General features: G+C 36.5%; 1 protein-coding gene across 3 annotated transcripts; it reads right to left on the bottom strand.

Annotated features, from left to right (window-relative positions):
* Positions 1-32082: 32082 nt before the first annotated feature.
* On the bottom strand, positions 32083-138239 carry LOC109053267 (neuronal growth regulator 1-like). 3 transcript variants are annotated; one of them, XM_042758486.1, is made up of 8 exons: positions 137801-138239; positions 121442-121680; positions 104227-104352; positions 98173-98304; positions 80208-80328; positions 71641-71789; positions 61534-61575; positions 32083-36820 (listed from the first exon to the last, which is right to left on the bottom strand). In XM_042758486.1, exons 1-8 carry the CDS (start codon positions 137968-137970, stop codon positions 36720-36722), a joined length of 1080 nt encoding a protein of 359 aa, XP_042614420.1. In that variant the 5' UTR covers positions 137971-138239; the 3' UTR covers positions 32083-36719. The 3 variants fall into 3 exon arrangements, with proteins under 3 accessions (XP_042614420.1, XP_042614421.1, XP_042614423.1); XM_042758489.1 differs by lacking the exon at positions 32083-36820 and adding an exon at positions 58709-58782; XM_042758487.1 differs by lacking the exon at positions 61534-61575 and having other exon boundaries at positions 137801-138222.
* Between the last annotated feature and the right edge of the window lie 5940 nt (positions 138240-144179).

The following is a 144179-nucleotide window of genomic DNA, read 5'->3' as shown; positions in this document are numbered from 1 at the left end:
TTCACTATCCTTCAATCACACCTCTCCAAGTACCAATTGAGTGTTGATATCAATCCTTGATGAAGTGCTAGAGGACTGGCAATGGCCTTAGGGGGAAGAGGATGCAGGGATCACAAAAAAACAAACATTAGTGAGAGGTTTTAAGGGTGAGACCGTGAGACTGTGGGTGGGAGTTGACTCAGATGGTGGAGAATTTCACAACAACATGTGATGCGCTGAGGTGCTAAACCACAAATCAAATAATTGGTAGATAGATAGACCGACAGAAAGGAAATTACAAGGAACTGGTGTGTGGAAACAAGCTTTTCTTTTTCAATTTACATCCAATTGATTTCAAGTAATTGCCTAATGCATGGTTGCCATCATTCCTTTTTGAACACACTGCAGTTTTTTTTAACAATGTCTATAAGATTCATCATAAAAATAAATTAAATGTCATTTTGCATGGAGCTTTAATAATATCAAACATTGCAAGACAATTATATACTATAGGCTACACATTTGATGAGATTAGAAATACATGAAAACCTTTCATTTAAGTCTCTGAATACTGTGACAGCACTTTTCTGGAATAGAAACATTTGCCTAAGGTAGACAGTGCGACTACACTTGCACATCTATATTAAAACACAGCCAAAGGACTGTTAAAATTCCAACTCTTCATGCTCTCTCACACTTCTGACAGATAAATCTGAAATTGTATTCGTATGTCTTTTTTTTTTAGGCAACAAGGCTTACCGTGTGGAAGACCAGAGGCATCATATATTGTTTGTTCTGATCAAGATTTTTCTGATTAAAAAAATAATGTTGTAATATTGTAATATATATAATTTATATTTCACATACATAAAATACACATAAACACACACACACACACACACACACACACACACACACACACACACACACACACACACACACACACACACACACACACACACACACACACATATATATATTATATATATATATATATATTAACATATTAATGTGATATATTTGTGGAAACATACATATATTCATGGAAACATTTATTATAAGGATACTTTGATCAATAGTTCAAAAGAACAGCATTTACTTAAAAGAGAATTATAAGAAGTATTTTGTATAATTATTAATGCCTTTAGTGTCACTTCTGATCAATTTAATGCATCTTTGCTGAATTATAATAATTATAATATTATAATATATAATATTATTAATTATAGTATATATATATATTTTTTTTTTTAAATAAAGCATCTTACTTCCCCCAAACTATGCATATTACAACAATAACATATCATAATATAATATATAATATTATTGTTATATTATAACAATAATAAACTAATATATATTTACAAAAAATAATAAATATTATTAATAATAATAATATGTGTTATCTTTTACATACATAACATTTTAGTTTATTTGACAGTCAGTGTATTTTTTATTTTTTTATCGTTGGCAGTTGCATTCAAATTTACTTGGCTTAAAAATCTGTTTGAATATTCATGTTTCTTTGGAAGAATTTTAAATACTTCATTTCACCACATGGACCTATGAAATATGTGTCTGTCTTTGATCTGGAACTCCTTACAGGCCAATAAAATGGCATGGGGGCAGTGTAAGATTTTGGTATCTGGTGGCCTGCAGTGTCCAGAATAAATAAGCACTAGATTGTTTGTTTACTCTGTGAATGACAAGTGGGAGTAGAGAGGCCGGGGGGAACAGATGGACAAGGTCTTCAGGGGGCTTTAGAAACACTTCAACTGCAAAGCCGTTTCACCTCACTAAGGGGGTTTGGCAAAGTCAAAGACACCCTCTTGTCTGCTCATTCTCCTGATGTTTGAAAATGAGCTCAGGCAGTTCCCTCACCACGCTCAGATCTGTCAGCCTGATTGGTGCCTCCATAACACCTCACACTTGTGTCGACAGCAGGTTTCGACAATCGCGGCTGGCAAATCAGGCTGTTCTCTGACTAAAATGACCGGCGGACACCATCCTGCTTTTGACAAGGAGGGCAAGGCTCTGGTCGCTTATGAGTGTGCCTCATTGCTAACAGACCAAGACCGAATCTCGCAGCGCTCCCTGGAAACACACACCTGTTTCTGCACTAAAAATATCAAGGAACAATAACTAAGTCCATCTGTCACTTATGAGACTCAGCTGACATTTTTAATCAGACGGACAATGTGATTGTGCAGTGGAAATATTGAACCACAAGTAAACAGGCAACTTTGGCCATAGTGGTTGGCTTTAATTGAATTCAATATGATCTTTTATGTCAAGGAAGGAAACAAAGAGAGTTTGCTGATATGAGTAGGCAGCCATAAAAGGCTGGCTTCAGTGCTTTTCTATGCAGTCTGCAAAATCCTTTGAGGTTCGGCCTTGCCTTTAGATTATTAAGTCGGAAATACATCAAAGAATCAAGCAATGAATTTCCCATTATTGCCAAATTATTACTGTTTGGAGGTTCAGCCAGGATTGTGTGAAGCAATTTTTCTCTCTCCACCCTTTAATACTTTCCTTAGATTTCCATCATGGGGATAATGCCCGCTGCAAAATAAGCAGCAAATGTGCAATTTAATAAAACAGAGACGGTACATTGCAAGGATCACACCCTTGGATTCAAATGTACAAATTCCTTAAAATCATAATCTGATAAACTGGCTGAGCTCTGATTTTCTGACAAGAGATTCACCTATGTATTTCCTGCTTAAAAATCACAAAGAACCACAGTACTCTGTCACTAATATTAGGGAATTACTATGCCCTTTTATTCCACATAAGAGTCTGTGAAAGAAACCTGTAAGAGTAAATAAGGTTGCAACTGGTGTTTGAGCAATGGTGAAATAAAAAAAAAGTGGCGGTAATGATCTTAACATCTCCCCTATAAATTAAATTCAAATAGCCATTTCAACCACTAATGGACGCATAATTCCAGAGTTATAACTATAAACCGTCAAGCCATTTACTAGCCTCTGTCCCTGAAAAAGTAACTGGAGGAATGGAAAGCCAGGAAGAGGCACTGTTGTCTTCAGAGCTGAAGTACCATCATGTACATCAGATAAATTTTGGCCGTTGTCAAATGCTTTTGTTCACCCACAGAATGAGCACCATATAATCTCGAGCACCCAATTCACATTCATTCTCTACTATTCCTCCTTCTTTCAAAGCTTTGGCAAGCTTTAAGCCATGCCTGACAGGTCTATTTCGCTGTCCTTCACAGTCAGTATGTGTGGGTCCCGGGAGCTCCAGTTGGCTGCTGACCCTCTGGGGGATTATGTCTCAACACTAAACTGTGTGAGAGAGGGTTGAGGGGGTAATTAAAACTAAATAATAAAAGTTGCTCTTCAATCCAGGGGTGAAATTTCAGATCAATGAAGCCAGAGGGTGGGCAGCTGTTTCCTGCCCTATGCGCAGACCTCTTCACACAGCGTAATTCAAACACTAGGATACCAACTCAGTCATCACAAATCTATTTTCTTCCTGAAACCATTGACATATTGAGCTAATAACCAAGGTTCTTTTGTCACCGTCACCAGAAAAAAGAGAATTAAGGAATATTGTCTATGTAAACAACACTCACAACAATATAGCAACAGTTAGGTCTTGCAGAATACACCACCCACTACATTCAAAACAGCCTGAAGGTAGTTTAAGGTGATTGCATTTGTTTCTTTGCTACAATACTATTGTCTTCACAATGCACCTGAAAGCTTTAATACTAAAAACAAGTCTTGGTAATGCTAATTCTGCTCTAAATATAACTGCTATGAAGTCAGTCCTGAAGTTACGACTAGCCATGTTAGTCATGATTCTGTGGCAAGTAAAAAATAAAACCAGAAAAGCAAATAATTCTCTGTGCTCAAGAAAAAACACAGCGCCTCATGTCTTTGCAAACACAATGATGAAAGAGAAAAATATGCAGGATTAAACAAAGGCTTTTGCATAAACAAAGAATAAATCCATTAAATTAGTCCATTGCGGCTTTGGTATTTGCCACTGCAACATGTTACAAATAGTTGTTTTGGCCCTTGGTAAATGCCTGTTTTATATTAAAAAAAGGGGGGAATAAAGGAAAAAAGACAATGTCAAACAAGGGCTGTTTTAAAAATAAAAATAACCTTTTATCTTTGTGTTACCATACAATGACGTATCTATGATAATACCTTGATGTATACTATGGCGCTGAAGGATTACCATATTCATACTGATGATTACAATATTCATAATAACATTGAGATTAAAATGCAGTTTAAATTCCAAAATCTCAATTGAATTTGAATAGCAAACAGTATATGCAAAATTGTAAAACTTTTTCAGTATGAAAAATGTTATCATACATAAAACTAAAATAAATGAACTTTTGCTTGGACTATGGTGGACAAACATAATTCCTAGATTCTTTAATTTACCCCAACTTCTTCAAAATGCGGAGCCAAACAAAATGAAGCAGGCTTACAAGATTTGTTTGAATTGCAATTCATAAAATTCTGACTTCAGAATATAGAGCAAGAGACTTATGGACTACTTTTATAGTGTTTTTGAGTCCTTTTTTTTGAGGCTTGAAAGCTTCAGTCCCATGGGCAATAATTGCAAGAAAAGAGCAACCAGTATGATTCTCCTTTTGTGCTCCACAGAAGAAGTGAAGTCATTCGGGTATGAAACGACATGAGGGTGACAGATTGTTCATTTTTAGTTAAATTATGCCTTTAATTCAACATCATATGGGGTGTGGCCAATTCAAATAGAATTCTAACTTCTAAACTGAAAATGATTCAATTTATACATTCTACATATTACCCAAGCATGATATCTTTAGCTACGTTTTTTCTTAGTAAAGCAGTACCTCTTTAAAACATGAATGAGACTGACCATGATTTTCCACTCCATATGCTAATCTAGGCTACTCCTGTCTCACTGGGAGATACTACTAATCCTCAAAATTTTAGTGTTGCAATCAACAGAGACTGAAGTATCATTTGCACTTTCAGACTGACCTGGTCTTTTTTCCCCAGTGAGTTCGACAGGAGTGTGAACACAAAAGCCAGCAGTGAAGGGTCAGTTCCTTGTCTGAAGAGGTTTGCCGTTACACCACATGGCCTGATGAGCTTTTCTTAGTGCTGTGTGGAAGGGCTGAAAACTCGTTTGTTAGTGAAACCACAATTATTCTATAATACAAGATATCTTATTGAAACGGCAACATAAGTCCTTCTATGCCACTCTTGATAACTGTTGAATGGATGAATTTCATATTTGTACAAATCATACCTCAGTCCCATAATTAATTTTGATTGTGGTTATAGGGGATTCTCTGTGAAACAATTTCAGGATTCATATTCTCTAGAGCAATACTTCTCATATTCATTACTTCTGGCAGTCATCCTATAATGATTGCGTATTATGTATTCTTTCAGTTCCCTTAACTCTCAAAAATGGCATTTTATTGCTATTACAAAATACTATTTTAAACTGAACAATGCCTTCTATGGCAACTGCAATGGGTTTGTAAGAGCACCTGAAGAAAAGGCACTTTTTCATAAATTACTAACAATCTTAAAGCTACTGAACAATTATACAGAGAGTGCAAGGATAAGTTTGTTGCAAGCTGTATTTTATAAGCGTGCAAGTGACATGTCAGTGAAATACGATGGTAACTATGCATTCACCCTTTGCCACAGACACTGCAGATCTATGAGAGGGAGCCTTGTTGCTAGGATACAGAGCACGGCTCCTTAAAGGGAGCGCTGAAGAATGGAGAGAATTGGGAAGAGAGAGATTTTTTGAAACTAATGGCTTTTCGATGAATTTTGAAATAGAGTTGATCAAGAGAAATAATTACACATAACTATGCTGGTTTATTTTTTGTTCAATTCGCTCTCTCTCTGACCTACAAAAAAAGCACAGGAGACGATAACAAACACTATACACAGAAACTACTGTTTCTGTCTGCTTTAAACACTAAAGTTATATTATATGAAAGGAACAATGCACAGTGCTGTGAAATAAACCATGACAGATTGATCAGGATACTGGCGGCTACTCAACAGAAAAAGAATTATTTCAACATGAATTATGTATTTGGACTGAAATTATCTGAATCCTAAAGCTTCTTCTAAGAGTAAAACATATATGCACCAAGACGAACACAACATAAATCAAGAATCAAGCAAGATTCAAAAAATTCTAAAGCTTCTGCCAAGAAAAAATAGTAAATTACAATGTACAAAACATTCAGTTTATTGACAAGACGAACACCGTAACAGTATTAAAGTAATATTAATAAATACGTCCTTCTCTCTTAATATAATCCACAACTGAGACATAACATAAATGATATTTGTAAGAAATGTGATACATGAGACATTAAAGCAGTGCCAGTTTCAGTTACCGAAATCAGCAGTCTGATATACAGTGTGTGCTTCCAGCAATGACAAACATATGTGAAAGGGATAGTTCACCCAAAAATGAAAATTGCCCCATGAATTACTCACTCTCAAGCCATCCTAGGTGTATATGACTTTCTTCTTTCAGACGAATCCAATCGGAGTTATATTAATGTCCTGGCTCTTCCAAGCTATATAATGGCAGTGAATGGGGGTTGAGATTTTGAAGCCCAAAAAAGTGTATCCATCCATCATATTCGGAGAGGTTCATGAATGCCTTATGATACAAAGTTATGCATTTGTGTAAGAAAAAGTGACAAATGCGACTTTAGCTATGTTGAAACATCCTGGATATACACACTAACACACCATTTTAAGACTAATAAAATATAGAGAATAGCAAGACTAGCATATTCTCACGGGAGCTTACGCTATGCCTACATACTATGTCCGTCATCCGCTGGAATGCCACTTTCTCATGAACACACATACGACAGTTTGCGGAAGATAGAGATTACTGTTTATAAAGTTTTAGTACTTTTATGATGGATGGATGCACTTTTTGGCCTTCAAATTCTCAACCCCCATTCACTGCCAATATCAAGCTTGGAAGATCCAGGACATTGTTTTTTAATATAATTCTGAAAGAAGAAAATCATATACACCTAGGATGGCTTGAATGTGAGTAAATCATGTGGTAATTTTAATTTTTGGGTGAACTCTCCCTTTAAGGTGCATTACATTAGCAAAATTTTTTTAAATTATTGATTTTTCTTTTATGCCAAAAATCATTAGTATATTAAGTAAAGATCATGTTTCATGAAGATATTTTTTAAATTTCCTACTTTAATTATATTAAAACCTAATTTTTGATTAGTAATATGCATTGGCAAGAACTTCATTTTGACAACTTTAAAAATATTTTTTTGCACCCTCAAATTCCAGATTTTCAAATAGTTGTATCCTATATGTCCTATCCTAACAAGCCATACATTAATGGAAAGATTATTTATTCAGCTTTCGGATGATGTATACATCTCAATTTCGAAAAATTGACCCTATGACTGGTTTTGTGGTACAGGGTCACATTTATGACATATTAGACAGCTGGACGGTGCTATTGATCAGTCAAGTTAAAAAAATTAAATGAAATATCTATGAAATATCCACAAAATCTGTAAATCTTGCTATTTTTTTATTACATGCTCACTATCATGACTGACAGATTCTTTGGATATTTTATAGCTTTTACATTTTCATAACCGAAACGATCAATGTAAATATATGCTAATTTAATATTAGGCTTATTATTTATTTTGTTAATTTGAAGGTATGCCACATAAGCTTTTCTTAGGCAGCTGTACTGAATTAGCTTTCTGTCTGCCTGTCAACAACAGCTCTGACCCCATAAACTCATTGTCTTAATTACATGTAGGATTAAAATGGATTGTCGTCCTTTAGAGATCCATGTGAATTTTATTAGACAGCCTGGATGCAAGGTCCTTGAGTGGATAATTAAAGCAGAAAGGGAGTTTAGGTGATGAATTTAAAAATTCTGCCATTGAAATCATTCAAATGGTTCAACAGTTCTAGGGCCTCACATGGGAGCTGTTAACTTCTTATTAATAAAAATAAAGGTGGAATAAAAAAAGAAAATGTGGTGAAACATGCCTTGGCGAATCAATCTTTGGTATCCCCGTGGACAGTTTGAAGGTTCTTTTGGAGTGTAGGTGCTCCTAACACTTCTGTATCATTTATTCTCCACCTTTTGGCCATGACATTTAGTTTCTCCCCAATAACAGCAACGGGGGCCAATCAGAGATGAGGAGAGCAGCTGTGTTGAGTTGCACTCCCTTGCTCGGAGTGGTTTATTTTAAATGTTTGTGTGACAGGAGCAGGGCATCATTAAGGAACTTGCACACACACGAGCGCTGGCAGAGAATGCAAAGACCTGCTTATGCTGAAAGAAAACAGGATGGCCTCCTCACACACCCTGATCTTGATGTCTTCGTCAAACAGACAATTGATATATCTGAAGAACCGACAGCAACACTTGCCACCACTAAGACCTGGCAAAGGGCATTTAAAACAGCTTGTTAGTTAAACACATTTTGCCCTCTGCTATATTAAAAAAGAGAGTTTTATCTGATTAGATGAGCTCACAAAATTACAGCCATGTCGAATAATCTTCAGTTCTACTAAATTAGCAGAGGCCATTTGCATTTTGGAATGCATAAATATACCCGTGAGATTTTCTCCGATGATGATTTGTAGGAGACTTTCAGATTTTCTATGCAGAATGCAATGACCCTTCTAACCCAAGACAAATGTAATCATCTATAGGCTTTAAATTCTAATAATTCTGAGATGATTGAAATTGGTAACACTTTCATTCATAATATTAACACATTTTAAATGATAAAGGGCTTTTCAGATCATCAGTTCATTCAAAAAGTCAGAGATGTTACAAGAATTATAATTAATAAAAGATTTATATAAAAGAGTTAAAAAACATTTTACAGTTTATTAATTTCAGTTTATGTTGGTCATAACAATGGTTTGATATTTCTGTACACTACCGCATGAATTATTGAGTGTTTCATAATCGTTTTACTGTTTAAATTTAGCCTAAACGCTTATAATTGACAGTTTAATAGCAGGTTCCACTGTTACAGCTTTCCCCATATAGTGTGACAGCATTCTCTTCTACTGAGGAATGTTTTCATAAAATGTTAACCTACGTTTATTGAACTCTATCTGTCTTCCTAAGCAATAACAGTGGAAATGTTCAATAGATTTTTTTTTTTTTTTTTGGTCAATGTATGTAGCAATAGTAAACTGACCTTCAAAAATACAGTTTCCCAGATATATTCACTGGAGTAAAATGGATGAAAACTTTGTTTTGGTGGAAATAAATGAGAAACTATTTGATAAAAGTTCACTAATTACAGGGCATTATTTGCACATTAGAAGGATTGATTGGATTACTTTGTAAACGCTCTCGGTGTAAACATTTGTAAAGCCTTTTTGTGAGTAATGATACATCAGGTTTTAATGTCGCAGAATCCTACAGGCAAATAAAACTGAATGGAACTGCTAAAATATAATGTGTCCAATATTTTAACCAGGCTAAATAAAGAGAATTACAATGTGGTTTTCAGATTTCTTTTCACTGTTAGTGTAATCAGTGTCAGAGTGGTCTGGATGACAAAATTACAGCACCTCAGCACTAAAACTAGCATTTTAAATGTCATCGATTTTTTCTGCACATACTACTGTGGCTTTCTGATTAGCACTTCTTAAGAGGAAGACAAAATTGGCAGCTTTCAAGAGAGCAAGTTTGATGACTCAAGCATCTATAAAAGTCAGGCATGCACAGTACTATTGAATGTTACATGACAAGCTAACATAATAAAAATTCTCCTCTAAAGATTCCGTTTTGCTGAGGACTTATATTCAGAAAATGACCTGATTAAGTGAACTAAATGAAAATGCTAAATCTTGTGGAGTTTTGACATGATGCTGGAGAGATTAATCTCAAAGAACACAACAGCACAGAATGTCTTTATCTAATGTATTTTTCCTCAAACAAATTATTTTTATATAAATAAATAAAATAAATAAATAAATAAATAAATAAATGCAGATCATGTAAAAGTGTTCAGGTTAAACTAATGATCATGAATATATAAGTGGAAAAACCCTCTGAGAGTGAAGTGCCCATATGAGTCATCATATTTCACTTAAAGATAAGGTAAACTAGGGCAAAAGGGCAAATAGTTTGTTCAACTACACTGAAGAAAATAGAAAAATCTTGGCTGACATGTTTTACAAATGCTTAAGGATTTAAAAAAAAAAAAAAAAAAAAAATACTTATTGGCACTTATCTCCAGAGGACAGGTGCTCAGGTTTGCAGTAAATAAATGCTACCCAAGGCAGTTTTCTGTGAAATTGGCACGTTTGGCATAGCACTGAAAATTTGCCATAAAGCAGTTTATTTTAACCAGGTTGAGGCCTCCAGAATGCAATCAGATTGTTGTTTAAGAGACATTTATATACAATTGCCTTAGATTATATGTGTAACTGAAAAAAAGATGACTGATATCTCCATGAATAGCCTGTGAACGTGACTTGAATGTCCTTCACCTAATAAGTGACTGGGTTCTTCCAGCAACACAGCACATAGTATTACTAGCTAAATAACCTTGTTGCATCACACTTTACAAATTACATGTCTGTTTTACATCGAATACCATCCATCAAGACAAAACTGATGCTTGTACAAAATCCAAGTGGATATTTTCTGGTTGAGAGATATGATAAGATGACAAAGATGTTTTAAAAAAAGAATAGGGAAAGCATTATTCTTTCTGTTCATTTTAATATACTCAACAGTCTTTTATGTCAAATATGAGAAATATGACCGGAAAGTGACAGGGGCCACTGTGATGAGTTCGGTACATTCCCAGCCCAAAAGGCCATGATTCACAGCAATTTAATTGGAATAATGTATGAAATGAGTCATGCTTGCAGCCAGGAACGTTAACTCCCAGCTTCGCCAGTCTTGACAGAGATCAATATACCTAACCTCAATTCAAGAAAACATCCTTTAATGGATACCCTGGGGAACCATGCCAAGCTTCTACCCTTCACTTATTTATTTATTTTTTAATTTGTGCGACTGTAGTGCACACTTTCTAATTACCCACTGGAGTACAAAGGGGTTTGTGTTAGAATGCAATTTTTAAATCCCACCACGCTAAACAGTGGCGTTTTATCATCTTCATTTAACTTGTGATGTTCAGGTTTATTGTCTCTTTCATGCCTTGGTAGTTATGGGGGAACATGTTCAGACAAGTACCTTGTGCTGTGGTAAAGATGTTCTCAGACTAACAGCACAACATCTTCCATTTATAGAGAGCCTAATGCTTGAGATTAATGAGGTGTTGCAATGATGGCATAACATAATAGAGTTTTAGTACAATAAGTGACATAGTTTGAATCTCTCTTAAAATTGCTAAAACCAATGTGACCTTTGGAGACAGTCTTTTACTTCTCACTTTCTTTCATTTCAGAAGGAAATTAAATACATGCTTTTAGGTCATTTAGGCATGACAGGAGACTGTCCTTCTCCATTTTAGATGGAGGTTTTCACACCATAGCTGATTTCTGCAGATTACATTAAAACCCCTGATGAATGGGAGGAAAAAGCAGTCAAAATAGGAGGCCAGCATTTTACATCTGAGCTTTTATGTGAGATGTAATTTTGTTTGGGTGCTTTCTTTAGAATAATAAGAGATAAATGGGCTAGTTTTGAGCAGTTGGGCGGGTGTTGAAAACCTGGCAACCCTGTTTTCTATAAACCTAAAAGATCTTCATAGAATATGTCTTCATAGGTTTGGGATCCAGTTTTTACACAGGAACTATAATTGTAAATAGTTAAACAAATATATCCTTAAAATCTGAAATTTTCCAATGTTATCAACTGCTTATTTGCAAAATTATTAATATTACAAAATGGACAATTAAAGCAGAGAAATGGACAATTCTGTTTTAAAATACATAAATAATTTCTCTCAGCAGTCAGACAAAAAACAAAAACTATGTTAATTCTCACTGCATTTAATGTGGGTTGTATTTTATTTGACCTTGCTTTAAAGAAAATGCTGGTTCGTGTTGGCATCTGCCTAATTTGACAAGCTAATATCAATTTCAGATGAAATTGCAGCCAAATGCTGTAGAATTTGATTGGTTAACAATGAAAAGAAATGAGAAATCTTTTCTTAGAATGACTGCATGGTTAGTTGAATTGAAATATTAGCATATAGCATTGTTTCTCTCATGCTGTGTACTATCAGAACTGACCTGTGACCCAATTTTGGGTCACAACCCAACACTTCAGAGTCACTGATCTAGATATTACAAAATGAGATGTTTAATAATTCATTACATGCACACTTCACAGAGTATACTATGCACAGACATTGTTTACATGCAGACACCAGTGTTATTAAGACAATTATTAGCCACATTTACACATCAGATATTTGTTTTATCATAGTCTCTTTGCTGTTTTACCCATAGTGCAGAGCTTGTGTTGAAATAAGCAAACACAAAACAGTATTTTCATACAGCCCACATCAGTTATTCATTCTGGAATACTATTATTTTTCTATGTCTACTTTTTATTACCGCATTGAATTTCCTTTCACATTGATATTATAACGAGTACCTGTATCCAGAAGCCACCCATGCTGGCTACATCCTCTCATTTGTATTTACTTTCTCAGCTTAGTGTCACATATTATGAAAGGATTAGGTATGATTTATGTTTTCCAATTCATGAAACCGAACACAACTACTAGGTATTCCAAACCCGTACCACAAACAATATATATCATTACGTATATATTACATTACATTGCTTTCAACCCGGATGTTAAAATGTGCTGAATATTATCTAAACGAATACAATCCAGCCAAACATAAACCAAAACTCAAAGAGTACCTTTTGTCTTTACTCTCAATTGCTGCAAGCATTGATTTGCCAAAGTCTTTCTTTCTCCTTGACTCGTGATGTGCCCCTTTATAAGATACCTGGCCAGACTCCCCACTAGTCAACACTCCACCGACAGGCAACATGCTCAAAAGCCAGAACTGTCACCACCTCACATTCGCTCTTTAATCACTCTGAGAGGGAAAGGAGGGTGGGGGATCTACTTTGGAACTGTCACTGTGCTCTTTTTCATACTTTTATGCAGCCATTAAAGCGGGCAGATGGAGCAGGCAAATCAACAGCACACAAGAGAGGCTTTGCAAATCCACCCTCGCCGTATGCTAATGACTAGTTAGTGCATTCCGATTTCACCTGTCATTTCAATGCTGTTTAGGGTTAACTAAAAGCAAGAAGGCGGCTATTGTGCCATGTGGATTATTTGGTTTGATTACCGAGGGAAGTATTTTTTACTTCAGATGGCCTAACACAAGTGTTTGTGATTGGAGTTAATCGCACGCCTGCTCCTAATTTGTATTTCAGACTCGCGACTGCATCGAAGAAATTACCGTTCCAAGGTATAAATTATATTGTCAGACTGCGGGAGCTGAGCGACTCGACATGTCATATTCATCCAAGAGAGAATGGAAGTGAGAAACACAGATTTGCTTTTTATTAAAGGAAATCACTCTAAGGTAGTCAGATCATGTGCCACAGGCCTTTATTATCCTCTTCTCATGTCCAAAGCATTATGGTAGGCTTTGAGCATTTGCTCCAGTTATTGTGAAAATGAATAAAGGGATATCACAAAGGAGTAGTTTACAAGCAATAATCTATACTTATGAAATGAATCAGTTACACTGGATCAATGATACTCCTCTTACCCCAGTGTTACTCTATTCCATTAAATGTCATTACAAGTTGTTTGTGTAAATAAACTCAGACTGACTAAAAGAACTAAGCATGACTGATGACCGCAGAGTGTCTCTACGCTCCGATCGTGAGCCGAATGAATCATTTGAAACAGTAAATTAGCAGTTATGTCAATGATTTTCACTCACCACTGTTTCCAAGTGCCGAGAGATTTCACAGTGACTGGCCCATATACGTTTCACAACCCTCGGACACTTCACTGGGACCTTCACAGTTCAAAAGTGGCTACGCTGTTGTCAGCGAGTATCCTTTGTCGTGAGAGTCACTTTAGCAATCATTATGGAGAAAAGGTTAATTAAATTCCACCTGATTACAAGCCACGCTTATGTACAGACGACTGGCATACAAATATGCTTTTGACTCTCTTGCCCAAGCTGACTGCCTGTCACAAGCCTGACGGATCAATGGTGTTATTCATTCATGCACAATGGAATCTATGCTGCTGTCCCCTCACGGTGCCACATTCAGTGGATCTCTTACTACAACACATTAAGCACCAATTACTCACTAATTAAAAGAGATCAGCACATTGGGCTCATATGAGGAGCAAATTAATACATTTGATAGGATTAGCTGCTTCAGAGATTATTGAAAATGTATTCAACTATCAATGAAGGTGCACTTGTGTCTTGCAGGTAGTCAAGATTTGATGACTAATTGACCCCAATAATGAAAATGTTTGCAAAGTCTTACTGAAGAAATGTCAGAAACGGAAACATTACATAAGAGCCTGACATTTAACTGACTGACGGATTTCAACAGAAGATGCTTTTTCTTAAACCATTTGGCAAATACGACCTTATTATACTACACAAGAATAAAGGAATTTGGCACAGATCTGACAAAAATGCAGTGCTGACGCACTTCTTTCAAAATTAAATTGGTTTTTAAAATATGAGGTGATATGATAGCTGATATGGCCATGATGTTCTTAAGAGCCTGCATGTCAGAGGAAGAATTTGATCTCTATCGGCCGCTCTACCTTAAAAAACGTCAGACGTAAAGTGCTGCTAGCTCATAAACAGAGATCAGGGTTCAGATTGCTTGATCGGTAATTCGGCAGAGCTAATCTCCCCCTGCAAGAACCTTCTAAATACTCATGCTGTAAATACTTTGAATTAGATTTGTGTCGGAAGAAATAAAATGCTATTTCCATACGGGCTCAAAATGCAAGCTGGCATTGAAAACGAGAGCTAATCAGGTATTAATGTATGTAAATGTCAAGTGAAAAATAGCCTAAGCCCAAAATGCATTAGTTTCCCAATAACAGGAACAGGTCTCATTATATTACCTGTGCAAATGTCAAGTCCTGTGATGTCGAGATGACACAGCTGGGGAAAATGGAAGAAAGGACAAGAGTCAGCCGAAAAGGGGAGTGAAGGTTTGGCTTGTTTAGTGATGGTGTGTTAGCCTTAGGGCTTGCCTCTCTGTCAGTAAATTTTAGACGGGCAATGTCTTGAAACATGCACTGCACTGTCTAGATAATTTCAGTCAAGAGAGGCCAAAACAATAAAACCAACTGCACTTGAAATGCAATCCTGTTTAGCATGTTTATTTCCTCAAGGGGCATTTTTATACCTCTAGGTAGAGCTCATTTGTAGGGGTAGTACGGCTCTGCTTATCCGCCCTGAATACATGACAAAATACCATCAGAAAAGATGCACAAACTGTATGCTATTTTATCTTTTCAAGATCCATGTCTCAGCCATTCTTAATACATTTCACTAGATCTGTCACAGCTGGAATCAATTTCCACAGATACTGTACACTTTGGTGCCACTTGACCTTTATTAACAAGCATTGGAGGCACAAATACCCTGTTTTTGTTTGTTTGTTTGTTTTTTTAATTGTTTTGTGAGAACTATAAAATGTGTATTAAACTATTATGTAACATAAAAGTAACCTAGCATGGAAAGTAGGTTTAACTAGGGCTGTAAAGACATTAAAACAAACTAATTATTTGCATTAATTTCTGTGAATAATCATGATCAATCGCACCTTACACTTAAATTTGCAGTCAAAAATATACAGTAATTACACACTCAATCTCTACATTAATGTAGGATCAACATAAAGCAATTCTATTTAATATACTACTTGTTTCATGACATTTCTTTTCTTTAAATACATTTGATAAATGTTTTTATCTTAAATTTTGAGGATAAAATCACTAATTATAGTCATCTGAGAATCATTTATAAAATGTAATTAACTGCAAATTATCAAACTGTTGTTTTTTATTTATCTCCAACAACAATAACAATCATCCCATAAACCCATAATAATAACAATTTACAATTCTTATTTAACTGGAGACGGATCTCCAGATGTTTTCACTCTATCCACTTCACTGTTTGAATGAGAGATGTCAAAGTTTATTTCACATGATTTTAATGCTAAATAAGTTGTAAAATTACTAATTAAAATATTTAGTCTTGATATTTTTAAACAAGGTTTGATTCTCTTTATATGATGTCAGAGTTGCAAGTATTGATACTTCTATTCACGTTAACACCTGTGTGGCCTCATAGATCAATTTGTATCAACCAGTTAGCCAAATGAAGACTGCAACATGCAAGACAAATTGAGATAGCACAAATGGAACGAACATTTAACGCTTGCCACTGGAAGTGAAAGAAAAACATGATCTTAGCTTTAGGAAGCGAAAACAACAACAACAACAACAACAACAACAACAACAAAAAACAACAGTATACTACATTAATTAATTACTTTAACACATTAAACAGCTAATATTAATCACAGACATTAAAATTGTATTTTTCCCAGCCCTATTTTCAACTCAAGTGTCTGTCCGTTTTCTCATTTATAAAATATTGTTTATATTTTGTCTATTTAATTTTGATAACTATTAACTGTTAATTGCTAGAAGATTGCAAAAATCCTACAAATTAAGTTTCTAATTTGCATTTAGACTGCATTTAGTCCCATTTTTTGATAACAATGCTGCCAAACAGCAAACATAATTTAAAAAGGAAAAAAATAAATAAAAAATCTTATATAATATTTAATCTGTCCTCCTGAGGTTGACAATCATTTTCTAAAGGTTAAATACCCTATTAACTGACCTTTTTTTTTTTTTTTAGTTTAAAAATCAAGCCATTTTTCTGCTGTCTTTGTGAAAAGTGCCTAGCAGTGACTGGGAAGAAAATACACATGCAACACACACAACAGCAAATCCTCTTTTCATGATAATGGAGGTTGAAGAATCATGACTCATCCGTGCTGAGTAAGCATATGGGCTTTTGTGGTTAGGGTCACAGGATAAAGTGAATTTTGAGACCATACCATCATTTACATAACAACATGCATTCGGGCCTATATCTGATCATTTAAATGCCAAGCTTTTCCTATGAGGGCAGCAGAAGCTGGCTTAAATAAACAGACTGTTTCTGGAAGTGTTGTATGTTTGATCACCACCTAGTGCACTGATTTATGTCCTCTGGACTACCTCTGCATTGCTAATATTAAAGTTAAGGCTAGACAGACATTATGTATCTGATGTAATGTCTACACAAACTGTGTAAATTGCGAAAACTATGTGCAATGGCAATAAATTACTTCTCGTTTGTGTTAGCAGAGCTGAAATCCAATTTATTCCCAAAAGTATAATTTATAGTCCAGATGATGCAGAGTGAATATAAGGATTGTTGTGGTCGCCTACGTCCGTGCTCGATCTTGCTCTAAGACTGGTGTATTTTTTTTTTTTGTTATTCTTTCACAATATGGTTTTCTGAAAAGGATAAAAAGGAAAAGTAGGGTCTCTCCAAGTAATATGAATTTACTTTTATTATAGTCTGGCTGCATTAATATTTTCAACAGCAAGTGTTTTCTGAAATGCTGTGTGGTGTCTGAGGAACAATGACCTTGGGAAATATCCATAGCACTGGGAGGATGCATTTAGATTTGTTTGAAAGTGTTTCAGATGGCTATCGGCCACTCCAGAACGAGATTAAACAGAGCAAAATGATAACAGTATGGAACTCACAACAAATCAATGTCTGCTATGTGACAGGCCTAAACTCTTTTCTCTATAGACTAGTCCCTACTCACATTTTTTTTGTTTTTATTGTGCAGCTGAAAAAAAAAAAAAAAAAAAAAAAAAAAAAAAAAAAAAAAAAAAAAAAAAAAAAAACCCACCACTGTGGGTTCATTCGTTGTGATGTAATCTCTTGGCAGAGAATGTTAATCTCTCTGTCTCTCATCTGTCACAATGATGGATCTTATTGTTTCACTACTTTAAGCCTTTATCTTTCATTAAAGTGTGACATTTATTTCACAGTGTTTTCCTGCATACGGATGGCCTGAGTTAACACTGGGAAAATAAAGCCATTGAAATGGATGTCTTTCCAATACACAGAGCCTTTGGTAACAAATAGGAAATGTAGTCATTTTCAGATCTCCCTGGAGACATTCCTGAAAAAAATTAGCAAGAATGTTATTTTTATTTTTATTTTTTTGCACTGTTGCTGAAACGGATGGTAGATGTCCCTGGAGGCATGATTGAAAAATTCTGTCAAAAAAATTTAAATATCATTATAATAATTGTGTCTTGAGACTGCGAATCTGAGCATATTTTATCAGGTATATTTATTATGCTGGCTAATTTTTATTCTCTACATCCTTACAATGATTTAATGCATTGAGAATTTATGCTTTTACACATCTTTACCTCCAACCTGAAAAAATCTAGAGTTCATTGAACACATTTTGACCCTTTGTTGACAAATTATGAGGTATGCTGTTACAACTGAGACTGCCATTAAACGGCTTTTCAGGTAATTAAACATTAAAATGATTAATTAAACCACAAAAATGTTGAAGTCAGCGAACAAAACTATAACAAAACTTTTTTTTTTTTTGACAACAAAATTGCATTTAATAAATATGTAATAAAATTATATAATTAAAAATTAAAGCTGCAAGCAGCACTGAAAGGGTCCTCGCACACGGATCCACCTCATGCATGTTTGTGTTATTGTAATACATGAAATATCCTGTTGCCAACAGGTGGCGCTATGATTACAATTGAATTATTGGCCATTACATGTCTTCAGGCAAGGACTCTTATCAAACAAGTGCAGCTCAGACATTGCATTTTAGTTAGTGTAAAACATGACATACGTTACGTCCATAGGGACGTATAAGTTTTTTTTTTATTTATGTTATATGATTTGACTAACAGTTGTGTTTCCTGTGTGAGTATACTGTGTTCCCCTCTCTTACACCTCCTGCTCTCTGCTTGACAGTAGGGCTGGGCGATAAATCGATTTTATCGATTAACTCGAATGTGTAGTTTACATCGATTTGTTTGAATGAAAATCGGTTTTCTTTTTAACATCCGCCGGCGCTCCACTCAGGGCTCCCGTAGTTCAGAATGGGCTTAAGCATTTGATACAAGCTGTGTGTTTAGGTTTTTTTGGGGGGGATGGGGGGGAGGGGGTTACATTTGTAACACTTGTCCACGGTTCCTCTGACGCTGCTTCTGAATCTCTCTCCGGCCGGTGAGGTTTACTGTTAGTGATCCTTTTAAAAAATGTTGTTATGTCCATAATGTTCATTTCAGCCGGTTAGCCAGTGAGCTCGCTACGACGCCGGTGAAATTAAAAAAGCCTGCCAGCCCCTGATGACAACGACGAAGAAGAAGATTTATATTCTTCTTCGTTAGTTTTTATTGGTAGTTGGCATACAAGCTGAGTGATGCGCGATGCATTACCGTTCGCCACCACGCACGGTACAGAGCTTTTTTGCCGCCCCAGTCTGAAAGATTGAGAGGAAATGAAACAAAGTTATTTTAAAAAAAGATTCGGGGCTTTTGACAAAACATTTGGGGCTTAAGCCCAATTAGCCACCCCCCGCTCCGCCCATGGTATGAAGCTCCGCTACATTTCCCGCTGTATGGACGTGCGCTCAACTCAGTCGCTCAGCCGCACCAAGCAAGCGCCCCGTTAATATTCCGCTCACCTTCGCCATAAACCAATTCCCGCTCAGATCCTGCTCCGACATAAAATGTCTCTAGCAGGCCTAATGTTTACTGTTTGTACCGAAATTCTAGGATAATTGTCTAAAATTATGCATGCAGATAAATGGCAATTTTTCAAAACGAAATTCTTACATTCTTCTTAATTTTATTAACTGTATTAGGCTAATTAAAATGTATTTAATATATTAATCTAACCTTAGTAAACATAGCCTACCTAAAATTCAAAAACTGAAGAAGTGTATATAAATAGCTGCCGTTGTTATTCTTGTTATCTAACGGTGTAGACACAGTTAGACACTGTCTGCTCTATTTACAACAAGATGGAGATATAGACTAGAAAATATATTTACACTTGCTCTGTCCTACGTCCATGACACTGACTCACTGCGGAGTTGGCAGTTTTAATCTTAAAAGCTCTTAACACCGAGTGTGCACATGGATGGTTAGATGCATGATGGGCTAGTATAATCTTTCCAGCATTAAGGTGTTTTTTTTTTTTTTTTTTTTTTTATAAATCATCTTGTCTCAGTTACAAATTTAACTGGTAAATGATAAAGAATGATAGCCGCCTTTTGTATCGCATTGCATTGCATATCAGGGATGACAGATTGATAAAAAGACATGCTTTTTGTGCCTAGATTTAGCTTTTGATACTTTGCGGTAAAAGTGGCTCTCTGATTGACTCTGCCCTCTCAGTGCAGCTCCCATGAAAAAAAAATAAATAAATAGTAAAGACCTTTGACAGTCTTACAGACTGTATCCAGTATGATAAGAATGTTATGTTACATTTTATTTTATGTAACGTTTTCACGGTTTACAATGGCGGGACCTGCCATCTTGTCTTTTTGGCTTGTTGTTTCTGATTGCAATTAACCTGAAGGGGGAATCCAGATCAAATCCCAGAAGGTAAAATCAAAACAAAATAAAGTTAAAACTTGTTTTGAACAATTTCTTTGTCATCTGAATATATTTTAAGAATAGGGAAAAAAAAATCGTAAATAAAACTTAAATCTAAAAAATTGTTAAAAAATCGGGGATTTTTTTTTTAGGCCATATCGCCCAGCCCTACTTGACAGGCTCATGAGTGCCACCTGATTCCTGTTCAAGCTCAATAGCTGGAGTACAAAGGAACCCATAGAACTGCAGTCCAGGGAGAGAGGCTGACGTGTTCCGTGCTCACAACTACCATCTTCTAGTCCCAGTGTTGTTGTTATCTTCCATGTTCATTGTTTGCTTTGCTTGTAGTGTTAAAATAAAGCTGTTATGTATGTTGAGCAGAGTGTTTCAGCTGTTTTGTAAGTTGTATACTGTAAGTGGGAGAATTTTGTAGGGAGGTGGATGCCATTTATTTTGAAAACATTTTTCTCCTGTGTTTGAATTAGAGAGGGAGTCAGGGAAGGGTCTGTGTATTTTTTTTTCTTTTGATAGGAAATTTATTTCTTAAAACCCTAGTAAGAGTAAAAAAAGAGAAATGGAGTTTGATCTGTTGGCGTTTACTCTTTCTCCCACCACAGAAGTCTTCCATTATATGTAGAAAAAAGGATCTGCTTTTGATTGCAGAGTTCTTTAATTTAGAAGTACCAAGAGAAGAGAAAAAGCAAGTATTTAAGGATTCTCTGTTTGAACAGCTTGTGTGCAATGTTATTTTGCCAGAAGTTGAAGAACAACCAGCAGTTATGACAAATGCTGTGGCCAAGGAGGTTGCTTCTGGTGTAAATGCCACTGAAAGTGTTAACTTTGATCCAGCATTATCCATTCATTTAAAAGAATTAGGCCTTCAAGATAAAAAGCAGGAGAATGAAAATTTACGTTTAAAACTCAGAGTGGTAGAGGCAGAAACTGATAGAGAGGTTAAACTCTGTACTTTAGGTCGGGGGAGATGAGCAGGAAACCCATTCCCCCTCCGCGCTCCAGACCTTCCTCTACTTCTGTTTCTTCTGCCACGTCTTCTCCAGGTACACCTGTAGTTTTGAATGTAAGGGATGCTCAGGAATTAGATGTCAGTAAATACATCAAGCTTGTACCTCCTTTCGTGAGTCTGAGGTTGATGCATACTTTGTTGCTTTCGAGCGCGTCACAGGTAAGCTTAAATGGCCGAATGATATGTGGGCATTATTACTGCAATGTAGTTTGACAGGTAAAGGCTGATTTATACTCAACGCATCTGCAAGTTCACTTGGGTGCGCACGGTAAATATGACGTCATCGCTGTGTTGGCGGAGGTTCACTTTGAGTGCATGCGAACCCATTTTGCGTTTGTGCACGGAATTTTTTTTTAACTTTCCGCACTGCTCCGCATCCGAAGGTGGGTCTCATATTGGGGAATGACATGGCAGGTGGTAAAGTTTTTCCCAGACCTATATTGGTGAACGATGGTAAAGCTGTTGTTACTTCTAGTCTTTCCCAATAATTCCCATCTACATTTCCTGCATGTGCAGTGAACTGAGCACAGTCGAAAAAGTTTAAAGATGTTGTAAATTGTACCGACTTATTTTTGCAAGTGCCCTCTAAACTTCTCAAATGTGAGTTAATGGTAAAGCCTGAGTTTGGGGAAGGGGTTGACATAACACATATCCTGTTGCCAATAGGTGGCACTATTAATTTTAAACTGAATATTGGCATGTAGATGTTTTCAGGCCTGGACTTCTACCAAACGTGCAAATGAGACATTGCATGTTTAAGTTAGTGTAAAACAAGTCATTTCCTGTTTCCAGCAGGTGGTGTTATGATTATAACTCAATATTGGCCTTAAGATGTGTTCGGCCAAGGAGTCTTATCAAACGTGTAAAGTTTGGGGAGATCAGATATTGTATGGCTGAGTAATAACAGCTTCCTTTTCCATGATGAAACATCAAACCTTGTCAGGGCACCATGGACACGCACTTTAACAAAAACTCAAGATCTTCACTATTTAACATCGCAAAAGCCTTTAGATTAGACTGAGTCAGTCTAAATACAATGTTGATGTCATTAAATCTCTAGGAGGAGTTTGTTACGGCGTAAAACAAGTCACTTCCTGTTGCCAGCAGGTGATGCTATGACTGTAGCTGAATATTGGCATGTAGATGTTTTCAGGCCAGGAGCCTTATCTGAAGTTTGGGGCATATCAGACATTGTATGCCTGAGTTATAACAACTTCCTCTTCATGGCGAAACATTGAAATTTGTCAGGTCGACATGCACATCAATGAAAACTCGATCTTCGCAATTTAACAAAGGCTTTAGGTCAGATTGACCAAATTTGGTGTTGATCTGATTAAATCTCTGTGTGTAGTTTGTTAAAATGCAATGCCTGAAAATGGCAAAAACGGCACAAAATTTGCTGAGAAAATTCAAAATAACTGACTTCCTGTTGAGTTTCGGATTTTGCTCCAGGTTTTTGTAGGTATTGGTGTGTACCCACTTCTGAAACCCATATCAAATGTAAATTTTTGCGCCTTCTGTCACGAATTCAAAGTTTCATGAGTTTTCAGGCATGTTTAGACCTTCAAAAATGTGATTCATTTTGAAGAAGAAAGGGAGCAATTCCAATATTCTCTGAACATTGGTGCTCGGGCCCTAATTTTATATATATATATATATATATATATATATATATATATTATATATAATATATATATATATATATATATATACTGTATATAATTCAACTATTTAAAATTGAACATTCCTGAAATTTCTATATATCATTCCTAAAACTATAGGATTATATATAATATTATACATATAAATTGTTGGCTTTGAAACATCTTTACATTTTTCATGTGTTTAGTGACGTGGTTATTTTACAGAAAACAGGAAAAAAAAATATGTTGGTACAGGAAAACATTAAAAACATTCATTTTAGCTCATTTCAGCAAAACTCCATATGGGAGTGATATTGTTTCTAGCTGAATAATGTTCAGATCACTTGGATGCTGGGATATTCATCTTATTTAAATATTTCCATGTCACAGTGGCCGTATTTCTGTCCTTATATTAATAAAGGGAGATAAACGAGTGTGTGTTTGCAAATCAGATGAGCAAAGTTATGAATCAAATCTGTCACAAGACCTCCTGGAACCAGGGAAACCTTGAGTTTTCCTCAGAAAGAGGGCAGGATTATGACTAGAGAATCCCCATCCATATTGTTGACATAAATCAATTTGGTCTGCACTGAGGTTGAAATTTGTTTAGTGCCAGAAGGTAGGAAAGAAAAAAGAAGAAAAGAAAAAAAAAGGAAAAGAATTCAACAAGAGCAAGCTGTTGTAGTTCTTGGGAAGAAGAAAACAAGTCTATAGATTGATGCCATTGTGACAACGCAGATGCAATTCTGTAAACATGTACATATCACTTGACGGGAAGTCGGTAAGTAATTGTATGTCAGCAACAAAACAGACAATAAGAGCCAGACAGGCCTTAGAGTTATGCATTGAACAGCCTGCTGACTACAGGGTCACTTTTGCAGTCAGTGTGACAGCTCCATTAGTGTTAATGACAGTGTGTGATACTCCCTGAAACAACTATACCTGGGAAATAACATCGACAGCTGCTTCTGAAGAGAGCATTTGATTCTGAATGGGTATACTTCATGTTAGAGACTTCTATCGCCTTATCTCACTTGTTTAGAACAGTTTTACACGATGCAACAGATAATTTCCTGCAATATGCTCTTTTGTGATGTGGAAACCAAGTGGTCATGGTTTGTCTGGCTTGCATGGCGCAGTTAGCAACACCATCAAGAGCAAAAAGTCTTTCTGTATTGACGTCCATTCGGAAGTATTTGTGAATTATAATAGATATATGATATATAACATGATATGAAAGTAATATTATTAGTGCTGTCAAACATCACAATGAATCACATCCAAAATAAAAGTTTTTGTTTGCATAATATATGTGTATACTGTGTATATTTATTATGTATATTTAAATACACACATAGTATTTATTTAGAAAATATTAACATGTATTTATATGTGTATATTTATATTCATATTCATAAATAAATATATTTAATAGATAAACAACTTATTTTTTTAGGAATAATATATACATGTATGTATGTATGTTTATTTATATATACATAATACATATTTATTATGCGATTAATTATTTGACAGCACTAAATATAATTTAATATTGAAATATATTGTATAATACTATAGGGTCCAATGAAATCTGAAATACAAATGTATTATCAATCAAATGAATGCAATTTAACGATTTAATTAAACTTTTAGGATCTAATCAAATTCAATTAAAACATGGATGGGATATTGTAAGATATTTCTTAAAAATGAAGTTTTAATCAGCTATATTATTAGTATTATTAATACTTTGAGAATACATTCTGCTGTACAACAGTAATATATTTCTATTATAATCTCTTTAAATTAAACCAAACATTTGTTTTGGTGAGTTGCAGTGAAGACCTGTTTCTGGTGGCAGTTTTATCATATGATATTGTGGAACTCATATTGCCCTGATATATATTATGTATTTTCCTGCTTCTCTTGATTGAGTGAGTGATTCACATGGCATTTATGGCTCACGTTATTGGCACAAAAATGCCAGTGATCAGAGACTCTCAGGAATCAGATTTATCCTACATTATGACCTTCTCCCCACAGACTGTGGTTAAACAAAAGGCCAGAAGATTATGTTAGAAAATACCATGTTACCTTTAATGAATAAACATAGATTAAGTCACAGTGAGAGAGATGGATAAATCCACACATTTGGACACATTTGGTTTGATCCAGACCCCATAATCCTGATTATAAAAAACCTTTAAATACATTATAATACTGGTTGTTTAATGCTGTCCTATTTCCACAAAAAAGACTAAACTTTGTTGATCTGTCGCTATCCAGCCGCTGATGGTTTACAGAGCTGTGTTTTACATATTCATTGAATATGTAAGCAGTGCACTTAGAAGTATTATGAATACCGCTTAACGTTACTGAGTCGACATTTTGCACAGTTGTCATGACTATGATTTTATTCACAGGCAATCCAGGGTTTTAGCTGCTGATGGTGCTTGACTGAAGTTGAAGTGTGAATTACTTCTAATGTGGAGGGCATCCCTGTTCAATGGCCATATGGTGACTGCATGGGAAGATTCTGCATATATCAAGAGAAGAGACATAATCAACCTGAAATAGAGGCTCATTTCAGTTAGAGTGCAGGGTGGAACTCCTTTGGTGTCTATTCAAACACACTGTCACGAAGTAGGTTTAAGTGGCTACCTGGGTAAGCTTGAGTTTAGCTTGAGCCTGCCCTGGATTTTCACTGTGATGAAAGTGGATGTATTTTAATGTTAAGCACAATGTCATATCTAATAATTATGTAAAAAAGTCTGGGGTTGGTAAGATTTTTTATTGTATTGCTTGATTAAAAATACATGGAAAAGTAATTTTGTTAAATATTATTACAATTTAAAATAACTGTTTTCTATTTTGATATATTTTAAAATGTAATTTATTCCTGTGATGGTAAAGTTGAATTTTCAGCAATGTTACTCCAGTCCTTAGTGTCACATGATGCTTCAGAAATCACTCTATATGCTGATTTAATGTTCAAGTAACATTTATTATTATCATTGTTATAACTGTTGACTGCTGTTTGATATGTTTTTGGAGAGTGTGATACATTTTTTAGGACTATTTGATGAATATAAAGTTTAATAGAACAGCATTTAATTGAAATAGAAATCTCATGTAACAATGTAAACATCAGACTGTTTACATTAGTCAGTTTAATGCATCCTTGTTGAATCAAAGTATCAATTTCTTTAAATCAATCAATCAATCAATCAATCAATCAATCAATCAATCAATCAATCAATCAATCAATCAATTGCTTTTGAGCCAATGATTTATTGATCCAAAAATAAGCTAAGTAAATGTGGGCTTCAATTAATTTGAAACTAAGTTAAGTAAGTAAAGGTACAGTAGGCTTCAATAAAATACTTGGAAATACCCGGTAAAGTGGATTAATTCACTGGCTATCATTGATGATTATATTAACAGAAACTTACAGCCACTTACAATCTCAATGTAGAGGTAGGCCTATGTACAGCTCATTTGTCTTTGACTAATCTGACATCCAGACATTGGCTGATCCCATTAGCCTGACAACCCAACTGGCGCAGCTGTTAGAGGTGCCATCATCATATAGCATTACACTTAATGTTCAATAAAACCATACTGATATACCAAGTAAGTCTTCACTGCTTTTCACATTGCTGGAGAAATATATAAGGTCAGCCTAATAACAAAATAAGGCCATGCAATTAAAATGCTGCCAATAGGAGGTTATGATTCACTCATCGTGTATTGTCTGCTGGCCAGCCACCTCAGTTTGTGGAGTCCATAATGTGTGTGTACTGCATGCCACCAACATCACATCATTTCCTGAACTGCAGATAACACTCACACAGTCAGCCATATGCTCAATTAATAAATATGAACTTACACATGCATACCCTGCATTAAAGAGGTTTGTTTGAAGAAGCCAACACCAGAATATAAACCTTCCTGGATCCCATTTGTAATGGGTCTCCTCCTCTGCTACAGTGCAGGAGGAGGAGAAGACCCTCCTCCTGTTTTCTCCATTTCACATTTTCCTATTTGCCACAGATGATTTGTGTGTGATAATTTACACAGCTCAGTTTGCCATCCGTATGGGTTGGGGCATCTAATTATAATAAAGATCAAGCTTATAGTCTGCAAACTCTTCTTTGTGCTTAAACTGTGATTCCCAATCAGAGGTCCATGTACATACCCCAGAGAGTGCTTAAGCAGGTTGTTAGGTCTTTCTAAAGAATGCAATTGCCCCCAGAACTGACAAAGCTTGTGATAGACACATAAGTTCAGGTGTCTCATTGAAAGGAGAGGAATCAATCCACATCCACAGTTTTGACTGATTTAAGTTTAAAGGTCTTTTTAATATTGATTTTATTTTCAAACAGTGAAGCAAGTCAACCTACATACTCAAATAAAGTAGAAATACCCAAAACTTGAAATTTCATTACTAAACATATCTGATATCCATATATTTGACCAAGCAGTGCTACATCCAACATATTTAGGATACAAGTAAATATCACCATGAATATGGTTAACAATACAAATATGAAATCTTAATTTACAATGTTCTAGCACTGTTCAAACAAAACCTATTACAAGGCCACAGCAACAGAGAGGGTTAAATACTGTACCATTCACGTTCACACAAGCTTGATTTGAAGCTCTTATTGAACGTTTGCATGATTCTAGCCTTAAGAAACCTGTTTCACGGGTAAGTTGAGACACGGAGGATGCGTGGTGTGCTGGTGGAGCATCCCAGTTTTGTTCCTTTGTAGATTGCGTTTTTGTGCGCTGTCTTGCTCATGGCAATTCTTTGGTGGAACAAGATAGCGCTCTGTTTACCAGTGGGGAAGCTGAAATGGGATGAGAGGGATTTGTTTAGGTTTTTGTCATGTGCAGTCAATTTAACCCCAAGTTAAATAACAATTGCAAGCAATTTATTGGTTTAATCTTACAAGGTTCTGCCTGGAGAAAGTATGAAAAATGAAAACCAACCCAACAAACAAGCAGGCAAGAAACAACTGCTTGAAATCTTGATGTCCTAATTAGATTGGCTCTTATTGCTTTAATGAAAAAAACATAAACAGAGGGCTATTTGCATCCTTGTGCCTTTTGGTTTTGCTGGAGTGCTCATATTTGTGACATTAAAATCAATGAAAAAAAAAAATAATCATAAACCACGCTCTAAATAAAACACTCACATGAAACAGCCTTCAGCGCTTGCCGCAGGAAGTATGAGGGCATTATCAGTCTGTCAGCGAAGCCTCCCTTAACCACTATTTGCATCTCTCTGTTATTCCTTATCAGGGTGCATTCAGTTTGACATGCATTATGACTGATTCTCCACTCTTGTCACTGATTAAATTTCCATTAGCCATGCTTACCAGTTGTTGTGGCACTGAGAGCTCCTGAAAGATGTTCTCCAAATATGATTGCTGGGAAAAGAGCAGAGGTGGGATAATGACACAGTAACATGATTTTAGGAAGCACTCTGTGTGACGGCTCCCTCTCTCACCGCTTCAGTCTCTCCCTCACAACGTCCTTTCTCATTCTTTCTCTTCTCCATGTGGAGTTGCTTCTCATTTGTCATGAGCATAGGAATAAGGCAAGCATATAGAGAAAGACAGAAAGTGTGTATGTGTCTGTTTGTAGTGGGATGTTAAGAGATCTAGTTAAATTCTATCGAATTTTCCTACGGAAATAGCCAAGTTTTTCACATCCTTATAACTCCCACAAATCGCTTTTTTTTTGTCTATAGAGATAGATCATTCCTCAAAATGAAAATACTATTACTGTTGTGTTGAAATAAACCCATATGAGTTTTTATTTTTGGAACAAAAATGTGGTCTTTTGAAGAACCTTAGCACATGTCTTTTCCATACAAACCAACTAAACCAAACTACTAAACCATTTCACAAGATGTTAATCGATGATCTTGAGTCGTGTGGATTACCTGTGGATTATTGTTTTTATCAGCTGTTTGGACTCTCAATCTGACGAAACCCATCAAAAAAATAGGACAAACAGCTCACCAAACCATGAAATGACACATTTCTAGAAATCTGTTCTGATGAAGAAAAAAACTCATCTACATCTTGAGTGGCCTGAGGGTGAGTCAATTTTCATTTTTGGGTGATCGATTCCTTTAGCTGAAATGGTCACTATGATTTTTGTTTTATTTTATTTTTACGGAAAAATAGGAGCATACATATTTAGAATAGCAAATGAAACAGATGACAGAATTTATATATAATCTCTACCCTCATCATCTCAGCCTGTATTTTAAGCAGGGCACAGTTACTGTGCAAGTTTCAGTATGGAGATAACATAAAATGGCCGGTATTTGAATGAAGCTAACCATTATTGCTAATGACCAGCAGGATTAATTAGCGGGAGTAGGATGGCCAGCTCGGAGAGCAGTCTCTCCCTCATTAATCCACTTGCAGGTGTTCTCCTGTCACTCTCTCCCCCTCCGTCTGCACATGGAGAAGATCAACGAGAAGCCAACTCACACCAATTCAATCTTATTAGTCCACTGCAGAAATCACATCCTTGAAAGAACCTTCAGTGGAGGACAACTGTAGATAAGAGGAGCATGAGACTCTTAAACACAAAGAAATTAGGAAATTGTGCAAACTGTGAGAACTTTTGTGTAAAGGTGCTGTGCTGAGAAATCAATGAATGATGTATCTAAGAGAGTTTTTAGGTTTGTTTTCAGCACATTTTCTCCAAGCTCCAAGTCACATCAACATAATTGTACTATTTTTGTCATTGCATGAATACAAGCAATGAGTTGAACACAGTTTCATTCGCAACATCAAAAAAATAATAATTCTATTATTGATTGTAAATACAACAGGGAGTATCACTGATCTATGACTAATGTTAATTTGGAGCTGTATTTAGTAGGGAGAGACTGGGGAGTGTTGCCACACATAGTGATTTGCAACACCATCGGTTTAACCAATTAGATTTGAGCTACAGGGGTGAAATCACTATCACACATGACCGCCCTCCTGAGGTGAGAGCAGCAGTTGCAAGACTGTCTGTGAAGTAAATACTTACATCTGGTTTTCTAATTTAATAAACAGCATCCAATCTTTTCATATGTAAGAAAAAAAATGCAATATCACAGAAGATGGGAAAACACTACTTTGTAACACTACTTTCCAGCGTGATGCTACAACACCCACAAAGATACTGTAAACAAAAATAGGATAATTTTATTTTAAGTTTTGAATTAAAGTTTTTTTTTCTATATGCTTTACCATATAGATTTTAAATAATTATAATTAGCGAATTCAAATTATGTTAAATAATTATTTAATTATTATTATTATTATTTTTACTTTTACTTGATTACCATACAATTCATGTAAATAAAAGATTAGTGGAGTATGCTTTAAAAGAAAATATTGTTTTAGTCTTTCTATCATAAAACTTCATGTTTGATTCAGTGTTATTTTTTATTTCTTTGTAATTAATTGTGAAATTGCGGAATGAAAATTGTTTCTACATAATTTTTTCAGTGTACACAATTTTAACTGATGTCCAGGTTTTCATTTAATGCTACAATGTAATCCTCTTGAACCCAACAAACATTGAGTTGTATTGTTTCTACTTTAATTTGTAGCAGATAAATATAAATATTAAATAAAAAATTTGGGATGCACAGTGCAAAAAAACAAACAAATAATAATAATAATAATAATAAAAACCCTGCAGCGTTACACCTCCTCTAACTGGTGTTCTTTATTCATTTTCTTGAAGTTGATGGAACACTGTGATGTGGGCCATTAACTGAGGCTTTAAGAGGGCCATTGAAAATGACCTGGCCTGATCTCCAAATGAAAGATAAATATGCTGCAGTGTGGACATCTGTCATAGGGATGTGGGAGGAGGCTGACAGACTCACAGTACTAAATCATTTCCACACTGAACTCTGGATATGATTCACTTTGTGACCACGCTTATACAACATGTTTTTCACCACGAAAGGTGAAAGGTTTTTAGTGTAGAATGCACTCTATAAACATGAATTGCACAAGATGTAACCAAATGTAGTCACAGGGGAATGGTCTTTTTTGGCAATTTGGGTTTTTCATCAAGTGCAGCAGGAGGTCAGCTTGTTTCCAGCACACATAAAACGCCGTCTCCCATGAGGCACTGCTTGGATCCTAGTGTAGCAGGCCATGCACCACTGACATGGAAATTCAAAGACTGGAATTAACTCTTTAGACTTCTACAGACCCGCCAGTACATTATGTTCCTGATGAGAAACCAAACGAGGAATGTTAACATGAAAGACAGAAAAAAATCCTGCTATAGCATGAGGAATGTTTCCATAATGAGAGAAAATGTCACTGTCAACAACATGATCAGCACTGTGGTGTAAATGCACTTTAAATGGGTCTATCTATGCCACTTGATTGAAAAGGACAGCAAAAAAGAGAAACAAATTAACTAACAAATGAGCTAACAAATAAATTGTTTTCATTATTACAGTGAGTGCGACATTATGTGGGATGTAACATTTTCGCATAGAAGTCTGTAGTCTTAATTACTGGAAATGAATTTAAATGTATTCATATTTATTCTAAATGCTATAAAACACACCATCTTGCATTCTGTCTTAATTATATCATATGCAGATGACTTTAAAATAATAATAACATTTCATTAAATATCATGTAATGCACATTTCACAGTTCCGTCACCAACTTCCAACTTTATTAGTATCAAACCACTGCTACAAAATTACATCAAACATGATGAAAATGAACTTGCATACGTGCTATACACAATGTAAGCTTTAAAGTAATTAAAGTATATGATTCTTTTTTTTTTTCTTGACAAATATCAATATATATCAATGCCACTTAAAGCCATATATGTCATTCCAGTGATCTAGAGCCTAAAATATACAACTATATCCCTGGTGGCTAAAGTATCTCCATACACATGTAAGTAAAGATGACCATTTCAAATTTCTCATCACAGAAATTTCAGCTTCAAAAGAGTTGAGGAAATAAAAGTACAGCAATTTCAATATGGTTACAATGTCCATTTTACTTCACCAAATTGAACAAAACAAAATAAAAGGTACCGAAATCAAATAAACATGTATATACTAAAAGTAACCAAAGCTCACCAAATGTTTCCAAAAAGAATTAGTGTAAATTTGGATCGTTCTGGTGGGTGTCCTCTGTGCTCAATTACTCAGTAGCAGACAGGTGGTTTCACTGGTGGATTTATTCCACTTCACAAAATAACTGCTTAAGATATGAACAGTGCCAACACAAATATCCCATGCCATTAAAAACAGCTAGCAACAATTACCAGGCCAACCAACATCTAATGAGACATAACGGTGAATAAAAGAGAATGGTGTGTTTTTATAAAATCCTGGACTTGCGTTCTAAATTGATCCCTTGCTTTTCACGTTAAACATTTCTCCTGATGAGACACAATCGGCGGTTTCAAACAGAGCTCAGCGAAAGACGGCTCTGTTAAAACCTTAGCATTATCATAACCACTGCATCAGTGCTTGGCTAACTTATTTTCCAGCTCAGTGAAAATAATGAGCGAGAGGGCTGACAAACACTTCATGGCGAGGAAGAAAAAAAAGCTTTAGAATTCACTCGTTCTCATTTTGGCAGTTACTTTATTATCCAGACAAATATTTTGCCAATGAACGTTCCTACCGGCTAAGTACAGTCATGGTGGTCGCTTCATTTGTCATCAGTTTCGTATCATTTGAAGGTTTATCACAATGGCAGCAAACCAAATGGGCTTCGCAAAGGATTATAGGTTTTTGTTCTTTACGGTGCTCCATAGAGTCAATTAGAATACCGCAAAACTGCAATTACTGGCAAGCATTCTGAAAAGGACAGAGGTTTATGTAGATTACCGTCAGCCCTGCCAGAGTGCTGCTGGGAGAGTGAGCGCTCACAGCTGGTTAATGCAGCACCCTCCAGCACTCCACAAAATCATCCTCCAGAAACTGACAAAGGCACAGGAAGAATTTTATTAACTGCCAGGTCAGAAGAATCACCTACCCTGACCGCACACACAGCACTCTCAAACCGACTTTCAAAAGAGTCTGGCCAAGACAGAGATGGAGCTGACAGGTTTTTAATCATTGAAATACCGACTACCACCTTCATTCTGTCTTGCCAGCAGCTTCGCTCGAGATAAGAGATAAAGTATCTCAAATGTTTGGTTTTTTTGGACCGTACACGGGTAGTTACACATCCACCACAGATTTTTTATACCGATATGTGCTTATAGGATTTAAAAAAGTACCGAAATTGCTGCCTCATACCACACGGCGAGTACTCTGGGAAGGTATTGGAACCCAAGGGGTCTCCTTGGGCCACAACATACCGTGTTGCTTGCAGTAACTTGAACCCATTTGAAAATAGCATCGGACTATCGGGTTTTCATGACCACCAGCACCACGCAAGATCCGTTTACCTGTCACAACTCTGCGAATGAGTGCTTGGCTGATGGGAGAAATTTCGAAACTCGTCATTGAATATTAATGCATGTCCAGGAATGTGATTATCAAGTCATTAGATGCTCAGAGTGAAAATTTGCCTGTTATTTACAGACTCTTTTGAAAGGCTGTAACTTTTAGGAGAATTATGCATGCATGAATGCTCTTGTCTGCTTTTTTTATCTTGATATCCACTTATGCAGTTTTAATGATGCTTTAATGAGCTCTTTGTTAATGTTTCATTCACAATATTTATTAAAAGAGCATGTGCTACTTTCATATCTTTACAGAACTCAAAATTGGTAGACATTAAAAAAATTGCCCCTTTCATTAGCTTTTAGTTTGGACTGAAAGAAGCCAGAAAAACTGCACGACACTGATATGCATGGCAAATGCTTATGAGGCTTAGATATGGCATTTGACATGGAATGGCAACAGATCATATCAATTAATACGTTTAAAGGCACATTTTATACAGTACTTGCTTCTAGAGTTGCCTCAAAATGTTATTTCACGTTGAAATGAAATGCAGAGTATTTAACTGTCAAAGTGATTGGTGTTAATCTGCGATTATGGAGGTTTGTGGTAATGATAAGCAAGTGCAATGTTACTTTTTACATCACAATGGCGAGAGCCAGGCCTTCACAGCGATGAATATTTAAACATCCCTCGGTTTGATCTTTGAGGCTTTCAGGTCTGTAATACTCTAAGGGACATATAGGTAAAATCTATATGATTCTGTGACTGTGTACAAGAGAATATATCTGTTGTAAGTGTGAAATATTCAGACTCTTCCTGTCACTGAAAATATAGTTTGTGTAAGAAATAATACACAAAAAGAATGTAAACTTGTCACACGTTAACCAAATAGCCTGAATATATAGGAAAGGACCCAGTATTGCACACTGAGCAGAAATGAGTCTGTGATGATTTTCAAATAGAAAGAACATTTCATAATAGCTCAACAGACAGGCCAAGTGATGTTCAGTAGTGTGGAACACATCTCATTAAGTCAAAGCAGCCTCGAAACTGGTTTTGTTCTCAAATTATCGATTTATGGTAAGTGGCCACCTTAACATACATATTAATTTGACATGCAGCACATTTATAATTTCTGCACATCTTAGAATACAACAAGTGTGTGGGAACTAGGGTAGAGGTTAAACTAAACCTAGACACTGGCTCTACCAATAAGATAAAATGAATTCTACTTTCTTCGAATATACACACATGTGACTCATTTTCTATTATACCGTATGACTGGTTCACACCCTCTGAGTTAAAAGTTAAAAGTTGATTATTTGATTACAAACGGTTCTTTTTTCCAACTTCTACTCGTTTGACAAGAATCAACAACAGTTGTGGCATCTAAAATGAAAGACAACATTGTAAACTATGCCATACTGCATACGTATTTTGAAATAATATTCATTCACATGTTTGGATCCACACTTGAAAGTTTCATATTGTCCCCACAAGGGAAGTGCATATTCTTTTTTTTTTTCTGCTTCCCCATTCAAAACTGTTTCACACTGACAGAAGCAAAGCAGGTAATATGTTAATACATCGTAAAAACTGTGTTCAAATTATTACAACCATAAAACATACTCCATAAAATTAAAGAAAAAAGACAATAATGATTTGAAGGATAAGTTCCATTAGACACTGTTCATTATTTCGTCAATTAATCAAAGTGAACATCAAATATGACACTTTCTACTGCTTTCCCTCCAGTTTTTACTTTGGATTGGCCTGTTACATTATTTTGCATGCTGACAACTAAAGAATGTCTTTTATGTGCTATTTTTATATCTTATTTAATATAATGTCAAATGCAAAATAGGCATTTTCTCTATTCCTTTTTTATATTAGAGCTCTTATTTTAAAGACCCCCAGGGCAGAAAGGACAGCTCTGTAACTCTGCTTTGCTGTTTTGTAACCTTTTGACCACTGCATGAGGCTCATTTTAATTGTACAATTAGGCTCACAAATAGTTTTACAAGAGGGAACTTTATCTCATACGTTTACATATTTTAATCTCGAGTGCAATCTAGGAATTTTTTCCTGCAGTAAAACAACTAATTCATGTATTTCTAGAATAACTAGAAAGGTTTATGATCATACTCTACATAATTCAGTTAAATGCAATTGGGGTCTATAGCCCAGAGGTCTAAACCATTGAGGTATGGCTGTAGTTTTGGTCCAGAAAATGAATAATCATATTTCACCGTCAATGGAAAAACCACGCGCATTAGCGTATTAAACTAAAGCTGCTCTTCAGTTGTTCACTTCGCCTTTGACTGTATTTCGTTTGATATCAATTTCAATATCTCTCCCTTTGTGAAATCTTAAACAGTGTTTCTTGGTTCACTGGATTTAAATGAGCTTGGCAAAAACCACATTATTTAAACACTTTGCCCGTTTTATGGGTATGAGAATGATGTACCAGCACGGAGAGCAAGGTGGCACACTAGTGCATCTTTCCTTTTTCAATAACAAAGACACTAATGTCACACACCCTCACTTTTACAAAGTGTGCTTTCAGCCAATTTGTGAGCGTTTGAAGGGGACAATGTGTGCTGATTCACAAAGTGGGAAATCAGGAAAAGAAAAGAATAGAAAATAAGACAAGAGAAAGAAACCCAACCCTCTAAAACCGTATGTATTTACATGATGACAAACACCACAGAAGAAAATTACCATCCCAACATAAGCAATGCTGATTAAAATCCCTCGCTGCTTTCCAAAAACACTGTACCAGATTGGATCCAGCCATCAGCAATGTCAAAGGATCTGTAAATGCTCAAAAGGGTTCTTTACAGTCATTGTGTATGGCCATCCCCAGGGCTAGTAAACGCTGACGAGAGAAGAGAGAGCCAGGATCAGGTACCGGCAGGCCAGCAGGACTTCAGCGCCTCCTGTACTTCCATACGGAGCGGTGTTGGGTGCTGTAAACAACAGAGCAGAGACACACGCTGATTAGCAGATTCTCTCTCTCCTGGCAGCTAGTCATAGTTTCAGTCAAGCAGTACCTCCTCCCTTTTCATATGAGCGGAGCTCACGCTGCCTGCCGTCACACTCTCAAATCAAGACTCACAACGAGCTTGGATGCCGGAAGGAGTCCTTCAATAAGACGCCTTGTTTTAAACCCATGCTGGGAACTTAAAAATAAGAGAGCGTAACAATTCATCTCAAACATATGATAATGTTGCCTTCTCTGCTTTTACCTTTGAACCTGCTTGGACACATCAAATCTCTTTCATCCATAATGAAAATAAATTTTGATAAATATATATATATATATATATATATATATATATATATATATATATATATATATATATATATATATATATATATATATATATATATATATATATATATTTTAAATATGCAAAAACCTGCTGACATGCTTCTAGGCTGTTCTGCATGGTTGCCAGTATTGGCATGTTTCTATGTGGTTGCTAAGGAGTTGCTATGCAGCTGTTAAGATGTTATGAGCACATTGCTATTTCCTTTACTAGGGTGTACTGGATGGTCACCAGGGGCACTGCTATGCATGATTCTTTATACACTGCTACAGTATGTGGTTGCAAGCGTGTTGCTAGGTTGTTCTGGGTGGTTGTCAAGGAGTTGATATTTAGCTGTTGAGATGTTATGAGCACATTGCTATGTCCTTTGCAAGGGTGTTTTGAATATCACCGAGGTACTTATACAGATTCTTAGCACATTGCTATGCCATTGCAAGGGTGTTCTGGATGGTTGCCAAGGAGTTACTATGCAGCAGCTAAAGGATGGAATACACTACACGCCTTTTAAAATCTGAACAGATTTTAAAACACTAGGCATCATACACTTGCCTTTGACTTTGTAAACAGTTACAGAGGAAAAACTGGCAATCACACGCTAAACGACTGAGGATAATACACTACCAGACCTTAAAAGGTTAGTTTACCCCAAAATGAAAATTATGTCTTTAATTACTCATCCTCATGTCATTCCAAACCCGTAAGACCTTTGTTCATCTTCGGAACACAAATTAACTTTTTGATGAAATCGGAGATCTATCAGACCCTCCATAGACAGCAACGCAACTGAAATGTTCCCAGGTCCAGAAAAATAATAAATACATCGGTAAAACAGTCGATGTGACATCAGTGGCTCAACTTCAGTTTTGCGATGCTACGAGAATACTATTTTTGCGCAAAGAAAACAAAAATAACATAATTTAATCAACCATTCTTCTCCCTCGAGTTACGTCTTCTGTCATTTTGGAGAGTACCCAAGAATGTATTGGACATAATCACTGTTTGTTTACGTTCAGGGGAAAGTGCATGCATGAACGTAATTTGCGTAATAAGTGTTGTTTACGCTTAGGGGAAAGCGCGCATATGCATTGTAATGCTATCTAAAATGGCAGAAGACGTAACTTGGGAGAAGAATGGTTGAGTAAATTATGTTATTTTTGTTTTCTTTGTGCAAAAAAAGTATTCTTGTAGCATTGCAAAACTTAAGTTGAGACATTGATGTCACATAGTATGTTTTATCTGATGTACAGTGTATTTACTATGTTTCTGGACATGGGAACATTTCAGTTGTGTTGCTGTCTATAGAGGGTCAGATAGCTCTCTGATTTCATAAAAAATATCTTAATTTGTGTTCCGAAGATGAACGAAGGTCTTACTGGTTTGGAACGACATGAGGGTGAGTAATTAATGACAGATGTTTCAGGCACAAAATAAAAAACCCTTTAAAGGCTTTTTCGGGCACAACAAACTCATGCAGAAACGTCTCTTATTGCTAGGAGACACGTGACAAATGAAAACAATATGTGTTCTAAAATCAGCTCAAAATATCAAATATGTTTGATATCCTCTGACTGGATAGATTCATAGCCTGAAGCTAAGCAAAACAGAGTCTGTGGCCATCATACACTATGAGATTTTCTGTGAAGTCTACCAATTGGCAACTAGCATCACCTTCTCCAGACTGTAAATCAGAACAAAAATCTGTAGTGTATTCTAGCATCTAGTAAGCATCTAGTAAGATGCTTTTAATGCTCTAATAAGTTCTTATTTGCACATTGCTTTGTGGTTGCTAGGGTATTCTGGTGGTTGCCAGGAGGTTGCTATGTAGTTGCAAAGTGCACTCAGTGGTTCTTTCTATGTTGCTCTTTGGTTGCTCGGTGATCGATAGTCAAAAAACTATTATTCACATCCATAGCTTGGTATGAGGCAAAGTTTAATTTCCAAGCAAAAGCAATAGTAATAGTGATGCTTGCATTTGCAAAACTACAGTGATAAGCCTGTGCTGATGCTAGGAATGCTCATATTTTCTCAGCCAACACAGATCTCAGTGGCTGAAAGCCTTCAGGACTCTCCCTAAAGCAAAACAACTTGACTGTAGTACTCAGGAGAGATGCTTCAGAACAGGTGTGAGAGTGTACAGGCATTCATCTTCATGAGAGTTTTTGTTTCACCGCTCTGTTAATGACAGACACTGGCCTACCTAAGGAGATTAGTACATCACACACACAAATACACACTCACACACTCAGGAGATTATGTGTCCTGGCTGGTATACTGACTTTCTTTTACATCCAGCAAATTTTTGTTATGCGCGCTATTTGCGAATACATGTGATGACAGTATCTAATGGAGACATTATGATATGGATTCATTTGTCTGAACTGTTTTCCCGCATTGAAAACCACAATAAGACTGAATCATGGCATCAAATAGCACATCTGACAGTAATAAGTATGTTTGTGCATGGACGGTTGATAAAATAATTGCTTTGTGACAAGTCCTCTAATGAATTGCAAAAAAAGGGTGCTCAAAGCTCAAATGAAAAGCCGCGCATCCATTTTTGCTCCCATTTCAGCTTTTATGGCTTTAAATTACCAGTGTTGCTTAAAAATCTTTATACCAAAAAATTACAGCCACCTGCAATGGGAAGGACGGAATATCATAAATGTGTATATGAGACAGAAAATGATGCAAATTGTGATGATGTGCGTGAGATGCATGGTCAGGCCAGGGCTGGAAACGTGGAGAGCAAACTGCCCTGTAAACTGCGGCTTCATTCTGCCTCCATCCAAAGCACCGGATAATGACACAGTTTTTGCTAGGCAGAGAGAGTGGAGCCGGTAACCATGGAAACAGCTCACATCCTGCGTTGGCCCCTTTGCCAGAGCCACAGAGTGTGCACAACGCTACCAATGGAACAGAATCATTTAGGCTATAGGCACCTGCTGCAGTATCTAACTATAAGCACTCTTCATCAAAAAACAAACAACGCCATATGGCCTGTGAAAGGTAAAAGGACAAAACGCTTTGTCCCTACAGTATATTTCTTTCCAGTGCCCCATCGGACTAATAGCTACTGGAACGTCTGCGATGATTCAGGGTCGTGCCAGAAACATCCTATCATCTGGCACTATAGAAGCAATTAAGGAAAGCACCAATATTACCTGCCTGGCTGCGTTGTGTGAGTTAGGGAGCTGTTTAATATCCCACTGCGTCTAAATCAATCTGTTGTTGTGACGGTGCAGTTGCCATTTTAATTAACTCAACCCCTCCCCATCCAGACAATGGCTGCCTTGTGATTACACTGCTTTAAATTTAAAGTGTGTAAATACAGTGAGAAAAGAGGTTATTGCACTGGCTTTTGCAACAACATGGTGGTCCCACAGACATATGATTGAAGTTAGTTCAAGTATTAGGAATGCCATGACATTTCGCACTTAAAAACAAATCGTCAGATTAACCGCTTAAAGATGGCATATCTTGAGATGCAAGAGCATCAATGTAAGTTAAGTTCGGATCAGGGAGTAATCAGTCATGTGTGTCTAAATCATGGTTATGCACTCTATCTAAAGCTCACAACGCCTTCCATTTGTATGATTATGAAGAGGACACATATTATAATTCTGCACAATGAACGCTGAGGAACAGCTTAAGGCCACAGACAGAAGTTTCCGCACAGCCTATATATAAGTACAAGCCTCCAATTAAAGTAAATGAGAGCTCTCCCTCTGTTCTACTTTGTGTATTTGTTTTGGTTGATTTAGTTAACTGCTTAAGTTTTTTATGCATAATGTTGTTGGTGAGACAGCGCAGAATAAAAAGAGGGGCTGCCACCCTATAATCAGCTGCTAGTTCGAGTCCCACCATTCCTTTTAACTGGCACAAGACCCATCGTTAAGCTACTTAATGAATTTCATCCTTCCATTCAATGCTCTCCCTCTTTGTTCCGCTCTTATGCTGTGATAAAACACATTACAGTTATAATAAGATTACTTCCACAGTTTCCTTTTTTATTGTATTACTATAAAATGGATAGTTTTGGTTCTGATTAGTCAATTCCTGAATTGAATTTGAGGAAACAGTACTGAAATTTGAATAATTAAAAGTACAATACAATTCGAATATTTGAAGAATTTAAGATTTTTTTTTGGTTTGAAAAATTAATACTCTTATTCAGCAAGAATGCATTAAACTGATCAAAAGTAACAGATTTCCATGAAAACATAAAGCAGCACAACTGTTTTCAACACTGATACAGTTTTCAACTATAGAATGGTTTCTGAAGATCATGTGACACTGAAGACACCAGTAATGGCTGCTGAAAATTTAGCTTTGCTAAGATTAGAAATTATATAATAGAAAATAGTCATTGTTTTTATAAATTATATTTCACAATATTACTGCTTTCACTGTATTTTTGATTTTGAACATAAGAGCATATAAACTGAAATTTTAAAAAACATTAACATAGCCCCATAAGTCAAATTATTAATAAAAAAGGAAAGGGTGGCAAGATAAACTTTTAATATCAGCTTGACAGCCTCATTTGAAAGTTTGAAAAAAGTTGAAAATGTCCTTATAAAGTTTTATAGGCCTTATAGTTGAACAGATTTATGGCCCAGGGTGATAAACATCTAATTTCCCCAAATTAGATTTTTTAGATTAGATTCAACTTTATTGTCATTATGCAGAGTACAAGTACAGAGCTAATGAAAAACAGTTAGCATCTAACCAGAAGTGCAAGAATATAGTGTTTTATATACATATAAGTGCAGAGTAAGTGAAGCTATGATTTACAGAATATACAGTATACAGTGGAGTTGCTATATACAGTATTAAGCAGAGTATGTACAGAATGTAAATAGGAATGCAATGTAGGGATTATATGTACATTATAAACAGCAGCAATGTAGGGTTATATGTACATTATGAACAGCAGCAATGCAGGGTTATATGTACATTATGAACAGCAGCAATGTAGGGATTATATGTACATTATAAACAGCAGCAATGTAGGGATTATATGTACATTATGAACAGCAGCAATGTAGGGATTATATGTACATTATAAACAGCAGCAATGTAGGGTTATATGTACATTATGAACAGCAGCAATGTAAGAACAGTGGTAATAAATAAAATGCCATTACATTGAATTGCTTTGAATTGCCATTTAGTAAATTCCACTTCCTGACATTTCAATTGAAATTCCACTTCAACTTCCTGTGAGGCATGGTCAATTCTTTCAAATCTGATCTCATTAACTGAAAGGGAGGCAATTTTTTAATTATGAATTTTGCACAACCCCGATGGCCCTTAGTAAAATTAATGTTGGCTCATTATCTAATAAAATAAAACATATTCAATATAGTCAACTGTTTTAAATTCATACTGTTGTGCAAATCCAGAATCACTTCTCCCTAAAACACCATAGTACAGCAGTGGCAACGAAACAGCAGTTTACATAATTAACTGAAAGCAATCATCTCAATGGTGGTTATGTGAGTGTGACTGTATTTCCAGGTAATCTGCACAGACGACGGCTGGCTGCAGCCCTTCTCCCTGGAGGCTAGTCTTCTCTGGCTTCGAGAGAAGGGTTCAATGTCCTTGACCATCAATCAGTGGCCTATTGTTCCCTCTACTGCCTCCAGAGAAAGCCTCACCATGCAGGCCTAAGCTTCTGCCGAGTCCTTGGCAATCTGGCGCAAATCCCACATCTCCAATCTTGAATTTGACAAATATTCCCTTTAAGTCCTCTTTCAGTGTTTCTGCTCTCCATATGATAAACTACCTAATTCCCTGTCTCATAATAGAACAAACATGAAAAATTTTGTTTTCCTCAGCTTGCTTTCGCACAAACATCCGGCCAGTTGGTATCATTATTGTGCTGCATGTACTTGGAGGTTCGAAAACTTCGCTTGGACTACTTTCCTTATCTTAAATCAGCAACTAAACAGCATCAGAATGAAAGTTTTATATACTCATTAGGGCTGTCAGTTTAACACATTTATTTAGCCCAATTAAGCAGACCATTATGAATATGGCCCTGTTCACACTGCTCTTGCTTTTTTAGCAAAAAATTCTTTCCTTATCCGTGAAATCCGAAAACTTGCAATGAAACCGTTTCATTTATTCATTAGGGTTGTCAATTTAACACATTCATTTAGTATAATTAAGCAGCACAGAATGAGTAAGAGGCTGTTCACACCATTATTGAATTCAAAAACAGCTGGATGGAGCGCAAACAAACTGGAACAGAACGCAGGGGTTTCGAGACATGTTTTTCTATATTGAATTACTTCAAACACAACCAAAGATGTCAGTGTGAACAACAAGACTGACTGATTTATGTAGACCTACAATTAAAAAAATAGCACAGAGAGATTGTCCAAAAATGGATTGCTGTGGACTGTAGGCCAGTGATTGGCTAATGTTCAATAATACAGAAACAACAACAGCAATAAAAACTCTTCTAAAGTAATGTAATGTCACTGCATAACCTTTATTTGTGGGCTTTTCTCAGCAAACTCTGATGCATTTATTTACTCCAATTATATTGTTATGTAACTTATTCTTATTCAGAATATCATGTAATTAATTGGTTTAAAAATTTGAATCTTCCTATTATTTATACTGAAATATATATGGTAATAAAAAGAATTCCATGTACATAAAACATGGCTCTTTTAGTAATTTTTGAAAGAAAGTGAAACAAAGAAACTGCACAAAGAGTTTCTAGCAAGGAGAATAAATGATTTAGTACATAAAACAAGAACTCAATGCCTGCAATTACAATCTGAACAGCAATTGACAGAATAAACACATGGTGAACAAGCTGCCACTATGAGTCAAAACTGAAAAGCACTTGGAGAAAGTCAAGTGTCTGTGCAACTGTCTGATCAGTTTTGAGTTAACCACCTTTCTACAACTTGGGGCACTGAAAAGGTTGTTATCTTTGACACAAATGTTTATTATGTTTCTGCTGTGATAATGATAATGTGTTTGAAATCCCAGGAATGCATTATCATAAATAGAGCCTAACACTATGTTTGATAGTCTGATGAGATAAAAATGAGCTAAATTCTGATTCAGTGCTGAGTAAAAGCTAATTTCAAAATTGTACACATAAGGAGTTCACCTGACATGCTGGTATTGAATAAAACTCGACTGCGTCTCCGCCTGGCCTTGAGCTTCACCTGAACACCAACACAGCAGGAAAGCTTTTTGATGCGAGACTGCGGCAGACGAAACAGCAACAACAAAAAGACATTTAATTTCACTTCCCTTATTATATACACTTTTCAGCACAGGTGGCACTTTCATACTGGACCTTCTTAAAAAGAGACATATTTTGTGTGATAACCATCCGATGTCGTCACTTTTTAAATGTTGTTTCACCAAACATTCTTTCCCCTCAAAGCACGTTTCATCCTCAGCCTTCTCTGTTCTGAGCAAGGAAGCGTGAAAGTTATTGCCTGTAATTGACCCAATGTATTGATTGATCATTGCGCTGCATTTTAAACGCCACTATTTCCAGCACATAATTATGCCTACAGGGTTTTGATTAGATCGCAGTGTACTAAAGACATCACCAAGCTCTTTTAAACTCCTCTGGAAAAACAAAAAGGAAACACATCTGCTGTGGTGTAAACATGGGAGATTCGGTGTCTTTGCCTCCTTCATCAACAAGCGTCCCATGGGTGGCGTAAATAATGAGTACCATGAATTGGAGCAGTAACGCAAGGCTTCATTGCTGAATCAGCCAGTGCTTGTATAATCTGAACATTTTTCCATTCTTCCCCCTCCTCATCATGTGACACGACTAATGAAAAACTGAAATGCAACTGTTAGAGATTCCCTGTTTTGCATTTTTCACTTTTAATGGGGGTAAATGACATATAACATGTCCATTAGCTTATCACCAGTTGTAACCACCTTTAATTTTATATCTGTAATTTTACATTTAACACATTTTATTTAATATTTCACAAGATTATGGTTTCAGTGTTAGTTTTTGCCAGCATAAGAGAATTCTTTTAAAAAACATTACAAAATCCTACCAACATCAAACTGAACAGGACACTCTTGTCACTGCTTGACATTTCAACTACCCTTTTACATAAAGAATTTATTATTTTATATAAAAGTTAAAGAAGCATAACATTAAACGCAGCATGTGATACAGAATATAATACCACCAACTGTGTAGAATTTAATTTGGAATATAAAATTTTCCTAAGCACAGTCATGCACTAAGCCCAGATAAAAAGTGTAGTTATGTTTTATGGAGAGTGAAGTTAAAATATGCAGTGGATGCACTAATTAGTATATGTAAAAAATCTACATGTTTTAAACAGCAACAGCCACCTTTAGCTCTTATCTGTGCTCACTGCTTTCTTATCATCAGATACTTCAAACTCCAAAGCATGAAATATGAGTCAATTACATGAGGATGAAACTCCGGAACCTATTGTGCACAGCCCTGGGAAAACATGGATGAAAGCTATAGTGTCCACGAGTGAGCTATATTCATTCAGCGCACTATTTGGTTATGCACTTCTAAGAGCGCAAAGATCACCTGCAGAATACTAAAAATCTGTTTAATATATGTATTATTCCTTTCTATTCTTCTTCTCCGCTCAGGATGGTTTTTTGTGAACAATTCTCACCGCTGGAAGGCTGGATGTGGGAAATGGTGCTTTTAGCCACATAATGCAACAAACCATTACCACAGGCAAACAAACTGTATTCTCAAGATAAGCTACATTATTTGCTGAACATTTGCCTAGTGGTTTTCTCACGTTTTTATCTGATATCGGACCATTAGAGTGTTTGGATTGGAAGTTTTTGGTTCAGACGCAGTATCTCATGAAAGACGAAACGTAGTACCTCAGAGTTATCTATTTCTGTTGCTGTTTGTTTTAATTCAAAATTCATGTTGCCGGCCCTGTAGGCCATATTGATTGACAGGACTGCTAGCACCAGACAGTCTCAACAACAACTACAATGACTCTCAAAAACAAGCACTTCCGCGCACACAAACCTTCAAATGTTATCACCATCAAATCCAGTCTATCTTTCTTCCGTTGCTGTATCCTTTCAGGCACTCTGACACTATCTGTGGGACTTATAGCACTGCATAAATACCAAACTCCCCACAGTGACACATGCACTTTAGCTTGGTATGGATACTGTCAAACTCCCATCGCTTCAGGCCAGGAAGTGCTTTATACCTTTGTGTTTGAGCCTTTCTGGAAGGGGTCAAAAATTATTGATCAGCCTTACTTGATGATTCTCGACAAATTAGGCTGGGATATTGACCCTTTCTACGACCCCCTCTGGCAGCCGTGGTGCAAATTACATTGCAGCCCTGTCAGAAATACATCCATCGCTTGGAAAAATCAAGACTAGAGCTGAAGAAACAACACAGAAACCCTTTACTATAGGTATTCTGTGGGTAAAAGTAACACTTAAGCTTGCAAGTTGTACATAAACATTGCCTGAGCGCTTAGAAATGACTCGAAAGCGTTAAGAATTCTTAAATACTTAAAAAAGTGGCCAGTGCAGGGTCTCTTAACACACAACACAACACAACACAACACAACACACAACAGTACTGTTAGAAAAATGCCTCCAAAATTCAAGATGCAGGGGCAAAAATATCTATTTTTATTCAGTCAGAATACATTGCTATTTTGGAATACTTTTTGCTGCCAAACAGTTATGGCATCTACCAGCAGGGGCTAAGAGGGCCATGCTAACCAGACAAACCCTGATCCCTTGATCATAGAGACAAGTACCTTTAGTGCACTCTTTGTGCATGACAACATTACGAGTAAAGTCATGAAATTCAGTGTTTTCCAGTATTCATCTCCTTGTACCACTCCTCTCCACATAGAGTCCTATTTCCACATTATGAAGCTGACAAAGCGCTTCGAATAAATTATGTTCATGAATAAGATTTGTGGTGTTTGAGGTGTTGTTAAACTCCAGGGAGCAGCCAAATTGCCTTCTGCCAAGAAGCTAATGATAAAATGTTCACAAGCATTTTTGAAAGTGTCAGTTTTCCCATCATAATGAAAATCCAATTTTGTGGTGGTTCACTGTCAATTAATATGCTCTTTCAAAACTGAGGAAGGTAAACCTTCTAGGTATCTACAGTACCTTTCTCACCTCAGACTATTGTGTAAAAAAAAAAAAAAAACCCGGTCATCCTGGCTTTTCTTAAGCAGGAAAAAGAAAGAAGAATTTGGTTTATTTTCATTTCAGTAATTATTTATACAACTGCTTCAAATGTCAGATGTCACATATATTGTACATATACAATGTACATATTTCCTTAACAATGATTGTTGATTTATTCAATGCAAACCAATTATTAAATTATAAATTACTCATTGTCTACAAAAAGAAAATCTGAATTAAAAAGTGAAGCACTTTCATAGCTCTTCCCTTATGATTAAAGCCTTTTCTTGAGCTGTGTAACATTTACTAAACAACAATAACATAGACTAAATATCTAATCATTTGTCCTGCAGAATACTTCAAATCACACATTCTCTACAGACAGCAATTAAAAATGATCCTTCTCACAATCTAAACCATAAAAATTCCATTCAAAATATAAGAACAACAAATACCACTGCAAGCTTTTTTGGTCAAGAGAAATTTAGCTAATTGTGAGACAATTAGGCTGCTTGTTGGTCTTATTTGCATCATGGCCATGAAGCAAAACTCAGATAATAGTTTCAAATCTGGCTTTGTCGAGAGAGTGCATGAACGTGGCATCCAAACAAACCCACCACCCACAGGGTCCTTCATTAAAGACATTGAAAGAAACTAATACAAGACAAAACTAATTATGCCCGTCTTTCAGGATGATCAAAAAATCCAATCATAGTTATTTGAATAACTGTAATTGAGATTAACCCTTGGAAGAGCCAAATGCAAGCGCAGTCAAAATGCCAAGCTCTGTGTTTCAACAGAATGTGAGTTTATACTAGCACCAAATTATATCTGACATCTGCTTGTAAAATAAAGTCTCTTAAGTGAAACTGTTTTCCCTCTTCTTTCCCCAGACGGTGAACGACACCTCCGTCTCAGCGCTCCAAAAGACCTGCTATTCATCTAAAGAATAAACCCACTTCAATCATCCAAATGTCAACAAAGAAAAGAAAGGACACACTATAAAAAACTAATTTCATGGAAAACATGTACAGCCTTAAGAAATAAACAACCCAAGGCAGCAAACATATCTCTGGGAATAATAATAAAAAAGCCCCCCCACGAGAACCGCAAAACACTTGGGTGAAGGAAGTCAAGGTTTTAATACTCCTCCGCTTTACTTTGATGATGGCGCATGAGAGAGAACCACCGGGGTAACGCTGTAACACTCAAAAGGTTCTGTGACAGTAAAAACGAAAGCAAAGCAAACTCACTAATCCTCTTTTCTCAAAGCAGCTCAGACAAAAGTGCCTGCCAATCCTTCGCATACAAATTATCATTGTCAGTGTGGACAGGATGTAAGACGGGACTTATTAACGTTGATTGTTTGACTAGTCACATTCTGGCGGGATCCTCGAAAAAGTGTTTGGAATTTTGGCGGCAAAAAGTTCTTGGGAATCGCAACTTAAGATCTCTTGTTAAAGACATCACTGACCTTAATCTTTCGCAAAACACAGAAAGAGAAAGTAACACATCCCAAGGAAATTTTTGCATGCCTGTGTGTAGTCTTGATGTTATCTGAGGTATTTAGAAAATGAAAATGTAGAGCCCTTGGGAGAGCTGAGGTCTCAAGGCAAATTTCTGAATTTGAAGTTTAAAAAATATGTTTAGAGCTTATGATGATGGGGCACACGATATCTTTGATTAAAGAGATCTGATTAAAGAAGCACCCATTTTAAGCCGGGTGCACACTGTGCGATTTATAATAGTCCTTTATGATTTTTTACAACCATAAAAAAAAAACATCACAATAAACACAAACTTTAAGATAACATGAGCCATTAATGTCAGACTGAACGACGATCAAGACATGTTAAAAACGGACTCGTGCAAGAAACATGAACCCATGACACGTTCGGTGAAGGTGAGCTGTATTACACAGTAATGAAATGGTGGCTAACAGTCGCACTCATTCATTTTCTATATAAATTAATTAAAGGTGCTCGCACGGCTTTGCTCCAGTGGACACGCACCATTACACCAAAAATTCCAGTGTTCATTTTGATCATGGCTTGTATTAAAAAACGAAGACAACTTGACGTCCATCGTAGGAGAAGTCACACTGCAGGACTGTGCGCCAAATCTTCTGACAATGCCAGAATTTCGTTGGAGGTTAAATTTGATGGCAATGGTCATTAATTGGCTGTCGGTGAACATGTCAAATTAGAGACCAAAGGCTTCATATTTTAGCCTAGGATCAGAGGAATCTTTTAGGATTTACAAAATTTGTTTCAGATGGCTAAATCTTGGCCAAAATTGTACAGTGTACTCCTGGATTTATCCAAGGGAAAGAGAGAGAGAGAGAGAGAGCAAGAGGTGATTTGTTATTGTTTATAGAGGAATTATAGCAGTAACTACAGTGACAAAGACAACAACAAAAACATCTTCCAATATATTTTACTCTAGCATATTATAGTGGTAATATAATATGCATGTTGAAGATCCTCATTCGTAGAGCTGCAAAAAACCTTACTGGTTACCCAAACAACCCCCCTGTATGCCACTGGTCAGTCAAACAGATAGCCACACCCCAAACTCATGGCATTGGTAGAGCCACTCTTGGTGTTGTCAGGCTGCACAAACAAGCAGAGCAATGCTTTGATAATGCCAAAGTATTTACACTTCTCAAGGAAACCAGCCGATAAATGGCTTACTTGTAGTTGTCTCTGCATATTAAGCTGGGACAGGAGAAAGTATTTTAACATCAAAACAATTACACACATTACCTTTTAAATGGGAACGCCTGTCTGTAAAATTACATAATTGTGTGAAAAAAGAATTTGTACCTGGCTGTGCTCATGACATTTAAAAACAGTTGTGCTTACAGAAATGCAGGTTCGAATCTGGCCTGCAATATGTACAAATGTCATTCCAGCTCTCTCTGTCCATTTTTTTCTGTCGTTCTCTACGTATAAAGGCATAGAAATAAATAAAAAATAAAGGATGTACGTAAATGTCTTGACTTTTTTGAAATAAATATATATCTGAAATGAAGAATACTGCATTTGTCATCACCATGACACAATCTTAAGCCCAAAGTATACTGCAGTGATAACGCAAATGCTTTGAATATGTGTTCAGCCGAACGCATAGCCTTTCAAACACAGGCACTGAGCGTATGGACACTAGAAAGTTTCATGCTTGGCTTGAATAGTGTCTGCAGCTTCTCTCCAGAGGTTATGTCTGATAAAAATATCTCTGTCTGTCTTTTAACCCCTACACACAAGTGTTTTTCAATGCGATTGTCCATTGTTGTTTGGCCTCCAGTAGTTTATTGTTGTTCTGTCTCCTTTGTTTCTTTTTCGTCTGTGAAACAACGCGCCGCCACAGTGTTGTCACCTTCTAGCTGTGCGCATACTATGCTGATGACAAAATTAACATCACTTGCACTGTACACATACCTTTGCATTCATATATATATATATATATATATATATATATATATATATATATATATATATATATATATATATATATATATATATATATATATATATATATATATATATAGTTTTTAAATAAACAGTTAATTCAAAAACTAAATGACTTTCTGTCCTCTGATGGGTTGTATGAGGAACAGATCAAAATTACAAGGAATAGCTAAGGCAAAAATTTAAATTGGAGTTCAGTGTTGCTAAGACCCCACTGACTTTCACTGTATGGAGAAAAAAAAGCAAGTTATACAGGTTTGGAGTAACATGAGGGTGAGAAAATAATGACCAAAATTTTATTTTTGGGCGAACTATCGATTTAACTAAATCTATCCTTGGCACAACATGGCTGTGAAGCATGTCTTAATAAGGCTTGTTTATGGTTCAGGTAAAGTGAGCAGGATTTCAGCTCTGCAATGGTGAGTGAGCAGGAAAGGCTGTGGATGGGTGGAGCAGCTGGTAGAGAGACGAAATGAAAGAGAGAGAGAGATGGGGAGAAGGTGAAGAGTGACAGAGGTTTTGCCACGTTCAGAAGAGAGCACAACCTGCCTCACCGGGCTTCAGAGATAATTGGATGGCAGAATAAGAAAAAAAAAATCTAGTCAGAGATTATTCTAGAGGAGAGTGAGATTCTTAGACTATAATGACTGGAAAGAAGTTTGACTTTAATAAGACTGTAAAAGTCGTAATGAAAGTATACACAGTTTTAATGCAAATCATGTCAGTGAAGAATGATCTAGACCTAGCTAGTATATTGCATATATCACTTTGCGATAAATTATATTTTGTTTTACCAAAATAGCTCATTAGTTACATTAGAAACAAACAAATGTCACAGTGCGGATGAACAGCAGCTTATTTCCAATAATACTGCATTTTAGTTTCACATCAATTTCTCCTCATTTTCAGAAGTTGGCTTGTTTGTTAACTGTTGTAGATTTTTGTTTTATTTTTCCACTGGCCTCTGGCACACGACTGTGTATTTCCTAAAAGGAAAGCGACTTATTCATGCCATTTCACCAAGGTCAGTTTAGAATTCCCTTCCAATCAAATGCAATTCAACGCTTTAGCTGCCATTTTCCAAGCAGTGAAACGGTCATTTAATGAGCCCCTGTGAGGAGAAGCTGTGATTGTAGTGGGGAGGACAATAGCTTTATGATGCAACTTCCCCATTTCATCATTCTGAAGCAAAGAATTTCAATCCCTCAAACATGTAAATAAGGTAGGAAATATTCTTATAAATACAAGCCCTGAGGTTCAGAGGCCATTTTAGACACAGCAAGATAACAAGACCCTGTTGGCGTGACAACTTGAAAGTCTGAATTAATCTCCCCACTAACCTCACCAACATGAGAACTGTGAATTGTTCATACACAAAACCTTAAAACAGCTACAAGCATTGGTTCTCTGAGAACGCCTTCACCATTAGTGTCTCAAGGAACAATCTTCTGCATATAACAAAGTTTGTTCTCAGCTAAAGCCCTGTAAGTCTGCGTCTAAATGGCTGAACAAAAAATGCTTTCTGGCAAAAATGACAGGAGCGATTATGCATCTTCACAGTGTAACTACTATATCATCAACAAAGAGCTATCCACTGACACTATCATTCTCATGTCATAAAAAACTTTCCACACATATTGTAAACTGCATCAGTGAGAAACAGATTGAGAGTTATTGACTCACGAGGGGTTTTTGCACTCTGTAAAAAAAAAGAGAAAGAAAAATGTAAAACACTCTCCAAGTGAGATCCATTAGTTTGTGGCTTGAAATCACATTTTCCTCCGAAGCCCCCGAAAATGCAATGTTACTCTACTGGCATAAGTTGTCCAGGTATTACAAACTAAATGCATGTAAGAATTTACTGAAAAATGTCCTCTCTGCTAACTTTTTTTGCAAAGCTTTTGCATTTATACCTGAACATTAACCTGCTCATCCTTTGCACCCAGGCACTTGTTTGGGCCATGATGCTTTTGTGCAGAGCTGGTGCTGGTGTGTGAGGGGGGAAGGGAGAGAGACACTACAGATACCATTTAATGGACAGCCCAGTGAAGGAGCCCCAGAGTGGGTGAGATAATCAGGCTGAGAGTGCATGTAGGAGAAGCACAGATAATTGAGCGTAGGAGAGGGAGAGAGAGAGATGGGAAGGAAAGGTGGGGGTATTCAGTATAGGAGAATGGACTGGATGTGAGTGATCCTTTGCTGTTGCCCATTTGTGGCAGAACATGACATCTCAAAGAGGGTACAGAGCTCAAGGCTAAAGATTAATCTTCACAAGAGGAAGAGTGCATTTTTGCCCCTGGTAGGAGATTTTAGCCCATGAAAAATGCATGTTTTCGTTTGTGTTTAGTGTAGGTAGGAAAAAAAGACTCTGTACTGGCTCACAGAATTCTGAATACTTTGGCGAGGACAGTTCTGGTGTGTTTATGTGTGCTTGGATGCTAATTTATGCATGTGGAAAATGATGAAAGCAACACTAGTGGCAAAACAACACATATTCAGAACCATGGTCCAAAATATATATATATATTTTTTTAGCCACACCTGGCAATGTTAGAAAATTTATACTCATAAATATTGCTTACCGGTCATGAAATTGGAATTTGCCTAATATACAGTCCTATTTTTGCTCTTAATAAAGTCATATTTGTGACAAACAGAACTAAACTGTCAGTGCCACGGCAAAAGAAAATAATGTTTTACCTGAGTTGTATGCAAGCTCGTAGTCTGTATTGAATGTGATGCAATAAAATCTGTGTACCATGAAATAATAGCAGGAAATGTCTTTATATTAAGTTGTCCTTGTGGGCTGCACACAAAAATAATCATAGAATGCCTTTGACCAATGTAGTCCAATTTCCTCAACTAATGAATCTTATGAACTGGTTTGTTGGATGAACATTTCAACAGGACGAGTTATTGCTTTGAATCAGCCTTACGAACACTTTGCTGAATCAAATTGTTCAGATTCAATGTCTGACTCACTTAATTGCAAGTATTATTTTCGGTAGTCAGTAACTAAATGAAGACAGTTTTGTTTTAAGGGTTTTAACTATCAAGTATACCAAGTATAATTTAAGGTAACATGATTTCTCTTGCCAAGCTCTGCCAATTTACACGCAAAATGCAAAAATTGTGGTTTTGTTTATCATATTTTTGTTTTGGTGGCCTAATACGAGGAGCATTTCACATATGTGTTGCCACATGGAGATCTGAAGAAAAAAAGCTACCGGCCAACTGGCATACTGTACAAGTTTGTTTTCCTTTTCTCAGTAAAGACAATTTTTACTTGCAATTGGTGCTCACTGAGTGTTAATTTGGAAACCTGCACAAAATTGAATACTCAGGCATACATCTAGTGAGTGATAAAATTAATGTGCAATATGTAAATTCATATTTATACATGATACCTGTACAAACTCATCTGTGCAATATGCAAAGTCCATATTTTGAACTTTTGTTCGACATTCCTATTTCTTCATATTCATACTAGCTGTACAGATCCATCTGCCCTGCACATAGTAATTTTCTTCTGTAATCCAGCTGTTTTATTTCTGTACAGCAACCTTTGTTGCCAGTTCAAATTCCTTGTGTGGGTGAACCTCAAACAAAACTCATTCTGATTCTAAAACACACACATATATTGAAATTAAAATAATTAAGGCTGAGAGTCATCGATTTTACAAGAAATCTTCTAGAGAGTATTACTGCTACAAAATCTGATCAAGGAGTTCATCCATTGGTGCATAAGCACTAAAAGGAAAGCAACATAGTGAAACACAGCAGAAGGCTTTTCTGTGATGTACAATTAAACCGATTCACTGTATGCCCCTGAATGCAAGATCAAAGCAAAGCACATCAGTATGCAGAACAGGGCACAGTATTGATTTTTGAGCTATTCTGAGGGCTCATGTAAACACAGGATCATTTAGACTGGGGATGTCTTCCACAAAAGCACACATGAGACTCCAGTTGAACCATATTGAATGCAAGCATTATTGCTCAAGCCTTGCCTGTTTAGAATCTAGAGGTCAAGAAAGATTTATGACATGCCACGTGCTTATCATCCACAACCAGAAATGGTGGCGCTTTTTTTTTATAACGTGAAGCAAAATGAAGGTCAGGTAGCACCACATCACGTCTTTATAAGGGGTCTCTCCCTCCATTGATCTCGCCCTTCCTGATGCAGCATAAATCTGATAAGCGCACCTGAAAGAATCGCTAAACACCAATATTACACTATACCCCATGCGCCCCATGCGGTCCATTCTGAGAGAGTTCACAGAGTGCCAGGAGACCACAAGCCTGAAGGATTAAACAAATAAAAAAGATGGATATGTGGTAAGCTAAGAATTCTGAACATATAATATAATATTGAACCTTGGAGCGACGAGGTGAATTTTAATACCAAATATAATGCCAAATTCCTACTCTCAATCATTCCTATTTACTTTTTTGTCATTCCTATCAAATTTAACATACATTTCTTTTATTTTGTAATTTTGCTTCGTGTCATGTGTTTCCTTTGTTCCTCTTGTGTTCCTTTAGTTCATGTGTCATGCTTTCATTGGTTCATTGTTTTGTCATGTGGTCTTTAGTTCTGCTTTCTGTCCACTCTGTCATTGGTTGTTTTTGTCATGTGTTCTCCTATCGTTTGGTATTGTATATACATCCCTTACGAGTTGTGTCCATGTCTATGTTCTTGTTTTTGCCAAGTCAAGTCAAGCCAAGCCAAGCCATGTTTTTTCTTTTTTTATTTTTTTTTCTGTTCACTTTTGGGATATAATAAAATGCATTTGGGTTCTCACAACACTCATTTTCAGTAGACTCTTATTACAGCCATTCATGTGGGACATACCAGGTCAAACAATTTCACTTGATTTTTAACCAGAATACTTTGAATATTGTTCAAAGTTTGGGGTCAGTATATAATAAGCATATTAAAATGATTTCTGAAGAATCATATGACACTGAAGACTAGAGTGATCACTGCTGAAAATTTAGTTTTTCCATCACAGGAATAAATTGCATTTTAAAAACCAGAAAACCAGTTATTGCACATTTTAATGAAATAATACAGAAAAATGAACTAGAAACGAATGACAGAGTGTATTTATTTTGAAAACATAGCCCTGACATGAACATGCAGGCAACAAACAACTAAAAATAAAGGCTATGGATTAGAAAAATATTCTATCCTCACTATTTCATTGCAGACCATATCCGAGGAAACAACCTAATTATAACCACATCTCCATTCTAAGCAAGCACATGTCCATGGGCATAACTCTCTCTCACGCTGATGCTCATTTTGGTCAAAAAGGTCCTGTGTTTGCAATAACAATCAGTATTCATGCACCATGCACGCTCGGCATATGTTCTCCCATATGCTTGGAATCCACTGCAAGGATTCGGTATGCAGCATTGTAACAGTTCACAAGAAGAAAACTGACAACACTATTCCATCAAGTTTGCCAGATCACATTGGAGACAAAAAGTGTAAGTTTCATTTGCGATGCTGAAAGAACAAAAAAGGCTAGTATCTTGATCTGATGACAGCGGTAATTGCTTTATTTTGTAGACACCCAAAAATAGGGATGTGACTCTCAGAGGATGAAAAAAAGCAATGTCAAACTAATGACATCCAACTAATAACCTCGTTTGTTGATATGGTGAATGAGACACAGTTGGGCAGAGTATCAGAGCAATAGTTATGCTCTTAAACATGATTAAGCCCTGTAACTAAGCTAATTTGGAGGTTTGAAGAATGGTTATAAGAGAAGACAATTGAATGTGGACAAAGTGTCAAATTGAGATCCTTTAAAATCTCCCTATGTAAATATTAATTTTAAAATATTTCACTTTGCATATTTCCTTAAATAATTTCTCTTTTGTAAAAGACACAACATAAAAGCACTAAATCTATCAACCAGGAGTAAGGTTATGAATATATACTGTCAGTGCTGGACAGTAATTGATTACATGCAAGTAATCAGGATTACGTAATCAGATTCCAAAAATTAAGTACTTGTAATTAAATTATATTACATTATATTACAGTTTTTTATTTATTGATTTTTTTTTTTTTGTTGTTGTCTCTTTTGAATTCTTCTTTCTAAAAATTCTGCTGGGTATCATACCACTTAGCTTTGACTATATTCACAATATACTGTAAAATGACCATGTAAATGTCATGCAAATTAATTTTGGGACAAAAACACCACTCAATCAATGAGACCATGTATGAGTCAGATAATAATTTTTCAAGTTACTAAAAACAGCTGATATATAGCTGTGAAATGTCTTCATATCCAGTGATCTTCACTAATTAGTGATCTGGACAAAAGTCTGGACGTAAATATTTAAAACCTGATAAATAATATAATATAATATAATATAATATAATATAATATAATATAATATAATATAATATAATATAATATAATATAATATAATATTTATTTAGCGTTCAAACATTTTGTTTTGATTGTCAATTTTTTTTTTTTTAATCTTTTATTTTATTTCAATAATTATAGCTTTTCAACAACTCAAAAACCTCGTGCAGTTTTTTCATTAACCCTATTTTGACAAACCATGGAGTAATGTAGTGTTAAATGCATTTCATGTTGTTGATAAAGAACTCTTTTTTTCTTTTTAAATCAATATGGTGCACAATGAATGAAAAGTGCTCAGAATTAATTACCTAAAATGAGTAATTATAAGATTACGTAACTACCTACAATTTCCATCATGTAATGTGTAATCAGTAACGGACTACAATTTTCAAGTATCCTACCCAGCACTGAATACTGTATATACCTATATAGGGTACAGAAACAAAAATATCCAATCATTTAAGGTTACACTTTCTCTAAAGAATAACTTTAGTATAATCCATGTGACAAAACATCAAGGGAAACATAAATCATAACTTCAGTGTTGTGGTCTGAGCTCTCAATATATATATATATATATATATATATATATATATATATATATATATATATATATATATATATATATATATATTTTAAATGAAACTCTATTTGACCGAATAAATCTTGTATGAATCCCAATAGCTCAAATGCTTCATAAATCTCACTTTGTGTGGAAGCTGTCTGAACTATTACCAATAATAGACAGGTTGGTTTTCAGTGGAATCAAAGGCGTCTGAATGTAGCTGCTATTTCAGCCAACATGCAGTGAAACACAAAAGTACTGGCAGTGTGTTTGGAGAAAAGCGTATACTGCGTGTTAACTAAGGATTGATTTTCAAAGTCAATTGTAGCCCTTTTTAGCACAGTTGTATATGTGTAAAGAAAGGCAAAAATGTTTCAAAATCACGCAAAATAACTATGAGTAGCTATCGACAAGCATCTGTTCTGTAAAAATCTAACATCTCCTCCTGTTTCCATTCTAGCAAAAATAAAATATCTCACACATACAAAGTAAAGAATGGATTTAACAGCTATTGTGCAATGTTTTAATTTGTTTCGTAGGGGAGACTGGGGCTAATAGTCAAAACTCAATTTTTGACTACAAAAAGCTATTAAATCTAAATTAAATTCCACCTTTATTATAAAAGATAAAAGATACCTTTTTTTTTTTTTGTGACAACAAGCAACTACAGTATAGCAGAGGCAGTACCTTGTCACAATAGAACCTGTTTTTATAAAGCATAACAGTTTTTTAAAGCTCAATTTAATCAATAAAACAATTATGAGATACAAAATGGTCGATAAGTATTGTAATTAAAAAACTGCACCATACAAAAGTCATGGGACACCTGACATTTACAAGAAAATACCCTTGTCTCTACAACCAATTCAATTCCCTGCGTGACAACTAGCCTCGGTCTCCCCTTATACATGCTCATATACATTTCTATACATCATTCCGTTTGCATACCGTATGTATTGCTTCTTTCTGAATACCCATAATCCAACCCTCCTGTGAAGAGATGTCAAAACATAATTAGCATTTATTAATTCATTTATATTCTTTGTCAAATAAGTAGTGCACCTGTTGTGAGGAATTCAAACTATCCTCTCTCGGCCAAGTCGCTCAACTAGGACAGCACAAAATTAACTAGAAATACAATTTGGAACTTGGAACAAAACAAGAACAGTGGGACGTCGAGACAGTTTATCTCAGCGATTGATACTGCCGCTACTGCAGTGGACCATGAAATTGTCATTTGTTCTGCAAGCATTGCATCAAATGAAAGTTAAGGGCTACACACTAGCAAAGGTCTAAACTCTGGCAGTGAGAGGACCCCATGGCTAATTATATTCATTCCATACAAATGGTATACCTACTAATACAGTGGCATATCTGTAAAATTGAGTATGAAAATGCAATAAGATCTGTAAAGCTGAATGATACTCATTGTGGTTACCAAGAACAGTCATGCAATACAACACATACACACATTGTTAGTGTGTGCATTGTGTCCGTATATGTCACAGTTTATGTGCTAAATAGAAAGCATTGGGGAAATAATGTATCCCATTTGAGGGATTACATTTTCACACTGGCTTTTAAAAGTCATGTTTTAAAAGAATAGTTCAACCAAAAATAAATAAATAAATAATGATAATAATAAACAAAAGTAGACATTTTGAAGAATCTACTGATCATTCTGGACACAAAAAGATTTTTAATTCTGCCAGTTTTTGTGAACTGGATCAACTGATTCATTTACTTTGGACTGTTCCACACACAAAGCTATTGCTGGCTTCAGATGACTTGCAATTTAGCACACAAGTCTTAGTGGTCGAAAGATATGGATTTTTTATAAGGGCAATATCTTAAAGAGTAGGGTGGCCAATGATATCATACCATTTAACTTAATTAACTAATGTAACTCAAGCAAAACAATTAAGATTATATTTACTGTATTTGGCATACTTTTGACTAAAATAATTGGAAATAAAATGTTTAAAATGTATCAGTTTAAAAAAAAAACATTTGAATTTTGAAGTGTACTATGGCATTTTCAAAAATAAAGAAATTGTTTAAAACATGAACAAAAAGAAAACACTGTAACCAACAGCGCACTCTGTAACCTGGCATTCCAGTAACAGTTTTCAATAGCATTAAGCCAATAGTTATATTCATGTTTTGCTCCAATAACTGTTCAAACAGATATTAAAATATGAAACATTACAATTCTACACTATTTCATAACAGTGGTATTAAATTAGTGTTTATGAAAGAGACCTAAGTGAAAATTACATGATGGCAAATGTAATCTAAATGTGAAAATAGAAGAAAAGACCATGCACAATTAAATAGCTGATACTGGGCAAAATATATCCAACAACGACCAGTACAATTCCATAAAATTGTTCTTTTTGTGTTACAAGAACAAAAAAGGCATATGTGTTTGAGGCAACATGAAGGTGAGTAAATAATGGCAGAATTTAAAATTTTGGGTGAACTATCCCTTTATTACACACAGGCCCACACACACACAAATACTTCAGGCTCCCCCAGCAAGAGAATATCATGGTCTGTGATTTCAGTAAGGAGCACAACAGTGAGAACACAGCGACGCCTTAGATAGTGAGAGACGTTCAGAGGCGGCGGAATCAGTTACTGCTCAGGAGGAGAGAAAATGGCAGACAACAAATAAAAGAGAGAAGTCGAGGAGGCGTATTATCAATATCCCGCCCTTCATGCAGCCCGCACTAAAGCAGAGAATGAGGAAGCCAGAGAGAAGCAGTCAGCGTTTAGGAAAGCCACTCGCCCCAGCGCCACACATGACAGTGCCCACCATAACGCCACAGTGCCCGCTCAGAGGGGTGTCAGTGCTGTACTGTGCAATGCCACAAGTTAAAGAAAAAAAACACAAAGAAATAAAGTGAAAATATTAGGGCTGTCAACTGATCTCCGTTTTTAACTAAAAGTGATAAAATATATTTTTTTAAAATATAGCAAATTACAGAAACACAAGTAATGCCCTAACACAGTTTTTAAATGTCTAATTTGTCTAATATGTTAACAAATTATTCTTTTGATTTGAATCTTTAAATGATTCAACTGATTCGTTTAAGAACCAGATTGAATAAGTCTAGTTGGTCCTTGAGACTACAACTCAATGAGTCACTGAACCGAGAACAATCTCTTTTGGAAATGTCAGACTCAAAATGTAAACCACTCTGTGACTCGCAATGAGAGAACCGATGAGTGAGTTGATAGAAAGAGGATTTAGAATAAATCAAGGATTTGACTGATTTTAACAACCATAAATGTTAACAAATAACACATACTGGAAATATGTTTAGTTTTATCAACACACATACTGTACCAAAAAGAGTGTGTTTTACCGAATAGCATATTAAAATATGCAAAAACATTATGTAAATAAGTAAACAATGTATTTAGTATTATAAATGCAAATTTTTAGCATTTTTAGGAGCTGAAGCATGGCTACAACTCCTTGCTCAGCAAACATTTATAAAGGATGAATTAATTGAAGTATAATGTATAATGTTATATGATTTAAAAATAACTGATTGACAGCCCTAGATAAAATAAATAAATAAAAATAAAGTGACAACACACAAAGCTGAACGCCAGCAGGCATCCTGGCCAATCGAGAGAAGGAGAAATTGCAATGAAGAAGAGGTCATTTTTGGTTAGTGCAGCATTTCGTATCCCTTACTGAGCTGCGTACAGCATGTGACATATACTGACCTGGACTTGAGACAGCACTAGTTGTTGTGGGTTCAATAATTGCTACAGGAAAAGAAGGGGAGAGGGAAAAGAGGACATTTATATATTATTAACATAATGAAGACCCAACATAAGGGAAAAGAGAACAAAAACATCTAAAGACTGGAAAAAGGGTGTGAAAAATTTTGCTTCTGTGGTCAACAGGCGATAAAAGAGCCCTTTACGCCACAAAATAAAACAGTTCCTGCTGAGCTTGATCATCTTGATCAAAATGTAATGTTCAATCAGGTTTTGTTCGGTTTTTATGTTCAGAGGGTTTTCATTGGAGTCGGTTTCAAATTATATTATGATCGCTGATCTTTGATGCTCCAAATTAGAAGCTTCTGAGCATCACTCAATTCAACGGACGAGAATGAAGCTCAGCTCAATTAACACATGAAATTAAATTTGCACCTAGCAGACAGTCATTTAATCATGACCATGTAATATAGTTTTCATATTATTAATAGATATCATATTCTCTCAATTGCCCGAGCTCCCTTTTTGGGAAATGTTAAAAGCAGGACTTTAATGTCAATCCATTTTTAATCTCATATAAGCTCAATATTTTCCAGTGAGTTACTTAACTGATGGTAATTAAAATTAACTGGGGGGATACGTCTAGATCTGGGGGAGATATACAGAAACATTAATGTCTTCACATTTTCCATCTGCTGATACATGTACATAAAAGAGTAAAATATAAAACAAATGGAAAATGAATCTGTCCACGATAGCCAAAGCAAAACTATTTGGACAACTAAAAAGGTCAGGCTGCCATTGCATTAGATACAAAATATTAAACCAAGTGGTATCTGCAAACAAAAGTGGCTAACTTCATTTTTCCTAGCCATTACTGTTAACCACCTGGTCTCAAGGTCATTTTTAGTAGATGTATGAAATCATTTCTCTGTGAGTTCATAAAAGTGACCTTGTAGGGTAACCACAGGAGTAGATACACACTAAAGGTCACACAAGGTTGCAAGTATGTAAAAAAATACTTCTAAATCTCAAATAATAATAAATTCTATTGTTAAAATATGCAATTTACTCCACTTTCCTGCAACAATGCACAACATGCAGCTTTAAAATTCCTATTCTTTGAACTGAACCAAGAAGTCAGTAAATCTGTTTAGATGCTCTACTGGTCAAACATCTTTCTGTTATGCAAACTTGCAGATCAGAATTCACCAAACTTGGACTTTGGCACACACTGAAAGGAGAAACTCTCTGCATGTGTCTGTGTTTCCAGTCTCCCACGTTCATATGACTTTGAATGGAATTGAATGAACAAACTCTAGCATGACTGCACCTTAATGGGACAGTTCACTAAAAAATTAAAATTCTGTCATTATTTACTCACCCTCAAGTAAATGACAGAATTTTCATTTTTTGGAACAAAAATAATAATAATATATATATTTTTTGTACATATAAAAGTAATTTGGGTCCAATGTTTTTTGGACAATGTTCTTCAAAATCTATTCTTTTGCGTTATACAGAGAAACAAATTGCATAAAAGTTTTGGAACAATGAATAAATGATGACAAAAGAAAGAAGAATCCTTTTATGCCACCAGAAAGCTTCCTTAATTTTGAACAGTCTATCTATTATTTATAATTTAAAAACAAGCAAACATCCTTTTGTGAAATGTTTTATTAAAAAAGGTCTTTGTGCTATTTTTTTTTAACAAAATTCCACTTTGTTCAATATTTTGTTGTCTTATGCAAAGCCATTCAAACACTAACAACCATTTTTTGTAGTTCGATATACTTCGGCTCAGCTTCATCAAATATAATGAACCTTTATCAATAAAATCACATGAACAACATATTACTGTGAAGTAGTATAAGTGGTTGCGTGACAGATGCTGGTCATTTTTTATTTTTTTTTTTAAAGAGGAAAAACGAACACAGGGCACAATCAAACCATCTGGACATTTGTCAAAAGAATTATCCTTCCCTTCCAAAATCTGTTGTGACAGTAGAGATGGACTGAATAAGAAAAAATATGTCAGGATCTGTGTTTTCTCTCTTATTGTTCAAATCAACATTATAGTGACTCCGTACAGTAAGAGTGACTTTGTGATTAAGGGGTGTAATGACCTCAACAGAGGCTTCTCTCCGGTAAGCCTTTTGCTAAATTGAGAGCCCTGGAGTTGAAATCACAGCGCCTAGAGACAATTCACATCATTACTGTTTGCAGGTTCAGGGTTGAGACAGTGTGCATGAAGCCAAAACACAGGCGATGTTACCGCTTTCAGCTGCCGTTCATGTTAAGCACACAGGCATGCAACCTGGAGCAATCATCACCACTGACAGCACTGCATGCTTTGGGAATAAACGGACATTTCACAGTAAATCAGAGAAAGGGTATAAAAGCAAATTTAGCAAAGGAGGCAAAAGCAACGGTTTTGTAAATATTTAATAATATGTATTCATGGATGTACATAAATACATATATCCTTGGTTTGTTTGTTCAACTATGGGTAATTTTGGCCCTTTGGAACAAACTTTCATTAGATTATCTACTTTGTTCATTAACAATGTCCAACAGTAATATACACATATGACAGGAAAATTCAGTAATTTTATTTTCCCCCATCAATAAATGTTATTTCCTCTATATTTCAAATAAGAATTTGTTCTGTATTGGAATTGCATTTTAAATATTTTTTGCTATTTAGACAAGAAAATGGTTGGATGGATATTTTTGCTATAAAATGGTTGTCTTGCTAAGGTTAATTTCAAAGCTAGCATTTTATGTTTCCTACATACACACAATTACAGTTATTTTATGCATAATTTAAGCATACCTCAAGCATGCACTTCACTGATACTGTTGCTTCCTTGGTACAGTAAATAAGTACACTAACTTTAATTTTGTGAAAATTCATATAAATCAATCTAACATTATGTTTAAATGGTTTATGATTACCTCACATTTTTGGATTGAATTAGATTATCATAATTCTATTTATGCTGAACTTTTAATTTTTCATGGTTTAAGATTTAAAGTCAGGAATAAACAGACTCTACACAAACTCTACACATAAAAGGTGTCAAAAAGACATTTCAGGATGGTTTAATTGTGACCTTCACACAAGGCTAAGAAAATCTCTGCAAAAATCCGCTAGTTTTAATAAAAATCAACTAAATAACAAACAAAGAAACAAACAAAGAAACACACAACAACAAAAAACTCCCTGATACAACCTATAACTGGAGAAAGGCCAATATGTTCTGGCAAAAATAAATAAATAAATAACATCAAGAAATTCATTGCTTCCTTAAAATTCATAAATCTTTATGATACTTTAGCATATGGGTACAAATCCTTGGCTTCCTTTCAGAGTTTTTAATTATTAATATTTATGTTTCTCATTCTTAGCAAATTTTACATTGCAATTTTAGTTGAAATTGTAAATTCTGCTAAAACTAGGGTTCTTCTAAAACAAAGATCATGTTACTCATCATAGTCTCAACTAGTTTTTGATGGTCTTCATGCAGCTCTAAGATTTCTTCTTCCTCGGTTAATATCAGATGAACACCGTAATGTGATTTGTAAAATTTCTTTCCATGTGGAGCTCTCAGTCCTTATATTACTGTATTACATGACGTGTAATATTCAGGTACTGTATAGAGCAATGGAGTACCCTGCATTGCATCCAATGATTTGTACACTGGATGACCTCTGTTCTCGCTTGCAATAAAAAAAAAAAAAAAAAAAAAACATTATCATGGTGGGAGGAATTGCATTTCATTCTATAATAACATCTCATTTTTTCCCTTTTCTGTTTACAAAGAAAGGAACATCCAGCTTCTATACAATTCACAGAAACGTAATTTGCAGAGATACGAGTGGAGTGCTATCTGCTGTGCATTGTTAGACCACTCTGAGACTGTGAGAATAAGAATTAAAAACGAGACTATGAGCTGTGCTTGAATTCATTTGATGCCAACCCCATAACAATGGATTTTAAAACTTGAAGGTCAAAATGAATTATTTCAAAGGGCTAATTTTCTCAAATTTTCAGAAGCACAATGCACAGTACTGATGAAGAAAAACTTTGGCTGTATCCTTGAACGGCTAAAATCTTCCATGCATGGTTAGACGCATCACAAGGATTGCCTATTTCTCCAGGCAGTTTTAACCGCTGTCTCCGTTAATGATAGGACAGGAGGTGTTTTATAGCCAAAACAGACTCATTGCACCACAAACACCTTATTTTCCAAGGACCTGCTCGCCGCACATTCAGTGTACAAACGGTGAGGCGGCACCCTTTAAGACGTCAAAGTGATGACTGTTGTAATACAAGATAAAAGTCAATGAGAAAGATAAATGTCAGTCAGTGCAAATGAAGAGAACAAAATGCAACCTCAACAAGAAAATGCAGTATAATATCAATCTCTGATATAGTATGCACATCAAAAGAACAGCAACAAAATGAGCTAATGTAATAGCATTTGCAATCTCAGCCTCAAACGGCACGTCCACAGACCACTTTGTTCACCAACTGTCTGATGCATAAGCAGAAAAAAAAAACTGGAAAGCACTTTCTCAGTCTGGCAAGCTTTAATCTGATTGGCTGGTTTTATGTGGCTTTTGGGATTTTTGGGCACAAAGTCAAGTTTACACGGCTGGTACAATAAGCACTTTTCAGTAAGATCAAATCACCAGATTTGCCAAAGTTTGCAAAGTCACTGGCTCCAAATTTGAAAGATATTCCAGAGTTTTGTTTGAGGCACTCAGAAGCAAGTAAACTTGATATCCATGAGTATAACTTCTTTACTTACTTTCTAGTGATGTCTGTGAAATAATCATTGCTTGTTATATTTGGCCTGACCAATCACATTATTTACATCCATTTTTTTTTTAGTTATTGTGAAAACAAGAACAATGGTGAAATCATAGTGCATATACCAGCCAATTAGATTCATAATCCATGGGCACTTAACACAGCACTTAAATGTATCAGCATAAATTTGTGCACAGTCTGTGTTTGGCAGTTCTTTACAGTGGAAGTAGAGGTGCTCAGGGGGAAAGGCAACCTGATATATGATTGATGGGGAAATAAGAATAGGATCTGGAGGGCTGGCTGAACGGCAAGATGAATGGATGAATTTCCCAGCCTGGAGAGAAACGATATTCATGAGAATAAATTGACATTGTATCTTCTTTTCTAGTTCACCTTCCATTTCATCTCTTCTTGTATGCCTCTACCCCATGAATCAGACAGGGTCACAGAATGGTAACCACGACAACAACATCTGGCACAACTCAGTAAGAGCAGTGACGTTAAACCAGGACAAGAAGAAATGGTGAAATATGAAAAGATGACACTGAGGTTGTGATTGATAGGCATGGTAAATGAACAAGGCTTCCAGTAGCTGGTGTCTGCAGAAGATGTGGAGGGTTTATCAAGGGAGGCTAAAAGCTTCTTCGGGCTATGAGTGTTTCTAGTCTGTTTTAGTCATACTCCAGTGACAGGTTGGTGGAGATTATTCGGCAAAGCCTACACTGTGCTATAAGCAAAAATGAGGGGGTAAAGATAGCTTGGATTACAGAGCAGACAAAATCTGCCAATTAAGGACAACAAAATCTTTGATCCTCAGCATTGCGCCTTACAGTTGGGGCAGCAAAATCTAAAAGAAAGAGTTGCAGAAAAGCTCAGACAGGAAAACACGCCAGGTACGGAAAACAGCAGGTTTGTGATGTACCTTGCTACAATGTGCAAGACACATTTACCTCACACATACAAACTTCTTATGTTATTTAAGACATAAAAAGAGAAAGCTAGGCAGTGTTAATGCATTTACATTTCACGGTTTCTATAAAAATATGCTGCATTTAGCAATATGCTTAACATGAAAAGCTCACATGTACAATTTTCAGATCAATGATCTGAAAAAAAAAGCAAAGCAAACAGCAAATTCAAAGTTAAACGTCAGTTGTCCACCAAGATTTAACCCTCATAAATGAAAAGTAAAGGACATATTGGCCCCCTTTACACTTTGGTTACATCAGAGATTGCATTAACCAAAAAATTTTCATCGTTCACTGAATTTGTAAAACACGGATAATTCAAAATGCTCGCAGATTAAAAAAAAGAAAGTTGGTCTGCTGAGTTTGACTGCTTTTGAAACATTCCCACAGTAAAGGATGCTAATAGGCATTAGAAGTGAAGGAAAGGGTGGAAAATAAAGTTTTAAAGCGCCCACGCGAAAAACAGACTGGGAGAGAGAGGCGAGAGTGAGGATTTGAGGAGAGAAATTAGAGATTTTAAGTGTAGTGCAGTGGAACAAATCATGGGATATTGTTCATTTGGGTCACCAGTTCCTAAAACCAAAGTGTAAAACAGAATGAAAAAAAGACAAAAAAACACAATATAGGTGCCTGGTAAGATAAAAAAAAATAAAATAATAAAAAATAAACCTTTGACACAGAGGTTCTTGAGATAAGATACTGTTATATTAAAAACAACCTATGTATTTCAAACGTAGTCATAGCTGTCCTTGACCATATTCGAATGTGGTTTCAGTGATCCGATCAAAATATGCCCATGGTGCATTCAGTGTGGTTAAATGCTATCCGATTGTGATTCGATCACTGAAAATGCACTTTAATGCCAGGTGCAAAAAGGGTCAAAAGTGCAATCAAATGTGATGACAGTGAGTAATGGAGAAAGAGCCACGTAAATGTCAAGTCACTCTAATTCATACCACATATGCAACATACTGTATCACCCATTTTTCTCAGTACAACATTAAAAATACTTTAAAAAACATCCATTTGTTAAATTCATCACCTTTGCCCAATGAATGACGACCTTTGCCTAAAAAAAGAGCCTGTTTGGTGAACTGGTGTTCACAGACAATGGTCAAGAAGGTTTTAGAAATTAAACAAAAGAGACACCCTAAATGCCAGACATTTGTTATCTCATAAAAACCACAAGTTTGTCATGTTTGGGAATGTGTGCTCACTGAAGAAAAAAATAATAAATAAAATACAATATAACTACAATACTGTGACACCATTGTATGATGCTGAGAAATTTGTGAGTGTTTATCAGTTTACGCAATCATTTGCCCCAGCTGCATTTACTAAAAATCAGCATTCTGTGAGATTATTTTCATTAAAGTCCATTACTAGTAGTGCTAAATTCATCCTTGAGAGTTAATATCTTTCCCACTAATGAATTCCCATTGAGACGTTGGGGAAAACAAAGACTGACTGAGTGTATTGCTTTGGCATGCATTTTTTATATCTACAGAAGAGAATCTGTCTCTGACTATTGCAAACAAGGCCATTAGCTATATTGGGGTCATTCAGCAGTTGGTAAGGCTTAAATAATGCACTTTTAAACATGTGGTTCGATCTCTGAGTGTATCTGACTGTAACGTCATAAGCAGAGTGCATACCAATGCCAAAGTTTCATGAAAGTGCACTTTTTCTTAATGAAAATGTAATCTCTTAAGCAGGGATGAACGATATTGGATTTTTGCCGATATCCGATATGCTTATATTTTTCAACTCTTTTTGGCCGATAGTGATGCAGATACCAATATATTTCCTTCTGTTTGGAAGCAACACCAAGTTTCTCCTGTGTGGAAATTATAAGCAAATTATTTTTTAATTTTGGTTAGTTTTTAACAAGAACTTGTTAGAATTAAATAAACAAAAATTAAGTTATTTTATAATGACAGTACACTGAAGCTTTGAAAATAACTATAAATAAACTATATATCAATCGCTGCATTTTTAAATAAAAACATACTCATGATTTTTATGACATCAATTACTGCTTTATTTAATCAGAAACAGTCTTAATGTTATTTGTGTATTGTACTTTCATTTGAATAAAAATAGGCCAACAGCGCCCTCTACGGAATTAAAACTCCTTTCATCCCCCCAGGCCTCCCCCAGGGCGTTAGGACCCGAGGGAGGCTGTCACTGCAACCGCCGCACGTGCTATTACTGTTTACTCTATCATACACCAAACGCATCATTCTGTACGTGCATTCTCAGTTTAAATGTAGTGATCCAAAGCAGTGAATCTAATCATCATTCAGGCAAAACTTTGTCACACTGCTGATGTGATCTAATTGCTAGCACACACTGAACACACGCGAGTTAACGTATTACTCTTTTCGGCAAGACATATCGGCATCATTTTTCATATCGGGCAGATGCGGATATGTACATTTAAAGCCATTATCGGCCGATTCTGATATTGGTCCAATAATATCGTGCATCCCTACTCTTAAGCATAATGTCAGTTAACATTCTAAAATTTGCTGTTAAGATTCCATTCAAACATGCACTTTATGTGAAGCATAAAACAATGAGGAATGAAATATCCAGGCCAATGAGGACCTAATGCAGTTTAGACTCATATGCCAGCTCTCTTTTAATACTGGGCCAGTGTAAATAATGACACTGAAAACGTCTGCTTTTTAGGGTTAATTTTGGCCATAGTTTACCAGTAATGGAACATTCTGTCAATATTTACTCATCCTCATATCATAGCATTTTTTCATCAAAAGAACACAAAAGAAGATATTTTAAAGCATGTTTTAGATGTTTTTGTACATTCAAGAAAGTTAGTGGGGTCCAAAACAACAATGGATCCAGCACTGGAGTTGGACACATTCTGCTTTTTCAAAATACCTTCTTGTGTTCCATAGAATAAATAAATGCATACAGGTTTGTAACGACATGTAGGTGAATAAATGATGACAAATTTTTGGTTTCAGGTACACTCCCCCTTTTGTCCAAAACTACCTACAGCAAACTTCCTAGCAGAATGTAATAATGGCATTTACCCCCTTTACTTTCACCTTGTCACAGAAGACCTTTAATGGAAGCTCATACCATTAAAGAGCATTTCACTATGCTAAATACCCTTTGTAGATGCCAAAAGCACTCAATCACTGGCAGACATACAGTACAATAAATGACCCAGTTGGTTTAATGGGGGAAAGTAGTTAATTCTGTGACCACAGTGTTCAGCCGAGGATACTGTATGTCTAGGATGAGGAGACAACAAAACAAATGTGTGGGAATAATCTAAGAAACACTTTCAATCAATACAAGGTATAAAATATGAGGGTGGAAATAATACGCCGAGCTAAAAATAGAGCGACATGATAGGTTTCTTCATGCTAAGGAGAAAATCAAACACTGCACTTGATTAGTACTCCACACCTTGTCTCTGAGGTTGAGGCCCTCTGTTAAATATTAATGTGTCCCTGAATTCACCTTTGCTTCATCAATACTTATTGACCAATATTATAACAGCAATTTAGTCCCAGGCAATGATGACCAGCTCTTGCATTTGCAGTCTCTACAGATGTGGAGATTTGTGTGTGTTGTGGAGCAATTGCTTGCCATTTCTCATTAGGAGCACAGTAGGGTAGGTTTCCTTTTCATTAGCGATGAGGAAAATAAGAGGTACAAAGTAACTCTGGTGGGAGGAGAAGATGCAGCTTTCTGGTCTATTCTGGGTTTCTCGCATCACAGACTGTCGGTCTTCAGTAGAACGTGAAAGATACTGGAATTTTTCATCTCAGCTGGGCCTTTGATATGCTTCATTTAAAAGCAGGGGACTCAACTTTTCCATCTGCCACTTTTAAGACTATCACTTTTGTTGCTGTTGTTTTTTTTATTTTCATTTGTTTATCTTGTTAGCCCACTTACTTTTATCATTGACTCAGCGACCACTGAATCAGAAGAACACTAAGCATTTCAAAGAGACCGCTCAAAGAAATTGCATCTCATTTTAAGTGCTCTTTGAAAATGCTTCACAGAAAACTTCAGGCTCCAAACAATAGCCCATTTCACAAAAAGTCTTTACTGCTAAATTACCGTTAAGAGATCATGTAGCTTTTCAAAAATACCAGTAAATTTGTTCCAGAAATTTACCAGTAAGGGAAGATACAGTATGACATTATCAGTAAATTACCGGTATGATGCTGTGTGTGAACGCAAAATGAATATTACCGGTTTGAACACTGTAACAGTGTATAAGAAAAAGCAACTACCAGCACAACAAGAGTTAGCCAGGGGAGAGTAATGATTGTTACTTACGAATCAGAGGCACACTGGCGTTGGCTGTTCCCAACCTGTTGACGGCCACACAGGTGTAGTTGCCATAGCGATCCTGTGTCATGTTCTTCACTGTGAGAACTGACCTGGAGCTGAGGTTCTTGATGTCTATTCCTTGGCCCATGTTAATCCTGAAAATAGGACCAAGAGTTGACATGACATGTCAAGCAGTGACACCTGCTGCAGTGTGGCATGCTATAAATCTATCCATCAAAAACTATTTTTAGAACTTCTCATTTATGCATGCAGAGAGGCTACATGGAATATAGTACTTTTTAAAATTCATTTGTTCACACCACTGAAGTAAACTAAATATTAATAAATATTATTATTATTGAGTAATTCTCAAAAGGTAAAGGAATTAGCACCAAATAAATGTGAATGCTATTTAATGATATGAATTAATATATTTAAACAGTCATATTGTTCATATTAGGTGTCACACTGTTATGGAGGATGATAACGCACTGATTCCTTTTGTCATCTATAGAATGGTACATAATAATGTTTCGGACACTTATTCATATTTCTTACACCAAAAGATGACAGGTAGATATATAGCAGTCTGTGAGTTATGAAGGAAAATGTAAAAAAATGTTACAGTTGTCCCTGGTCCTGAGGGAATAGCCAAAGAGAAAATCAGAAGCAGAAAAATTTGCACATGGCTTGTAGCTTTGTTAAGGTCCAAAGTTCAGCTGCAGCTGCTCTTGAGAGTCCTGACTTTGGGTCATCCATGTTACTCTCACAGGTAAAGCGATGTGCTAACCTTTTGTCCCCTAACTCTCAAGTAGCTTGTCTCCTGCTGACACTTACTTAAATAAGAACAAAAACTTTTTTAAAACAAAAGACCACTGCTACAACTGTATCTGAGTATTATAGGCCATTATACACACACACACACACACACACACACACACACACACACACACAAAAAAAACTATTCAGAATCACCTTGCTTATGCAGTATAATATTCTGTTCAGGCTCAGGTATTAGCAAGCGATTACATAAACCGTAAAACAGAACAATGTTCTTCACAAGTACTTTTCACTGCACAAGTATCTAATTCAGGAGACCCAACTATCTTTACATTTACAAAAATGAACAGAAATTTAGCTCATGAAAAATACATGATTATAATTTTTCATGATGATTTTATCTTATAAAAACAAACTGTTCATGACTCTGCATAATTCCTGTCTGTTCTTTAAAGGGATACTCCACCCCAAAATTAAAATTTTGTCATTAATCACTTACCCCCATGTCGTTCCAAGCCTGTAAAAGATCTGTTTGTCTTCGGAACACAATTTAAGATATTTTAAATGAAAACCTGGAGGCTGGAGACTGTCCCACAGACTGCCAAGTAAATAACAGTGTCAAGGTCCAAAAGGTATGAAAGTCGTCGTCAGAATACTCCATCTGCCATCAGACGTGCAATCTGGGTTATATAAAGTGACGGGAACACTTTAAGCGAAGAAAACAAACATAACAACTTTATTCAATAATTCTTTTGTCAACGGTCTCCTCAGTCTCTCATTATCACCGTATGCTGTGTATGCTCTTCTGTGTCATCCGTGCCACAAGGATGCGCTGTTTCTACGTGTATTCAGATTGCATGTCTGATGGCAGAAGGAGTATTCTGACGACTTTCATACCTTTTATGGACCTTGACACTGTTATTTATTTGGCGGTCTGTGGGACAGTCTCAAGCCTCCAGGTTTTCATCCAAAATATCTTAAATTGTGTTTTGCTTTTACGGGTTTGGAACAAAATTTTCATTTTGGGGTGAAGTATCCCTTTAATATTACTCTTAACGGTTTCTTTTTCAGCATGTTTCCCACTGTTAGTTCAGCATTGAGTCAGCACATTCAGACAAATACAGTAAAATAGACAGTTTAGCAACAATGTTCAATGTAAAGCCTTAGATTAAGCAGAGTACAGACTCAATGTCAATAAGCCTCCTTTGCAATTTGAATAAATTGAGTGAAGCCTATAATTACAATTAGCACAGTGTGAACTGCTGATTCAGATCGTGCTCAGCAAGAGTGGGTAAATGACGGGTAATGGGGTAATTTGGTATTTAAATTCAAGAACCACTACTTGAGTAAACGCTGATTGGTGCGAAGACTTGGAATGCTCTTTACTAGTGATGAGGTTATACAAACACACAATTAAATGCAGGGTTAAGACAGTAAGACAGATCTTCCTAACATACATAGGCTTGTGCGTGTTTCTACTTTAAAATAACTGTATAAAGAATCACATTCCATAACATTGCATTAATTTGGCTGGTTTAAAACATAATCAAATTTTTTTTTTTTTTTTTTTAAATCAACACAGTGATTTATTCAGTAAAAGACTCTATACAAAATTAAGTCTATAGGTAAAGCCAGCCTTAAGTGTGCTAAAAAAGGTATAAATTCTTTATGAAATTTTTAATTAAATGCAGAAAATCTCCCACTGACATAGTGAAAGAATGTTTAATATTGGAAATGCAGAAATCTAAAAATAATATATACACATCTAGAAAAAAAAGCTGGTGCACAGCCACAAATTAATATTCACAGAAAGTGACAAAAAAACCCCTAAAAACCAGAAAACACTGACAGCCCCAGAAAGAAGTTGAAATGTTGTCAATAAATTGAAACAACTAGCAGTGAGCCAGTGTTTTTCATTGTGTTGACAGTGATGAATATTTGCATATTGGCGTTCTTTCTTGCATTCATTTGCATATTGAATTGTGATTGGTCTTATCTCTCTTACATCTACTTAACCATCTGTGGCTAACTTTACAAAAAAAGCACAAAGTGAAAGCCACATTATGTGCTGATACTTGTGCACAGTTGACAGAAAACGTCCCAGGTTACGTATGTAACCATGGTTCCCCGAAGGGAACGAGACGCTGCGTCCGAAAACGCTATGGGAACGCCCTTCAGCGTGACCGGCTCTGAATAACATGTGTAATCAGTCCCATGAATGGGCGAGACGTCATAGGCGGGTGACGTAGCGACCAGGAAGCTATAAAAGCACGTGAGTTGTAGCGAGCATCAGCTACTAGGAATGAAGCAAGCTCTGGCAGGGATGCCGGAAGTATGGCCTTGAGACGCAGCGTCTCGTTCCCTTCGGGGAACCATGGTTACATACGTAACCTGGGACGTTCCCCTTCAGGAACTCGAGCTGCGTCCGAAAACGCTATGGGAACGACAAATCAAAAGCACACAAACATCAAAACCCCTGCCTAGTGTGTATAGGAGGAGCACAGCTAAGGCGAGAGAACAGAAGAGCCTGGATTGGCTCGCAGGTCTAGACCATAAAATCTGACAAACGTGAGGGGCGTGGACCATCCAGCTGCGTTGCAGATGTCCTGCATAGACACACCTGACAAGAAGGCCTTGGAGGCCACCATACTTCGGGTCGAGTGAGCCTTGACTCCCAGTGGTGAGGGGAGATCAGAGGACTCAAGGTTTTAGGATAGCATCCTGATCAACCGCTTAGCATAAGCTTCTTCTGGCCGGAGGCCTCAGCCTCAGCGTACCGCAGAGGAAACATGTAACCAGAGGGTGTCTGCCCACTGAATGGCCACCAAGAGGGCGCGGTAGGCCACAATGGCCGCCACGTAGACCTTCAGGGTGGAGTGGGTCAACCCTGCAGAGAGAAGGGCCTGCAGGAACTCCAGAACTGTACCAACTGGGCAATTAACTGGGTCGAGCTGGCAGTCTTCGCACTAGGAGGTGAAAGGTTTCCACCTCAAGGAGTAAGTTTCCTCGTGGACGGAGTTCTGGATTGGAGGATGGTCTCAGCAACCTCGGTTGAGAGACCAGAAGCTACGAGATGTGCCCCCTCAGGGGCCACACCCATAACTTCCATAGCTCCGGGCGGGGATGGAATATCGTGTCCTCCGCCTATGAGAGGAGATCCCTCCTGACGGGAATCTCCCATGGAGCGCCGTCGAGGAGAGAAATCAGATCCAAGAAACATACTCGGCCCGGCCAGAATGGGGCTACTATTAGAAGATGGACCCCGTCCCGGCATACTCTCAGCAGAACTCCTGGGAGCAGAGCAATCGGGGAATAAGCGTACAGACAAAGCCTCGGCCAAGTCTGCACCATGGCATCTAGCCCCAGTGGAGCCGGATGAGTCAGAGAGAACCAAAGGGGACAGTGCAATATCATCTGAGTTGCAAACAGATCCACCTGACCAAATATTCTCCATATCTGCTTCACCACCTCGGGGTGAAACCTTCATTCCCCGGGCCTCGGCCCCTGCCTCAACAGGAGGTCTGCTCCCATATTCAGATGCCCAGAAATGTGAACTGCCCTCAGCAAGAGGAGTTTGCCCTGGGACCACACAAGGATCTGGTACGCTAGTTTGTACAAACGGCGTGAGAACAGACCCCTTGGTGGTTGATATAAGAGACCACCGTTGTGTTGTCGGTGCGCACCAACACATGGTGACTTCTTAGGTCTGGGAGAAAGTGTTTTAATGCTTGAAGTATGGCCAGCATCTCCAGGCAGTTTATATGCCTCCATAAACCGCGGGCAGGGTGGCCACTCATGACCGCACCCCAGCCGGTGAGGGACGCATCCGTCGCTAGCATCACGCGGCAACAAGGAGCTCCAAGCACCGGGCCCTGAGACAAGAACCAAGATCTCCTCCACATGTCTAAGGCACGTAGGACCCCTGCGTGACCTTGAGCATACGAAGCGGGTTTCCCCTCGGGGATAACCCCTTGGTCTTGAGCCACCACTGTAGGGGTCTCATGTACAGCAGGCCAAGCGTTATCACGTTGGACACAGCTGCCATCAGACCCAGCAGTCTAGAACTGCTTGACAGTGAGTGACCGGCCTTCTCTAACTCTCACGACGGTGGTGAAGATCGACTCGATCCGAACAGGAGACATCTGTGCCTGCACCGTGGTCGAATCCCACACCATGCCCAGATAAGTGGTTCTCTGTACTGGAGAAGCACACCTTTCTTGGCATTAAATCTTAACCCCAGGTCTTTCGTGTGAGTGAGAACGACATCTCAAAGCCCAACCGCCATCCAGTCTGATTGAGCTAATATCAACCAATCATCGCACCATGTGCTTGAGTCGTGAAAGTGTGGGGTGAGAATGCAAGGCCAAAGGATGAACCGGTATTAGTAGGCTTTTGCCCCCAAAAACCAACTTCCTATGATGGGGAAGGATGGAGTATGCATCTTTCTAGATCGATCGTGACACCAGTCCTCAGACTTGATCTGAGATACAGCCTGTTTGAGTGAGAGCATGCTGAACTTCAGTCCCCTGACTGAGCGGTTCAAAGACGCAGATCTAAAATAGGACGCAACCCTTCATCCTTCCTCGGAACGGTGAAGTACTGGCTGTAGTACCCGGACACCACTACGCCAGGAGGGACCACCTCGATGGCCTCCGTCCTCTGAGAGTGTCTACTTCTGTTCCATTACCAGAGCCTGCTCGGGGCCCACCAGGGTGAAAAAAGCCCCATTGAATTGAGGCAGAGGAGAACCGAACTGGATTCTGTGGCCTCTCACTACAGTGTGCAGGACCCACTGAGACATGTTTGGCAGTAGTTTTCACGCTGCTAAATAGTCTACTAAGGGAACCAGTCTCTCGAGACTGACCTCTGGTGTAATCACAGCTGCTGGCTCAGTGCCTTGATGCAGCGAACCAGCAGGGGGCAGCTGAACTAGCTGCTCAAAAGACCTCCGTGGAGGTCACGAGCCTCTAAGCACCGCTACGTTTCCGGGCAGTAACTGAGAGAAGCGCTCGCCGGAGACCGCTGCGCCCTGGAACACCGGCAGGGTTGGCAGATCGATCTCCTGAGGGCACTGAGGAGAGACGGGCACCGTGTAATGCGGTGTACACCGCTCTTCCCCAGAGGGGCCTGCCCTCCGAGGTCCTGAGCCACAGCATCAGGACTCTCATAGCTGAAGTCTCCTATTAAAAATGACGGTCCTCAGACCCGCGTCATCTGCTAGGAAGACACCATGTAATGCGGAGTACACCGCTCTTAGTCCTAGCCCTTAGGCATCAGGATGTTACGACGAAGACTATCCAACGAAAAAGACGTACCGCAGAACCGTTTTTCGCTAGAAGCCTTTGGCCTGGGAGCGCCACTCTGACTCTAGACTCTACGGAGTACGAGAAGTGACACCCCTAGAATGAGGAGCTTGAACACGATAGGTTGGGACTGCCCCGGCCAGCAGCCCCTGCTGACCGCCTCAACCTCCTCGGAGGAAGAGAGGTAAACGTGTTCTTACTCAAATATTTTATCTTGAGAGCTCCTGTATATCTAACTTCTCAAAGTGAGATAAATGTCATTATATTCCTCAGAATCAAATGCAATCAAACAATCAGACGAGTAAAGACGGTCTGGTGTGATACAATTCATATCGAAAACCGAAAGTGACATATCTAACTTCTCATAGTCAGATAAATACTGAATTTAATTCCTCAAAATTAAATGCAGCTAAACACCCAGACGAGTATATGGTCTGGTGTGGTAAGAGTCATTTCAAGAATCAAAAATTCTATATCTAACTTCTCATAGTCAGACAAATGCCTCATTTAATTCCTCATTATTAAATGGAGCCAAACAACCAAACGAGTAAAACATGGTCTGGTGTGGTAAGATTACATCAAAACTGAAAATGATGTAATACACGCGTTGCCTCGGCAGCGCGCGAGCCGCTTAGTCACACAAACAATATTAATCTCCTCGGAAATAAATAGCTGCAGCAACGAGTTCACAGTCCGAGGGGGAAGAAACCGCTTTTTCTTTTTAGCGCGGGCTTCCGAGCCTCGAAAACGAGCTCTAGATTTTCTTAGGACCGGAATCGCAAGATTACAAGCAAGGACACACTCCTCGGAGCGTGCCCGGCAAGAGCGGAGAAACACAATCAGCCCCCTTATTTTTTACGAGAGCCGACCATGCGAGCAACGCTCCTCATTAATGCTGCTCGTTATAACATTAGGCATAATATGCTTGTGTAACTGATGTTTGTGCAACTGATCTTTATGCAACTGCGAGCTCATCGACACTGTCCGTGTCAATCTCCTCGGAGAAAGACAGGCGGAGTGTCGCGCCGTCTCTTTGCAGGGGGAAGGACCGCAACACGGGCTTCCGAAACCCCGAGAGTGGGCGCCGCGAAAGCGAACCCCGCGAGCACAGCCACTCCTCCGCCTCGGCGAAAGCAGGACCGGCACCGCGAGAAACGCTAGTGAAGACTCCCTCCTCGAAGAGAGCCTTCTGAGAGTGAAACAAAGCAGTAACAGACGGTCGCATCGCGGGCCGTCATCTCCCTTTTTCCGAGAGCTGATTCTGCGTGCTTCGCTCTCAAGCAGACAACACACTGCGTGTGTCCCTACCCCAAATATTTTTTCTCTCTAGGGCAGGGAAACACACAGCCTGAACGCTGCCTGCTTTAGCCCAAAAAACTTCCTTGACTGAAGTTTGAAATAATGGAGCTTATCAATGAACAAACAACACTAAATAAGACTCACAAACAAATAGCGACTGACACACACACAGAGCTTCGCTGAATGACAAAAAGCTGATGCTCGCTACAACTCACGTGCTTTTATAGCTTCCTGGTCGCTACGTCACCCGCCTATGACATCTCGCCCATTCATGGGACTGATTACACATGTTATTCAGAGCCGGTCACGCTGAAGGGCGTTCCCATAGCGTTTTCGGACGCAGCTCGAGTTCCTGAAGGGGAACTAGAAGCGTACTGAGTGCCATGACAATGGCAGAGTTAAAGATGGATCTGATTTGACATTTCATTTCTACAAAATTGAAGCAGCCCTAAAACTATTGCTTCACTGCCTTGCCAACACTAGTATTTCCTTCTAGAAATTCACCATTTTAGCCCTTTTTAATTGAATCCCCCCCACCCCCACCCAAAAAACATAATATGTTTAAACCAACTCTTAAAATAATACATGATGCTGACTGATCAATTAAAACACATTTTTGTGTTGCCCAAATGACTCAAATGGTACAGTTTGCTTCAGAGCTCTTTTAGAAAGTTAGATTATTTTTGCCAGAAGTGTATGACTTTAATTAAAAGTTAAAAATGATGGTTAAGTTGCAAAAGTGATTTTCATGAGCTTATGCTGTGCCAAGAGTCACCATCTTTCAAAATTAAGACTCTTTAATAAGACACTTTGCAAAATTTGATAAGCTGCAGATCCATAGCTATTAAACTGATACTACTAAAGACTGTAATACAGCTTTAGATCAACGTTCAGCGATTAAACCTTAGGCGAAAAAAAAAAAAAAAGCGCTGTACAGTTTGATTGCACTGTAATTATTCTGAGGATTCAGCAAAAGTAGTGACTGCAAATGAATGCTGATCAAAATATTTCATCTTTTTACGCGGACACACTTGCCACAAAAAGCAGCCTCGACCGACGTTAACCTTCTCTGTGGTAAGCATTCTGAATCATAAATAAACTCACTTAACATGCATAATTTATGATAAATTATCACTGTACAGCTAAGCTAATGAAATGAAGGCTTTTATCATCTATTACTCTTGCTTTTACCTTTTCTCTCCCTTGTACCACTCAAAGACTGGAGAGGGGACTGCTGCTGCCTCACATCTCAGCAGGGCAATCTGACCGGGTCGGACCCCATGACTTCTCATCTCATGGATTGCTGGAGGAACTACAGAAAGAAAATAAAAACCATCGTGACTTAGGGGAAGAGCGGACACACACAATAAGAAAACTCATATATAAACTAACCCATCGAGCTGGAAAAAGTTTTCATTTACAGTGGTGTGAAAGAGGCAGAAATAAATTAGCAACAAGATTCAGAGTGGTCAACGCGTGTAAATCTTATGGGTGCAATGCTGAGAAATACGTTGGAGAAATGTAATGAACTGCTCAGTGATAAATTCTTTAACGGCCGTTCAAAGGCTGGGGAGCTGAGGAAGGTTCTCTGAATATGTGCATGTAAAATGAGGGCCCTTTCATGTTCACAAATGCAGTGTAAATCTCTCTAGTGGTGTCAGAGAGAGAGCTTTAACAACAGGGTGAATTTTTATTTTCCAGCTAGTCAAGAGGCAACAATCCTCTCTCAATAGAAAAGAGAAATGTTCATCATACATAAATCTTCATTGTATATTATTTCTTATAGCAGGAGTAAACAGAGTAAGCTACTAGAATGGCGTGTGTTCAAATATAAAATGACATATAGAAAAAGGCTATGAAAGAAATAACACCATACTTAATATACACACAAATAAAGCAGACCTGTACAGAATACTAAGTTGAACACAATATAAAAAAATCTGAAAATAACTCCCTTCAAGCAGGTGATCCACTTATGTCTTTCTAGCTAGCGATAAATTACTTGCTATGTCTGAATTTGAGTGGGGGACATTTATATTCCAGGCAACTCGTTCTTTGAAAATCACCTGCAAGTTATTGAGGTCTGTGTTCAGACAATTTTTTCCTGATTGCATTTTTGACATTCTCTTCTATAACCCCACAGTTGAAGGTATGAAGTTCTCCAGGCCTTCACTGTAATAAGTTTCATGTTATCTGAGGGTCGAAAATGCATTTCCACTATTGTGGTGAGAACAGTAACAGGGGATTTTTAAGAATGATGTTCTCAGACTTTGGGCTCCATAGTTACGTCATGTAGATATGTTACATAATTTAACAAATGTGAAGGCATGAGCTTAATCACACTTTACACGGAAGTGAGAGTTTCTCTCATTTCACGTATCAGGAAAACTAATTTGCAGCATTTGCAAATCAAAGCATATAACAGTAAGTGTGAGGAAAAAAATATCACTATTTTTCTAGTTAAGTGACTCAATGTGAGGGAGAAACATTATAACATTTAGAAGAAAAGAAAAAAAGAGTTTACAGTATTTTTGCTATGGATTACAGTTTGCATGTCAGATACCAATCACTTGAATTAAATAATTATCTTTACTAAAGAAATTTCCATGACTCTTTTTACTCCTAGAAATCAAAATGTTACAATGTTTTTCCAAGACTGTGAAAACCGTGTATAAAGGATATGGATATCCATCATTGTAATCACTGTGCTGAGAAATTTTGTTTTGTGATATTGTGCTGCTTATCATTTCTTCTCCTGGGAAGGTATGAAAATAGCAGTGTGACACATCAACGCAGCTTGAATGCAGAGTTTTGGCATATGTTGGAAGAGAAGTCTGCCTGATCCAAAAATGTGGCATAGAATGAATCTTGTGCTTTGGCTGGATCATGCATTTACAGTACAGGCATCAGCCCATGAAAATGCCTAGGGAGCATTACATAACCTGAGCATCACAGAAGCAGGCTAGCATAAGATTTAAGGATAACATAAAATAAGAGATTAAAGGAACACATTGCTGATGACAAAGGCGAGGACAAATGACTGCTGATCCTATAATATATGGGTGCAGAAAGGACAAGGCTGAGAGTGCAGAGAATTTAAAATCAAAGTGAACTGCTGTTCGCAATCCATTTTACTTCAGTAATCTGACGAATGTCAGTGAGTATGAGTGAAACATGAGAAAAGAGGAAGGGTGGGGTTAGATTGTGAAAGTGGGCACATGATATAGAGTTTGCTAAAACAATGCCTAAATAGTTATTTGGTAATTGGTTAATGTTGTTACAATTACAACAAATTGGAAACATTACTTATTTTTAATGTTGAAAACAGTGCTGCTTCATATTTTTGTGGAAACCATGACCCCCTTCCCAGACTTCATTAAATGATATAACATTGCAGGCCTAAATGTCTTTATTTTCACCTCTGATCAATTTAATGCATTCTTACTGATTAAAATTAGTATAAATTTTTATTAACTTTAGTTTTACCTCAAACTTTTGAATATCAGGACTAACAAAAAAACTTTTTTTTTTCGAAATTGATAATAATAAGAAATGTTTATTGAGCACCAAATCAGCATCATGTGACACTGAAGACTTGAGTAACAATTGCTGAAAATTCAGCTTTGCCACTACAGGAATAAATATTTTTTTATGTATATACAGTAGTCAACATTTGAAGTGGCTCAAAACCTTTAATTAAAATTGTCCTAAAAACTAAAACCAAAATGTGTTCTAGTCTTAAGACAACTTTGATTAATATTTTTGATCCATTTTCAAATGTTGACTACTGTATACATACATTATATATATATTTAAATAGAAAACAGCTTAGTTTACAATATAATAATATTGTACTATATATATATATATATATTACTGTATTTTCATGAAATAAATGCAGCCTTGCATAAGACATTTCTTTGAAAAGCATTAAAAAAACATAATTATTCCAAACTTTTGATCGGTTGTGTATGTATAGTATGAATTTATGTATTAAACATAACGAGAAGTATAAATAAAAAAAATAAATAAATAAAAATAAAGTAAATATTTTATTAAAATATTATAATAATATAATATATTTTGATTCTTGACTAAAGGACACAGGAAACACAGGATCCACACACCATAACATATTTATGCATGATAATGGGATTCAATTATACACGGATCCCCATGCTGATGATTCAGATAAGTCAATACATTCTTCATTTACAATCATGCTCTATAATTTGACATCAGGCGTCAAAAGAAATTTAAAATACATGCAAACACATATTTGGAACTGTCAGTTTCTGCAGAGAAAAAAGATTTTGGAAATTCAAATCAGGCATCAGGTGATATGAAAGCGTCTGGATTTGTGATGCCAAGTTCAGCCTTTAACAGAAAACTGAATCTCTAGCCCTGTTCACTTCAAACATTTGCCACACTATCTGACATTTCAGTTGGAATGCAGTTGAAATATTTCACACCTTCTCTGGCCCGTTAATCAGTGTGAGCTTGCTTTAAATGGATTTGGATGCTATAATACGGCATTCAGAAGCAGAACCAGAAAATTCTCTGCATATAGAGCCAATGTGAGAGAATCCAAGTGTGCATTTACTAGAAGCATCTATGCATCTGTTATATGTGTGTATATGCTTCAAATCTGCAAAAACACCTCCATATTGGAGGTTACACAAGTGGATTTTAAGTTAATTCAGCTTATGTGTTTTGCACATTTAAAAACAAGAGATTTGAGAGTGGCTGAAATCTGCTGAGGGTGAGATATGGTATGTATCTGTCTGTGTCATTCATCACTGAGATTTGTGCTGTATTGTAAGCTATTGGCATGCCTTGGCAGGCTGCCTAATAGCACAAGAGAAGCTGGCTCTGATATATATCCACACAGCTAACTTCTATCTAACAAACCACTGCATCTGTCCTCACTGAGGGATGATCCAGTTCATTATAAAGCTGCATTAGCAAGAACTACCAAGGGACGAAAACAAAGTATTAGCCACAACTGCAACCACAACTTTTCATATTAATTAAAATCGTTTGAGCACATATACTGCAGTGATAAAGGGTCCAGAGGGAGAGAATTCATGCAAGTCATCCAATTTCAAACATCAAAATATATTTTAAAGCAGAACAGAAGTCAATGTATCAGCTAGTTTTTGAATACATCTTTTAAAAAAATATAGTTTGGCAATAAAATAAAATAAAATAAAATAAAATAAAATAAAATAAAATAAAATAAAATAAAATAAAATAAAATAAAATAAAATAAAATAAAATAAAATAAAATAAAATAAAATAAAATAAAGCTTAAATTCTGAACTGATGGCAAAAATTCTGATTTTGAACATAAAACATTTTCAGTTTTCATAACAAGAACCAGCACAGCATACACAACAAAACCATTCACAAAGTGCAGTTTATAATAAATAGAGAAGACAATTCTTCAAACATTAAATCAAAAATTAACAAAAAAATTAAAAAATGATGAAAAAATATTCTCACTCATATTGTTCCACACCTGTATGACTTTCTTTCCTCTGCAGAACAAAAAAGATGATATTTTGACGAACAATTATCCATACCATAAAAAATCAACATGGCCCAATCATATTGTTTTGGACCCCACTGATGTTCATTATATGTCACAGGTTTGTAACAACATTAGGGTAAGTAAAAGATGACAGGATATTCATTTTCAGGTGAACTACACAGTTAGACATTTGTGTTATGAGAGCATAAGTCCTGATGTAATAATATGCACAATGGGTGAAGAAAAATCCCTATTAAACCCATATGCACAGCTTCTAAGATTCAATTAGATTAGTCTTTTAAGGAGTTCTCATTATAGCAATCACACAGCAGCATCGGCTAATGTAAAATCGTGGTGTAAAAACCATGAAAGCCCTACAATCCCAGTCATTTACAGGCTTCATAACAAAAGAGTGCAACTGTAAATCATTGGTGAGTTTCTAAGCTCGTACCAGATGGGAGGGTCTGAAAATAGCAAAGTTGGCATGAAAAATGGATGCTGCGGGGCTTACTGTTTGACAAATTTGCCAGTTGCGGCTTGATCACAAACGCAAATTAAAATGACAAGGCAGAGATTATGTTTTAGAATACCTGTGAATACAGCACCTTGCAAATTGGTGAATACGTCGATATATGCCAGACAAGGTTCCCAAGGGTTCAGTGACTTTGTGATTCATTTTTTATGCAAAGATTTGACACATACAGAAACACAGCTGGACTAATTCATAATAGACTGCTATTGAATGATATTTTTATTGTTGGTATAAACCTAGGCTTGGTATAACTTGATCTTTCAAGGGGGAAAAAATTGAATAAGAGCACCAGTTGAACTGAACTGAAACTGCATTCTAATCCAGTTTATTATTTTTCCTCTTAATAAGTTTCATAACATCACAGCATGTCTGAATTTAAAGCTCACTGATATTGGTGTCGGGTGGATGTACAGAATGACTAACTGGCACATCTCCAAACCAACAATAATTAATTTATCACATGACGCTTTGGAGGAAGGGATGATTATATAGTCTTGCACCTTTATCCTCCCAACAAGTATAACATGTTATTTTAATTACAAGATCAATTAATAACCCACCTCTTCAGCCAGAGGCTAAAATGAGTCTTCTTCACAATTAAGGAATGGACTCATCAGTCCATGACTTATCAGCTTATAAACAGAGAGACTGCTTCAGTTGCTGTCTCCACCTCATTGTCCTATTCTGTTCACCAGCACTGGGTTTAGCAGCCAAGATTTATTAATTCGTTAAGTTTTCCATTTAAAATTCAAGAATAACATCATGTTCTTTCTCTAACACATCCAATCCTTATAAATAACACTCATGCTAAGGGAACCAGGGGTTTTGTATGTCCCACAGAGAATATGCACTGTAGGGAAAAGTATTGAGTTGAATGAAAACATTAACCACAGTGTCACAAATCTATGAAAATAGACAAATTGGCTTTTAGTCTATTATGCTGAAGAATAGGAGCCATATTGTACTGTGCAGTGAAGATGGGCACTCAAGACAAGCTGTTATTTGTCTGTGAAGTCTTATCAAAGGGGCATAATTCATAGAGTCATCTATGGAAATGCATTATGGTCTTCAGTTATTATGTGCGTCAGAGGAACATAGTTTGCAGTTTTGGGGGGCGAGTTGTTCAGTCATTGAGGCCTTTCATTACTTTTAATTTCTTGTTTCAAAACCGACATTTACATCACAGCAAACTGTGAAGGACAATGCAATATGTGTATCTAGTGCATGTCAGAACAACATTAAAGATAGACCTTTAGTTTGTGGCTATTGAGAACTACACAGGAAAAAAATGAAATATGCAGAAACATTTTTTTTTTACACATATTGTTTTTTACACAGAAATTGCAAAGAAAAAAAAACAAGTAACACACTGAATTAACTAACCTCTTAACTAATATATATAAATATATATATATATATATATATATATATATATATATATATACATATATATATATTTTTTTTTAAATATATATTTAATTTATTTATTTATTTGTGTTTTGATTTTGTTTTTGACAAATATTTTGAAATATAAAATTGCCATAAAATCAATTTGTCAAACTAAGTTATGTTCCAAATTTGAAGTTGATATCACAAAAATGTAGTTTTGTTTTGTTATTTGATGTATTTCCCTGTCAGAAATTTATAACTTTCTGTCATAATATTACTTCTATCACAAAATAGTCAAATATGGATGAGATGAGACTTTTCCAATTATATGTGTTTTGTCCTTTCGAATGATATCCAATTTAGGATGATTGCTAAAATATGTGATATGGAAAATAGGCTTTAAAAAAAGATCATCAAGGTTAAATGTGAAATTTTAAAGTAGAATTATATATATTTTTTTTGTAACATACTCTAATAATCTGTTTTATTTACAACTTTAAAACATTTTTTTTACAGTATAAGCAGTACATTATACAAATGAAATAAAAAAATGTAAATACCGTAGATAATTTTACACAAATTTTGTGTTTTTGTGCTTATTATAGTGTTGTACCGTTCGCTTAGCAATAGCAACTATATTGAAATCAATTGCTACCTATGTAGGCAGCAGGCAGCAAAGCAGTTCAGTGGGTTTTGGAACAAAGGTAATGTCATTCATTGATTTCAAAAGCATATTGTAAGCGCTGGACAACTGTTGAGATTGACTTCTTCTGGCTAGTTTTTATGCTAGGTTTCTACTGAAGTAAAATGACACTGAATGCCATCCAAAGGACTCCCCCATATCCTTCTTATCCTGTCTTGCAGACAAAGAGGCCCTTTCTTTGCTTTACAACGTTCAGGAATTTTCACATATATGCATTTGCCATTTCTTGACTGGGAAACCTTCCACAATTTCAGTCACACTTCAAATCATACAGAAATGATGGGTCACTATTGGACTGTGCCAAGTAACAGTGCATTTCTTCTCTGATAAATCTCAATGTTCCATAAAATTGGGCATTGCTTTTAACATATGCTTCGTTGGCTGCAATGTACTGCATAACCCAATGAATACAGCTGTACAAGTTGAAAATTCTTTCAGTGATATGAATATGTCAAATCATAAATGCATATGTCCGTGTATGGATATAATCATTAGAGTAAAATGTCAAGCCGCTAACAGCATAAAGTCTTTAATTGCATTTACAAATACCACAAATAAGGTGAAAACAAATCAGGACAACCCTGATTACGCCTTGACTTTTTAAATATACAGTGTTCAGGCAATACTAGCTGTAAAAGTGAGAAAAAAGCACAGAGAATGGAAATTACAATGTAATATATACAACTGCATTATGCTAATATATAAACCAAAACCAAAACCAAAAGAAAGAGAATAAATCAAAATCAAGTGCAGTGTTGTTTTAGTATCAAGGTACAGTTTTAATTAATATTTTGAATTAGATTTTATTTTTATATTTTCCATTTTCATTTTAGTTAACATTTTAGTAATTTTAATTATTTTTTTTAAATTTTTTATTATTTTGTTTATTTGTATTTTATTACATTACTTTTTTATTTTAGTTTTGTTTTATTTATTTCATGTACACCGTTAATTTAAATAAAAATGAGAAATGTTGTTTTGTAAACTAGCTGAAATAATATTAAATTTTTAAAATATATTTTATTGCAGTTAACATTTATTTTAATGTTAAATAACTTTTTTTATGGTTTTAGGTAAATACAATAACTAAAATCCCTATGTGAAGTCACCTCATTGCATACTTACTATGGTCAAATCCCCAAGCATTCAGTGAGTGACTGAAATTTGTTTTGGACATTTGAAAGGCACGTTCAGTTGTCTTCAGTGAGTGAAAAGCAGGCTCAATTGGATTAAGTAAGGGAATGACTTGGTTGGTCAAGACTATTCATCTACTGGGCTCTGAAAAACTCCTTGGTTGCATTAGCAGCATTCATCTTCATTACAGCTCACATTACATTAATAAGCAATCACATCACTAAAGTCAAGGGAGACAGAATTAGCCGTACATGCCTGGGGCATAGCACAGAGCCATGTCTCACAAATAGGCTGCTATGCTTTGGATCACAAGCACTTCTATTTTCTGTGTTCTCTGTTTTTCAAACAGGTGATTTGGACATACCGGCTTTGCCTCTGATCAGTTTATCCTGCTTCTCGGCTTAATGACAACATGCTTTATCAGAACTGACATGTCTTTGGTCCTCATGTTGAGAAACTCCATCAACAGACTCGAAATGCAAATGCCTTAAATTAACTCACGACTTTCTGACAGCTTTCTTGTGCAACAAACAAACAAAATAATGCAACAAAACACACTTGGCCAAAAACAACTGGCTGAACAGCCAATTTAAAATGGAAAGGATGTATGAAAAAGCGACATTGATTGCAACATTGTTAACAGATTGTTTAAATAACCTCAAATTAAAGTTTAAGCTGCACTATAACCTCTTAGTCATTGACTATGTTTACACAGTGTGCAGAAGTGGTCTCTTGGCCTCATTAGGACAACAACATGAAACCTCCATGTAAACACATCAATTTAAGACATGGACAATTACAAGTTCTGCCACATTACTGAAAATATATAACCTATAGACTTTTGCTGTTTTGCAGGTTACTGTATTTCATGCAATCACAATGGGGTATTGGGGTATCGGTCGGACGAGACCGATCCAAATCCAATATTGTGCATATACTATTGTGTTATTGTTAAGCCCCACAAAAGGCACAAAAGCATTATAAAGCACCATAAAGTTTCTTTGCACTATATTTCAAGTGTTCTGAGACTGTTCCATAGTTTAATGTGAGGTACAGATGAATATTTAAAAATTCAAGTTCACGTAAAGTGCGGCTGTCAGTCATCCTCCATTCAGCATTCAAACTGCACACCGTGTTCGGTACGACAGTCAAGACGATGAAACTCTCTCTAGGACGATACAATATTCCTATTATTATACTTGATCTGTAGATAAACATCAGTGGTTTTGCATAAAATGAATTTATCTTTCTGTAGTTTAGTGCTAATTCTAAATCATGTTACGTCTTACCGGGTGTCTGTTAGATCACTACACTGGAGTAGAGAGCACTATGACTTGTTCTTCATGCGCACAGTAAATGAAATTTAAAACTGTTAAAAGAAAATGCTCAATAAACTATCGCTCAGATATAATACACTATGCAGGCATCAATGTCTCTTCCCTTTGTGCTTTGAACTTTTCTATACTGAGCGCTGCACGCTGTGACTCCATGTTGCTTCAAGTGCATCATTCTGCACACGGGATGTGCAGTAAGTGCTTTGTGCCACTCTGGATTGGAGTCTTTCATGTTATAATACTTTTGTACAAAGAAAGATTGTTAATAGCCTTTCTTGTTCTGTCTTATCTATCTTATGTTGCTGCCTCATTACTGTGCTATAAATGTAAACGAAATGTATTTAATTTATTGCATATATTTATATATAATTATTAGTGGTGGGCCGTTATCGCCGTTAACGTGCTGCGTTAACGTGAGACTGTTATCGGGCGATAAAAAAAATATCGCCGTTAATCTATTCTCAAAGTTCGGTTGGGAGCTGGGTCTATACTACGCAAGCTATGATGACTTTCACCGTGATAGTTTAGCCCAGATGTATACCTAGACGAATTGCACTGTAGGAGGTAAGAACGAGTCTTCGAACCTGTGTGTATGCCTACTGTGAAATTACCAAACTTCCCAAAAAAACCCCGACAAGACTCCCGCCTGTTTCACACATACTCCGTCTGCAGTGCAGTCCGTCTGCGTTACGTGTGTGCTGCAGAAGCAGCACGGACTCATTGTGCTTTCACACAGGACGCGTTTGCAGTCCGCTACTGATCCGCGGCTGTTTAGTCCACAAACACAACGTTTGTTCTATATTTCAAACCATGTTTAAAAAAAAAAAAAATGACTCTTATCACAGACCAGTAACAATGTTTCATAATCATAGACATTAGTTTAAACTTAATAAATATAAACAACATATTTTTCATGCATTTGACTTCTAGGTTTGTATAATAAGCTGCTCAAGCAAGCGGCAAAACATTTAAACACAACAATTAGCCTACTTTTCTTGTTGGGATATCACAAATATTTAAAATTAAAGCACCGCGTGACAGAAACAGTCGACTCTCGTGCCTTTTGCATTTAAATCTTTATTACAAGCAATCGCACGGTTCTTAACGAACTTTGTTTTTCTGCTTCCATAAAAGTGCATAGGCCTACATCATGTTGCCTCGTTTATCTAAAGGTGCTCTTTTTCTTGTTTTAAGCCTAGCCAAAAACCCATGTGTTGCGTGTGAAACACAGTAGGCTTTAATTAGTATACATTTATTGTGAAATTACTGCATTTCCGTGTCAATCCATGTTAATTTTTACTGCGAACAATGCGCTGTCATTTTAATTCAGCGCATGCAGCACAGCAAAAATAGACTCGGTACGTAAACGTTCGCTGCACTGCTGCAGACGCACTGCTCCTGGAACGCACTGATGGACCGCAACCACGTGAACGCTGGAATCCGTTAACATGGGTGCGTAAAAAAATAAAAAATAAAAAAATGCAACGCATATGCACTGCAGACGGAGTATGTGTGAAACAGGCGTAAGGTTGTTTGCACCTTGTGCAATGCGGAATTAGTTTACTGTAGGAGTTCCTCCAGTCTCAAGTACCACATAAACGCAAAGCATCCTGACCCTTAGCTAATGCGGAAGATGCCGGGCCAAGCAATGTAGCGCAGGGGAAGAGTCGTCGTCAAACTACTATGTTTGAGTGCAGCACAGCTCCTATCAGTACTAACAAGTACATCTTATTGAACATAATTTGAATGCCTTCGGCAGAATTCAAATGAGCCATTTTAATCTAGATTAATCTAGATTAATTCGAAGATTACAGTGAGATTCATCTAGATTAAAAAAATTAATCTATGCCCACCACTAATAATTATATTTACTTGTTTTTCATGAATGTACATTACAATACAAAGAGCAATGTGTAACATTTTACCAGATTACACTTATTTACTTTTACCCCCCCCCACACACTAAATGTTTTTTTTTCCTTTGAATGTTTAAATTTTATAAAATTTTTGTGAACTCATAATTTTTGTAGAGTAACTTTTGCTGCTGAATCATCCACTAACCTAGTTTATAATAGTATTTTACTCATAGATTATGATTATATATTTTTTTAAATTTGCTATTTTTCTTTATATTTAGTAGAGTGTGTGTAATACACAAAAGAGTGATGATCAGGTCAACACACACTGAGGTATAGAAATGTAAACGGTGCTGGTAACGGATCGGTATCGGTATTGTCCGATACTCAGAACTTTTAGTATCGGATTGGCATCGGTTCTGAAAAAATGTTATCTAGCCACCCCTAATATATATATATAAGATGCTTATCAGACTAGGAAATTTAATGTATAGCATCATGTTTAAAATGTACAAAATAAAAACAAAAGTGCATTAAAAATATATGACCTGCAGCTCAAGATTAAACATCCATTAAAGATTAACATTTTACTAATCATTCATGCAGCTATTAGTACTGTGTTCGATACATTGATATGACAATGTATCATCACAGAGATTTGGTGATACGAGTATCAAAACAGCTGGCCGATATTGTGGCAAGTGTGCAGCAGTGGACCGTGCTTAATTTGAATACAAGAACAATGTTTAAAATTGAGTAGAGTGCAAGGTTTCTAAAAAATAATGAATAGAGCATAATATATAGGCTACAACGAGGTTTAATCTGGCCACAGAGGAACACAACTGGGTTGCCTGATATAAAAAGACGTAATCCCAAAAACAGAGCTTCCCACTTGCGCAATATGGATATATCTGCTAAGTGTGTTACTTATCTTTGTCAACCTGGCAACCCTGTGCACATGCTCTCTCTCCACTGGGGATAAAAGCTTGCTTTCTGAAAACACCGGCTAGCTTGCAGTTTAGCGATCTCCACTTCAATATTCTATTCTCTGAAAAGTGTAATTCATCAAGTGTTCATTTATGAGAGAGCGAGAGAGAGAGAGAGAGAGAGAGAGAGAGAGGCTGTGTATGTATGAATTACCAACGTTTTGCCACGTTTCCCTATTAACAGTGAAGCTGTGGCTTTAATTCCTTTAGAAACTGATGTTACCAGCTCCTTGTTGAGAAAGATAATGTAGCGATTAAGCTATTTAGTTGATAAAATTGCAGGGCAGCGCTAAAGTTTGTTCCTGAATGTCTGAGTGCAGCTGCAATGTAATCTGTGTGAGTGACTGAGCGTGTGCACGTTAGATACAGTGAAGACAGTGCATTAGTTTAGAACTCTTCTTATTTTTTAAACAGAGTGTGTTAATTTGTGCAATGATAACCTACCAGCAATGTAAATATGATTTATATATATATATATATATATATATATATGTATATATGTATATATGGAGAGAGATAGAGAGATAGAGAGATATATATATATATATATATATAGAGAGAGAGAGAGAGAGAGAGATAGAGAGATAGAGAGAGAGAGAGAGAGAGAGAGAGAGTGAGAGAGAGAGAGAGAGAGAGAGAGAGAGAGAGAGAGATTAATTGTGCTGAGATGAAATTCAGTGCAGTCCTGTATCGGGATACGTATAATATCGTGACTTTGCTGGTGATACACAGCAGCAGCTATAGAGCTTAAATCAACCTCTTATGCAACACAATAACACCAATCCCTCTCTGACTACTAATTCCTTTATAAACCACTGGGAGGTTTAAAAGAAGGTGAAATCTGAATGTAAACAGACTATGTCTTTCTTTGTAATTTGCAGAACAAAGTGGTTGTTCCAGGACACATTAGCTCAAAATGTGTCTTGACAAAATGACATATGAAGCAAAGGCATTACATTGCCGCTTCGAAGCTCAACCAATTGCATTTTGCATAAATATTCTAACATCTGTGAGCAACGTGACGTCCCCTAATCTGTCTTATTTATATATTTTTTTCCCTTAATGTCTTTAGAGGCAGTGCATGTATGAGAGTGGGACTTAAAACTTAACATCTGGTGGGAATTCCAACAGGAAAATAAAAAACGTTGTGGCATATAGTCATAACAGACAAGGCAAATTGAGCTTCATGACATCTAATTTCACATCAGAACAGTGTACATTTAAAATTCTGCAAAAACAAAGTCATGGTAAATTGTATAATTATATGCAGGACTGAGCAAAATGTAATTACTTTTCAATGTATGAGTTGAAAAAAAAAAAAAAAAAAAAAAAAAAAAATATATATATATATATATATATATATATATACTGTATTACTATATTAATATGAATATAATTATATAAATAATTTGTATGTATTATAATAATTTTTTGGGATTTTGTGTGCTAAAAAATTAATGGATAATGTCCTGGCAGAAAATAACAAGTACATTTTGTGTTAAAATGCGATGTTTAAAGAGCCACGCATGGAAATATTTAAATTTTTTTAAAGCATTCTCTATTCAACTCTTAATGCAGCACAACCACAGTAGGCCAAAGTATACTATTTTTTCATTTAATTTTCTCTAAATGTTTGATTTGGCTGGAACTGAGAACCAGGTCTGGGTAATGTTTACGAGAGGCCAAATTTCAGCATGTTAGGTATTAGCATGCTTACCCAGAGATACAATCGCTGCACACCAACCGGAACAATAACAACTTTTTTTTTTTGCATGAATGGAGGTTACATATGAAGGTTATAAACTGGAGGTCATAATGTGCATTTAAAGTGTTAACACTATTTCAGTTAGCTGACTGATCTACATGACTTTCATAGAATGCTGACAGAAGACTATCTTAGAACTCACTAGGGAACAAGTAGCAACAATAACAGTAAATGATTCAATGTGTTTGTCACACATGGGTCCATTGGGCTATTATTTAACACAGGTCAACAGTTCCAATAGCTACAAAGATTCTGCCATTGACCTGTAGGTATTCATTTAGAAATTATTATGGAATAAATACCTGAAAAGTGAAAAACGTCCTATTCACAGTCTTCTACAATTTATTTCAGAGATATACACAGCCGCAAAAAGGACTGCAGTAACTGCCGCAAGTCCTTGTGGCTTTAATAAAGTTACGACTTTCACATACATGCGCTAAATGCATTAAAACACATGCATAGAATTCGTTTTCATCAAATAAATTAGTTTATTTCAATTAGTGGCCATAATCTGCAATTAACCTGAAGGTCAGTTCTGCACATACCGAAAAGCTGTAATTATTTTCAAACCGGATTATTTTAATGTGAATTTAATTATGCTGATTACTCTTGAAATGTCAGAGTCGAGTCACACTATCTGCATTCGTGTAAGGCTAATAAAACTACAAATACAAAGAAAATGTTGTGGATGTCACATCATTAATAGTTCTGCCCATGCAAAATTTTACATGATTTTTACACGATTTTGTGAAAGAATTTATTTACAACTAGCCTGTTTGAAATTAATTAGCAACCCAAACTCAGACTAATACTACTTGGAAAAATGCAATGAAATCATAACCACCATATTATATTGGTAATATCCTGAAATACAGTACAAGATAAATGCAGGGAATTTTTTTGGACTGTCGAAGTGGTTGAATAAAATCCTATTAACTCTGCACATTTAACATCCAGCATTTCTTCAGGATTTCTCAAGGCAATGGGCACTGGCAGAGTAGACCCTTTTGCATCCTTCTCTCTTTTATTTTGGGGACATAATGGTGAGATAGCACTTCTCTTCTAAATCTAGCATTGACACCTCCATTCCCGCTAATTTTTCACCCAGCTGTAGTGGGTAAAAGTGCTTTGATTGATACATTTGGATTACGTCTATCCCTTTTCCTGCTCTACAACAGAATGTTGCGAAGGGAACAGGATCTCGTGTTACTGCTTCCATTAGATGTCACTGTAAATCACTGTGATTCAACCGGTTCCGGGTGGTCTATAATACCTGGAGAAAGCCATCCACTTGTGTAAATGCCATGTGATTAATCACTTCAGAGCCACAGGAAAATGTCATGACAATACTGATGGCACCACAAAGCACAGTCCCAAAAAGAAAAATAAATAAAATAACAAATACAAAATATTTTATATATATGTACATATATATATATATATATATATATATATATATATATATATATATATATATATATATATATATATAAATGGTTTACTCACTATATTGCAAATCTTCTGAAGCCATCTGACAGATTTGTATGACAAACAGATGGATATTTATGTTATTATTTGTTGAAAAATAAATAGAATAACAAACAAAAAATGATGTGACACTCATGACTGGAGTAATGATGCTGAAAATTCAGCTTTGTCATCACAGGAATAAATAACATTTTAAAATATATTTAAATAGAAAACTGTTATTTTTATAATACTTCACAATATTGCTGTTTTTTTCTATATTCATCAAATTATTTATATTCATCAAATAAATGTAGCCATATATATCATTTTGGATGTAATAATGCCAGTTCATTAGAATACAATGACTACATCTGAATGGCTGTCAGTGTAGAAAGATGCCCCCAGATAGACATCTACCCACAGGGCCTAACTGGGCCATGCTAACCAAACAAACCCTGACCCCTCGCTCCTCATCCAGCCTGATAAACTCAAACATATGTAGAATAGAGCAAAAATAGTGGCTATAAAATAAATGGATTGCTCATTGAAAATGGCCATTAAGCTGCAGAATTGCGGCCCAGCAGACTCAGCACTGAGCCGTTCTCAGCTTCACTCCTCATTAGAGAGTGTCAATACAATCGACGGGGAGGAGATGTGATATGACTTATGACTTCATCCTTGTCATCTAGCCATTCCCGCTCAAATCTTGACATTTCCAAGTGGTTATCTCCCCATAAGTCTGTGTTTACAGGATAGTAAAGGGAGCTGGCGTTTGATGGTCTGAAAGCCACATTTATTCTGGTGTGAGTGTTGGCCTATCGTATTTATGTGCTCTAGCTGTGCCGTGATTCAGCATATGGTATATACAGAGACAAAGAGATTAATGATCCCTGTGACCGCAGATGAGACAAAATGACTTGAAAGAGAAAAGAGGAGGAAGAGAAACTGTCAATTGTCCTTCCCCTTGTATTTGGTGGGAGGCAGATCCTCACTATGAGCATGATGGGTAAAGTCAGTATAATTCATTAATGCTTGGAGTGCTCATTACTGTCTCTTCACACTTTGAGAGACTCATTACCTGCATAATAGAAGACTCCATATAACACTGAGACCATTCCTCAATGAAAATTAATCATCCCATCCCAGACAAAAAAGGGAATTCTCTCGTTAAATATTAAGAAACTTCATGAATTTTATTTTAATTTCCACCCCAGCCTACCTTGGAGATAAAGAAGTAAGAGTTTTGTTTCAAAAGTGAGTAGCTTACGGAGGCTAAATTCGAAAGCAGCACTGCATGTATTCTTTGTGAAGACAACAATTCCAGAATGTACTGCAAATGAGCTGAAACTGAGTTCAAGATGGATGACAGAAATGTGGATTATAAATGATAAAATAATTTGTTATATAATTATATATAATTAGCATTATTTTAATACTTGATATATATACTTAAGATACTATTAAAGGATTTATTAATAATTTAAGTAATTTTTAGAAATCTTTATTTTGTTATATGTCCACATAGTCTTTATTAATTTTTATTTCAGTTTTAGATTAAGTTATTTTAGTACACCAAGTTAAAAAAATAACTAAATAAAAATGAGAAATGTTGGCAACCAGCATAAAACAGTTTTTTTTAAATATTTTATTTCCGTTAATGCTTTTTTTTTCCAAGTAACAAAAGTGTTTTTATTGGTTTTAGTTTCAGTTAACTATAATTACTATAATTATATTAATATAAATATAATGGTAAGACTTTATTTTAGGGAACAGTTTTCACAATTAATTAGTTGCTTATTAGCATGCATATTGGCTGTTTATTAGTACTTATAAAGCACATATTAATGCCTCATTCTGCATTACCATATTTTAGATACCTTAATCCTACCCCATACCTAAATTTATTAAGCAGCATATTATGAGTTTATTGAGGCAAAAGTCATAGTTAGTTAATAATGAGAATTGGTCCTTAAACTAAAGTATGACCAATATAATAATAAATAACATTACATTATTAATATTATAATTATATAATATATAATTACTCTTTAAAGTAATTATATAAAAATTCTTTATATTTAATTCAGTACGGATAAAATTATTCAATGTAATTTAAAACTGATTTTAACACATTTTATTAGCTTAGCAACATGCTAACACCACACTCTATTTAAATCACCTGCGAGGCAAGTTTCCTGTGTGCTTTCCAAGAAGACTGCTATTTATATGATGCATGGAGTTGCTGCCTATGTAGAGCTTTTCAAATCGGTCACTTCCAAAGTCCCATTTCAGTTAGAATGCAGTAGGCAGTTGACAGTCTCACTAGGTTATGGAACAGAGCTGGTATCTCCAGTAAGAGGGAAAAAATACTCAATGTCATTGTGCATGTGATTCTACACTGTCTGACAGTAAACAAGCAGAAACAAAAGAAGAAGTACAGTATATGGTACTCACAGTTGACTGTGACTTTCACGGTCTTGGTGTCGGGTGAAGCAATGTCGTTTTCAGCACCGCACTCATAGTCCCCTGCTTGATCTCGAGTGATGCCTGTGATATTTAAATACTCCCCACTTTCATACTTCCTGGCTGTGAACATAAGAAAATAAACAAGAACAATCCTTCAGAAACGTTCTTCTGCAGGCATGTATTAATTAATGGCTAAATGCTTAAAGGTACAAGCACCATTGAGTCTCAACAGCCAGGAAACGAAGCCCAAGTGCACCCAGAAAACTGAAAAAAGCTTTATTAAGGCACATAATTGCTTTTGCAGACTCCCCTGTGGGCCTGATTCACACAGTGAAGAATATTGTTGGCGTCAAATACTGTGAGGAAATCAGAACTGTGCCAATATGACAAATATGACTTGAGTTCCTTGAGTAATGAGAGGCAATATAGCACAGCGTGGGGCTGCCACGCTTCTATTGGACTGAAAACCTCCCCAGGTTACCTAGACCAGGATCCAACCTTATTGTAATATTCCTCAGTGAAATCTATTTATATCCCACTTTACAGTAAGGCGAATCTTTCTCATGGCACAGAGAGGTAAATCCTGGCATACGGATGAGAAGTCTCTGACTCAGCAAAACCCCCACAGAATAAAAAAAAAGCACACAGAGTGATGCAAAAAAAAAAAAAAAAAAAGGAGGATGGAGGGGTGTGTTTTTACCAGATCTTTTGTAAAGCATCATCGAGCTTCAAGATCTGACATTAAGAAAGCTTTAAAGGGATAGTTCACCCAAAAATGAAAACTCTGTCATCATGAACTCACCCTCATGTTGTTCCAAACCTGCATAATTTCCTGGCCACATTTTACCATGCAGTTACAAAGAATAAATAGGGATTGGCGGTTAAAAATAAATAAATAAATATAATATATATATATAATATATATAGATTTGTATGACAAACAGATGGATATTTATGTTATTATTTGTTGATATCTCTGTCCAGTGAGCTGTTAAAAGCTGAGACCAGATTACTGAGCCAGTTGAGCTTGAGAACCAGATCAATCTGTGTCAAGAAAAAATCATTCTGATCGTTTTTGTAAACTAGATCAACTGATTCATTGAGAGGATCTGACTTTAAAGAATGATTCTTTCACAAATCAGATATCGCTACTTCTATCATAATCTTACATTCTGATCTATTCCTTGCACAAATATCCTTCTAAATAGCTGCTACAACACTGATAGAAACACAAGAACCCAAAAATTATTCAATCCTTTTGTAATTTGCATAAATATGTAACAAACTGAACAACTGAACAAAATATTTTTGTTCGGTGTTATCAAGGAAGTGACTTAGATGTGTATCTGAGCTGACAAGGTGCTATTTGGCTCCCAATGCTTTACAAATGAATAGAGGCAAAGACTGTAAAATAGGATAAATTATATCAAACATATTCATGCAAAACAACCCATATTTGCCTATACAAAGATGAAAAGGACATGAATAGTATGAGATCGTTCACCCATTTTTTTCACCATTAAAACTACATGGTGTTTCACATGACAGCTAACAGCCTTTGACAAAAGACCAAATATAAGATTTAAGCCAAACAGTATATTGCATGCTTTTCTTAGGAAGTATTTGGCATGTAAAATGTATAAAATACAAATATTAGATGAAAATGGCAATGTTGCATTGGCAAATGACAAAAGTTAAAGTTGAAGTTCTATAATTACTAAAACTTAAAAAAAAAAATTACCTAAATATAAATATTACAAAAAAAAAAGACAAAACCACATAACAAAATGACTAAAACTTAAGTGAAAAATAATACATACTGTAAAAACAAAATTATAAAATAACACTCTTCTGATATACAGTGGCACCAAAATGTATAAATGCAACTGCATTAGACTGCAAAATGCCAAACGAAGTGACATTTATATAAAGATAATGTGCATACTTCAGGGCATACTTTTTTTTTTTAAATAACATCATTTACAGTAACAATGTGCTAGAACACCTGTGTGAACGTCAAGAAAAACTGACTTCAGACATCTACTAAAAATGACCTTGAGTCCAGTTAGTCAAACAATATTACAAAAATAGCCAAGAAAAGTGCAGTTACTGAGAAAAGCCATTTATTTACAGATATCACTTGGTTTGAGCTTTTGCACCTAATGAAATAAAAACCACACACATTTATCTGTGTATACATTTTCAAGGCAAACTGTGTATTTTAAATCACAGCAATGACAATCATCACATTAATAAAACAACTGTTCCCAGGTAAAAGGCAAACTTACAAAATTAACAAACATTGACTACAACCTATCATATTTCTTCCTTGAGCTAAACACCAGAGGGATCTTTATCAGTGATTAACTCACTCTATAATTCCCTAACTTCAGTGATTTATTTTCTTTTTCCTAACAGAGACTTCACAGTGAATCATCATTTATCTTACTGATTACACCAAAAGAGGAAATTACCATGTTTTAGTGACATTTAATAAAGAATGGATTCCTTTGTGAAATCAACCTTTGTTATGTCAACCAACTTGTTTGCTACAAACCAAAAAAACACAAACTGGAGCATTTTAAAGGCTTAAGGGACACCGCTTACGTGCCTGAAATGTATTCGGTGTAAACTTGCCCCTTATCATCTGCAATCTTGACTGCCTCCCGTATTGTGCAGACTCACTCCAACCAAATTAGCCAAATCAAAGCAAGGTTAATCTAGGATTCCACATTGCTCTGTGCTAAGTGCAGTAACAGTAAGCCCTTACCCACATTGTTGGGAGAGCACAAAGTACATTTCCTTGAGGTCTGCCTGCTGCTGATATGATGAGCGCTGGTGAAGAATGCATTATGGGCTATGGTGGCAGTTCTCTGTATATCTCTTCCGTTAACCCGTGAGAGAATACTGCAGCAGCCCAAATGTTGCATTATGAGAGGCTTCCCCCAGGCATTCATTGAGTTGTCAGCAATGAACCATCAACCATCATTCAACCGCCACACATACTCGCTCACTCGATCTCGCACACAAAACGCACATGCACCTGAACCGCCTCCACTTTTCTATTCCCGGTATCTCACCTTAACCCTAATACCCTCCTCATTGTCCCAAAGTGCCCCAAAACAATTGGTGAATATCTGTCCAAGCACTTTTTAAGAGCTGGTCATTGTATTGAAACCATTTGGCGATGTTTAGACAGACTGTCAGTGCCGAGTACAGAGCTATTGTTCAGGAAACAATAAACCAGAGTAAAGACAATTTCGAAAGGCAGAGGCACGAACAAAGGATTGACAAAGGACAATTGAACACTTCTCTGTAGCCTTATCATATGAGGAAAAAAAATCAAATCTGAAGTGTTATAGTCAGCTATTTGAAAGGTCAGAGTTCTTTATATCCCGAGGTCTTAAATCACAATGGAAAAAGCTTATGAAAGCATGTTTGGGATCAAGCGTGGTGGGGCAGGCTGTACAGAGAGCATGAGGCTTCCCTGTAACCTCAATACATCTCTATATAGGGCTCACTTTAGGATCTATCTTCATCTAGTCAACGGCATTTGAAATCATGTCTGTAAAGCAATTTTAAATGCACCAAGTACTGAAAGTGTTAAAATAGTGTGATTTAAAGCTTAGACAAAGAACTGCTCATTTAAAGTTCTTTAGCTCTCATTAAAAACCTACAGTGGTGAGAGACTGTGCTGTGTACTTGCGAGTCAATCCAACATGATCGGACATAATGTGTGGTTCTAGCACATGTAGGTTTTAGAAACTGAAGCGTACATTATTGACAGTAACTAAAACAAGCATTTTTTGCTGTATCATAGTAAAATGTGATTATACAAATATATATTTATATTATAAAGGATTCATGCTGTAAAATTGTTTCTAAAGTTGTAAATTCATTTTTCTTTTAGATGATGTCAGTACATCCATATTGTATGTTGTACACTTAAATCTGAAAACTATCATTTACAACATCATTTACTCACCCTCATATCCTTCCAAACCAGCAAGACTTCCAAACACAAATTCTGTTATTTTAAATGAAATCCGAGAGGTTTCTGTCTATTCATTGAAAGTCCATGTAATCAAATCTTAAAAGATCCAAAGAGTTTATAAAGGCATGTAAAGGCATTGTAGAGTGTTTAAGCCAAGACTCTAAAAAATGTACTGTATTAATTTGAATAAATTTTCTGTATTTATTTTTACACGTGTTTTATCTGTATTTTGATTTTTTTCCTTGATTGTGTCTGTAAAATTAATGCATAATGTCCTGGTAATGAGCTGCCAGTACTTTTTGTTGTTGTTGTTGTTGTTGTTATTTTACATATTTTTTCAATAGATATGATTGCTTTATATGATGAACAGATTTCATTTTGGCTTTTTTATTCCATGTTTACCATATGTCATTTAGAAACCGATATGGTTTTATTAAAAATATCTTAATTTGTGTTTCAAAGATTAACCAAAGTCTTATGGGTTTCGAGCTACATGAGGGTGAGTAAATGAGTTTTTTATTATTATTTATATATATTTTTTTGGGGTGCTCTCTTTGAGCATATTAATGCGATCAAGCTGCTGAGTCAAATACCATTTACAACAAATGCTACTTGGGGACCAAACCTTTGAGTCAGATTGAAATCTGTTCATCATTACAAGTCAGAGGTCTTAAATGCATAATGTCTTTAAAAGGTCTTTAAGAGTAATTACCCAATTTATATTGATGAAAAATCTATATTCTAAGCAATAAGGAGAGCCACAGAAGTCAAAGGTCTGATGACACACACACACAAGAAATGTATGAGGCCAACTTCACTTAAGAGTGTTTCAGCAATTAAATCTAGTGGCGCTAGGTTGCAGGTTCAGCCTCCTTCAGGGTCATTCAAGAACTACTGGAAATCACAGTCCAGGAGCTACTGTCATTACAGCTCTGATGATTACCATAGTGCTGCCATATGTGCACCAAATACAGTTATATGTGATGGAACTGTATGTAATAATGAATTCAGTCTGAGCATATTGGCTTGTCCAGAGAGCGAGAGAGAGAGAGAGATTATACAGTGTGTGTGTGTATGTGTGTATATATATATATATATATATATATATATATATATATATATATATAATATATATATATATATATATATATATATATATATATATATATGTATAATGTCAGCATGTGAATCATTGACAGTATCACAGCGAATATTTAAAAATTGTACATCTAAATCTTTTCAGTACATCACCAAATTCAGTGGCAGAGGCAGCAGTATCTTAAAAAAGTTTCTATTTTCACTGGCTCTTACTCATTGTCATCCTCTCTGCCCATACAGAAGTAAATTAGCATGAAGAAGAATAGTTCAGACAAATGGTTTTCAGTCATATCTGGGCCAGACTGAATCCGCTGACCATAAGTAAAAGTTCGCCATATGCAGGACAGTTGTCTAAGGACTTTTTATTTAAATTACTGATGCACTTATCGTCTGGTTTTAAGTGTTTTTATAATTTGAAGTATCCTACCTTTGGTGAGTAGTGGTTTCATGACGCTTCAAAGTCTTTTGATCAGAATCTCATAAAGCAATTCAATCACAAAATACACTGGAGAAATAAATAAATATGGCAGTCCAAAGATAAGTGAAGCTGACTTCAATAAAAATTCACAAGCACTCAAAAATACTGCTGTGCACTGAATTTTCAATTTGCTTTGAAAATGTGCCAATTTTTTTTTTTTTTTTGCTTTAACAGCTGAATATAAACTATGAAAAGTAAGATGAGGTTGATGTATCCTCACATGTTGTTAACCCAGCTGCAGAGTGATGACTTAAACTAAGAATTATTTCTGAGAACAACAGAAAATTGAAGCAATAATTGATTAAAAGCCTGTTCCTAAACTCAATTCATATAGAGGTTTTAAAAAAGAAACTTGTTAGTTCATCACCATAATCTTCTGAGCCTCTAAACTCCAACATGAACAACAAACTCCTGAACAACTTGGACAGTCTCTCTAACTTATTGTAATGTATTTTAACTGATTTAAACTCACCTGATGGGGAGATGTGTCTCCAAGAGATTTTGGGCTCTGGTTTCCCACTGGCTGAGCAGATGAGTGAAACATTGCTGCCTTCGTTTACCGTAATGTCCGATGAAATGTCATAGATTTTTGGAGGAACTGTGAAACAAAACAAACCATTAGATACACAAACATGCAAATGAGCTCAATGCCAAAAGCTTGGATCTAGAAAGTCAAGTATGTGAACAACAACAACACCCATACAGTTTCAGCTCTACCCGATGCAAAAGTCATTTTCATTGTTACAGCAGGACAGAATCCCACAAAAATATTTCATTTGTCTTTAGAATGATGCTCTAAGAATGTGTGCCAATTTAATGGAAATCTGTCATTTTATTAAGGAATTACAGCCATTTACATAAGACCACACCTGATGTACCTATGACCGCCATTTAAATTGAAATATCAACATGTTTTGGATAATTATTGACATTGTGGAGTCCAGAAAATCGTATTCTACTGGTTTCATTCTGACAGGATGAAAATCCTACGATTAGCCTAGTTTACAACTGTAATTATAAAGTCTAAGTGTAATATGATTTAATAAATGATAATATGGGTATGCATAGTCCATAAGCCAAGGAGTCTGATGATGTAAAATGTTTCATGAAGTACAACCAAAAACTATAACAACATCATAATGGCATTTCTACTATCTACCATTGTTCGGTATTTATTTTCCATAATATAATAATGCTGACAAAAATAATATGATTCCCAGAATTTCCTGCTTGGACCTCTAAAAAATATAAGAAGGAAGAAATTAATTGGTATTGTCAAACTTTTTTGTAATGAAACACCTGGAATTTGGAATGCTTCATGGAACTTTAGTTAACATTTTGGTGATAAAACTACAGTATTTTTCTGGTAGATATATAGAAGGCAACTAGCTACTTTTGCATGATATTATGTGTCATAGTGCACTCACATTCAACTACAAACTAAAATAAAAAAACCTAGATGTAAATCTGTCTTTATCCCACCTTTCATCACACAGGCCTTCTACTCTTTCTCAAAACCACCACTGTCAGTTGTCAAGGGGTTTATGAATAAATGTCTGACCTCCTGGTTTTGCTTTCCTATGAAAAAAAAAGGCAATAGATTGTCAAGAGTCTGCAAAATCAGCTATTCCCTTTGTTCATTTTTGAGGTCCGGCTGTGATTCTGTGCCCGGTTGTTTGAAGTGCATTGCATTTAACTAGACTGGTTCTGATTCTTTGACTCCCTGCTCCCAATATAATATTATAAACACCAAGCATTTCCTGAAGATCGATGTATAATGACCAAACTTTCTCAAGAGCTAAATGACTGGCAACATGGGCACTATCTTCTCTAATACATTAAAAGCTGTTGCCCCCAACAAATTCAAAAAAATGTTATAGAAAAACATGCTGTGCCATGATATAACAGTAATACCCATTCTCTCAAGAAAGAAACTCGTAGTCTTGAGCACAAATGGAGAAAAAACTAACTTGGAAGTTTTTAGAATTGCGTGGAAAATCAGCATATCCAGCTATAGACAGGCTTTAAAAACTATTAAGCTGTGTTCGACACCATAGATCACGACATACTCATAGATCGATTACAAAACTATTCAGGTATTCAAGGGCAGGCTTTAAGATGGTTTGATCCTACCTGTCCGATCGCTACCATTTTGTTTATTTAAATGGGGAGTCATCTCATTTATCACCAGTAAAATATGGAGTGCCACAAGGATCTGTCCTAGGTCCTCCGCTATTTTCAATATACATGTTGCACCTTGGTAATATTATAAGAAAATACGGGATTAGTTTCCACTGTTGTGCTGATGATACTCAACTATATATCTCAACAAGACCAGATGAAATTTCTAAATTATCTAAGCTAACAGAGTGTGTTAAAAATGTAAAAGATTGGATGAACAATAATTTTATTCTATGAAATTTGGATAAGAAAGAGATATTACTTATAGGACCAAAAAACAGTACACAGAATCTCTTGGATTACAATTTGCAACTATACGGATGTACTGTTACTTCCTCTACAGTCAAAAATCTGTGTGTTATATTAGACAGCAACTTGTCTTTTGAAAATCATATTTCCCATGTTACAAAAACAGCATTCTTCCATCTTAAAAACATTTCCAAGCTACGAAACATGTTATCTGTTTCTGATGCAGAAAAGCTAGTTCTGTATCAGTTACAAAATATTATTACTTACTTATAAGGCCCTTAATGGCTTAGCTCCTGTGTACCTAACTAGTCTTCTACCACTCTACAATCCATCATGCTCCCTAAGGTCCCAAAACACTTTTTGTAGTACCTAGGACAGCAAAGTCCACTAAAGGAGGTAGAGCTTTTTCGCATTTGGCACCGAAACTCTGGAATAGCCTCCCTGATGATGTTCAGGGTTCAGACACACTTTCTCTGTTTAAATCTAGATTAAAAACACACCCCTTTGGCCAAGCATTCAAATAATGCATCTCAAAATTTAAGACTGCAGTTACAGTATATCTGATCAAATGTGCATTATTATTCTTTAGCTTGGGTTAAACTAATTAATTTTACTTGGTTGGAACAGCAGCTACGCTAATTATGTCTCTATTTGTTTCTCTGTTTTGCCACAGGATTTATACAAGCTCCAGTCTGGATCCAGAACACCTGAAAGAGATGATGCCAACCCCTCAGAGGACCTCAGATGATGCTAACCCTGAAACAACATACAGAACTACCAAATTTTGCTATAAGTTTGATTGCATCATATAATAATGGCTGTTAATAGTGTTCATTGTCTGTTTGATTACATCTTTAATTGATTTTTCTGTACATTTCTGCCATATGCACATAAATTTATATATGTTCTTCTCAAACATTAAATGGAATTGTAATTAACATTTATTTTATTGAAATGTCAATTAATAGTTCTCCTGACAGGCAGGCCCCCCTTTGCATCCATGCATAACCAGAAACAATATATATAATCATAAATGATTGCTATTATAGAATAAGAAATACTCATCTGGGGAAAATCAATTAGAAGAAAACAAGACACTGACAAAAACAAAATAAAATCCTTTGAAGCATACTGAAGAGAGCTTTCAAGTTTTCAAAGAAATGGCGCTATTTCTTATTTCCAAGCAAAAGGACACCAAATATTCAGGCATTTGCATGAAACAGCAACATTATTTACTCCTACACTATTTGATCTCCAGTTTAGGTATTTCTTATCTTGCTTTTTGTAATCTGCTGGCACGAAATGGTTGAGTTGAAATTCTAATGAACCCTTTCATTGTTTGAAAGCACTGCTCTGACTGTCACGCTCTCCACTGCAGGTTTACTTGAACTTCCTCCCACTGTTGACAAATGTCCACAATCACCGATAGCACAAATGGAAAATGTTGCATTCGTCTACTGATCATATCTGCCTTCAACAGGATCAAGACCCTATTAATCAACACCTGAGGAGTCAGGTAGCGGCCTTTTAAATGAGATGTGGGGCCTTTAAACATGTTTGAGGAAACATCAGTTTCATCTTCTTGCCATATATTCTAGAACTTTCTCGGTAAATGCTCACCTTGAGATTTGAAGTCTTTTATGAATTTTTTATTTTTTTTTTCAAACACTTCTTTACTTCTACAATGCAATAATGGCAAAATTGTGTCGAAACAACTGAGCTTTTTGAGCTTATAAGTTGGCAGGAAAAAAAGTCCAGAGGATTTGGTGCATTGAAGGAATATCTCTCATTACAGCCTGACACAGTTTTGACTTTCATTACTGGTCTTGTGTGTACCACCTGTGAATACAGAGTATATTATCAGATGAAATGAAACCCTCTCTGTATTTTCAAGTAGCTGAAAAGCAGAGAGTACCGGTATGCCTAGACACTCCATTGAACACTGCAGCATAAACAGATGCAAAGGTCAACAACCTATCCCGGCATGCTCTTTTAACTACCACTAAGTTCATAATGAAAGCATGTGTTGTTTAATCTCAAGCTCAGGGTCTGACCGCAATTTACTTCTATGAATACTTTCTGATCATCAACCTCAATGCTTTTGGCCATAGTTATTTTTAACCTGTTTATTTCCACTCAGCCTGTTCAATCGGTAGGGTAATGATGACAAAGAAAAACAAGACAACGCTAAAGCCCTTCCCCAAGGCCCTATTCAAGACAACCTGATGCTTTGTTTTTAGTTTAATTCATTAACTGCTGCACCATTGTCATGTTTGCCCATTCCACTCTAATTCTCCCTCCTCTCCTCGGCGGGAGGCACTGAGATGGAGCTGCCACAACTGACGGGGGAGGCATTATCAGTCTCTCAGCCCCAGAGTGAAAAAATAATATGCCTCTAATGACGCCACCTTGAATTACTGAAACGCTTACAGCTATTAAAATGCTGAGTTTCCTCTGAATAAAGTGGAGTACATGGCTTGCCTTTCTATAAATTCTGACAGGTTCTCCAGGGCTGACTGCTGCCACCCAATTCCAAGACCCCATTGCTTCACACCTACTGCCAGCCCACATTCCAATTACAGAGCTGAGGGAAAAGTGGGCTCCTGTCATAATGCAGACTAGCACAGGCAAAGAGCCGAGGAGAGACAGGCAAAGAAATCAGATGTACTTTTATCTATTTGTTGTCTTCCGGCTGAAAAGGAATGAACAAAAAAAAAAAAAAGTTAAGGCTGATGTACAATAAATGGACTTGTAGGTTACAGAATTGTATATATATATTTGTAGCATAAATGAGGAGAATTTTGATTATATATGAGCCCTCTACATGGTAAATTACCAGTGGAATAAGCAGTACTATAAAATATGCACTCTATTGCACAGCTGAGCCCTTCATTAACCTTTAAAGGGGTCCTATTATGCTCTTTTACAAAGTCTTGATTTTGTTTTGGGGGGTGTACTAGAACAGGCTCTCATAATAGGTTCTTCGAAAAACACATTATTTTTCACATATTTTACATTATTACGACGCCTTTCTCCCCAGTCTGGCAAGAACGGCTTGAATAGTTCCTGTATCAAATCAAATGAAGGCCTGCCTTCTGAAATACAAAATGTGCTGTGATTGGTTAGCTGGCCAGTGTGTGTTGTGATTGGCAGCACTCGGCGCCTGGTCAGAAATGTCAGAAATGTCATGCCCCTTACCATAGCCGTCGCTGTGAGCTTCAGTGTTAATATTGTGTCAAAATTAAATCAATTTGAGCGTGATTTTAAACCCGGAGGATTGTAACCGCACTAAGTTTGTCTGCCTTGGGAAAACTAGAGTGTCTCCAACGAAACACAAACAACACTCACTTCCCACTCTAATACATCACTGATATCACAAATCCCAGAAAATAAACAGATTCGTGCAGCTCTTAAAGTGGAAAATATGTGTTGTAGACCAAATGAGTCATTCGTTGTAGTTTTTGAAAAGTGATTTCTGTTAAACAAAATATCTCCTTTTGAAGTGGACTTTGAACTTTGTAACTTTGCAAATCTTTTTTTATTCTCAAACAGCAACATTACAGACTAACTAAAGTTGAAAAAGTGAAAAAATCTTATAGGACCCCTTTTATATCTGTTGCATGCCATGTCAAAAACACAGAGACCATTGTAAATAAATGTTCCCTGTCCTTTCCACAAGAACTGCTGACTTGTATTTAAATAACAGAGTAAAACATTACTAAACTGTAAAAAATGATTGTGATTTTAATAGTAAAAGGCTACAGTAAAAACCTGTTAATTGGTAAACAATAAGTTTCCACACTACAAACAGTGAATAACTATGATTACATTTAATGTAATTTTACAGTAAAATACTGGAATTTTTTTTTTTTTTTTGAAGTGTAAAATAACAAGTCATTGTATAATCTACAGTGAAAAACCTTAAATTGACATTTCCGGAATTCCCTGCATGACACTTTTTCATATCAGTTCTGTGGCCTAATGGTTAGAGAGTCGGACTCCCAATCGAAGGGTTGTGAGTTCGAGTCTCGGGCCGGCAGGAATTGTGGGTGGGGGGAGTGAATGTACAGCGCTCTCTCCACCCTCAATACCATGACTTAGGTGCCCTTGAGCAAGGCACTGAACCCCCAACTGCTCCCCGGGCGCCGCAGCATATGGCTGCCCACTGCTCCGGGTGTGTGTTCACAGTGTGTGTGTGTGTGTTCACTGCTCTGTGTGTGTGCACTTCGGATGGGTTAAATGCAGAGCACAAATTCTGAGTATGGGTCACCATACTTGGCTGAATGTCACGTCACTTTGTCTCTAGTCGTGTCTAGCCTGGTCTAGCCTACATTAAGGTTCCTCTTCAGGAACTCGAGCTGCGTCGGTGACGCTTTGGGGAACGCCTCTAGCGTGACGTCTCTGAATCACGTGTGTAATCAGTCCAATGGATGGGCGAGACGTCATAGGCGGGTGACGTCATAGACCAGGAAGCATAAAAGCACGAGCGGCGAAGCCGGTATCCAGCCTTCTGTCTTCAGCAAGCGCTCTGTGTGTGTGTCAGTTGCTATCGGTTTGTGAGTCTTATTTAGTGTTTTTTGTCCACTGATAAGCTCCATTTGTCAAAGACTTCAATCAAGAGAAGTCTTGGGCGAGAGCAGGCAGCGTTCAGGCTGTGTGTTTTCCCTGCCCGCAAAGAAAAAGGGTAGGGACACACGCAGTTTGTGTGTTGTCTGCTTGAGAGTGAAGCGCGCAGAATCAGCTGGGAGCCTTCACTGGCGTTGCTGATGCGAGCATTTTGCTTCACTCTCAGAAGGCTCTTTTTGAGAGGGAGCCTTCACTGGCGTTTCTCGCAGTGCCAGCCCCGCTTTCGCCGAGGCGGAGCGGTGGTTGCGCTCGCGGGTTTCGCTTTCGGATCCGCTGGAAGGAATGTAGACGGGCAAGTCCCTATCTTCTTCCTTAACCACCGGATCCCGCGCTCGCTCTCGGGGTTTCGGAAGCCCGCGTTTGCGGTACTTTCTCCCCGGTGAGAGGCGGCGCGACGCTCTTCCTGTCTTTCTCTGAGGAGATTGATGTGAAAGGCGTCGATGAGCTCGCCAGTTGCACAAGCATCAGTTACACAAGCAAGCATATTATTCTAAAAAAAAGACTATGACAATTAGATGTACAGGGGCCCCTGGATTGTAATTTCTCGAGTGAGAACACGGTTTACCTCTCTTCCTCTAAAAGTCTCAGGGCCCGGTGCTGGGAGCTCCTTGTCGCCACGTAACGCTAGCGATGGACGCGTCCCTCACCGGCTGGGGTGCGGTCATGAGTTGCCACCCTGCCCGCGGTCTGTGGAGTGGTCGCCATCTGACATGGCATATAAACTGCCTGGAGATGCTGGCCGTGCTTCGAGCTCCTGGACCTGAGAGATCATCATGTGTTGGTGCGCACCGACAACACAGCGGTGGTCTCTTACATCAACCACCAAGGAGGTCTGCGCTCACACCGTTTGTACAAACTAGTGTACCAGATCCTTGTGTGGTCCCAGGACGAAACTCCTCTTGCTGAGAGCAGTCCACATTCCTGGGCATCTAACTTAGGAACAGACATCCTGTCGAGGCAGGGGCTGAGGCCCGGGGAATGACGGCTTCACACTGAGGTGATGAAGCACAGTAGTTGGCCAGACTCGGGTGGATCTGTTTGCAACTCGAGAGACATTGCACTGTCCCCTCTGGCTTCCTCTGACTCATCCAGCTCCACTGGGGCTGGACGTCATGGTACAGATGTGGCCGAGGGTTTATCTGTACGTTTTCCCCCGATTGCTCTGCTCCTGGAGTTCTGGAGAGAGTGCGCTGGGACGGAGTCCGGCTGCTGTTAGTAGCCCCGTTCTGGCCGGGCCGGGTATGGCCTGATTTCTCTTTTTGACGGCACTCCATGGGAGGTTCCCGTCAGGAAAGATCTCCTCTCGCAGGCGGAGGGTGCACCCCCGCATGGAGCTTAGAGGTTGGAGGTGTGGTCTCTGAGGAGGCACAACTCTTAGCTTCCGGTCTCTCAACCGAGGTTGTTGAGACTGTTCTCCAATCCAGAGCTCCCTCAATGAGGAAACTGTATGTCTTGAAGTGGAAGTTTTCACTTCTTGGTGCGGAGACCGCCAGCTCGACCCAGTTAACTGCCCGGTTGGTACAGTGCTGGAGTTCCTGCAGGCCCTTCTCTCCGCAGGGTTGACCCACTCCACCCTGAAGGTCTACGTTGCGGCCATTGCGACCTACCGCGCCCCTCTCGGTGGCCAGTCAGGGGGCAGAACACCCTCTGGTTTACACGTTTCCTCTCTGCGGTGCGCTGAGGCTAAGGCCTCCGGCCAGAAGAAGCTTATGCTAAGCGGTGGATTAGGATGCTATCCTGAAGCCTCGAGTCCTCTGATCTCCCCTCTCTTGGGGGTCAAGTCTCACTCCTCTGAAGTTTGGCCATTGGACGGGTTGTCCCGATTACTGTCAGGGTCCTGACTCCTTCTCTTGCTTTAGCTGTGCAGTTTCCCACACTAGGCAGAGATTTGTAAGTCTGGCGGCGTGGGCATTCTCGTTCCCCAAAGCGTCCTGAAGAGGAACGTCTAAGGTTACGTATGTAACCCTGGTTCCTCGAAGGAACGAGACACTGCGTCGCAGTGCCACACTTCCGGCATCTCTGGCCGGCGCTTGCTTCATCCTTGAGGCTGGATACCGGCTTCGCCGCTCGTGCTTTTATGCTTCCTGGTCTATGACGTCACCTGCCTATGACGTCTCGCCCATCCATTGAACTGATTACACACGTGATTCAGAGACGTCACGCTAGAGGCGTTCCCCAAAGCGTCACCGACGCAGCGTCTCGTTCCTTCGAGGAACCAGGGTTACATACGTAACCTTAGACGTTTTATCTTACATCTAGTGTTGTTAAATTAATGTTTATTGCATTATTTCAGTATCATGTGTTACCATGATGGTGTTTAGTGTTTGTGTGAATGACACTGTGCACATTCTATATAGATTTCCCTCCTCAGCTTGTAGAAAAGCTGTTTGTGATGAGCTTTCATCATGTGACTTTCTCATCATCACCAGTGTTTGGTGGTTGTCAGTGTATTTCAATGGTACAAAACTGAAATTTGTACTTCAATAGGTTGGTATTTTATATCAGTTAATAAAATACAGTATTTAAAAGTGAATTTAAGTTAAGTCTGTAAAACCTAAAATGTTGATAACATATTTTTACAGTACATTTTTAGAAACCACATACGGTAGCTGTCAGTATTTTACTGTAAATGTTACAGATTTTTTTTTTTTTTTTACAGTGATACTGTTGAAATCAGCAAAGTTTATGAGTTTTCACACTAGAGCTTTTAGTTCATTTTTTCATTTTTTGTGAACTTGGCCATACTAGAGTCTGCCTGAAGGAGGGATGGTTCATTTGGACTACAGCCCGATATGTAGTTGGTTTGAATGCAATTGGATCTAATTTGTGGAAGTGGACCAATGTTGATGACATATAAATGTCTATTATACAATAATGTATTTCTAATTGCAACTATTCTCCACAGAAATTGTGTTTAGCAACTCACATTTTACATTTTTCCTACAAATCAGACACATAAATGCTGTTCTGTGCGTTTTTTGTTATGGTACTAAAACCAAAGGGAGTAAAAAAGTGAATGTTTCCATTTCTTTTGCCTTCTCTAGAGATACTGTATTATTTAGCTATAATTGTGAACAGGTACTGTAGTACTCATTCTAGCACTGATATTGATGATGCAAATCTACTGCGGTTTGGAGTTAAATAATACAACGTAAAACAGTCAGGGGAGGAATCGAAAAACAGATACAGAACAAAAAATAAAATTAGCTCATGCGTGTAAAGCCTTCAGTCAAAACATACCATGATTTCAGTTAGGAAGTGGTTAGGAAGGATTTTAAAATCATTAAACAAAGTTCGAACTGAAAGAGACACTAAGGGTAAATAACAACTTTGAACATAATAATAAACTCTTGTGTGTCCTGAACAACCCTTGTGAGTCACAATGCAGCTCTGTTCCAAAAGCTAGTGAGCTGCCAACATAGAAATCACAGGCACAAACCCAATGCTATGGCTGTTTGAAAAGGTAGGAAGCACAATTATGCTGCCTTCTAATATTTTTCTAAACCAAAAGAAAGAGAAAATCAAATAAAAAAAAAAAACATGTTGCATGCATTTGCTTCAAATTTACTCACCCTCAGGCCATCCAAGATGTAGATGAGTTTGTTTCTTCATCGAAACAGATATGGAGAAATTCATCATTACATCTATTGCTCACCAGTGGATCCTCAGGAGTGAATGAGTGCGGTCAAAATGAATTTACGTTCACACTAGTGCATTTTCTTTCTAAAAACACATAACTTTTGCTACGGTTACACCTGTTGTTTAAACTAGTCTTTCGAAAATGCAGCAGACCGCGTTTTAAATGCAAGTGTAGACGAGGATCAATTTCATTTTAAAAAGCTGTTTTAAAATGAAAATGCATTAGTGTAAAAAGGGCCTGAGAGTACAAACAGCTGATAAAAATATTGCTATATTTGTGATAAAGTCCATCCCCTGTTGTCCTTTCACATCAAAATTCACCAACATATTTGTTAATAGAGGACTCATATTTCATCAACAGTACAAAGTTAAAAATGCTAAATGATGGATTTGTTTATTACAAATATATAGCTTTTCACGTTAATTGATGGACTTCACTTTTGGATTTTTGGATCAGTTGTTGGAACGCTTATTCTGATTAAATTTCTCCAAATCTGTTCCAATGAAGAAACATATTCATCTCAGATGGCCTGAGGGTGACCACATTTTATTCAATTTTTTGGGTGAAGTATTTCTTTAACAGACAGCTTAACATGCTTTAAAACAAAGTGTATGCTGGGAATACTCCTTATGATTCATCCATGCACACCATTACAAGGGAATACTGAATATTTTGATCCAGCGACTATACTGGGATACAAATATGCACATACATTTTAAATATACTTATGTGGTTGGAAGTGGAAATATGCTACACTTGCAAAACTGCCAGATTCCACCTTCATTCATAGTGGTTCCCAATTCCCCATAAAACCTGAAGGCTGCTAAAACCAACCAACTTAGATCCCTAATTAGGTGTCATAGACAGAAACAAAACACAAACCCTGACAGGCTGCGCTACCCACTGGGATTTCTTCAGTTGGTAATGCCACGGAACGTGAGACAGTGAGAATGTGCACGACCCAGTACATGAGCTCTCTTGGTACAACGTGTCCATTTGAAGAGTTAATTAAAAACATAGCACTTTGAATTAGTGCACGATTAAAAGAAATAACATTTCTAATATTCTGGTGCTGTTTGTGAATATCGGGTTCATCATTTATCCATCTCTTATCTCAGATATTAATACAGTATAAAAGGAAGACAAGAAACATTCTGCCATTGACACGTTGCTTTGTTCTCCAGCACACTGTATTAGTTCGATCTATAAGTAGGAGTGCTTACAGTATGAACAGAGATATCACTGAGGGGAATATTAGGCATTCATGAAAGGATCAACTTCCACATTTAAAGACTTTGCAGAGTTGCTGTGAGGTGCAGACTCACTAGTACAGAATCTAAAATGAGGCTTAATATTTTATGACATTTTAGATGAAGTTCAAAACATCTTAACCTAGCTTAATGATGTTTCACTAAAAAAAACATCAGATGGCCGGATTAGGGAACTTTAAACTAGTGATACTGGTATTGTTTTTTCTTGATATACACATATGTATGTGTGTATGTACTGTATATGTACAGTATATTAATGTTTACTGTCACTTTTTCAATATTATATATATGACCCTAACACAGTATAATCAGTATTAATACTTATTAGTTAATATTTATTAATTAAATAAAATAACTACATATTGATTCAACTGATCAAAAGTGACAGTAAAGATATTTGTTACACTGTTACAATTTTTTTTTTCTTTGCCATCATAGGAATAAATTGCATTTTTAAATATATTCAAATATGTGTGTGTGTGTGTGTGTATATATATATATATATATATATATATATATGTGTGTGTGTGTGTGTGTGTGTGTGTGTGTGTGTGCGTAAAGAAACGAATGTCTAACAATACTAAATTATAAAAGAAGGAAAACAGTACAGAAGTAGATCAGAAAAATATAAAAAATAATAACTTTGTTTACTGGGCTAGTAGCAAAATTAACAATAATTCCAAATAAAAATCTTCAGTCCAACAGTTATTTAAGTGAAAGTGACGTGTGACCAAGTATGGTGTCCCACACTTGTTATTTGTGCTCTACATTTAACCCATCCAAGTGCACACACATACAGCAGTGAGTAGCGAACACACACATACACGCCATGAACACACACTCTGAGCAGTGGGCAGTCATTTTTGCTTTCTCAACCGTCTAACAACAGACATTTTGGGGCCTTGCTCAAGGGTCTCACCTCAGTCGTGGTATTGAGAGTGAAAGAGAGTGCTGTTCATTCACTCTCACTACATACAGTACAATCCCTGCCAGTACCGAGACTCAAAGCCGCGACCTTCGGGTTACAAGTCCGACTCTCTAACCATTAGGCCACGACTATTAAGCACAATAAATCCAGGTTAAAGTCACTTGTGTAGCTGAACATGACACACCAGTTCAACTATGTGAAACAAAGAATAGACCCTTTTTGTGTCGACGTCACAATTACGTGACAGCAAAAGCTGGAGGCAAAACAAAGGAATAACTGGAGGCGGCCAATACAAACCAGCACAGAGTCGGCTACATAAGGAGCTTAAAATGTCATCTTTGAGTGTCAGAATGATGTAGTACAGGCTCAAATTTGAAATTTTATTGCATACCTGCTGCCATTGCGAGACAAAAAACCAATGACACCTGTAATAAAATGAGAGGACTGGATAGAAAATATCATCAAAAATGCTCATGTTTGCAGCGCACACTTAATATCAGTTAAGGTTAAATAAACTATTGTCTTTTATGGATTATGGTTTGGTTACAAGTCTAAAGATTTCTAAAGATTTTGTAGCGAGAGGGAACAGTAAAGGCCAATGTTATGTGTCAGGTGTGTGTTCAAGTGCATATGCTTCCAACTGCCACTGTTAGTACATAGTTATAAGCATCTAAAGATTTATATGCCCTCAATTTCTATTTACTATGCATGCTCGATTTCTGGTAGGTGTGTCAGGCCTCTCCAGTCAGATCCTCCATCCATTGAGTGAGTGTGTAAGAGTCGGCCAATCTGGTTCCTTCCATTAAAGTTAACTTTTTTAAATAACAATCGCGGTCCCGGACAGTGAGTGACATTACATATTCAGATTCAGTTCAAATGTAGAGCTATCACATGATAATCACTATTTCACAATTTAACTTCTTCCACAGAAATAATTTGCTTCAAAAGATGCCTCAACAGAAAAGTATTTTTAGTTTTTTCAGTTTCATTGTTGCCGCAATATCGGAATATGCGCAGTGCCAAGCTGCCTTATTTCTTTGGTTCATCTTCCACAATAAACAAAATGGTGGTTGCTGATGACAAACAGACCATGACTCTTAATATTTAGCTAAGTTAAATATAGAGGCCTAAGAGCAGAACAGCAATACATTTGATCTGTCATTCACTAACTGAGCACATCTATAAAAGAATAATGTGGTGGTCTCAAACTGCTCTATTTGATGGTGACTCACCGAGGACTATGACAAATGGTATTGTCTGGTAAACAAGGCTAAGATTTAAGCGGTGGAGAAAATGTGTGTGGGCCATCCTCATTCGATCCCTACAAAACAAACAAGCACACTCATTCTCTGATGATGCCCAGTATTGACCCGTCGGCTAAAAAGAATGACCTAGCAAAACTGTTTCGTCCACACAATGGTTCAGGATACATCAAGAGAGCTCGAAGAGACCGCAAGTACAGTTTGTTCAAATTTCATAAAGGACAAATATGACGTTTTAATCGTATTACATATGATTTGGTGTTCAAGGATTTGTGGCACTGTAAGAGTCAATCTAGTAATTTCATTTCTGATACAATTCTGCAGGAGATTAAGTTTACCACTCACTGATTCCTATTACAAGACTGCTGTTCATCATGTGTTTCCTGTCGCTTTTGTTCTCTCTCTTAAGTTGTTGTCATTACCCCAACCAGGCGTGTATATTTTCTTACCAGTGCTTATTAATTATCCCAGATCATGTAGAGATACATGCAAGTAATGGATTCTATTAAGGACAAAAGATCCATCATGATCATGAAACAGCCTTTGGCTAAGAGTGAAAAAGGAGGACATTAATTTTGTTGATTATAATTACACAGAAGAGACTCGGTGATGGGCAACAGGTTACGGCCTCTAAAACTACACATCTTCAGATATGATTGGCCTGTGTTAGTTTGCATTATCTCAAGGAGGGTTAGGGTGCTTGGAGTGATCTTTCTCTAATTCTAATTATAGACAGTGGATTTATGCAGATAGAAAATAGCAAATTTGCCACTGCTGAGAGTCAGCACCTCCTACTGAGGTGTCAACTGTATACTCCATCCTGTAAAAGAAATATACACAATATAAGCCTACCAGAGAATTCAGATAAATATCCATTATTAAAATATCTCGGAATGACTAGGATGTGAGATGAAGCCAGCGACCAAACAAATATCTACATAACAGCTCAAAAGAGTAATGCAATATTCATTAAAATCATCAGTTTTATGTATGTGCTTTAGCAAACACATATTGTGCCTGAATATGAATTTCTCTATAAAACTAAAATTGCATCCAATTCAAATGAGCTAATAATTTTAAAAGAGTTGGAACAGATAGTAAAGGAAAAGCAGCCAACAAGGGAACCAAAATACATAGGAACTCCTTCAATATAATTTAAAAAGCATCCCAGGTGGCACCTCATGAAGCTGCTTGAGAGAATGCCCAGATTGTGCAGAGCTGATTTCAAGGTAACAGGTGGCTAAATTTGAAAAAGCTAGTAAAATAGTTCTGAAGTAATAAAAAAAGTAAATATATAATTAGTAATATGTAAAATAAGATTCCATATGTATTTATACATTGTAATATATAGCTAAATAATTTAAAATACATTCTGTTATCTGCAAAGAATGTATAAAAAATTAATATAATTTAAAAAAAAAAACATTCTAAATAAAAAAAAATATGTAAAACTATTTGGAGTTCTGATAATCAGCTAGGAAACTACAGTATATACAGTACATGCACACATATAGGTGAACACATAAATACATGAAATGTATTTTCCTAGCTGAATTGAACAACTCCAACTAATTTTTATTTGAACAAACAAACAAACAGAAAAATCTCCAGAAAAACAAGACGCAGAAATAGCATACCTGAGCTCTGCTATTTTAATTGCCTGTTAATAGCGAAATGTGATTATTTTCTTCATACACATAAAGCTTGTGTACACAAGTTCTGAGAGCAGACCTCACGGTTATGCATATTCACTGAGAAGTGGGAATTATCAGGCAGACATGTAAAGATTTATGCCAATATTTCTAGCTGGCAATCGGAGGTTTGTTTAAAGAACAACATTTGTGGAATTCCTTTCTTAATAACCATTCAGTCAGGGAGTTAAAAATATTGATTATTATTAATGTTTTAGAATTAATGTTTTTCTCACTAAAAAAATAATAATATTGTGGCGAGTCAGCTGCCTCCTCCCTGATAATCACCGGCACCCCGTCCTAAATCGCCGCCCTTCACCAGGCTCCCGATAGGAGTGGGTGTGGGAGAGAGGAGGGGCGCTGGACGAGTCAGGGCTGGCGGCGTGTGATGGGGCACACCTGAAGGAAATGGAGCCTCATCACCGCCACTGTTTAAAAGCCCAACGCGCCTCTCCTCGAGAGACCGGTCTCTTTCCCCGTGCATGCACACTGGTGTCCTCGTGGGTCCAGGAAGGGTGCGTTGAGGGACTCCCGCGCCACCAGAGACGTGAGCTGCCGGACCCGCGGTCCGGTCGAGAACCGCACCCGTCTACACGGCCGTCGGGCCAGGATGCCGGGCCGTCCATCCCCTGCAAGCGCCGCGGCCAGCGAGGAGGATGAAGCCGCTAGAAGAAGCCGCCGCCCCTCGCGCCCCGGACCGAAGAGGGGAGCGCGTGCGGCCGCCGGACTCCGCCCCTTACCTGGACCCTTCCTCCATGAACACTGCCAGACCCCCACGAACCCCGCAGCACGACGAGGACACCAGATTCCCTGTTGTTTTGGACACTCTTTCCCTTTTGGACACTTTATTCCCCCTTTGTTTGGTTTTTCTGTTAAATAAAAACCTCTCCGAGGCCTGACGCCACGCCCACTGTGTCTGTCGTTGGCTCGTCCCGTCACAATATACATATAAACAGATGCCCATTTAACACAATAAAAAATGAGCTTTGCAGAGTGGCCATGTGCATGGACTACTATGATGTAAAATGATATTCCACATGGACATTATCAGTAATTATGCTTCTGAGCAAGATGGAGAAAAAATGTAATTATTTCCTCCACAAATTTGGACCACAAATGAAGTCACTCCTCAAAAGACACTCACATCTTTGCAATTTACAGTTACCTTTGACTTATTTGCCCACTGTGAAGAAAATTCATTGGTACACATGAAAGAACAATCGAACCCCATAAAAATGTATATTTAGATCCACTTGAAAATGGCAGTATTTAATCATTGTGTGTTACATAATACTCAATCCTGCACTCCACTTGCTATCTATAGCCTATAGGCTAATTCACAGACTTTACTCTAATTCCTTAAAAGGGGGACACACACATGTAGAGCTAGAATCCCTGTTTACATAATGAAACATTAAAAAGGGTCTTTCCAAACTTGATGTTTTCAAAGTCATTAGTAACACATTCAATCCATATTTTCAGTATGACAGCAAACAAATACACGTATAAAAAGTCCTCGAAGCTTTAAGCAATAGTGTAAAATTGCATGCAGTGGCCTAGAGATTCAAAACATTTTTGACATTCTGACAGAGCATCTGGGCCCTTTGAAGTCCAAATATAGTGCCTTGAATATGGATGTGAACACAAATTTATATTATCAGTATTAATAAATATGATCAGTAAAGAGGACAAATGCTGTTGATGCAATGAATACTTCAAAGACCCTTCTCACAACTAAAAACCAAACTAGGTGCTAATAAATTATTAGTTTTTTTTTTAAAATCAATTAAAAACATGGCAAACCATGATGAAATAAGCAGTTGTTGATGAAACACTCACCTTTTACAATTAATTGAATGAGCTTTGGGCGTAGATTACGTTCACTTTGTATCGAACAGGTGTACAAGCCCTCGTCTGTTACATCCACTTTCTGTATCTGTAAGCTGTATTCATGTTTATCCCCCACATTTGATACGATGGACACACGAGGATCCCCTGACCACTTGTCATTCCCTGCGTAAATGATACTGGAACGATTCAACCATGCTCCTTTTGAGATTCCATCCAACAGGTAACATCTGAAACCAGAAAGAAAGCAAAAATTAAGGACCCCCTGTGGTGAAAATCAAGTTTTTAATGTTGTTTAAATATCTGTCTGGAGGTTTTAGTATGCTTTGAGACAAACCATGTGCAAATTCATCAGTCAACACTACTGCTGAGTATTTTTGCCATATAACTGCAGTGTACCAAAGACAATCTCAAAAATGCGGTTAGAAACAGCCCGTTTCCTGCCATCACAAATATGCAACCAATCCCATCAATTTGCAAGGTGGGGCTTTTCATATCACTAGCTGTTTGAGATGGCAAATGGAAACATGGTTTGTGTTACATTAGCAACACATTTTTAGCTGATATTGTACAGTACGATAAACATAAAATACAAATAAAATTAATAAAATGCATTACCACTGTAATGCATTGACTTTTGGATGACACTGTATAACACACCCTTCAATTTTTTTCATCATATAGACCAAGAATGTGATTTATTAACTGATCACTATTAATCATTTTTTGCAGTTTGCAAAACGGGCCATCTTTCCACGTATAACACTCCAAACTGATTAGAGGAAACAAAAACAAAAAAAGAAAGAAAGACACAAACCAATAAATGGTTCAGATATCCTTTTTTTGTTAGATATTGGAGAAAGTCATAAATGTTTGATGTTTTATAAACATAAAATGTTTTATAAACACCACTTGCAAATCATACAACCTACATCAGTCCCTGGTGTGCACAAAAGATACCGTCAAATGCAACAACAAAAACAACAAAATAACTATTTAATATTTAAAGCAGTGGTTCCCAGCTGGTGGGTCGTGACCCAAAAATGGGCCATAGGTCTGTTCTAAACAGCACAGAATAAAACAATGTTAAATGCAAATACATAAAAACAACGAACTGTATAATCATGCATTTAGGACAGCAAATTAAACAGGCTTATCAACATAAAAAAAATGCTTAAGGAGAAAGCAGAAAACACTTTCCATATCTTTTGTTGTTGGTATCAAAACCCATGCGGCCCAATTAAACTCCAAAGTATTTTGGTGCAAATCCCTCCGTCACTTTGCAGAAGCCAAATTATGCAGATACCAACAAGGACAGGTTGCATGACAAGCCCTCTTCCTCAAAAACCATGTTTTTGATTTTGTTTCAAGGTCATCCCGTTTAGTTTTTCTTTTCTGGATTTCTGTCTTTTGTATTAAGCATGACATCTTCAAATTGACAGTTCTGACTTCTTGGAACTTTAATCTGGTACCACGTGTCAGCACTGGAGTGAGGTGTCTATGCTAAGAGTTATTCACACAGGGTACTCTTGAAGTTAGAGGTGAAATGGGAGTCAACATACCCGTTAGTACATTGCAACTCACATTCTCAATGTTGACTGGATCTCTTGGAAATGTGCTGGACATGTTCTCATGCTCCCCACTCCCCAACACGTTAAAAAATGTACACAGAATGATGAGACAAGATTTAAAACGATGCAGTTGAGTTACCATTATGCATGAGAAGGCCCACTTGAGAATGTGATTTAGAGCAGATCTTATTAAAAATTTATTGATGCTTCTAGAATACAACCTCTTAAATTAAAAACATTTCATAATCTCAAATTGCATGTTGCAACTTTGTAAATCCAATAAAAACAACTATTAAAACATTAATTATTAGTACCGTTAGTACCATCTTCAATCTGAAAAGTATGACAAACTATCTGAAATATTAGTGCTATGTCATAATTTTTCCAGTTTATGCATGCCACATCCCCAAATTTCAATGACAGATAACAGAGTATAACTTATGTAGGCCTACATTCATAAGCATAACTAATTAACAGCAATAGAGATGATATATTCTTCACATTAACATTAATGTCACAAGAGATGTGAGATGTTGAAACTGTTTTTACACTTATTGTAAAATAAAATAATTATCTAAATAAATAAATAAATACTTGTGCTAAATAAGCACACATATATAACCATGACTTCAGATTAAGTATTCAACCAAACTACAACTGCAGAACATGGATGTACATTCTTAGGATTTTGCAAATGTTAATGTTCAACACTGTCCTTCAAAAGCCAGAATTATTCTTTTGTAATGTTTAATGCTTTTGTTTAACGTTTTTTAAATGTAATTTCCATATTCCTTGAGCAAATTAGAATTTCGTAGTAAAGAGTTAGAATTGGTCTCAAAACTAAAGTGTGACACTTTTTTTCTATAGAACATAGAAGAGAAATTTCTTTTTTTTTTGAGCCTGTCCTCCAACAAAAAACGACCATATAGGTCGTTTGTGCAAGCACCTTATTACGACCTATATTTACGTTTTAAAGTTAAGCGGCCTCCAGCGGGCGTAAAAATAATGACAGTATCGCGTTGCGTCTGTCGTCATGAAATGACGTATAAGGTCATTACCAATCAAAACGCACGTTTATTTAAATGCAATGTGTGGACTTTTTACACCGATCTCACAGTAATTCGTACATATTTTACTAGGTGGCTTATTCGTTCGAATGACCACACCTAACCCCACCCCCTAAACCTAACCCTCACAGAAATCATGCTAAATTATGATTTATTGAGCATATACATTTTACGTGCACGTCCGTTCTCTGGGATCGAACCCATGATAGCAAGATTGCATATCAAGGTATAACGCAATAATCTGAGCTAAAACCAACTACACGAAACGCAAATCACAGTGCAAATAAAAGAGTACAAAACATTAATATGAAAACAACCTTTTGCCGATAGGGGAGCAATTGTAGTATACGCTCTGATGGGTCGTATTTCAGGGATTTGGACAACCGACCTATACGAGCGTATTAGTTGGAGGACAGGTTGAATATTTCACAAAGTGCTACTAGCACTAGACAGTTAAATGATATTAACATTCATAAAGGCAAAAACTCAAAAGACCACTAATAAATTATTTAATACAAACTCATCAATTCTAAATGATTGGCTGAAAGCTAAACTCTTTTGATTTTCCTGTAAAAGCTCCTCAGGCAGCCAGCACTACATCACTGACACTGAGGGTTTCATCACCATATCTAACCCCTGAAACAGCAGGATGGCTGGTGTCAAAGCACCACAGAGATCTACTTGGACATACCTCACAATAACTCCTCACAAAGGCTTAAGTGCTTCCTACTGAGGTGTAGACTACTGTGAAAGAAAGACCTCTACGTGTGCTATATTTGCTTTGTACTGCCTGTAAGGAACAGGTGAAAAGGAGCATATGCCTACTAGCATGTGCTATTCTTTGAAACCTTGGACTGACTGTAGGACTCATGTGTGTGTGTACTGGTATACTGTATATGGTTTATGAGGACACAAATGTGTATAAATACATTACTACTACACTAACTTAAACACCGTAAAACAAAACACTTAAAAAAAACACACAAAAAAAAAAAAAAAAAGAAAAACATACAAAGCAGTGCTTTATGAAATATGAAATTGCTGTAAGGGGTCGGTTTAGGTGTCGGGTTGGTGTACGGGTGATAGAAAATACAGTTTGTACAGTATAAAAACCATTATGCCTATGGAGAGTCCCTGTAAACCACAAATATAAGTATGTGTGTGTGTGTGTGTGTGTGTGTGTGTGTGTGTGTGTGTGTGTTTGCCCTCATTCACTATAGTGTCTAGCTAGACCAATGACTTCCAACCAAACAGTTTGTTGGTCCCTCTGACTTCCAAAGTTGTTGTTTTCCCCCCATACTACGGAAGTCAATGTCAATGTGGACAGGATTTAGCCTGGTTTTACATTTGCAATATGTATTATATATATATATATATATTTTAGACATATATTGGATTTGACATCTTTCCATTAGAAAATGTACATTGCTTAATTTAAAATATCACTTTTCTCATGATCATCTCTCAAATTACAGGCAGCTATATGGCAAAAATGCCATCTTACTTCCTGACACATCTTGCCCACTCTCCCCTACTCCAAAAAAACCACTGCAGCCCTATGTATTTCACATACAAATATGTATTTTCAAGCCAATGCGCAATTTAAATAAGCATCTGCTCTCAAAGTCTGAAAACAGCAGAGAGAAGAGACCATAATCAACTCATGTTTGTTTTTTTCTCTTTCTTCAAAATTTCCCTTAATCATCTTTATTCATCCCTTCAAAGCACTGCTCTGTGAAGCTCATGATGGCAAACCCATTCACACTCATGGTGGGATTTTTCATCTCATGATCTCTTCAGAATCCATTGAGGCTTTCTACATTGTGAAACACTGATTAGGTCTTCATCTGGTATTTTCTGATTCAAAACATGATTTCTAAAAAGCAGTAGGCATTTTTCTTGTTTTGGCTCGAAGTGTACGTTTTTGGATTTGAGGCATCTAAAGAACTGTGCCAAGGTAAGTTAAACACACTGAATGTGTACTACATCCTTAAAACACTGACTGCACTGAGCTCCGCCAATTACACTTGCTGTTATACAGATGTACAGGGTGCTTTCTGTAATCTAAACTGGATTTTCTTTTCATTTCGGATTGACCCAGATGTCTTTAGTTCTTCTGATCACTCCTTCCAGCTGAATGATTCACTAAAGGTATGTTTCCTGGAAGGGCCTTTAGGATGCATTCGGGGTAAGTTTTTTTTTTTTTTTTTTTTTTGACAGAAATTAATACTTATATCCCCAAGCATGCATTAAATTGATCAAATGTCACAGCAAAGACATTTAAAATGTTTCATTTCAAATAAATCTTTTGAACTTTCTTTAACCAAAGAATCCTGGGAAGTAATGTATGAACATTTCCACAAAAACACTGATAATAAGAAATGTTCCTTGAGGACCAAATCTGCTGATAATTTAGCTTTGCCAGCCCATCACAGGAATAAATTAAATTTTAATACATTAAAATAGAACAGCTATTTTAAATTGTAATAATATTTCACAATAGTACATGTAGCATGTACTAGGAATGAAATACTGTAGTAAACAGCAATATTTATCTACATATTTTTTACTAAAACCATTTAATACTTGAAAAATGCCTGCAAACCCCATTTTATGATCAAATTGTGGAGGCATTCAGGAGTGAAATGCCTCAAACGGAACCACACCCTCACAGATATTCTTCCTTCTTCAAAGCAGAACAATTCAAGCCAGCAGGCACACAACCAGGGTAGTTTGGGAATGGGAATAGTGAACAGGGTTTGGGGAAGAAAACAGCAGAAAATGCACCTTCCAGTCTTCTCTGTGTTCGCTACGCTAGTTTCATACAGTGGCTGCAGCTAGCAGCAAACAGCATTTGAAGCATGTTTGGCTTTTCCCCCCACTGATCAAGACGATGTTGGGCAAAATGAGAAGTCGTTTCAGAGACGGAGCAAGTTATTACATTTTGATTAAAGATTAGAAAGACAATAGCATGCAAAGATGAATCGCTCAGAATAAGAACAGGAACAAGTAAATAGGGTCAATTTTGATTTCATGTTGACTTCAACATCAGCAGAGTACCTACACACTACAGACATGAAAATTGCATTACTAGAGCAAATTGTATAACAGAAGACATTTAAACCGAACATCAGAGAGATCCGAGAACAGAATGTCACTGGGATTGCAGCATCCACCTCAAACCCCAAACCCTCAAACCATTTTTCCCCACTATTTATTATCTATTTTTTTCTTTTATAATACATAAGTGTCTGCATAATGTTGACCCCACTGTTGATTTTACGTGTGCCAAAGAGCTTAAGCAAGAGAGGTACTCTTTTGTGAAGACCAAGGATTAAAATAAGATTAAGTCGATCCCAGCCAACAAATCTTGTCTCACAATGTGCCACAAGTCACTCAACACCAGATTAAATGTCAAAGCCAAGCTATAATATTGTCTCTACTGTGTTGAAAACCAACTGGCGACATTCCCATAAGTGCCTTTAGCAATGAGAAATGATGATAATTACATCTGGACGTACCTGGACATGGAAAATGAAGCTATTGGCTGCCAAATGCCAAACAATGGCCAAAACTAATAAAGATGACTGAATGTGGGGAAGCTATTAAAATGCTGCCTTGGTGCACATAGGTCGTGATTTCTAAAGGACAGAGTTTTTTTAAAACTGTTTTAATAAATGAACCAAAATGCACATTATGTTGAAGCTAACTACCATTTACCTCTATCTCTCGCACACACATACACATACTCTCACATGCATGCACAATATTATCTCAACATCTGCTATTTCAATTGAACACTGTATCTCCTGTGTCAAAATTACCCATTCAAAACCGGCAAAAATACATCAAACAATCCACTAGGGATCTCAGCCTCCCCTAGCCATCTGTGCTCCAGTCCAAACCTAATAGCTAATAGTTATGGTTATTACAGTGTTACCTCTCAAAGGACAAATTTAAAGTTTCCATTTGGATTTATATCATGTTTGGATCCTGCTCACCTAAGAAGCTTTTATCAGAAGACTGACTTGTGTAACAATTTTATTGAGCATTTCTATAAAATTGTATACCAGACTTTCATAAATAGCTCAGACACTTAAACTGTATTAACCATATTTTAATTAACAGAAAATTAAAGACAATTAACAGGATGCATAAAAGGATGGAAATAACAACTTTATATAAAAGGATTTATAAAAGCTATTAAAGAAATTAAATTCAGATAATTGAGAAATATTTTTTTCAATAAACTGTCAATATTAAAGTATATTCTAATTATATTAAGACACAGGTATATATGATGGGGACATACTGCATAGTAGTATCAACCCATCCAAACAATTGTGAATATTGCAATGATTTGAAAATGCATTAAAAGTAAAAAACCTGAATTGAATGATTTGTTAGCATAACCATTAAAATATTAATAAAAAAAGTTCCTGTGTGGATTTTTCATGTTTTATAATGTCTTAGCAATAAAAAGCAATAACTAATGACCTATTATTCCTTGTGCTGACTTGCATTCCACACAAGCAATGCACAGTCTCTAGACTTATTATACCTTATTATTATTATATCTAAACTTATTATAAGTCAGTAAATCAGTGGCGAGTGAAATCTAACAATTTATTAGCCAGCAGCAGCTAAAGACAAACAATATTAAGCCACTTTTTTTTCTGCAAATATGAGTGATTTACTAGAGAGGGTTAAGCCATTTCAGAGCAAATATATAATAACAAGGTACACTCAAAGGATTACAAATATTAATAGGGCCTAGCCCTATTAATAATATACATAATATAAAATAAAAATATAAAGAAATTAATAATATTAAAAAATATGGTTGACATCTGTGCTATTACTTACAAACTAAATAAAAGATTTAGGCATCTCTATAACATAAACAACATATATATATATATATAAAGTGTGGAGCATGAAATCTGTCTTTAGCCTTTTTGCCATTTTCTTGTAGCTCCAGTCTGTCATCAGATTTCAAGTGTGTTCAACTAGGCAGTATTTTCTGCTTTTAGAAGGTGCAGCTTTTCTTTAATCATTTGTGGCATTCTCTCTAATACTGGGTTAAAATTGGCAGAGTGTCGTGCTGTGAAAGTGGAAGAGATGCATCAGTTTGTTCCATATATGCAGCTAAATACTTTGATGCCACTCTATTAGGCCTTATAATTATACCCCAAAAAAGCTATTATAAAAGCTATAATTATGATAATTATACACAATTGGTTCCGTCCAGGATGATTTGAATTGAATTCTTTGTAAAGCTGCTTTGGAATGATTTGAATTATGACAAGCATCATACAAATATCACTGAATTCAATAGAACATGACAAACAGTATACTGTATGTGAACAAGGAGTTTTCAGCACTTGTACTAAAACTCAAACCCTGTTGAGACAAACAGTATGTGAATAAATCAGAAGAGATGGGCTCTCACAAGTTCAATTTTAATTCCTAAAACAAATACTGGATAAATTATATGTGTGAGGGCCTGCTGGGACCCTGCCATATTTTGCATGACCTAATTCTGCTCACTGCCTTCCTTAAGTGACATATTTCTTGCAAGCCAGCACACCCTTTGCCACCTAATGTAGTGGAAGAACTAGGCTACAGAAAAACCCGATGTTTTCTTTGCGCTGGAAGATATCATCTCAGCACTTCAAAAGAAGACTCAGGGAGTGAAGGAAACTCATTCTTTGTGGTTTCAATGCCAACATTGAAGGTGCTAACTGTCAGAAAAATCAGCCTCGCTGATGGATCATGACATAACAAACTACAAACAGAAGCTATGTACTAGGTTGCCATTTATAGCAAGAAGAAGACGTATAACATGAAGGCGTGTATTTTAAGACCCCTTAATTTGACTGGGATGGAGGGTAGAAGAATAAGGAAATTTAATGAACGTTCTTCCCTCACATTCGCTGCATTTTTGGCAGGGACTGAACCTCCTTGGATCAGCTTTCTGTGAGACCATTTGGCAGAGATTACGCCCAGCTTAACGTTCCGTCCCACAAAGATCTTTGATTCATATCTGAGATTTGAAAGCACACGTACATTCATAGAGTAACTAGTGCATGTGAGAACGCTTTAATCTGATACAGCTACAGAGCAAAGGGATTAGCAACACTAAAATGTAATCAGTGTGATTAAAACATTAATGTGTTAACATACAAAAGCATTTCAACAACAACCCAGCTACGCTGTAACAGCATAGTGCCAGAGAAGAGTGGAAAATATTCCACCATGCTGACAGTCAAATAGAGAAACAATTGCAGAGCATTTCAATACTAGATGAGAGTCAACAGGGGGGACCATTTTCCATTTCTTTAAAGGGACTATGATAGGTGCTGTGATGCTGCAATAGGGGAAAATTGAAATGCTGCAGAGAAGGGAGGCTGAATCAACGGAAGATCCGTTGAAATGCGTCTATGCTAAGATGTCTTTAAAAAACAGTGAGCAGCATGATGTATATTACTGACTCTCACTGGTTTAGCGCTTGTGTTCCCGATACAGAAAATGACACCCGGCAGTGGTAACCATGGCAACACACCCTATGGACATGCACTAGATAGCCTCTGCTATCTAACACTAGTTCAAACACCTTGGTTGGTGTTTACATAACTAGGGACAGTAGACTCAAAAATAAAAATCAGTCATTATTTACTGCATAACACACAAAAAAGATGACACACAATGCAAGTCAGTGGGGTCAAATCAATGTTGTTTTGGACCCCATTGACTTCCATTGTACGGACAAAAACAGGTGTTCCGCAGAAGAAGAAAAAAATTCTTATAGTTTGGAATGACATGAGGGTGAGTAAACGATGACCGACTTTTCTTTTTTGGGTGAACTATTCCATTATCTGATAAATTCATGTAGCAAGCAAATGCAATCCAACTGGCACAATAATACAAGCTTTTTGCACTATCCACAATGTGTGAACAATGTCAAGCATTGTGAGTTTGTTCTTCTGGCTAATACATATTCACAGCTCAGCACAGCACTTAAATAATTGCAGTTTGAGTCCTCTGCTTTTACCACAATTTCATTAATGGCCTTTTAAAGCGTCTGTTTTTAGAATACCAAACACCTTTAAAGCATCAGAGAATTGGCAAAAAAAAAAAAAAAAGTTGGGTGATCTAACAGTAAAAAGTAGTGAGCTGGTACAAATTAAACGCCATTGTTCATGTTAGTTGGGTTTTTTTGACAGCTGCAATTAAAACTCTCATGTTCTTGAAGGAAACCAGGCGCTGCCAACTCTCAAGACGCAACTACTTTCATTTCATACATAAGCTCACTTCCTATCAGCTAATATTGTGTCAAGATGTCAGTCCTCTCTAGTTCTGACAAATGGAAAATCCGACATTACGCGACCGATTAAGCACAAAGCGAGATATGCAAAATATGAAAAAATGTTCAGAAGAAATGACGGGCATCTTAGCAGCTGACAGTCTGTGATGATGGTGTGGCATTCCCAGTCTGAGCAGGGCCTCCAGTCTGCCAAGAATGCAGAGGCAAAGCTGTTGAGATGATTGATGACACGCCTCCACTGGCCCTCTCTTCCCTGCTGACATGCACTCACAACCCAACGCTTTACACCGCTAATTGGACAACCTTGCAAATTCCTTCTCTGAGACTGTGGTCCACTAAATTAGCCACTGATAACTGCCCAGAATTGGTTCCATTTATGAACGTCCAGAACTGTCATACTGGTAAGGTGTCACTCATATTGCAGAGGCTGTTGAATAAACCTGTCAGGCATGCAACTTTCGAGACGAGTTTATTTCTCATTAGTTTTCCATTTTCTTGATTTGATCAAGCTTGCGGGTGACAGTTCATTTAAAGTCTAGTTAGGTAGAACTTTGCTTGAAATGGTGAAATAGATGTTTTTGCACATAATGAGTCCCGTAGGACAAAAATCACATTGCGGCCATAAATGGGGCATCACATCATCTACTTTTTAGCTTGTTTGATTAGTTAGAATCATGTGCTAATTATGTTTTTATCTCACAAGATCAACAGTCTAAAAAGAAAATTCAGGGGACCTAGAACCCAAACTTGCAAGTTAAAAAATGTGATTTTTATTAATTAATTAGACATTTTAGGTTGCAAAGTTTATTTTCGTGAGTTTTGTTGCCATTTTTATCATCATGTGCAAATATTCCATTGGGCTGTGGACTTCTATTTCTCAGCATGCTTTGCATTGGAATGGATAATATCCATTTAATGAACAAAGTAATATCTTACTTGTTTATTATATTTACATGTTAAATAAGAACTCTTCATTAATTGGAACAACAACTTTTTTTGAGAAAAGAGTTGTTTACTGTACAAATTAAGTTGATCTAACTCAATCTAGTTTGCTAGCTGAACATACAGTACTTTTATTATAAGCTGTGATAAATCAAAAAGATTGATGCAAACCAATACTGTAAGTAATACAGATTATGCAATAGGCCTATATACTATCCATATACATTCTCATTTCAAATTTGAAAAAATAGTTTCTGAAAGATCTAGTGTTGTCAACATGATACTGCCCAGTGTTTTTCAGACACTAACAAACTGCAAAGTAAAACTGCAACTGCCATCCAGCCGGAAATCTGGGGCTGTTATGTAACTCAAATGTGGTCAATGGGCATTCAAAAATTTGAAAACTACCAGACTCAGTCAGTGTGAAGCCTTGCCAAATGTCTTAGCAGAAGCCTAACAGCACACAATAAGATATTTAGAATATTTGAATGCATGATCTTTTAATCTGTCTAAGATGTTTGATCTCTACAGGAACTCTTAGGAGCTTAGTTTGCAGGAAACACCATGATGATGTTTACACATGACAATGTTTACCTTGAATAAACTGGAAGTAGCTTTGAATAAAAGCAATAAAAGCAAATTCAAATAAACACAATTAATTTTTGAAAAATTACACTGGACTAACAAGCCACATCTGAGATTTTATGGTTCCAATAGCAGGGAATAAATAAATAAATAAATAAATAAATAAATAAATAAATAAATAAATAAATAAATAAACATATCAGTACACAATTTGGAAGCTGAAATAGGAATCTATGTTAAATAAATAATTCTCATAAAAGAGCCCAATTATCTAGATTGTAGAATATTACGTTTTTTTCCATATACAAGGGAAACTGCAGTCAACATTGCCTTGCATCAAGCAATTTTTGATTTCTTTGTTGGCCCACACAGTGATACGTCACATTAAGTGCTAGGAAGGGGAAAGAAAGCCTAAATGCTATTGATCTGCTTCACTGCTTTATATTCCATTCACTAATAATTACCAATGCAGTCCCTCCAATTACTCAGCTCTACTTAACATTTACAGCCACGTGCAATCCACACACATTGATTCATTATGCAAATGACGGGGACTAATATAAGGTTTGCTTACATGACTCCATTTAAAAACCTACAGCCATGGCTATGCACTGCATAAATGAATTGAGACACAGTTTCCTTTTAATGCTGCACAGAGAATATTAGAAGCATTTAAGTCAAATATTAACAAATGGTTAAAATGTTTCTAATGTTCTCAATGAGAACTTTATTGTACTCAAATGAAATTCATTACCATACAGTACGGAGCCAATGACAAATGAGTCTTCAATATTAACAGCGAATGTGGTGAGGACTGATGATAGGATTACTGTTAAGGTGAACGGCGCAGGCCCATGTGCTCTCCAGTTTGAGAGTAGAGTGGGTGTCTAGCACCTGAGGGACAAAGAAGCTTATCTGGTATCTAGTGAGCCTGCTTCACCAAAAGCCATGAAAATCACTGACAGGTTGAGGAGAAGGGAGGTTACATCTACTTGAGAGGCAGTACTGTTTTTTAATATTTTAATTATTTATTTATTTATTTTTTGCTTCCTTCAGGTATAATTACTTTGAAGATAACCATTATCTGATGACAATGATTATTTTTTTCTGCATATTTTATCCTGGGACTCATGACCTCCTCCACAACTGGGAAAGGGGGCTTCTTTAGGAATATTCTATTAAAATATTGCAGTTATACAATTATACTGCCACAGAAAAGAACTGGAAAAAAAGAAAGAACATATATTCTATTTGTTATCATCAACAACATGAAGTGCATTAAACGTCAGCCTACATTATATCAGGTTTTATCAAACTGGGGTTCATAAATTGATGAAAAGCTTATAATTAATTAATTAAATCATAAAAATGTAAAATCTAAATAAATAAAGTCAAATCAAAATAAAACATTAATACAAGACTTTTTGAACTTATATAATCATAGGCTTTTTATAAAAGGATAATGTAAAAGATAAAAAAATAATTAGGTATAATCAATATATTACAAATAGTTACTGATATTGTGTGAATAAAATTATGTAGTCAAAAAAAAAAAAAACCAAAGTAACTTATTTTAATTCTTATTACAAGTACTTATTTTCTGTAATCCAGACTACATACTGTATAATCAGTTACTACCGGCACTGTATAATATATACATAACAGGGTAGCAAGTAAACCACGATCTTTTATATTTACAGTACATTCCTGCAGTGGCTTTAACAAATAATAACATCTTGCCTTCTGGTATTTATGGCAGGTGAATGCCAGATAATGTTAACTTCCTGCCTGGCTTTCTAATAGTCTGTATCACCAATAATAACATCCAGGGTTCTCGCTATATTTACAAGATACCACACAGAATTGAGACTCCTTGGTGGCACATATTGAAGTTATTCTTGAACAAAATGTAAGAAAAATGTGATAATGTTAACATTATAATGTTAAGATGAACCACTGGCATCATATCTGTACTATACTAATATGCTAATATGTTGATATATTACAGCCAAATTGCAAATATTAAATGTGGGCTTACTGGCACAAAGTCAAGAACCATTTAAGCGAGATCACAGTATTTGTCATAATTTATGCTCTTCAGCTCAAGAGACCAACAACGCCAAGGATAAAGACAGATTAGATACACTCTAAGAAGTCATTAACATTTTAAATCCTAAATATTCTCTTCAATACCTATATGCTTAAATTTGTGATAATTTTTTTTGTTGAAAACATATATATATATATATATAATAAGTATGGATGCATTGATGAAATACACACACACACACACACACACACACACACACACACACACACACACACACACACACACACACACACACACTGACACTGATACAATCCCTCTGTGATAACTGGATGTACATCAGCAAAAAAAATCAATGATTCAACCACATCCATTAAATATTTCAGAGAGCACAGCACTATCGTTAAAGTGTTGGTGTTCAAGTTAATAATACAACAGAAGAGATAAAACAGAGAAGAAAATCGCACAGTAACATCCTTCCGATTAATCAGCACTGACAGTAAGAGGTGTGGCCTGAGGAGAAAAAAACCAGGTTCCCACCCACTTCTCCATGAAACACTGTCGCTTGTGAGGGACATGTTTAAAGTACTGGCTCTAAGCATTCACAGACCACCAACTGACATTCTCTGGTCATCTAGGTCTGGGACACTCATGACAGCCCTTTACACAGTGCACAATAGCCTCCCATTATGTTTTACCCAATTCTGAGATACAATAATGTTGGCATATTGAAATGACTTGGCATAAGTGCCTTCATTTCTGAAAATGAATATGAAAAAACATTCTAGGGTGTATTTTAACCTATGTGGCGATAAGAAAAAATATAAGATAACAATGAAGGCTTTGTGGGAAAAAACGGCAAGGTACATAACTGATGTTTGAATAGCTTGCTAAATATAACCAATGGTAGAAATTGACTGTCACTTAAGCCAAGCAAACAATTTTGTGGCAACAAGGGGTGAACAAATGGTGATGGTCCATCATTTTTTCCCCAAAGCTCTAGACAAAGTCCTCAGTGACATCATAACAGAGGGTGAGTTTCAAGTAGACAGCAGCAAGAAAGCTTGAGACAACCAACACAAATAGATCATATGAAAACCTTTATTTAAGAACTTAAATATATTTTATATATTGAATAGACCGGGGGTTACATAAAACAAAGTGTCAAACTGATGGTTTATAACCCGTAAACCGTAGTAATTCCCCGTTTACTGAACGAATTGCTATTTTGAGTCGGATCTTTTCAATGACTCGTTTGACTGATTCAATAAACTGGCCTTAGTCGATTAGGTCACGAATCGGACTGAATCAGTCTGAGCTGTTGTCGAGTCGCTGACTATTTAAACCACGAACTGTGTTTTTAATGAACACGTCCGATTTGTCAGCTGACAGTTTGTTTTCATAAATAATACTTTATTTTAAAGCATGCAGAAATGTAATGAACTTAATGAATGTAATGAAATAAATCACAATTAGGTTTTAGGTTCTATAAATCACTTAATTATTTGGCTACAACTGACTGCAATAACAAAATCAGAAAACAAGAGCAACTTACATATACATTTTTAGAACGTTTTAGAGCGTGCAACGTGCGATGTCAGTGTGTCTCGGACTACGTGATGACGCACGTACTTAAAAGAATCGCTAAAAGGGTTTTTGAACAGGTTCATTAACATGAACTGTTCGAAAGAACCGACTCGAGGAAATGAGTCGAACTTCCCACCATAGTGGTCCTGTGCTAAAGTAAAAGGGGGACAAGCTAAATTGGCAAGAGGAGTCAAATATATATATAAGCATTTAAAATGCCATAGTGTTTTAAATGGTTTTGCCAGTATAGCTTTCACGGAATACAATATATAAACGACGTTTTGATCAGTTCTAAAGAAGAAAAATATAGGCTCCCTAGGGATGAAATAAGCCAGTATCTGAAATTGTGAAAAAAAAAAAAAAAAAAAAAAAAACATTTTATCTAAATTAGAGTATAGCATCCAGCAGACGGCAAGAACGGACTTGTGAAACTTAAAAAATTAAATTAAAACTTAGCATCAGACACTTGCATACCGTCAGACACACCCATAAAAAAGGGATTCAATAAACGCGGATGGGTTGGAATTCTGTTATAACGTTAATAATAAACTACTCATAACTTGACATTACTCTAATCCCCCATTAATCCCGCACATAGTCGTGTGCAACTTTTCAATCTTTATTTATTTTTTTAATTATTTATTTTTCCAGGACGCATATTCGTGGGGCTCTTTAGGACGGTGGGAATCATGAATGACTTCATTGTAATTGTGCAAAGTGTTCCGCTTGGCGGGGTTTACAAAAGTCTACCCCCTTCCCCAGCTCCTTATGCAACCCCTTATAGAGACCTCTTATCTGGACCCTAGACTTTAAAGATCGATAACTGAGTTCATCTCCAAAACTCGAAAATATGTCGGAAGAATCACCATGGTCCCAAACTGTTCTGGTCTATATGGGAATCAGCAGGCTTTGTGACCCAAATAAAAGTGACGGATCGGCACTGGGGAATCTGCCGAGCGTTGTTTACAAAACGGAGAGCAGAGCGGCTGATGCAGGTGCCGGTGTTGTGCCGAATTCTTCACCCCTGCCAGATTCTGCATCCCCTCGTTGAAGTCGCTACCTGATTGCCTAATCCCAACCCCACCCCTAAATCCTAACCCCTCCCCCACACCTACTCCTAAACCTACCAATACCAGGGGGTGCATAATCTGGCAGGGTGCAAATTTCGGCACTACACCGGCCGAGTTTAGTTTCTTCACTTCTACAGTGACTTGAGTCTCCTACCTGAGCAGCGCGGTGTCTCCCTGTCTGCTGACCACACTCTCGCTGGACGCATAGTCCACAGTTTGTCCAGCGGGCAAACACGATGGTAAAAAGCAGCAAAGACTGAGAATTATAGCGGTGAGCCACTGACCGGAGACGCACGCATCCTGCACTGCAATCATTATGTCCATCACCGCCGAATAGAGCACGATCCGCGCCGTTATCAAAAATAAAAATATCTGGATGAAAGTATAATAATCCTCCTCGAAAACCCCGAGAAATGGCGTTCCGTGTAGTTTCCCAGATTTGTTTTGATCGGAACCTGACCGCGGGAGGAAGCCGACTCTCCAGTGGCTTGCACACCATCTAGTGAGGAAATGGGAAACGGGAGCAGAGCTAGCAGCAGACAACCCCCCGGCTCTGATCCTGTTGCCATGCGGCCGTTTCCCAGGCAACCTGTTCCCTGTAGCTCGTGATGGAGCAGTTAAGCGGGTGCCTATTCTTGATACGGCAATACTATTTAAATGGGTGAGTTTTGACCACCCGGGGTTTAACGCCCTGCAACCTTAAGGTGTCCTCCTTCAAACACGCGCTTTTTTGTGTATTAGCCTTTTGTGTGTGACGTCTCCAAAAAAAAAAAAAAAAAAAAAAAAAACATTTTTTAAAGATGAAAGGAGCAAGATGTGAAATGACATACTGTAGGTCAGGCCTTGTTTGTGTCATCGGTGACCCATGCAGCCCTGCAATAGGCTGCTGTTTGTTTCGAGAAGTTACTGCAAGTTGGATGTTCTCGTCCATTTTTAGACTCAGCAGCTTAAAAGATTTCTTAGTTCTCTTAGACCAGGGGTGCCCAAACTCGGTCCTGGAGGGCCGGTGTCCTGCAGAGTTTAGCTCCAACCCTAATCAAACACACCTGAACCAGCTAATCAAGCTCTTACTAGCCATGCTTGAAACTTCCCGGCAGGTGTGTTGAGGCAAGTTGGAGCAAAACTCTGCAGGACACCAGCTCTTCAGGACCGAGTTTGGGAACCTTTCTTAGACCAAGTATTTTTGTGTGTTGTTTATCATACCGAAGTAAGCAAAATTGTCTTTAAAATGAAACATTTAACATTTATTGATATTACATAACCCCATAGGCTAGTCAGCAGATACAGTAGCTACATAGACATGAAATATTGATCTGAATTTAAATGAAAATTTTGCATGTATTGTAAATCTTCTGCTAAAATAGTCCAAACAATATGAAACAATTGGCATTTGCAACAACATGCAAAACTGCAACTTTAGCTACAGTAGGCCTAATATTAATGCTGAAGTCCTCTTCATTTTCACAGCTATTGCCAGTTGCATTTGTATGCACAAGAGAGTGAGTCCGGTGTCATGAGAAATCGGGGCCTCTCAAAATGGTCTCTTTCATCAACCCTAGTTATATACAAACAACATTCAATTAAAATGTCCAACCAATAAGGTTTGCAACTATTTTAAAGGGTGGCAATTTTATATGAATTTGTATGATGTGATTTATGCAAAAACTTATGATTTTAAGAAAAAAACTAACAAACGTGAAGGTCCAAACCTAACTGTCCATGCATAAGCAGATTGTAAGAAAGCTACAAATAATAGTTACAAACTGTCATGAGAGTGTTAAATATATTTATATAATAGCTTACTATGTATAGTAAAATGTTTTGGTTTCAGTTGCCTGAATGAGTGTGCTGAAATTCACAACTGACCAATCAGAATGAAGTATTCCTTCAAGCCATGCAATGTCATTCACATTAGTCAGGTTGACGGCATATTGAATTTAAGGTTGTGATGGATAGACTTACAGTCTTTACATAGGCACACACTGTATAAAGGTCCTAGATCATGTAATTTTCACAACTCACAACATTCAAAATTGTTTTAAGGAGTTTTACATAGTGAAAGATTTATTTATTTATTTGGAAAGATGTTTCATCAACTTAACATTTGGCATCTTGTTAAACAACAGAACAAATCACTGATCGCACATTATGTTTTATAATGAATTCCTAGGTCTGGGTGATAACGTGTACGTCAACAACAAAAGTATTTTCTGCTTTTTAAATGTTGGTAAGCCAATTTATAATGTTGATAAGCCAGTTTTTATGACAGGTCATGAGGTTGGATGTCAACAGCAAAAGATACGGGAGATATTTTCTGCCTTTTAAATATCGGTAAGACAATATTTAAAAAAATTGGCAATGTCATTTTTCAATCAATTCTGTACCCAATTAGATACTTCCATGTTATTAACTGCATTCAGAATTGTTTCCTCAGATGTCCATGACCCAATCATTACAGACTTGCGGCACACCAGTTGAAAGCCACCGCTTTAGAACAAAGGAAGTGCTTGAAGGAAAAATCATTCTCAGCTAAAATAATGGTTGACATATCCCACAATAGCAGCTAAAGGCTACACCAAAATCTTTCATTAAAGTAACCTACATTTTTCTTTTTTCTCTTGATGCTCAAGGCTATAATCGTCAGTGCTTTTCCTCTATAGCTTCTTTAAGAGGAAAAGCAGTATGCTTTTAGGAGTCATTGTAGGGTACAATACAGCTAGTTTAAAACCAGATCAGCATTTTCACTAATAAGCTTGGGGGATTTCTCACACCCATCGCAAGTTTTTCCTTTTTTTATTTGCCACCATTTGAAACACTCCACTTTCCACAGTAGCAACTACTTGTTTGCTTACTCACATTCACCTCTTTTTGATAGTGAGGTCCAGGTTGTTGAAGAAGCTATAAGGTGTACAGACATGCTTTGATAAGGGATATAGGTTTTTCTTTATTCTGCCTGTAGTTTTCATGTGCTCAATGAATGTTTTCATTTTCTCATCATGATGACCATTCCTTTGATTTCCTTTCCCATCTTTCTGGGTTTTCTATACTGTTTGTTTCCTTTCAAAAAATTTTTTTTTCTTTGTTACTTTTCTCTCTGCAGTCTGTAGTATAGCCTTCTTTATTTTAAATAATACAATCAATGTACTGTACAAACGCACAACATTCAATGTCAGTGGAACCAAAGGTTTCTCTTTTTTTTAGATGAGGATCTTACAAGGTACATATCTGTGCCTAGACCGGCTTCATACACACTGGCTTTAGTTTTATAGATTGTGGATCCTGCAACTAATGGATTTGTCTAATTATGAATATATTTACTGTTGACTCACTGACATGGTTGGGCCATTTGTAAAATGGCTCTGATAAAAGCATTTTAAACCTGCTCCTGTTGAGTATTTTCCTTTTAATTGGGAAAGACATGGTTTGGATATAATTGCCTGAATGTCATTAGCGTTAATGGCGACCAAAGTCCCTTCATTCCATTCTGTATCTAAATTGGACTAGCATAGCTGGTCTGTGCTAATCATTTACGCTGCCAAAAGCCAAACACTCATTACTAGGTAATTCTAGCATCATGCCTGATGTTTGAATATGACGAGAATACATGCATATTAAATACACTTCTTTTTTCTTCTTTTTTTTTTAAAGTAACAACTATATTGAGAAATATTGATTTAGGTGTTATTGAGAATAATGGAGACAGAAAAAAAATGCAATTCACAGATTAAAAAGAATCTAAATGTAATCATGATGTTTTGTCACTTGCTGTGAAAGACTGGGGTCAGTTATAATTGTATATGTCCCAAAATAACTTGATTTATAATGAGGATATTACACCATAACAGTAAGACAATTAAATTATGAATAATATGACAAATAAACTGTATCTAAAATTTATAGCATATCAGTGCTTTAATATTATTCAATTTCTGAATAATTTTCACCTTTATTAATATTTCTGAATAGTTTTCACCTTTAGGGGCCAATTGTGCTTTGAATTAATTAATTACTTGGATGAAATAATGTTCACTGCATTTAATTATTGAGTTTTTCAATTTTGTGACTTTTTTGTTACAGATAATGATACAGCTACAGTATTTGCAACAGTAATTCATGGTAACTTATAACCAACAAATGAGAGATGAAAAATATATTATTTTGAATTCAACTGCAATAAAATGATAGTCGCAGAAAAAACCTCAATTTATATATATTTTTTCTCTGACAGAGAGAGAACTTTACCAAGCAAGTGTCTTCACTCTGGCTTATATTGTTATTTAAGAAATTTGATGTGTCACAATTACAACTGCTTCCTGTTAAGTTTGAGGCTTGATCAAAGGAGTCCATTCACCCATACAAAAGTACCATAAGACAAAACAATATAGCAAGACTAGTCACTTAATAACCGAAATATCTTTTGAAATTCTCTCAAGCACACGGAACTGAGTCTACCTGCTCATGCATAAAAGCTGTGATTATTATTACTCCCCATCCTCAACACAGTTCTGTGAAGATGTGAGGGAAATGGGAGCTTTTCACACTTTTACACAATGCAGCTCCTGAAATAATGGACAAGATAAATGACGCTCAGGATTCTGCCTCAGTGGCAGGGTCTTTTGTTTTGTGCTGTCTTGCCAAAACCTTTATAAGAAAGGAACACATTTTGATTCCATAGTCCTTACTATTTTATACCACAGAGCTATTAAATAAGCTGTATCTCTGAAAGAATGCCAATGATTCAGAGTTAAAAAGAATGGACAATGTTAAAGTATGTTAGTCGGGAAAGTTTCATCTCTTCATGACGAACTGGCTACTGAAATGTAAGCCTGGCTGGAGGCTTAAATCACAGAATATTTTTTCCTCACACTTGCATGACATTGGTTACATGCCTGACATGAGCAGTCCAGGAATGATCTGTGCACCATGCAGTAACTTTACTGGTATGGGCAGAGCAACTAGAAGAGCAGTGCACTCAACAATAAAAGTGATGTTATGCAGTTAGAGGACATCTATACACAGTGCAACTATTCAGATATTAATCGTCCTTGAATTTGCAACATTCCCAAAGTGCTGATTCAGTCGGACTGGGAAGCTTTTTTCTTCTGATTATTATTTTCTTGATTTTTTTTTTTTTTTTTTTTTTTTGCAATTCTGAGAAAAAAATCTAAACTGTGAGATAAAAACTCAGACATATAAACTCAGAATTGTGAGATATAAACTTGCAATTGTAAGAATGAAAGTCAATAATGTGAAATAAAAAGCACTGATAACAACAATGCAACCAACCAATCAATCAAAAAGCTTTCTAAAACACTTTACAACAAGGTCACATAAGTTATTAGTTAATGCATGAACTAACATGACAATGAACAATATATTTCTTACAGAATTTTCATTTATCTTTGTCAATGTTAGTTAATAAAAACAGTTAGTTGTTAAAACTGTCATTAGTTAACTCATCCATTAGATAATATTAACAGATATAATTTTTCATTTTATTAATGTATAAGTAAATGTTGAAATTAACATTAACTAAAATGAATAAATACATTAGAAGTATTTTTCATTGTTTGTTCATATTAACTAATGCGATTAATTTATGTTAACAAAAGGAACCTTAATATAAAGTGCTGCCATATTTCTAAAATATTCAGACTGATGGGAGTTTTTTTATATATATAAAAAAAATATTATTTGTGTGGTGGAAATCAAGGCCAGCTAGCTTTGAAGTATTTGATTTATATCTTCAGTTAATCTCAAGATCCAATAATGACCTTTAAGATGTATCAAACAGTGACAAATTGGGGTCATTAGAGATAACCTTCTCTTAAACTTTGCATGTTGACTGGTTGATGTGTTTGAAGAAATACGTTTCTGATATTATTCATTGTAGATATTGTCATAATCAAATTTTCAACTGTAAAATTCCAAGTCAAGAAATATTAAAGTTGAAGTCAAACTATATTCGTTTCAGAGACTTATGAGGATTCTGTCATGAGTAAATAATGCAAAAAATTCATGAAATTATTTTTTTTACTGTTTATACACCTGAGATAAACAAGAATGATATTACTATTTTTGATTATCAAGGTGGCATTTTGATGACATTTTCAGTAGCTGGAGTCACTGCAAACGAGATGTAATTGATGCATAATGAGAGTAGTTTAAATATGTATTCAGAACGTTAATATGTTCATCAAAAGGTTTCATTTATAAACAGAGATGGTCTATAGGAGTCAGATCATGGGATGACTTTAGTTATGCATGCAGAAGATCCACCACACTGACAGTTATTGTTCTGCCAAAATGAAAAAGAAAATTTTATCCTGCGTTATGCTCAATTGGCATCATCAAAGAGAGTGACAGTGGAAGCCAACAGGATATTGCCCACCAGTACAAACACAGTTGGTCACAGTTGGAGTCCTTAAAGTTCTTTTTTTTTTTTTAACACACACACACACACACACACACACACACACACACACACACACACACACACACACACACACACACACACACACACACACACACAC

This window comes from Cyprinus carpio, chromosome A6, assembly GCF_018340385.1.
Source record: "Cyprinus carpio isolate SPL01 chromosome A6, ASM1834038v1, whole genome shotgun sequence".
Classification (NCBI taxonomy): Eukaryota; Metazoa; Chordata; class Actinopteri; order Cypriniformes; family Cyprinidae; genus Cyprinus; species Cyprinus carpio.
This window is presented reverse-complemented; position numbering and strand designations above follow the sequence as displayed.

What these genes read in the sequence shown, in the direction of transcription:
- LOC109053267 (XM_042758486.1), bottom strand. Translation starts at nt 137,970, where the DNA reads ATGGACATAATGATTGCAGTGCAGGATGCGTGCGTCTCCGGTCAGTGG. An exon ending in CATTCAATTAATTGTAAAAG is followed by an intron (nt 104,353 to 121,441) that starts GTGAGTGTTTCA and finishes TTTGTTTCACAG; the next exon opens with TTCCTCCAAAAATCTATGAC. An exon ending in TAGTGCTGTCTCAAGTCCAG is followed by an intron (nt 36,821 to 61,533) that starts GTCAGTATATGT and finishes TGTTGTTTACAG; the next exon opens with CACCCAACACCGCTCCGTAT.